Source organism: Heteronotia binoei, chromosome 12 (assembly GCF_032191835.1).
Source record: "Heteronotia binoei isolate CCM8104 ecotype False Entrance Well chromosome 12, APGP_CSIRO_Hbin_v1, whole genome shotgun sequence".
In the NCBI taxonomy this organism is placed as follows: Eukaryota; Metazoa; Chordata; class Lepidosauria; order Squamata; family Gekkonidae; genus Heteronotia; species Heteronotia binoei.
Window position 1 is genome coordinate 21,788,743 of NC_083234.1, and position 113,724 is coordinate 21,902,466.

General features: G+C 47.7%; 1 protein-coding gene and 1 non-coding gene across 2 annotated transcripts; both read right to left on the reverse strand.

Annotated features, from left to right (window-relative positions):
- Positions 1-7,629: 7,629 nt before the first annotated feature.
- Positions 7,630-68,355, reverse strand: ADAMTS15 (ADAM metallopeptidase with thrombospondin type 1 motif 15). Its single transcript, XM_060251159.1, has 8 exons — positions 67,383-68,355; positions 33,957-34,089; positions 19,557-19,724; positions 12,983-13,266; positions 11,802-11,979; positions 11,206-11,387; positions 9,510-9,685; positions 7,630-8,690 (listed from the first exon to the last, which is right to left on the reverse strand). Exons 1-8 carry the CDS (start codon positions 68,331-68,333, stop codon positions 7,910-7,912), a joined length of 2,853 nt encoding a protein of 950 aa, XP_060107142.1. The 5' UTR covers positions 68,334-68,355; the 3' UTR covers positions 7,630-7,909.
- Positions 68,356-95,460: 27,105 nt separating this feature from the next.
- Positions 95,461-95,535, reverse strand: TRNAV-AAC (transfer RNA valine (anticodon AAC)). Its single transcript has one exon. It is a non-coding gene; the product is annotated as a tRNA-Val (tRNA).
- Between the last annotated feature and the right edge of the window lie 18,189 nt (positions 95,536-113,724).

Here is a 113,724-nt window from a genome sequence, read left to right on the forward strand (position 1 = left end):
TGTGTTACAACATTTTGACTTTTTTGCAATATGTACTATTAGTGTTTTATGCATTTTTCATGAGTTTGTGCAATTAAGCACATTGTTTTCATTGCGCAAGGGAGATATCTGGTGTTTTCTGGCTGCTCAGTCTTTCTCCCCGTCCATTTTTTTCATCATTAGTACCTTAAAAGCCAGCAGGAAAAAGATAAGGAGAATAGGGTGCCAGCCTAGAGTTGACACATAACATCACTTCCCGAGGAAAAAAGGAAGTTTAACCATACAGTTTTGGTAAATCGTAGAGCATCCCCCAGTATCATGATATCCCTTCCATTTCTTCCCCTGGAAGTCAAGTCACATGCTGGCTTAATGCTGGTGTTCTTGTCCCCACCCCCAAATCCTCCCAGGTGCTTGTCCCTGTCATTACACCAGTTAGGAGTTCCGATTGGCCATTTTGTTTTCCATCCTTTGCTCAGTGCTGTTCCCTGTATGGCACCTGTGCATGGATCTTTTATAAAAAACCTGCTCAGAGAACCACAACTGCCTGTTAGAGTTGTGAGATGGCTATGCTGTATAATGAAGTGGTTCCATTGTAACAGGACCCGAAGAAGATCACTGTGATTGAAACATGCTTATTTCAACCTGGGATGCATGTAGTCACACATTGGCACCTAGAAACTAGATGAATTCTCTACAATCAAATTGGGTGACCATGTAGCCTTGTAACTATTGAACTGTGGATTTAAAAAAAGATTCCTTGGTGTGACATTATTGGACTTTGGTTTGAATTCTCATGGAAATAAATATGCTGTGAATTTGTACAAATTGTTGTTCAATGCTGTTACACTATTGAATTATAGTTCTTAAAAAAATATTGTTACATAGTGTTCTTTGCTGTTTCCTCAACCTTGTAATTTCTGTTGTTGTTACCATCCTCCAGGTTAGGCCTGGAGATCTCCAGGAATTGCAACTAATCCCCAGACTACTAAAATCTGTTTCACTGTAGAAAATGGCTGCTTTGAATGGTAAACTTTAGGGAATTATGTCCTAGTGAGGTCCCTCCCAAGCCTCGCCCTCCCCAGGCTCCATCCCCAAAATCTCCAGGTATTTCCCAACCCATAGTTCACAAACCTAGCAGAGCCATAAGCTACATTCCCAATAACCATAAGAAGATGCTCCAAGAGACTGTTGGGATTTTAAATACTTAACAAATTTATTTCAGGTTTGCTATTGACACACAAACAGCAGAGACCAACATACAGTATACACGGTATACACAAAGCAGCCAGTACAATAGGCATTTCTATCCTTTTGCCGTACACTTAGCAAAAGAACCATATTCGAAGGTGTTAAAAGCCCCACTCCCTCCCCAAATACACCATAATAGGCAAAGATGTCAGTGCTGTACAGTTTCTGGGAATCAACATTTTTTATCCTATCACGTGAAGGGAACTCTCAGAAAATCATAAGTTGATCAATGCATTACTGGTATTCCAGAGTAAACAAAGACTGAAAACCCACCAATTAATGTGCATTTTTTTTCAGGAGGAGTACATAAGTAAACTTGAGATCTATGCAACCCATGGGAACTACAGGGTGTCTACACAACAGACTTGAACAGGCTTAATAGTTGTTCCCTTTCCACGGGGAACTCTGGGAACTGTAATTTTAAAAGGTATCTAACAAAACATTCCCAACCCCACACTACAAAGTTATTCACCACTCTCAGCTCAAATATCTAAGTTACTCTTTCATGGCCCAAAAGAACCAACTTTGGTCAAGCTTTTCCACACAAAGGGATTCTTATTCACAATTGTGGTCAGGCAAGCCTGGTTAAACTGATACAAATCCAGTTTAGGCTTGTAGTGCAGACAGATGCTGCAGTATCTACTGTGGACTGTGAATGGCTTTAAGGACAGTTCATTGGTTGCCCAGTGAGGCCTCTTGGATACATTTATCTGGATTCAAAGAAAGTCCTTTTTTATTTGCAAGTCTTTGATTTGAAGCCACAGTCCCAAAGATCTGATGCCCTCATTTTCAAACCAGAGTCATTCCTATGTCTTTCAGGTGAGGAATTATACGGAAATGTTGAGTTTTAACGCTGAAGAATGATGTTTCGGGATGGGTGCGAACAGCTTAAGAACTAAAGTTTGTCCTGAATTTTGGCTGGTTTGTGGTTCATAAAGTGATGTTGGTGAACTGAAGAACCACCATGAACTTCCACACATTTTGATGCAGTTTGTGAGTTTCTGCTCTTGACTAAAAACAGCTGAGTGGCAAGAAGCTCCCTGCCACTCAGCTATTTGGTTTAAACCCTGCTTTCTGCTCCCCACCAAAAGGCACTTTCTGAAAACCCCTGCTTTCTGCTCCCCACAGCTTTTCAAGGGGAACAGAAAGTAGGGTTTAAATGGTTCAGAACCATTTGAACCAAACAGCTGAGCATTCAGCTGTTTAGAAATCCATCCTTTCTGCTTCCCCCCAAAAAGCCATGGAGAGCAGAAAGCAGAAGTTTAAACTTTAAATAGTTCACAAATTTATATGTGTTTGGTCAGTTCACAAACCAACCTCCCAGTTTGTATGGGTTCATGATTCGGTTTGTGGTTCAGCCACAAACCATGAACTGAACCACAAAATGCAGTTTGTGTCCAGTCCCAATGTTTGTTATCCTGAGGAAAAGGCAATACAACGGAATGAAATCCTTATCCTAGAAACAGGGAAGTTCATCAACAGCCATTGATTAAGTATATGGAGGGGATGATGTTTTGTATGATTGTGCTGGTTCACAAAGAGAAGAACCTATGAATAACTGGCAAAGTTAAGAAAGCAATTGAAGTGGTATAATGAAGGTTTATTTAACACAAAGTCTTACAGTGTAGTCCAAAGCACCATTATGCCAATGGACTTAGAATGGTGTAACTCTGCTCAGGATCACACTGTTCAAGTGCAGGTCAATTGCAGCTATGGTGGTTAACTGCCAGGTGGGGCCTGGAAATTTTATCCGCTGGATAAAATGTCCACTTTGGAGGATGGACTCTATGGCATTATACCCTGCTGAGGTCCCTCCCCAGACCCTTTCCTTCCTGGGTTCCACCCCACATCTCCAGGAATTTCTGGGGCAGAGTGGACAACCCTAGCTGCACCCAAAACAACTGTCTCCTGGCACCTTAGAGGCTCAGAAATATATAGTGGCATGGCAGACATTTTGAAATCCAAAGTCCACTTTCTGTGCCACACAGTGCCATCCTGTTGCTAGATATATATACAGAATAAGGGTCAAGGAATTATACTCATGTCTATCTCCCTGCCAGCTGAAGGCCTTAAGTAATTCAAGCATCTGAAGAAGAGGAACCTGAGTTGTGAAAGCTTGAACACACAATGCTTCCCTATAATGATTCGGCTCATTGATCCATCTAGCTCAGCATGGCCTCCTCTGATTGGGAGAAATTCTGTGGGATCTCATACAGAAAAGTCTCTCAGTATATGCAACTTGGATCTTTTTAATGCGAGATGCCAGGGATTGATCCTGGAACCTTCTGCACACAAAGCAAAGCATGTTCTCTGTCACTAAGCCAGTTTTCCCCTAAAGACAGTGAAAAATAAATTGGATAGTCTTTAAAGTTCCACAATACACTCTGGTTAAGCCTAAACTGGTTTAAACAATTACACCCTCTCTCTGATGAAATCCCAGAGTCATAATTCCACAAGCAGTGGTAAGGTATTTCTAATAGAGAAATCTCACACTATCTCAAGGAAGATTCCAGAAGGCCAAGTCTGGCCTCCATGTTATTTTAATACTACTGCAAATCAGTTAGTTTCAACAGCAGTATTCTGATGTTATAGCAAAACAGTGGGCCCAGCTTCTTTACGTATCCTAGTTCATAATTTCTTTTATGTATAATAAAGGTTTTCTAAATAAAAAACCCTGTAAACAGTCGTGATGGAGGGAGTGAAATGCTACTCAAAGGCTCCCCTGAATACTGACAGAACAAGCGCCATTTTGAAAACAACGAGAGTCTATATTTGCTACATGTGGCACAGAAATAAAGTTACTGACAATCATTCTTCCTGTAGAAAGAAAGCAAACCCCTCTGTAAAGAGAACGATGGCGGGAAACGGTTTTCAAGCTCTATGGAAATATGTTTTCTGAGGTGAGCTGGAAGGCACAGATGCTAGAGGACCCAAACCTCAGTAATCATAAAAGACAACCCAGATAAACACATGAACACATGAAGCTGCCTTATACTGAATCAGACCCTTGGTCCATCAAAGTCAATATTGTCTACTCAGACTGGCAGTGGTTCTCCAGGGTCTCAAGCAGAGGTTTTTCACACCTATTTGCCTGGACCTTTTTTAGTTGGAGATGCCGGGGATTGAACTTGGGACCTTCTGCTTACCAAGCAGATGCTCTACCACTGAGCCACCATCCCTCCCCTGTTTCTGTTTCTTGCTAAGAAACATAGCTAACTCAGGTTGCCAAAAGGCCTGAATAAAAATGTCCTGTCCCTTTAACAGAGGTTTTATGGGATGTTATCTACCTCTGTTGCAGGTAGAACTGCCAGCCATCTGCTGGCAACCCCAAGAGTTTCTGGGAATGAGACAGGGATGACATATCTGGAAGCAATGTCACAGCAATACTGTCCCCCCCCCCCTGCCACCTCCACTGAGTAGCAACAGGATCCTGGTGGCAGGAGGTACCCTAGAGCCATGAAGTTTCAACATTTTCTCCAGGCCTGTTGGCAACTCTGTTAAGCCGATGACTGTTAAGATATGTGCACAGGAACCAGCAGAACTGTGGGTGGGGGCTGGAGTTCTCCAGGGATTACAACTGATCTCCAGAGGACTGAGGTCAGGTCCCATGGACAAAATGGTCACTTTGGAAGGTGAAGTCTATGGCATTATACACTGCCAAGGCTTCTCCTCTTTCAAAACCCTGCCCTCCCCAGGCTCCACCCCCAAATCCTCCAGGTATTTCCTAAATGGGAGCTGGCAACCCTAATCTACATCCAGCCTAGATTAATCAATTAGGCCTGACATACAGTGCCTCCAAGGAGTCCGGGTGTACCGCCTGACTGTCTCCATCTAGCTCATCTACAGAGGCCTGTCTCCCCAGAGTCTTTCTCCACCAGCACATAAACTGAATCCCCACACATACTGACCCAGGTCACCAGCTCAAGATCCACAGCAGGCTCGTGCTTTGCTTCAGAAGACACAAGAGATTTACCACAGGATGAAACATTGTTTGAGATCTTGAAGCTTCCCTGTTCCTTCAGGTACATGAGTAAACACACAATCACCTCAGCACAGCAAAACATTTCCTTTACTGCTGTCCACTAGGTGCATTCTACATTTTCATACCCGTTCACAAGTAACATTGAACACACAAACAACCCGTGTGCACTGTACACTTGACTGGTCTTTATCAAGTAATCATTAGTTTGCATTCAATGCACGGACAGCTGACGGTGTGACTGAAATCCCATATTCATCCAGGAAATGGTACAGTTTTCATTTGGAAAGTGAATGCACATTGGTTCTTTCTTACCAACAGTTGTACGCACGTTCTTGCAGGTTGTACATTATATGTTCACTGTAACATGTGAACAGGCCTACTGACTCCTCATCATGGAGGAAATATTTTTGTCTGTAAAGTCCAGATTTCCTCTGGCATATCTCTCCAGGTGGAAAAAAAAAACCCTGCCTTTCTAGAAATTAACTGACCAGTACATTTTGGTACTGACGCTTCAAGGGAACGTACTTCAAAATGCACAAGCACATGAAGACCTGATACAACAGAAATCCCATAGTATATTTTACAAAAAGGCGGACTGAGCTCTGGGTTTTATAGCAGCTGTAACTCCCCCCTAGCTACATAACCTTCCCTGCTACTCACACAATTGTTGAAGTCACCTAAAAGGATTGCAGTGGTAACAACTATCTGGTCTTCAAGGTTTCTTTTTTTTTTTTTGTATGCTACGAACTTGGCCATTATGCACATGAACACATGAAGCTGCTTTCTACTGAATCAGACCCTTGGTTCATTGAAGTCAGTATTGTCTACTCAGACTGGCAGTAGCTCTCCAGTGTTTCAGGCAGTGGTCTTCCACATCACGTACTATCGGATCCTTAACTGGAAATGCCAGGGATCAAACCTGGGTCCTTCTGCATGCAAAGCAGGTGCTGTACCAACTAGGGTTGCCAGGTCCCCTTGTCACACTGGTGGGGACATTTTGGGTTTGTTCTGGGATGTCTCCAACACAACGTCACCCAGAAGAGACATCATCACTCTGGGGACATTGCATGGCAATGCTCTGGGTTTTGGGCCAAACTCTATGGTAAAACTGGCTTCAGGCCATAGAGTTTTGCACTCAAGCCAGAGTGTCGCTGCATGACATCCCTGACAACACATCAGGGATGTCCCACAGCAATGTAGCTGTTTAAGGGTGGGGTTTCTCCCACTGGCCAGATAGCCGGTGGTGGGCAGAAGCCCTGAAATCCAGGGAACACCAACCCCCCCATCCTGGGGACTGGCAACCCTATCTACCACTAAGACACAACCTCTCCCCAAATCCAAGACATTTTACATATAAAACTGCCTTACGCTGAGTCAGATTATTGGTCCGTCTGGCTCAGCAAGATCTCTTCTGATAGGCAGTGGCTCTCCAGGAGTGCAGGCAGACTTTCCCGATGGAGATGCCAAACCAGGGAACTTCTGCATACAAAGCTGGTGCCCCATAACCAGGGGTCATTTTGTAGAAAAATAGATGGTGAAGCTCATCCAGGGATTGTTATGCAGCTGCACCTACTATTCAATGGACAAGGTAGGTAGGTGGGGAGGAGGAGGGGGAACCCTCAGAAAGGTTCAGGAGCTGTGCTCTTGTGAGCTCCTGCTGAATTCAAGGCCTGCCTATAACAGAGCTCATGCTTAGGCAAAATTCAGATTCGTGTTTCTACACAGGGTTCCCAGTGATCTCTGGGAATACATGCACAAATACCAAACACGGGAGATGAGGTTTTTGAATAATTGAAAAGCAAATTTTTTGAAATCTGGGTTCTCTAGATCACCTTTGGGATGAGTATTTGGGATAGGTAAAGTGCACCTCTGCCCCTCCCCACTATATGGCACAGTCTTCTGAGAGGAACGGATTGGACGAGCAACCAGGGGAGGGAATGCTTCAGCCACAAGGAGGACTCAAAGAGAAATGGGGTTAAGCACCATAAACATTTACACTGTTCAGTTCATACAGGTTAACAGAAATAGTGCTACCGAGCCACGACCAGCTGCCAGCCCTGCACAGATGCAAAAAAAGAGAGAAGTGTTTCTGGATACCCGCAAATGTATCAGGACTGAAGCATCGCATGCCGGGAGGCCTCAGAGGTACCTTATTGTACCAGTCGTTAAGCCTTATCTTTTCTCGCAGGTGCAAAGGCAATTCTTTATGGTCCTCTCTAACACTTGCATATTTGGGGAGGGGGGACCCCAGGAGATGGCCCTTTTTAATACTTTGCAAGAGATCGGGCCGTAGCTCTAAGGAATTACCGTCACTGCCTTCAGACTACCTTGGATGGCAAGTTGTTTCAATTCCAATCTGGAACTCTCTCCTACACACCTGCAGCCATACACTGCTAAGCTGTGATGGAATTTGGGCAGTCTGGCAGCTTCGAGGTAGTTGTTTATTCCTGCTTCATCTCTGAGCAACCATTATCGACGAAACCTCCACACAGCCCCCTCTTGCCGGCCCTCTTTTTTTTCCCCCAGCCTGCTTTAAATCCTTTTGTTTGTTGAAATGCGCTATGGAACAGGTCCCCTCCCCCTTTCAACTCGGTTGACTCCCTCTCCCTCCCCCCAGAGGCTCTTGAAACCTTCAGCCTCTTGGTTGCTGAGAGCCGGAATGGTGCATCAATGTCTTGCTCAAAAGCGGGCCCAGCCCAGTCAGCATGGTCTCGGGGTACAAAAGTCCAGCTCCTGGGGTTTCTTCCTGAGGTTGCAACGGTCGCGGGGCAGCAGAACACCACCCCGTCCTGTGCATTTCAGTATGCGCCTCTTGAACCCCCTGCCACAGGTCTTGGAGCAGGGCGACCAGGGTCCCGCCTCCCACGCAGGGCAGGGGTCGCCACATATCCTGATGTCGGTGGGCCGCTGAGTGGCGTCACAAGCGGAGGCCAGCTGGCCTAGAGCGTCACGGCACAGCACCATGCGCTTCTGCAGCCCGTTGCCGCAGGTGACGGAGCAGTCCTCCCAGCTGGTGGTGGCCCACTTGTAAGAGGGGCGTTTGTAATCCGGCCGGCCTGGATCCAGGCGGTTTGAGAGGGTGAGGATGCTATTGTTGAGGACCGGGGGGCGCTTCCCGTCTTTGCGGTACAAGGACTTGTCCTCCCTGTTTTCTTTGGGCAGGTAGAAGGAATACCGTACCCGAGGCGGAGTCATCTTCCCGACTGATAGCACCTCCACGGTTAGCGGCTCCTGGATGGGCATAAAGGCTTGGAGACTTTCCACTGCTGTTCCCGTCCCGCTGTAGCGCAGCACACTGCCCTTCACCATCAGGTCCCTCTCTACTGCCGAGACGATGAAATGCCCATTCAGGAGGTATTTGCCATGCCCGTTCTTCACAGCCAGGTAGTTGTCGTCACTGATTAGGCCCTTGTAGCCTCGCTGTCTGATATCAATACTGGATGCACCAGCTGGGATTAGCACCACAAAGTTATACCCATGCCTGGAAAAGAATAGAGAGAGAGAAAGATGTTTGAGACAGGGCAATAAAAGTCAAATTGTACAGATTTTCATAGAACCTGACAATTGCACGTTTCATTTTTTAAAGGGAAAAGTGTCTAGATTTCATTACCATTGTGTCTCTCTAAATGTCTCTCTGCATAGTACCCCCTACCAACTACCAATTTGTCCTAACTGATGTATTACATTATCCGGAAGTATGGAATAATTTTTTCTTTAAAGAGCTATAGTATTTCTGTAACCCAGTATGTCTGTTCTAGGCAAACAGTATAATCCCAAGAGTTACACCTTTCTAAGTCCATTGACTTCACCTTTCTAAGTCCATTGACTTCAGAAGTATAAGAAGAAGATGATATTGGATTTATATCCCTATACTCTGAATCTCAGAGTGGTCACAATCTCCTTTACCTCCCACACACACACAACAGACACCCTTGTGAGGTGAGTGGGGCTGAGAGGGCTCTTGCAGCAGCTGCCCTTTCAAGGACAACTCCTCCGAGAGCTATGGCTGACCCAAGGCCATTCCAGCAGGTGCAAGTGGAGGAGTGGGGAATCAAACCCAGTTCTCCCAGATAAGAGTCCACACACTTAACCACTACACCAAACTGGCTCTCTTTTCTTTCTATAACTTTTCTTAATATGGCAATGTAAATATTGCTATTACATAACGAAGATCAGGTCACTCTAACAAGACGGGAAAGAAACACAGCTCAGAATTATTGTCATCTAAAGTCAGGCACCCATTCACTCATTCTTAAAAGCAGCACAGTTTATTCCCAGTCTGAAAAGGAAGCTCACTCACATGGGTTTGGTGAACAGGCCGGAGACTTTCTTGCAGCTCTTGTTGTCCCCACCGCACACTCCACATTTATCAAACTTCTTTTTCGAGCCAAGTTTCCCATCACACCCAGCCTTGATACATTTGCCCTGGACACATAAGGAAGTGGAGTCTGGAGAGCATGGGGTGCCATCCACCACCTAGAGGTCATCAAGACAGAGGATGCCGTTCAGTGGGCAAAAGGGGAATGGGGAGGGGGGGGGGTGTACAGCAATGGACAGCATTGTGTTTGCAACAAGAGAAGCACATCTTTGTTCACACTATCTACGAGTTGACTATAAAGGAGGACACAAGCCATTCCATGGCTGAATGGTGAAGAACATATGTGAAGTAGGGAACACCTCTATCCAAGATCCCCCACAAAGTAATTAACACACGTGATAAAAGGACAGGCCCTGAATGTTAGTGTCTTAACTGAGAAATCACTCATCTCTATGCAGCATGGATGTACATAAGCAACTACCTTAGCAGAGGTCCCCCTTTTCCTTCACTCTGCCCATTAAGGACAGCTGCCACAGAGTACAGAAGGAGCTTAGTTCAATAGTCACCCGCACAGTCAGTGGTGGAAAGGGCTGTCAAGTCACAGCTAATTTATGGTGACCAGGGCTTTTTTTTTGTAGCAGGAACTTCTTTGCATATTAGGCCATACCCCCTAATGTAGCCAATCCTCCAAGAGCTTACAGTAGGCCCTATACTAAGAGCTCTGTAAACTCATGGAGGATTGGCTAGATCATGGGTGTGTGGCCTAATATGCAAAGGAGTTCCTGCTATAAAAAAGCCCTGATGGTGACCTCATAGGGTTTTCAAGGCAAGAGATGTTCAGAGGTGGTTTGCCATTGCCTGCCTCCATATCACAACCCTGGCACTCCCTGGAGGTCTCCAATCCAAATACTAGTTAGGGTTGACCCTGCTTAGCTTCTGAGATCTGACAAGATCAAACTACCTTGGATTTTCCAGGTCAGGATTCGCCCTTGTTACACCCGGAAAAAAAAAATTCAAAAAGTATCAGGTTTTTCTACATTTTCTAATCATTTTCATTGTTGTCTTGAAGACTACCCAGAAGTGCCATTATAACCCCTGGAAGTTTAAAAACCAGAGATTAAAAATGGCAACCTGCTCCACTGGTCCCGATACCACCAGAAGGATTGTGGGTAGAACTCTCCCAAGCTCTTCTAGACGGTTTTTAGCAGGGCTTTTTGGGTAGCAGGAGCTCCTTTGCATATTAGGCCACACACCCCTGATGTAGCCAGTCCTCCAAGAGCTCTTCGTACAGGGCCTACTGTAAGTCCCAGGAGGATTGGCTACATCAGGGGTGTGTGGCCTAATATGCAAAGAAGTTCCTGCTACAAAAACATCCCTGGTCTTTACTACTCAAAATATGATACAATTTATCTATGGATGCAAGTAATGACAACCTATTTACACAGTTCATATATTCCTAGGGAAATCTAATCTCAGTATATTCAAATATTTGCCCTTTTATGAGAGTAAAAAAATTCCTCTTTTCTTCCCATTTGAAAGGTGATAAAGTTCCATTATTTCCGCTTTGTTTTCCATTGAATGGGTCTCCTTTGCCAGCCCACTCTGCCAACTGGTTGTGCCCTGAAACTTATTTCTTTCTCAAGGTGGTGCCAACAAGCTGACTGGTCCCCCAACTCACCTTTGGAGCCAAGACATAAAAGTACCCAGTTCCATTGGCTCTGCAGATCAGCTTGCATTTGTCCCGAGGAGACACTCCGGAATACTTGGGGACCCAGGAGACGGTGGCGGTGAGCCGATTTGTGCTGTGGTTGTACCCGTTGAAAGCCTCACATTGCTCTTCCCGAAAGCTCTTCCCTGGGACTGTGAAAAAACAGTTCTATTCAGTCTCCAAGACCATTTGGGGCTCATTAGGTTGTGGTTGGTACATAATGCAGCAAGCAAGCTGAAGCTAAGCATGAGCAAACATCGTTGAAATTGTTGAGTCTCCCCATTCCAGCATGGGGTCATCTGAAGGGCTATGGTCTTAAGTTAATCACTTGACATGGTTACTACTGATTAGCAATGACTGCCAAGGGGGTTTATGTCTCAATTATATGTATTTGAGTCCTAGTATCTGAGCACAATGTACACATCTCATGTCTTAACAAGGCAAGAACTGTCTTTATGCCCCATCGAGGGTCCCACCAGCCAGATGCCTTTGGAAGCCCATTAACTGAGCATGAAAGAATGGGATAGGCAGCCTGTTTCCAGGCCCACACCTTTGCAGAGCCTCACCTGAATCTGAGCAGGGATCCAGACCACAGGAACGGTATTTCACTCGAACCCCTTCACAGTACTTCCCTTCGTTGGCAGGCGCCGGGTTGTTGCATTCACGCTTCGCCAGCTGGACTCCTCCGCCACAACTCCGAGAGCACGGGCCATAAGGTGCCCACTTCCCCCAGTTGCCATCCACCTGCAATAAAAGAGGGCATTGAGTGTGTGCAAAACTCAAGGCTTTCAGTACTAGTGCTTGATGGGGCCCTTGTGGGGCTCTCTAGCCTTTGGGCATCAAAACCTGAACTTGTTCAGTCCATATTGTGCACTTGTGAGCTAGCTAACAGCACGAAACGCTGTTCTTTCACCGCAGCCAGTCTGTATACAAAACAGACAGAAGGTTTGGGGTATTACCTGACCCATGGGGATGGGGACAAATGGAGCAGTAACTTGATATACAAGAGCTGATTTGCAATTAGGCCAGGTGAAAATGAAAGGCACATCAATGATTGAGCCACTCGTAACTTGGCTTAGACGGTGACTAGTGTTTGCACAGCATGGGAAATTTGGTGTACAGTGATTTAGGTGAGTACAGAAAAAAACATCAGTATCTCCTGCTTCTATGCAAGAACAGAACTTAGCACAGAGTGAAAATGCAGCATCCTGAGAACTTCAAACAGTACTTTTCTTTGCAAAGCACTTACAGTTTCAAAGACAGGCTTGAAAGTGGGTCAGCAAAACCTTGGTGGGAAATGCCATCATATAGCAGTCAGTTTACAGTGACCCCAGAGGGTTTTGGAGGCAAGAGATGAACAGAACTGGTTTGCCCTTGCCTGCCTCTGCATAGCATCCCTGGGCTTCCTTATACTAACCAGGTCATCCAAGTACTAACCAGGGATGATCCTGCTTATCTCCCAGGCCCTGAGGAGACTGGGCTAGCCTGAGCTATCCAGGCAAGGGTAAAAAAAGTCTTGGAGGTCCAATATTCCTTATAGCCACAAATTTTTGCAAATCAAGTTTATTCCAGAATCAATTTCATTTTTAGAATTTGCAACCTCATAACAGAGAAAGCCCAGCCCTTGCAAATATGTACACCACCTTGCATTCTGTGATGGAAAAGAAGCAGGACTGTAATCATTAAGCGACTACCACCACCCCACCTCTCTCTGGATCCTCGCAGTGCACAGCCAGCAGGTACTCACCCGGTACTTACTGATGTTATGCCTCTCGACACAGACTCCCTTCAAGCAGAACCTCCCTTCGCCACAGCTGGTGCCATCAGCCCAAGGGAAGTGACGGGTCTGGCACATGATGTGGCCACGAGCTTTCCCCGTGCACCACAGCTTGGTGCAGTACTGCATGTACGGGCAAGGCTTGGAGCCGATCCCAAAGGCCAGCTCGCACTGCTGGTTGAGGTTGTAGTGAGTCCCAGGGAGGTTTTCGGGCAATGCAATAGGCTTGGTGGGCTGGTCCAAGAGGCAGTCCCCTGGGAAGACAGAGATGGGAGAAGCAAAATGAGTTCTCATTTTACTAGAATCAGAGAATCATAAGGGGCCCAACCCCCTGCTCAATGCAGGATCAACCTAGAGCATCCCTGACAAGTGTCTGTCCAGCCACTGCTTAAAGACTGCCAGTAAGGGGGAACTCACCACCTCCCAAGGTAGAAAAAGATATTGGATTTATATCCTGCCCTCTGCTTAGAGTTTCAGAGCAGCTCACAATCTCCTTTATCTTCCTCCCCCACAACAGACACCCTGTGAGGTGGGTGGGGTTGAAAGGACTCTCTCAGCAGCTGCCTTTTCAAGGACAACCTCTGCCAGAGCTATGGCTGACCCAGGGACTCAAACTTGCAGGTGCAAGGGGAGGAGTGGAGACTCAAATCTGTTTCTCCCAGATAAGAGTCCACACACTTAACCACTACACCAAACTGGCTAGGTAGATAATTCCATCATTGAACAACTCTTACTGTAAAAAAGTTTATCCTAATATCCAGTCGATACCTTCCCACCCTTAATTTAAACCCATTATTACGAGTTCTCTCCTCTGCAGCCGACAGAAAAAGCTCCCTGCCCTTCTCTAAGCGACAGCCTTTCAAATACTTCAAGAGAGCAATCATGCCCCCCCCCCTCAACCTCCTCTTCTCTAGATGGAACATTCCCAAGTCCCTCAGCCTTTCTTCAGAGGGCTTGGTCTCCATGCCCCTGATCATCCTTGTCACTCTCCTCTGCACCCCCTCCGTTCTGTCCACAGCCTTCTTGAAGGGAACTGCATACAATACTTCAGGTGTGGCCTGACCAATGCAGTGTACAGCGGCACTATGGCATCTTGTATTTTGATGTTATGTCTCTGTTAAGACACCCCAAGATGGCATTTGCCTTTTTTTTATTGCTGTATCACACTCACTGCTCATATTTAACTTACGGTTCACCCGTACCCCAAGATCTTGTTCACACACACTGCTACACCAAAGTGTATCCCCCACCTAGTATGGGCATTTCTCATTTTTGTAGAACTTGGTACTTTTCCTATCACAAATGGCCAGCTTGTCTGGCATCGTGTGTGTGGGAGTATGAGGGCACTGCACCCAAAGGAGAGACCTGCGGAGACATCTGTCTCCATGGAAGGCCATGTTCAGTGAGTGAGGAGACAAAGGGAGAGAGAGGAGGGGTCAGAGGGCAGCTCCCAGGTTAAGACAAAGGTGTTATCCATTCAAGGGGATAACACCTATGTTATCTAATATCTAATAACATCACAATATCTAATAACATCAGTAGTAAAGAGCGCTAATCAAGAACTAATAATAATGCCATCTAGGGATTAAAACTGTATATGCTTGAGATGTTTTAAGGATTTTATTGTAATTCTTTGTTATTTTAATTGCTGTTAGCCACCCTGAGCCCATCAGGGGAGAGCGGGAGATAAGTGTCATAAAATAGAAATAAATGTTAGCAGTCAGACCCCTCCTCTCGTTGAGGGGCAGTTTATAGCTGGAATAAATACCGGCACCCATCTTAAAATATCATCTCAAAAATCATAAGTGCAAGACACTGCCTGGCCTAAAATAACACAAAATGAATGCCAGTCAGAAACAAGCCTGGACATATAGTTTAAAAGTGTGAGTAAGAGTGGCTGACTAGACTGTCCCCTCCATGCCCCATGAGAGATGTATAGTTTAGGACAATGGGTCTCCCAAAAATCTATTGACTCACCTTTGGACTAATCCCATCAACTCCCAGCCTCACTTCCTCATACCCATTTACCTTAATTAATCAATCTATGTTTAATTCTATTCACCTAACACATTACCCTTCTTTCTAGGTCCTCTTGCGTCATCTCAGACCTCTCACATATCATTGCCACCTCAGATACCCATCCAGTTAATGTTTTTCTGGCAAACACATCATACCCGCCAAAGGGCACATTTTGCCCCATATCAGAAGCACTCTGCTTCCCAGCAGTCTGTGTGTGTGTGTCTTGGTTCCTCCGCATACACCCCCACTATGCTGGGCTCTCCTCTCTCATGAAACATTGGCTGTTTTGCTGCTTCCATGGATGGTTCCTCAAGACTGTTAATTCTCACCCTTCCTTAAGATCTCTATCCTCTCTTCTCCCTGTTTCTCTTAGCTAGCTCTCTGTGTGTGTTTATTGTATTCATTTTGTTATATTATTTTTAAAAAATAAAAAACCTTTCCAATTGAACATTTGCTTGGTTCATTTCAAGAGTTCTCTTAAGGGAAAAATCCCCTTATATATAGGTGGAGAATCCCAGTTTCCCCCTGTCACATACTAGAGAGCATATTAAAAGACCACTGCTCTCTCCTCCAGTCAGTCTTCAACTCATCCAGTTGCCTAACTGCTTTTTCTCAACTGCCTAACTGCCACTCTCTGTTAACAGTTAAAAGCAGTCCACCAATTGAAGTGAGTTCCGTCACACTCTGTCTTCTTTAAGTTAATTCCCCCAACTAATTAGGAGACCACCTCTTTGAGTAATTATGTAGAGGTATTGTGGAGAGTGTGTGGAGAGATGTGGCGCTTCCCCAGTGTCCAGGCAGGCTGAGTCACTCACTCCAACATTTAAAGCGCAAGCAAGTAATCAGGACAGAATCTATGAAGAAAGGTTAAAATGCTTGGGGCTCTTTAGCTTGGAGAACTGAGGGGTGACATGACAGAGGTTTACAAGATTATGCATGGGATAGAGAAGACAGAGAAAGAAGTACTTTTCTCCCTTTCTCACAATACGAGGACTTATGGACATTCAATGAAATTGCTGAGCAGTCGTGTTAGAATGGATAAAAGGAAGTACTTCTTCCCCTAAAGGGTGATTAACACATGGAATTCACTGCCACAGGAGGTGGTGGTGGCTGCAAGCACAGACAGCTTCAAGAGGGGATTGGATAAACATATGGAACAGAGGTCCATCAGTGGCTATTAGCCACAGCGTATTGATGGAATTCTGTCTGAGGCAGTGATGCTCTGTATTCTTGGTGCTGGTGGGGGGCACAATGGGAGGACTTCTAATGTCCTGGCCCCAGTGATGAACTTCCTGATGGCACCTGGGTTTTTTTGGCCACTGTGTGACACAGAGGGCGTTTTCGCACTGACCTTAATCGGCAGCGACGCCCCTCTTCACCGCGCAGGATCTGCGCGGATTTCGCACCAATTGCCGCGGAGCACCCGGAAGAGCCACAAAGTCCCGTGGCTTTTGCGGCGCAAACAGAAACTGGTTTTTGGCAGTTTCCATTTGCGCCGCAAAAGCCGCAGGATTTTGCGGCTCTTCTGGGTGCTCCGCGGCAATTGGTGCGAAATCCGCGCAGATCCTGCGCGGTGAAGAGGGACGTCGCTGCCGATTAAGGTCAGTGCGAAAACGCCCAGAGTGTTGGACTGGATGGGCCATTGGCCTGATCCAACATGGCTTCTCTTATGTTCTATGCTCTCAACTCTTGGGAACAAGGGATATGAATCAAAGAGGTTATGCTTACTCAAAGAAATATACAGCTCTGTCCAGGGAAGGCCAGTTCTGAGGCGTTTATTGTCAGAAATTGCCTGCACTTTAAAAATATCACTGCGTTTTCCAGATAGCAGGCTTGGAAACAGCCAATCTCTGAAGTCTTGTCTTTTTCATATGGGAACAATTTGGGACAATCATCTCCATGTGCAACCCTGAGATGGTACAAACCTCACATGAGGACTATATCATCTTTCAGATCTGCATCGGAATTGATCCTGACACCAACAGGAGGAAGGAAGCCAGGCCCGCCCCTCCTGCGGACAGACACCGAGGCAAGAGACAAATTCCAAGTGCAATTAGTCACAAATGCCGAATTCACACACATGCCTTGAAGCTTTTTTTTTTTTAGCCCTTGGTGCATGCGTGCGCAAAATGGAAAAGATAGTTCAAAATGTGCAAGGATCAGGTTCTGGGCCTTAAAAAAACAAGATGGTTTTAAAAGCACTGAAGCTACCGATGGCCTGGTCATCGTGCAGGAAGGCTGATTTACAACTTGCATTCCAGACCTTCCAAGTGCTTTATGATGCGTGTGTGATTTTGGTTAAAGCAAATGAAGACTTAAAAAAAAAAATGAGCCAGAGTTTGCCTTGTACTGCTGTCAGGCATCATTCAGTCCCTCTAAGATGGCTGCTCCAAGAAAGCCTCAGACATTGCGGTTTAGAATGATTTACTGTCCTCCAAGTGTAAATTGTTTAATGAAATGGGAGAACTACACCAAGCCAGCAGGTCAGGAGGTGTCTCTGAAGCACGGGATGACTCCAACGGTGAACAGCTGGTCTTAAGGAACTCAGACACCCTTTGTTCTCTTCTGCTCTGTCGTGGAGTGGCTAATGCTGTTCAGATGGCAGAAGCCGCCTAAGAAATTTTCCCATCAACCTTTTTTATGCCACCCTTCCTCCAAGGATGTCAGCATAGTTCTGTCCCATTTGGTCCTCACAACAACCCTGTAGGGTTACCAACTGCAGTTGAGAAATTCCTGGAGATTTGGGAGGGAAGCTGGGGAGGGAAGGGTTGGTGGGGGAAGATTTTAGTAAGGTACAGTGTCACAGAGTCCACCCTGCCAAGCTGCCATTTTTGGAACCAATTTCTGTAGTCTGGAGATGAGCTGTCGATTCTGAAAGTGCTTCAGGGCACACCTGGAGGTTGCTAATGTGACCTGTGAGCTAGGTTGATACTGAGAGACTGTGACTGGCCCACTGGCCCAAGATCAACCAATGAACCAAGATCAACCAATGAGCAGGGGATTGCCCTGACCTGGATCAGATCATGGAAGCTAAGCAGGGCCAATTCTGCAAGTACCTGGATGGGAGACTTCCTTGGAATACCAGCTGTCAGGAGGGCAGGCGTAGGATATATTCAGCCACCTCCATGAATATCCTCCAGGGCCCCAGTCGGGGTCAGTCACCAGAGGTCACCCTGACTTCCAGGTACACACACACTCATGCACATATAAAAATACAAAAATACCATGCAAAAAAACCCAAGAAGAATGTTTCCCTTGCTTTTGGGGGCTTCGATCTGTTGCCAGCAAGCTGGCCAGTGGGAAAAACCCACCCCCGCAAGAGAAGTCATTGCACTGGGGACACTGGGGGGTGACGTTCTAGTTTTGGGGCAAACTCTATCGTTTTGAAGGGGAAAAATTGAGTTTGCCCCAAAACACGCACCCACCGACGTCCTCAACACAATGCCATCACTTTTGGGTGACATCATCACGGAGCGCACAAAAAGCACACATGCCAGAAGATCGCAACAAGGCACCTGATTCCCCCCACCAGCAGACAGGGAGGACCTGGCAACCCTCGTTTGTTCTCTTGGGTATCCCAGAAACCTAAAAGCAGACTCTAGCTGGCCCAGATTCTAAAGTAAGATACCGAGTTCACCCATCTCTACATGGAATCTTCCTGAAAAATGTCACTGGTGAAAATCTGAAGCTGCCTTATACTGAATCAAACCCTCGGTCCATTAAAGTCAGTATCGTCTACTCAGACTGGCAACGGCTCTCCAGGGTCTCAAGGAGAGTTTTTTCACGCCTACTTGCCTGGACCTTTTTTAGTTGGAGATGCCAGGGATTGAGCCTGGGACCTTCTGCTTACCAAGCACATGCTCTACCACTGAGCCACCGTCCTTCCCAATATTCTTCCCAACGTCCTTCCCAACATTACCAATATTCTTGTGAATCCCAAATTCACTTCAACATTTCCACCTGGTCAGGGTTCAACAGCAGCTCTTTAACCTGGTGAAATCCTACAAGCAGGAGTTGTTTTGTAGAAAAATAGGTGGTGGAGCTCATCCAGGGATTGTTATGCAGCTGCACCTACTATTCAATGGACAAGATGGGAAGGAGGAGGTGGAATTCTCAGAAAGGTTCAGGAGCTGCGCTTCTGTGAGCTCCTGCTGAATCCGAGGCCTGCCTACAAGACAGAATTCACTGAGATTTCTGGCCACCTCAATCAAGTGGTAACCAGGAAGAGAGGGAGGCAACCAAGGAGGCAATCAGGAAGGATATGTTCACATACTGCAGGAATGACCATTCACATATTACTGCTTTTAGCCCTGACAGAACACTTCTTTCTTTTCCCTCCTCTGGGACTGAAGCAACCTACACCCAGGTCTAGAAGCAATGTTGCCCAAAGTGTTTGGTCCATCCTTGTGACCAGCCAGTAATTCAGACCGCTCAGCTTTTCCACCCAAATTGTTCTCTCTGCCATGCTCCTCACTCACCCCTATCATGCACCTTTCCTGTATCAACACCCTCATCCCACACTCACCGTGCCCGCTGTCCAAGAAGTCTGTGATTATAGCTGCACTGCAGGCTGACCAAGGGTTGGTGCGGTCAATCTGTATGAGAGTGGGTGACATCATGTGATTGGTCCTCAGCTTCCCAAAGACCTCTTCGCAGACCTTCACGTTGTCATGGGGCATGTTAAAGACGTGCCCTGGAAGGAGAAAGAATTCAGGTTTTAAAATCAGGAACAAAACTGATGCAACTTTCACAATGTGGAGCTCTCATTCTTTTAAGAACCCCATGCTTTCCTATGGATTAGAAAAAGCCCCACGCTTCTGTGTAGACGCGGAAGCTCGTGGCTTTTTCTTTTAATCTCATCCATGGTTCTCACTTGGTTGCCTGATTCTACAGATTGGGGCAGGCCTACATGAAACAGAAACCCATCCAGCCAAACGCATTACCACCAGTCATGTTGCAACCAGCTGGGGGAATGATACGCCACTTCTCCGTCTGAGTGCAATCAGCAGCTGGGAATCTCCTGCCTCCCTGATAGGATTACCAATCCCTAATTGGGATCAGGGAATCTCACATTTTGGAGGCCCTCCCCCTGCTTCAGGGTTATTGGAAAGTGGGGGCAGAGGGAGGGAAATGTCTGCTCGGCACTCCATTATACCTTATGGAATCCGATTTCCATAGGGTATAATGAGAATGTGGGTATCTGGGGCTCTGGGGGGGGTGCTGCTTTTTGAGACAGAGGCATCAAATTATTGCTCACGACTATCAGAAGAGCCCTACTGGATCAGACCAATGGTTCATCTAGTCCAGTATCCTGTTTCACACAAAATAGTAAAGAGTCCAGTAGCGCCTAATACATTTGATTGTATCGAGAAACACTGCTCTCTTCGTCAGATGCAAGGCGAGCTTTGTTTCTCAAAAGCTTATGCTACGATAAAATTCGTTAATCTTAAAGTTGCTACTGGACTCTTTACTATTTTGCAGCAACAGACTAATATGGCTAACTCCTCTGGATCTGTTTCACAGTGGCCAAACCAGTTCCTCTGGAAAGTCAACAACAGGGCATAGAGGTTGAGACCTTCCCCGGATGTTGCCTCCTGGCACTGGGATTCAGAGGCAGACAACCTGGAAGTCCGCCTCAGTCACCATGGCTAGTAACTACTTACAGACCTCTCCTCTCCTCCACGAATCTGTCTAATCTTTTAAAGCCATCAAAGCCTGTGGCCATCTATCACAATATCATCTGGCAACGAATCTCACATTTTAATCACTCTCTGTGTAAAGAAGCCCTTTAAAGCCGTTCATGATCTGAGGCCTCTCCCTGCTCATCCCTGGTCGACAGCTATGATGATCCCACAAGATGTGTCCACACACACACACACACACACACACGTTATCTAAGGCATGTGCTGCCATGGTCTGAGCTCGGGCCTTTGGAACATATCAGGGGGGTCCTACTATAATACAGTGGGTTCTAAGCATTGAAGAGGAGAGGTGGTAGTGAATAACAGCTCTTTATTAGGTTAAGCATTGTAGGTGGCTGCACTGTAAAAAAACTGTAGAACTGGGCCAAAGGGCCAACTATATACAACTCAGGGTTCCCGCGCAAGCACGTTATTGGGTCTTTCAAACCGGCAGGGGCTTGTGATTGGTTTAGGGCAGCAGAGATTTGGATCCTGCTGCCTCTTGTTCCCAAGTCCCCAAGCTCCGATCATTTGACTCCAGTGAGCCAGGCAGGAACACCCAATTCAGTCTTCGTTTAAGTCCGCATACATAACACCTACCCTCTTGATTTTCCAGCAAGGCTATAAGACAGAGTCGTTCTGGATAGCTTTTAGACCACCGTGAGCCTGGACAACTGGGGAATACCCTGCTGACTGCAGTATAAGTTGTTCTAGTTTTGCTTTTAATGTTTTACTAAATCATTTATATTGTGTTACGTTATTGTTACCAGCTTCAGGTTCCGGGATGCCTATGAGAAGATAGATAGATACGCTAATTGTGGTTTGACCCCTTGGCCGTGCTGTTTAGATAGATACATGATAAGAATATAAGAGAGCCCTGCTAGATCAGACCCATAGCCCGTCTAGTCCAGCATCCCATCTCCTGCAGAGGCCAACCACTTCTTCTGCACAGCTGACAACAGGGCATAGAGGCCAAGGCCTTCCCCAGATGTTGCCTCCTGATGGCGCCACAGCATGTTTTTATAACAATTTAGTAGCAGCTGCTTGGCTCGCTATTACCCAATCATGAAAAAAAGACATTAGCCTCATCTGGGAACTGGGGACTCAGAGAGTTTGGAACTTTCTAATTATGAATCAATTGTCCCAACAGCTTAGCACTCAAGAGGAAGATCATTTTATGGTAGGTTGGTCAGCCTACCAGTGGGTAGGATTGCCAGCCCCTTGATCCCAGTACTGGGTACTCAATCTTTTTTAGTATTTTAAATTAGATTTTTTTAAAGAGTGACTTTGGATTGTGTGTGTGTGTGTCAGGGTTGCCAGGTCTGATTGTCATACTGGCGGCAGGATTGGGGGAATATTCCAGGAGTGGGCAGAAACATCACACAACACGCAAAGGTCACCAGGAAGTGATGTAGGCATGCCAGTTTTGGGGGCTTCTCCCCACTGCAGACCAGCTGCCTGGTGGGGGAAATCCATCCCTGTGCAATGTCCCTGGCACAATGACATCACCCAGAAGTGACGTCATTGCATTGGGGATGTTGTGGGGGAGTACTCTGGTTTGGGGGCAAACTTATGGTTTAAACCCAATTTAACCATAGCATTTGTGCAAAAAGCCAGAGCATCCCCTGCATAATGTCCCTGATGTGATTATGTCACTTCCGGCTCGCCCATCCCTGGAATGCCTCCCAAATCTCCCTGCCAGATTGGTGAGGGGACCCAGCAGCCCTACCAGTGGAGCCTGGAAATCTCCCAGAATTACACCTGATCCCCACACAACACATATGAAGCTGCCTTATACTGAATCAGACTACTGGTTCTTCAGTGTTGTCTGCTCAGACTAATGGTGGCACTCCAGGGCTTCAAGTAGAGGTCTTTCACATCACCTGCTGCCTGCTCCTTTTAGCTGGGGATGCCAGGGACTGCTCCTGCAACCTTCTTTATGCAAAGCTGATGTTCTACCACTGAACTCCGTCCCCTCTCTGATCAAGTCCCCTGTCGAAAAATGGCTGCTGTAGCGGGTGGCACCCACAGCATTGTACCCCAATGAGGCCCCTCCCCAGGCTCTACCCCCACATCCCCAGGAATTTCCCAACGCAGAGCTGGTAACCCTGCTTTAAGGAAAGGTGGTGGCCAGGACTGGCTATTTGGAGAAGGAAAACTATTAAATCGGGAACAAAACCAAAGCAATACTAAAAAAAAAAAAAATGAAATTATTAAAAGCATGTTATTTCAGTAACAATGTAAACGAGTTAACACGAAGGGAAGAAGGGGAAAGCTGTTATTGTTCATATGAGTTTATAATGTAAATTACTAGCTTAAAAGAGAGAAAACCATGTGTGCGTCAAGGCCCTCGGCCACAGTGCAGGGCGGCTGGTCTCCATTTGGCTGCTACATTTCCAGGAGATGTTACTAACCAGCTTCCCTTCAAACACCTTTCCTATCAAAATTGAATGAATGAGGGCCTGTGGCCAGGCACACTTAAGATGGCTCTTCCTTAGAAGAGGAAGAGGAAAAGGAAGAGAAGAGAATGAGAAGAGGAGAAGAAGATATTGGATTTATATCCCGCCCTCCACTCCGAAGAGTCTCAGAGCGGCTCACAATCTCCTTTCCCTTCCTCCCCCACAACAGACACCCTGTGAGGTGGGTGGGGCTGGAGAGGGCTCTCACAGCAGCTGCCCTTTCAAAGACAACCTCTGCCAGGGCTATGGCTGACCCAAGGCCATGCTAGCAGGTGCAAGTGAAGGAGTGTGGAATCAAGCCCGGTTCTCCCAGATAAGAGTCCGCACACTTAACCACTACACCAAACTGGCTCTCCACAGTTGGAATAGCAGCTAACCAGAAAGCTAAACCATAGAGTTTGCCCCAAACCAGAAGAGAAGAGAAGAGAATGAGAAGAGATTAGATATATACCCCACTCTTTACTACCCAAAGGAGTCTCAGAGAGGCTTACAATCTCTTTCCCCTTCCCCTTCCCCTCCCCACAACAGACACCATGTGAGGTAGGTGGAGCTGAGAGAGCTCTCCCAGAACTGCTCTTGAGAGGAACAGCTCAGTGAGAACTTGTGACTAACTCAAAGTCACATCAGCAGGTGCATGTGGAGAAGTGGGGAATCAAACCCGGTTATCCCAGATAAGAGTCCACAAACTTAACCAATACACCAAACTGGCCCTACACCAAAAGGCTTCAGTTGACTGGCTCTTTTTAGACTTCCATTGGCTGACTAAAAGCTGTCCTCTTTTTTAAAGTACATTTTGCCTTGGGATAGGCCTGACCACTGGTACTGAGTGTACATGTGTTATGTGTCACCAAATCACTTCCAACTTGTGAGGGCCCTACAAATGAATGACCTCCAAAATGTCCTGTCATTAACAGCTCAGGTATTGCAAACTGAATGTCATGGTTTCCTTCCTGATCCAATCCATTTCATATTGGGTCGTCCTCTTTTCCTACTGCCTTCAGCTTTTCCAAGCATTATTGACTTTTCCAGTGAATCTTCTCACAATGTGACCGAAGTACAATAACCTCAGTTTAGGTATTGGTACTGGGTACTCAATCTTTTCTAGTATTTTAAATTAGATTTTTTTAGAGTGACTTTAGATTGTGTGTGTGTGTGTGTTAGGGTTGCCAGGTCTGATTGTCACACTGGTGGCAGGATTAGGAGAACATTCTGGAAGTGGGTGGGAACGTCACACAACATGCAGAGGTCACCTGGAAGTGATGTAGGCACACCAGTGATGTCTGGGACAAAGCTCTGGCTTTGGAGCAAAACTCGCACTCAACCAATAGAGCTTCTCTCAAAAACCAGGGTCACAGATGCACCTAGGCTTCTTTCATCGTGTCACACAAGAGGTCAGTGTTTGGAGGGCGGGAGAGTTTCCCCCCATTGGCCAGCTGTGTGCTGGCAGGCAGGAGCCTGTAAAAGTGGGCGATCCCTCACTCCTACCTGGGGAATGGTAACGTGTTTATATCTGTGTGTCCTGATCTTACCCAGCACGAGATTCTGAGATTGGTCCTTTGAAAGTACATAAACTCCCCCTTCCCCCAGACAATGATGCTCCTAGTCTAACAACATATGTTTTAAAGTGTTGGAGTTTGGCATCAGAATACCCTGCATCATGCATTAGCCTATGAGCATGTGCAGAGTTGCCCTGGCTGCATCCCAACTGCATATTTGCTATCTTGCTCTGGAAGCCTCAGTTGGAATAGCAGCTAACCAGAAAGCTAAATGACTGATGGACAGACCAACATGGCCCGTTCACGTGAGAATGTTACAAACAACACATTACCGTTTCCCACAGATTCCCCACTGTGATGTTCAGTTTCATGTCAGCTGCAGGTTTCCACCTAGAAACTCAATTCCCAAACTTTGAGTCCCAGTTCAGATCCAAGGCCATTGGGGGAAAGAGACTTCAGCATTTCCCTGCCTGGTAATTTTCCCCGGACCTGAAATAGCTCCAGGGAAGCACTACTTGACCCACTGATGAAACTTTAGTATACCCCCTCAGTACATGTATAGTCTCCCATGGAGCAAACAGCATTTGTCCCTGGGCCATTTCAGGAGAGGAGGACTGCACAGAGGAAAAGGTAGAGTCTGAATCAGGGAGGGGCTGTGGATCAGTAGCAGAGCATCTTCTTGACATGCAGAAGGTCCTAGGTTCAATCCATGGCATCTTCAGTTTAAGAAGAAGAGGAGGAGGAAGAGGAAGAAGAAGAGGAAGACTGCAGATTTATATATATATCTCTGAATCAAAGACTCAGAGCGGCTTACAATCTCCTATATCTTCTCTCCCCACAACAGACACCCTGTGAGGTGGGTGGGGCTGAGAGGGCTCTCCCACCAGCTGCCCTTTCAAGGACAACCTCTGCCAGAGCTATGGCTGACCCAAGGCCATTCCAGCAGCTGCAAGTGGAGGAGTGGGGGAATCAAACCCGGTTCTCCCAGATAAGAGTCTGCACACTTAAACCGCTACACCAAACTGGCTCTCTGGTGATGTGAAAGACCTCCCCCTGAGACCCTAGAGAGCTGCTGCCAGCCTGAGCAGACAATACTGACTTGGATGGACCGAGGGTCTGGTTCAGTATAAGGCAGCTTCACATGTGAATCGAGCCCCGCATGCTCGAGCACCGAATTCCCAGGAGGGAATTTGCAGCTACGTCTGACCGAAATCCCTTGGGACAGACTGGGGCAAACACACTGGAAACATAACAATAGGCCCTTTGTTCTTTTGATCTTCCTGCAGAATCCATGACACCCCTTTTGCTCATGGGAGTCCCAGCACCGGATATACCTATGCAGTACAGTCATCACTGTTTTGGATCTCCTTCCTGGCTCCACCAATTTCTCTCTGCTCGTGTTCTAATCAGATCGCCCCCAAAGGTAGACAAAGTTACAACAGATGCGTGTCTCCTTGCCAATGGGGAGACTACAAGCCAGCAGTTCCCTGGCCAAGGTTCACACCATCTGCTTTGTGCACGGACACTAGTTCTTGAAAACGCAACGAGAAGGAAACCTGAGCAACCCAGAGCAGGGAAAAGAGGAATTGAAATAAAACAAACCCGCATCTCCTTATTCAGACTTCCTGGCCACTCCAGTTACCCAAATCCCACTGCTGGTTTCTCTGCAATGTTGGACTCCCTCGGAACATCCTTGAACATTTGAGCTGCATAACTGGGGCTGAAATAACATTCCACTAAATCTAAAAGGTGGCAGAAGATGAACATTCCAATGCAGGGGTGTTGAACTCATTTGTTATGAGGGCCGGATCTGACATAAATACCTTGCTGAGTCGGGCCATGTGTGTCATAAAACGTAATGCCTGGTATGGGAGGTATAAACTTTATAAAGGACACAGACAAAAGATGTTTTAAAAAAAACCTTCAAATAAAATATGCTTAAAACATTAGCACTTGTTGGTCTAAAAGGTGCTTGCTTTGTATTTCTCCTGTGCAATCCAGGCTCTCTCAATCACACAGCAGAGCTACTGAGCCCAGCCTCTCTTCCTTCTATTGGCTGAGGCTCCTCCCTCTCCTGGTCCCCTGGGGAAGGAAGGAAAGAGCCAGAGCTTCCTTTGAAGCAAGCTATCTCTCCTCCCCTTCCTCCCAAAGGGAGGAGCCTCAGACAATGGAGAAAACAGAGGCTTTGCTCTGTAGCTCCTGTGCAATTCAGCAAGCCTTGCAAAGCAAGCTGTGATGCAGAAGGAAGCAAAAGAGTGGGAGAAGGAAGCAGTTGATCAGGGGCCTGATAGGAGCCATCTGGGGGCCAAATTAACACCCATGTTCAACACCCCCGTTCTAACGGTTTTGAGTTCAAAGTGTGAATGCTCCTGTAGGTAGAACTGGGCATCTTGGTTTATTCCTGCTTGTTGCATGCCATAGAACTTCCAGATCTCCCTAACTACACGACCAACAGAACCGGCATTAGAACAGGTTATCCATGATGTGGTTCTCCAGTTTTATGGTGCATGGAGTTCTTTACTCATTCATGGTCTTTTCTGGAGTCTAACCAAATTTTATCCTAGGAAGGGAGCAAAATCCACCTATTCCCTCTTTTAGCTGCAGAACCTTTGCCCCCAGGTCCATCCTGCTGTTGTACGTGTCTTCCATCAGTGGAATGTTTAGCCTGGATCCAACCCAGTAGTCCCAGGATGGGGAACCATGACAGTCAAGCTGGTCTGAACCTGATTTGAATTTGCAGTGAATGCATAGCTGTTGGCTCCCAGACATGTTTTCCAGGTGGCAAGCATCCTCAAGTCAATATAAGGAATATATTGATCGGTGTATGATCACCGCCAAGTCCAAATGGCAGACATAATCCATGTGGGTGTCAGTCTTGTGGGCAGGGGTGGAATTCTAGCAGGAGCTCCTTTGCATATTAGGTTGCACACCCCTGATATAGCCAATCCTCCAAGAGCTTACAAGGCTCTTTTTTGTAAGTTCTTAGAGGATTGGCTACATCAGGGCTGTGTGGTCTAACATGCAAAGGAGCTCCTGCTAGAATTCCACCCCTGCTTGTGGAATACTGGCTTCAGTACTAGTCTCAAACTGGGGAGACATGAACTTACATCTTCATTTCAACCATGAAGCTCACAGGGCACCTTGGGCCAATAACTCTCTTGCAGCCTAACCTGCCTCCCAGGATAAATGTGGAGGGGAGACCCATGCATGCCATCCCAAACTCCCTAGAGGAAGGGTGGCTCAAAACAAGAGATGGATGCCCGACAAAATACGCAGGACACGACACCTTTTGCCAACTGGCCCATCTTTCCAGTGGTACATATAGTCCAATAGCACTAACTGTTTAGTCCAAGAGCACTAACTCAACCAGTGGGGATCTGCCATTTGAACAAAATTCCACTCTCTAAGAATCCAGACATTAATGATATGATCTTAAGCAGGGATTCTCCAAGACCATTCAATCTTTATTTTTTTTTTTTGCTGTCAAATTGTAGCCAACCTATGGCATTGCCCTAAGGCTTTCAAAGCAAGAGACATTCAGTAGTGGTTGGCCATTATCTACCTCTGCACAGCAACCCTAGACTTCCTTAGTGGTCTCCCGTCCGAGTACTAACCAGGGCTGACCCTGCTTAGCTTCTGAGATCTGACCAGATCAGGCTAGCCTGGGTCATCCAGATCAGGGCTGGATTAGGTCTTAATGCCAGAATTTGTTTTCCGTGCCAAGGCACCAACCCCAAAATCATTATTAAGGCACGCACAAATACTCGTTACATGATTACTGTAGTTGAATTAGTCTGCCGGCCCCATTGGAAAGTACCGCGGGTGCATGTGACGATAGGCAATGTGGAAATTCACTTAATCCATGGTGGCACATCCCCACAGGCAAGTCACCACTGCCAGACACTTCAGCCAATGATCATGAGCCAGCCCCCTTTACAAAGAAATCCACTTGCCAGTAGGGTTGCCAGGTCCAATTCAAGAAATATCTGGGGGGTTGGGGGTGGAGTCAGGAGACTTTGGGGGTGGAGCCAGGAGCAAGGGTGTGATAAGCATAACTGAATGCCAAAGGGAGTTCTGGTCATCACATTTAAAGGGACCGCACACCTTTTAAATGCCTTCCCTCCACTGGAAATAATGGATAGGGGCATCTTCTTTCGGGGCTCATAGAATTGGACCCCCTGGCCCAATCCTTTTGAAACTGGGAGGGTGTTTTGAGAAGAGTTACTGGATGTTATGCTGCAAATGTGGTGCCTCTATCTCAAAAAGCAGCCCCCCAGAGCTCCAGATACCTGCAGTTCAATTCTCCATTTTGCCCTATGGGAATCCGTCTCCATAGGGAATAATGGAATGCCCACCAGACTTTTCCCTCCCCGCCCCACTTTCTGATGAGCCTCCAAACTGGGGGGTCCCCTGCCTGCCAACTGAGTATTAGCAACCCTACTTGCCGGGCATTCTGTTTCTGCTGCAGCCCGTTCTGAAGCAGAATTGCAACCGGGGAATTTGTTGCAGCCCTAATCAAAACCGGAGTCTCTTCCTGTGCCCTGAAGAAGAGCCAAAGCAAGTTGGCTACAAATCCTCTTGACAATCTGGCACAAAGCTTCTCCGGATCTAGGTGTGTGTCTAATGCATCCCGGCCGTGACATGTTACTGCAGGGTTTCTTAAGCCTGGGAACGGCAGCAAAGCCAGAAAGCCTGTATATCTGTAGCTCGTGTGTCCTTGTCTTCCTAGCAGCTGTTTTCTAACCGTTCCAATCAAACCTCCTGATAGCACTAGGAAAAATGCTGCGGAGTCTCTTTCGCTCTCACTCACACACCCGATGAGGTGGAGTTTCCCCTCCCGAAATCTGTCCTGGAAGCTTCGCTATTGTCTAAACTTCCTGAGCTAAAGCATTGTGGGTTATTTTAAACATCAGCCTTGCCCCTTCTAATTACAAACCAAGAGATGTTCAAAACCAAATTGGATCCAGTCCCCCCCCCTCCCCCGCTTCTAAATCTGCTTCACAGGTGGCAACCGCAGACATGGGCCCCATCTCTCTGCTGTGGCTTCGGTTTTAAGTGGCCGTTTCCTAAGCCACAGGATGATGGATGGAGGCACTGAGGCAAGAATGGTCTGGCACACACCGGACGGGGAATGCGCAAGGCCAGACAGATGTAGAGCAGAGGCGAGGAGCAACTCAACACTGCTCCGCTTAGGGTTGCCATCTCCAAGTCATAAAATTGATGTAGAATCATAGAGTTGGAAGGGAGCTCCAGGGTCATCTAGTCCAACCCCCTGCACAATGCAGGAAACTCACAAATACTTCCTCACCACCTACTCCTACATATCGCGCCAGGCAAGTCATGCAGAGGTGCTCTAGGAATTCACAGGAAGCTCTATGATTTCGCACGGGATGCTCTAGCAATTTGGGGGAAGCCTCTATAGTACCATAGAATTCCCCCCTCCCAAAAAATTGCTAGAGCATCCCAGTGTGAAACCACAGAGTTTCCCACGCATTCCTAGAGCATCCCCGCGATAGGTGACATCATTCCGAGCGCTGTGCGCATGCAAAAAAAAAAAGTCCCCTGCCAAGCAGCCACAAGAGACTTGGCAACCCTACTTCTTTCTCCTCTTTTGACTGCAGCCTGAATGTGAACTGGATCGACTTGAATAAATGTAAGTGTGCCTTTTTTGCGATACACTTCTTGGGAGATTTTATTTACTGCACTCAGGATCACACTTCTATGACTAGGCAAAACTCTGCTATATTAACCAAATTTCCCAATAAAGAGATGAACCACTGTGGACCCGGGAGGGGGGAGGCAGTATGTAGACAGCCAAGCTCCTTGGCTTTGATCTGATGACACTGTTTGCCCTTAACCCTTCTCTCTGGCCACTGCAAAGGCTTCCCTCTGAAGGGGAGTTCACTTCCTCTGCTCCTAGCACTTCTGCATATGGAAGAGCTCCTTGGAAAACATTGATGTTCGGCATGAGGAAATGCTAGAGGAAGGGGAAGCGTGTGTCACACAGCAGAGGAAAGCCAGAGGGACACAGGAGGGGGGGAAATGGCATCGGATCCAAGCCTTTGAAATGGACTGACCCAGCTTAAAATGCATACGCTGCGTTTCCAAAAGCACAAAGAGGTTTACATGAAGCCATAATCCACTCACTAAGCAAACAATTATGGCTCACTGACGTCTTAACTAACAAAAGCCAATTCCCAACAAAAGAATACTTAACTTGCTTTCCACTCAAAGGAAGGTTTTTAAGTTCTTCAAGAAAGACAAAGTGAAGAAGCTGTCCCGGATCTCTTCAGGGAAACTATTCCAGACTGTACAGGTGGATAGCAAGTTTGTTGGGCAAATTTGGCCAGTTGTTCTGCCTTGGCCTAACTTGCCTTGTTGGGCTGTTGTGATGCAATATAGCTTATATAGAAGCAGATAGGACTCTTTTTGAGCAGGAATGCAGAGGGATGCAGTTCTGGCTGGCTTAGTGTTAAGAGTAAGCAAATGAGATCCTGCTGGGTTTTTTCTACCCCAAAAAAAAAAAAGCCCTGGGAGCAGATAGAGCATTCTGAGCCTCATGAGAAATGTGAGGGTAATTAATGTGATAGATATGTACATAGAATCCCTAGAAGGGCTCTTCATTGCCACATGACTTCCCATAGGGAAATATTGATATGTGATCTGGCCATTTGAGACACCACACTGCTTGCTAGCCACAGAGCCCTTTTGCCTCTGAAGGGGGGGGGGGGGTGGGTTCTGGAACCTGAGAACACATCAGCACAAGAGTCAGCATGGTGCAGCAGAAAGAGAGAGAGCCCAGATTCTCATGGCCCTTTCGGTTGCAGTCACTCTTTATCAGTCTAACCCACCTCAGAGTGTTTTTGTGATAATAAAATGGGGCAAGAGCCTCGAGTTATTCTGCCGAGAGCCACTCAGAAGGAGAGAGAACTGGAGGACCTTACTGGGCTATGTCACTGCTTGAACCAGGAGATTTACAGTTTGAAGCCCAGTTCCTGACAGGAAGCCATTGCTCTAGTGATCCGTTAATTTAGATATTTATATGCCGCTTTTCTTCACAGTGGGGAACTGAAGCAGCTTAGAACATTGTTCTCCTTTCCTCCATTACAGTCTCACAACCAGGCCTCAGATTCAGCAGGACCTCAAAGGAGCACAGCTCCTGAACCTTTCTGTGGCTTCCCCTTCTTCCTCCCCACCTACCTTGGCCATTGAATAGTAGGCGCAGCTGCATAACAATCCCTGGATGAGGAGAGCAGGCAGCCAGCTGGCCACCTGGGGCTTTGCCACACCCCCAGCATCCCTCATTAACCCGTGGAGAAGCCCATGCCACCCTTTTGCCACTTCTTATGTGATATTGGGCAGCGGGTGGCTTGCTGGCCTTTGGACTGGGAGGTGGGGCAAAAGAGCCCCAGGCGAGTGAGGCCTGCTTGGGCTGGCTGGATCTCTAGCCAGCCCAATCAGGCCTAGCTCACCCAGGGCTCTCCTTTCTTGCATCGAGTTGCTTTTGGCTGGGGGGGCAGCATATGCTAATGAGTTAAACTAATGAGCTCCACCACCTATTTTTCCACAAAACGAGCCCTGCTCACAACTAACACCCTGTGAGGCGGGTTAGGCTGAGAAACAGTGACTGGCCCAAGATCACTTATCAGTAGGGTTGCCCGTTCCCAGTTGGGGGCAGGGGATCCTCTGGTTTGGAGGTGCCCCTATCCTTTGTTATTCCAAATGGAAGGAAGGCATTTAAAAGGCATGCAGTCCCTTTAAATGCGACAGCCAGAACTCCCTTCCAAGTTCAATCGTGCTTGTCGCACCCTTGCTCCCAGCTCCACCCCCAAAGTCCCCAGATATTACTTGAGTCAGACCTGGCCACCCTACTCAGCAGGCAGCAATACAGACCTGGGTCTTCCAGACCCTAATTTGATACTAACCGCTACACAAACACTACCTCGCCATTCACTCTCCCATGGCTACACAATCTGGACTAAGAATCTGCAGGAAACAGCTTGAACAGCCCAAAAGCAAACAGATTTCTACTACAATCTGCACCATGAGCAATGCAATCCTAAAAGGAGTTACACAGTTCTAGACGCACAGGCTTCAATGGATGTATAAGGGGGTAACTGCTTAGGACTGCACTGTAGATGGTTCTTCTTTTCTAGATGCCAAGAAAGAAAACAATAAGGGGGAAGGCAGCCAGCACCTTGCCCTTCCGTGCATATGGGATTGCAATCCGCCAGCTTTCCCTTCCACCAGGCAGGACAACCATCAGAACTCTTAGAAGAAGTTCTCCCATGGTGGGTGTCACAGACAGCCTGGCTCTCAGGAAGAGGGGTTTGCCCTGGAACCAGCTTTGAATGCCAAGACTCGGTCCAAAAATTGGATATAAACATCTCTCTAGGGATTTCTTGCCTTAGAAAAATAGCTTGGACTTTCCAGTGCTGTAGGTCCAGCCAAAGAACCATCTGAGAGCCAGTTGTGGAAGGAAGTCCAACCATCCGGCGTCTTTCTTCACTCAGAGGAATGATCTATTTTTATATGACAACTTAGAAGAGGAAGGCAACCTCATCAGAGGAAAGCAAGCTTCATTTAGGGGTTTCTAACCCTTTGTAGTGCTGGAGAAGAATCTTGAGTCCCTTGGACTGCAAGAAGGTCAAATCAGTCAGCCCTAAGGGAAATCAATCCTGACAGTTCTCTGGAAGGTCAGATGCTGAAGCTGAAACTCAAATACTTTGGCCACCAAAGAAGAAGGGAGCACTCACTGGAGAAGACCCTGATGCTGGGAAAGACAGAAGGCAAAAGAAGAAGGGGACAGCAAAAGATGAGATGGCTGGACAGTATTGCTGATGTAACTAACACGAATTTGAGCAGACTTCGGAGGATGGTGGAAGACAGGAGGGCCTGGCATGACTTTGTCCATCGCAAAGAGTCGGACTTGACTGTGCGACTGAATAACAATAAACCCTTTGTATGCTCAGAGTCTCTGTGCTTTCAGTCAAGGCTAGCCAACACGTGGTCCCTGAAGCACTATATCCCTAGTGACCGCCATATCCCCAGTGGTTTTTAATCAGCAGATGGACCAGTCTTTGTTGATTAACCCTTAATGGAAACAAATTAATCTCATCCTTCATATCATGTACAACTGTGCCTGTGCACATTGAACCTGTTGCAATGAGCAGGTAGAAATCAACAGGGAAAGATTTTCCCAAGGCTGCCCCAAAATGTACCATTTCCTCTCTCAAAACACTGCACCACCCAAACTTATGACCACACCGAATCACTCTTTGTTCCTTACCCAGCTCATGAGCCGTGGTGAAAGCAGAAGGAAGGCCATCATCTTCAATGACTGAACAGCTGCGTTTGGGGTCGCACATGGTACCCACATCTGCCATTCCCAAGGTGTCACAGGTGGTAGCTCCGCACAAATCCTACAGGAACCACAAAAAGGAGTCTGCTGTTAAGACCAACAGTTCATCTAGTCCAGCATCCTGTTTCCCACTATGAGTGTGCCTTCAGATATGTCTGTGCAAAGTGTTTCAAGTCACAGCTGATTTATGGCAACCCTACAAGGTTTTCAAGGCAAGTGAGGAGTAGAGGTGGTTGGCCATTGCCTGCCTCTGCGTAGTCTTCTTTGGTGGTCCCCCATCCAAGTGCCAACCCTGCTTAGCTTCCAAGATCTGATGAGGTCAAGCTATACCAGGGGTGGCCAACCTGTGGCTTGGGAGTCACATGTGGCTTTTTCACACACATTGAAGCCCCCACTGCCCCATCGGCTGAATTGGAGAAAGCATTTCTCTCTTTAAATCACTTCTCCAAGCCAAGCCAACTTGCAGCTTGGAGAATGCATTTAAAGTTAAAGTTGCTTTCTTTCCATCTCTCCCTCCCTCCTCCTTCCCCATCTGTTTTCCTTCCTTCCTTCTTTCCTGTCTTGAGGCTCTCAAACGTCCGGCATTCATGTCTTGCATCTGTCAAACATCTGACATTTATTCTATGCGGCTCTCACCTTAAGTAAGTTTGGGCTGGGCTATACTATACCATTCCACATCCCAGCATTCAGATACACTATGAACGTTAGACCTGGCCTGTCTAGCACCCCTAGGAAATAATGGGGTCATTGTTGCATCAGCCATTTAATGACCGGCTCAGCAAGATACCTCTTCTTTTTGTTCTGCCAAAAAAGGCAGATCCAAGATAGTCATTCTTCCCATTCTTTCCCTACTGCTGTTTCTTCCTCCCTCTTCGTGCCATGGATTTGCACACATCGATTTGGTTGACAGAACTCTTAAGTCCCAAATTGTATTCTGGGCCAACCCACAGTGTGAAGGTTTTCCAAGTCATGTTGAGTCATGAACTTCATGTGAGCAGAGCCAGTTTAATGCAATCAAAACTACTTTAAAAAAAAAAAAACAGACTTCTTTTGATAGCACGAATGGGTCACGAACACAAGAAAGTACTCAAAACATGGATCGATCAAGACCAGTATCAAGGATGCTTGAACATTCGCTGGTTACAAGCAAGGAGATGAACCCTCAAGGGCTATTCTGTACCCTACAAGGGGTCTAATTCTGTTCAGGCCACTCCTCACCCACCACTGCCATTCAGCAGTCCCCATACCTTCCCTCCCCTGTCACTCAAAGCAAACTGAAGGAGGCAGAGAGATATGAGGCTCAGCCTGCAACACCCCTAGTCAGTATTGCCTGCTTTGGCTGGCAGCAGCTTTCTGGAGTCTCAGGCACGGGCCTTTCATACCACATTTTACCGTATCCTGGAAATGCCAGGGATTGAACCTGGAACCTTCTGCGTGCAAAGCAGATGCTGAGCCACAGCCCCTCCCTCTACACAAGCAAGTTCAAGCAAAGAAGGATGCACTTTCCTGGGTTCATTGCAAACCATCATGGATTAAATGCCAAATCTGCTTTTTATGTGCCTTCAAAATTCAACCAAAGACAGCAATCGTCAAATTTCTTTTAATATTCATTGATGCATTTTCTTAATAGCTTTGCTTATGGGTTCATATTGTACACACATGTATAATTTTTGCACGCAACTAAGGTGGTATTATCATGTGCAACGCATGCCTTTTAGATGCATAATACCATAATGCTAGATCTGGAGATTCTCCTCAGTCACCAATGGCTAGAGTTATCCTCCATGAATCTATCTAAACCTCTTTTAAAGTCGTTTATTCCTGTGGCCATCATGACGACATCCTCTGGCAGCTAATTTCACATTTTAATCACTCTCTGTGTAAGGAAGTCTTTTCTTTTGTGCATCCTGAACCTCCTGACCATCAACTTCATTGGATGCCCTCAAGTTCTAGTATTTGGGGAGAGGGAGAAAAACTTCTCTTTCTCAACCTCTATCGTGGTTCCCAACCTTTTCATTATGGTGACCCACAAGTCCAAATGTAATTGGTATTGTGAACCAGCCAGGCTGGCCTGACGTTTTTTGTCACTTGAGGCCCTTAGTGCCCATCAAATTCAGCATGCCATTTTCTACAGTGACTGGATAACCAGATGTTTTTGGAGAAACCAATAAACAATCACCCAAAGGGTGCAGCTGCCCCCAATAGTAATCCCAGCCTTCAGTTGCCCTCTCCTTCATTAATCCCTCTATTTCCCCCTGAGATTCTAAGAAACAAATAAGTGATAACCAACAGGCAGGGTGGAATTCCTAGAAGGAACTCCTTTGCATATTAGGCCACATCTCCCCGATGTAGCCAATCCTCTAAGAGCTTACACAAAAGAGCCTTGTAAGCTCTTGGAGGATTGGCTACATCAGGGTGTGTGGCCTAATATGCAAAGGAGCTCCTGCTAGAATTCCACCCCTGCCAACAGAACATGTTTTAGTTGATCAACACATATATGCAGTGACCAAAAAAATACCAACTAATGGATGCCACAGAAGATCCTGTTTCCAGGGTCAGATCTTGGTTTCCCAGATACGGAATAAAGCAATGGAAAGGGCAGGGGTGGTCATTAGGGAAGGCTGGCTCATGATCCACTTTCAGAGACTTCATGACCTACTTTGAGGTTCTGACCCACAGTCAAGGGAACACTGGGATAAACCCCTCCATGTGAATGAGATCCATGTTTCTGAGATCTGGCTACCAGACACGGCTGGGAAAAGACTTCTCTCACCACAAATGAGCAAGGGAAGAGGAGAGAAGACGTGGAATGCAGCCTGGAGACAAGATAACTACTTGGAAAAGCATCTAGAGAACAGGGCAGAGGAGAGGAAATTCACAGTGCCAAGAACAGAAGCGAGACAGCTTTGCTTTCAGAACAGAAAACGGTGTTTCCCCCGATGGAGGACGTTCCTCTGGCTACTGACAAGGTCTCCCTGATAGAACTTCCAGGCTTTACTGAAACCGCAGCAAGCCTGGAAACCCTGAAATGATGTCTGCAGAGCAGCAAGAGGGAAAGAGCAGCCCCCAGTTGGGAGTCCTGATTCAAGCCCCTTTGTTGCAGCAGGGACTGCCTTCTAGAGTTGCCAGTCTCCAGGTGGTGTCTGCAGATCTCTCAGAAGCACAACTGATCTCCAGGCAACTCAGATAAGTTCCCCTGGAGATCAGAGCTGCTTGACACGAGGTCCAAAGTAGTGTTGCACTGAGGTTCCTCCCATCCCCAAACTAGGCTTGCCAAGTCCAGTTCAAGAAATATCTGGGGACTTTGGGGTGAAGCCAGGAGACATTGGGGATGGAGCCAGGAGCAAGGTTGTGACAAGCATAATTGAACTCCAAAGGGAATTCCAGCCATCATATTGAAAAATACTAAATTCCTTTTAAATGCCTTCCCTCCACTGGAAATAATAAAGGATAGGGGAAACTTCTTTGGGAGCTCATAGGATTGGACCCCCTGGTTCAATTTTTTCAAAACCTGGAGGGTATTTTGAGGAGAGCTGCTGGATGCTATGCTCAAACGTTGGTGCCTCTACCTCAAAAAACAGCTCCCCCAGAGCCCCAGATACCTATGGATCAATTCTCCATTATACCCTAGGGAATCGGTCTCCATAGGAAATAATGGAGTGCCCAGCAGACATTTCCCTCCCCCCACCAGCTTTCTGATGACCCTGAAGCAGGGGGAGGACCCCCAAACCAGGGGATCTCCTGCCCCCAACTGGGGATTGGCAACCCTACCCCAAACTTTGCTTTTTCCAGGAACTTCCCATCCTAGAGCTGGCAACTCCACTGTCCTCTCCTCTCCCAGGCCTGATGATGTAAGAAAGGCCAAGAGCACACCCTCCTAGAATGAGGGCAGAAGAGGGAGTTCTCATGCAGCTAGAAGCCCTCAGCGGCTGCCAAGAACCAGGGGTGACATTGTGGCTCGCAGATGTTGCTCAGCAAGGCTGGTACAGAGCCATTATTAGTATAATACAAATTGCTTCCATCCCCTCAAACTGCAAAGCAGCAAGACAGACCCTCCGAAACACAAAACAGCTTTCAGCAGGAATGCACGATAATGTCATTGGGAAGGGCGGGGAAGGCAGATGGATGGAGGCTCAGCCCGAACAGTTGGGGCTTAAATGCCAAAGCCCCTTCCATGGCTGCAGCTCTTTCTTATGTTACATGGATGCAAACCTGTGTTTGCTGTCAAAGGTATGCTCCTTGTTATGGCTGATGGAGATGATAGGGAAGAAGATGATATTGGATTTATCCTGCCCTATACTCTGAATCTTAGGGCTTTTTCACACTGACCTTCAAGTGGCGCGACCACCCTCTTCACACCGGAGGATCTGCGCGGATTTCGCACAAGAAGCGCCGGAGCACCCAAAGGAGCCGGCGACTTCCGTCGCAAAACCTGCTCAAACGGAAACCGCCAAGAAGCAGGAAAACGTTTGAGCGGCTTTTGCAACGGAAGTCGCCAGCTCTTTTGGGTGCTCCGGCGCTTCTTGTGCGAAATCCGCGCAGATCCTCCGGTGTGAAGAGGGTGGTCGCGCCACTTGAAGGTCAGTGCGAAAACGCCCTTAGAGTATCAGAGAGGTCACAGTCTCCTTTACCTTCCCCCCCCACACACACACACACAACAGACACCCTGTGAGGTAGGTGGGGCTGAGAGAGCTCTCCCAAAAGCTGCCCTCCTATGAAGGCTATGGCTGTCCCGAGGCCATTCCAGCAGCTGCAAGTGGAGGAGTGGGGAATCAAACCCGGTTCTCCCAGATAAGAGTTCACACACTTAACCACTGCACCAAATTCACACATGAAGCTGCCTTATACTGAATTGGATAATTGGTCCATCAAGGTTAGTATTGTCTCCAGGTGGGAAGCAGCTCTCCAAGGTCTCGGGTAGAGGTCCTCCACATCACCTACTGCCAGATCCTTTTTACTGTCAGATCCTTTTAGCTGAAGATGCCAGGGATTGAACCTGGGACTTTCTGCAAGTCATGCCAATGCTCAGGGCTTTTTTTGTAGCAGGAACTCCTTTGCATATTAGGTCATGCCCCCTGATGTAGCCAATCCTCCTGGAGCTTACAGTAGGCCCTGTACTAAGAAGCCTGTAAGCTCTTGGACAACTGGCTATATCAGGGATGTGTTGCCTAATATGCAAAGGAGTTCCTGTTACAATAAAAGCCCTAACGATGCTCTACCACTGAGCCACAGCCCTTCCGCAAAAAGGATTAAAAGGTTGTAATATTATAATTGAATGGTTCAGGGGAGTTCTTTAATAAAGGTAAAGGTAGTCCACTGTGCAAGCACCAAGTCGTTACCAACCCATGGGGTGACGTCACATCAGGATGTTTTCTTGACAGACTTTTACGGGGTGGTTTGCCGTTGCCTTCCCCAGTCATCTACACTTTCCCCCCAGCAAGCTGGGTACTCATTTTACTGCCCACAGAAAGATGGAAGGCTGAGTCAACCTTGAACCAGCTACCTGAACTCAGCTTCCGCCAGGATCGCAGTCAGGTCGTGAGCAGAGCTTGGACTGCAGTACTGCAGCTTTACCACTCTCTGCCACGGGGCTCCTCTAATAAAGATAATAGGATTGTGGAAAATACTACTGCATATAGCATTAATGGTTGCCTGTATGTATTATTTTGCTTTCACTACACCGTTTTCTACTTATGCAATAGAAAAGAGCAAGAGTCCAGGAGCACCTTAAAGACTAACAAAATCTGTGGCAGGGAATGAGCTTTCGTGATTCACTGCTCACTTCTCCAGAAAGCTCCTCCCCTGCCACAAATTTTGTTAGTCTTCAAGGTGCTACTGGCCACCCATCTTGATCTTTCCTACTTCTGCTTAGTTTCAGATTGCTGGAACCCTAGTCTTATTACGAAGAGTGGTAAAACTGCAGTACTGCAGTCGGAGCCCTCTGCTCACGACCTGAGTTCAATCCCAGCAGAAGCTGGTTCAGGTAGCCGGCTCAAGGTTGACTCAGCCTTCCATCCTTCCGAGGTCGGTAAAATGAGTACCCAGCTTGCTGGGGGGAAAGTGCAGATGACTGAGGAAGGCAATGGCAAACCACCCCGTAAAAAGTCTGCCGTGAAAACGTTGTGAAAGCAACGTCACCCCAGAGTCGGAAACGACTGGTGCTTGCATGGGGGACTACCTTTTAGTCTTATTACATCAATTATTAGAGGTCTCATCGTATTGTCAGCTGCGGATAAGGGAGCAGGATAAAGCCATGAGTTCCTGAATCATTATTGTGGAGTCGCACCGATTCCCCACTAGCCTTACCTCGCTCTCACTCTCCTCATCTCAGCGGGGCTGCTGTCAGATTTCGCATAAGCTGCCCCAAGGCTGCAACTCACTGTGCCTCTTTCGCGCAGCAAACAAGATCCTCTAAAAACCAGTTTCTGTTTGCCGTGCAAAAAAGGCAAAGCTAGTTGCAGCCCCGGGGCAGATAGTGTGAAATCCGACAGAAGCCCTGCAGAGAAGACGAGCGTGAGAGCGGAGTAAGGCTAGTGAGAAATTGATCTGAATGAAGGGGAAAGATCAGGAATAAGCAATTTCATGAGATGTTGCACAATGAAACTTACTGCACAGACTAGAGATAGCTGCAAAACACCGTGGTCATTGTTAGCAACAGCCCTACGCTATGAGCAACAGCAAAGCAATCAGCATATTTGGCAGGGGAGAAGAATAAGCAACAGTACTCGGAATGGGGAATAAGTGCTAAATAGTAGACCCGTTGTCTCCAACAGAATGGAGCTCTTGATAATACACCACCAAGAGACACACAGCTTGCATTATTAATTGGCTGAGTACTCTTAATGCCAAGAGTCCCACCAGATCAAACCAAATATTAATCTAATCCACCGTTCTAGGAGCAATACTGGACAGCAAGACACCTTCAACAGTCCACAAAGCAGAGCACAAAGGCAATGGCCCTTCCTCAGCCATATGTCCCTTACATCTAGTATTCAATGGTATACTGCTTCCAGGCATGGAGGTTCCATTTAGTTACCATGCATGACTTTTTTTTTAACTTATTTATACAGAGGATGTATGCACCATCAGGTTTTCTGGGGCAGCCAACCCTGGTTATGAATAATGAATCAAACGGCGATACAATACGGTAGATCCAGGGGGGCAGCCACGTTGGCCTGGAGCAATAGAACAAAGTAGGAGTTCAGCAGCATCTTTAAGGCCAACAAAGTTTTATTCAGAATGTAAGCTTTCATATGCATGCATACTTCATCAGATAAGCATGCATGGACTCTGACAATAAAATATATGTTGTTTAAAAGCATTAACAGCCCATTAAAAACACCAACAGTGGAACTAAAAGCAAAGCAAAAACTGGATGTTTGTTGTGCTAGGGAGCAATCAAAAGGCGAATGCTAGAGAAACAAGCCAAAAGAATCGGATCTCGTGGCCAGGGTGGCCTCCATCTGGTCAGAAGGCACATGGTAAGATATCCTTGACAAAGCTCTACAAGTAAAAGTCTCACCACAGCCTGAAGGAACAACCCTCTGCATGGTTCCCAGCTTGTGGGACAAGACTCAAAAGTGGGTCACAAAATCTCTGAAAGTGGGTCATGGGCCAGCCCCCCACCAATGGCTGCCATCACCTTTTCCATTGCTCTTAGGGTAGATATGAGGGAGTAATGGAGAAGGAGAAGGTGGTCAAAAGGCTGGGCTGTGATCTCCATATGTAAAGACTGTGTGTGTCAGAATGCCACTTGCTTGGAGTTCATAGTGGGAACAGCTGTGTCCCCTGTGCAATAATTGTTGTTTTCTCCAAATCATCTGGTTAGCCACAGGAGAAAATGGAATGCTGAACGTTGTTGTTGTTCAGTTGCACAGTCAATTCCGACTCTTTGCGACCCCATGGACCAAGTCACGCCAGGCCCTCCTGTCTTCCACCATCCTTCGAAGTCTGCTCGAATTTGTGTTAGTGACATCAGTAACGCTGTCCAGCCATCTCATCTTTTGCCTTCCCCTTCTTCTTTTGCCTTCTGTCTTTCCCAGCATCAGGATCTTCTCCAGGGAGTGTTCCCTTCTCATTTGGTGGCAAAGGTATTTGAGCTTCATGGATGCTAAGGTCATGGTTTGCCAGGGTGCCAAAAAACCTTGTCCCAGCCCTGGAAAAGTCCCTACACCAAATAAATGTGGAGTTCTGGGTACGGCTGCCAGTCCCCAGGGGGAGGCTGGGGATCCCCCAGTTTGGAGGTCATCCCCCCACTTCAGGGTTATCAGAAAACAGCGGGGAGGGACATGTCTGCTGCACACTCCAGTATTCCCTATGGAGACCAATTTCCATAGGGAATAATGGAGAATTGATCCGCAGGTATCTGGGGCTCTGGGTAGGCTGTATTTTGAGACAAAGGCACCAAATTTGCCACACAGCATCTGATGCCTCTCCTCAAAACACCCTCCAAGTCCAAAAGGCTTGGACCAGGGGGTGCAATTCTATGAGCCCCAAAAGAAAGTGCCCCTATCCATTCTTTCCAATGGAAGGAAGACATTTAAAAGGTGTGTGGTCCCTTTAAATATGGTGGCCAGAACTCCCTTTGGAGTTCATTTATGCTATTCAAAACCTTGAATCTGGCTCCACCCCCAATTTCTCCTGGCTCCACCTCAAAGTCCCCAGATATTTCTTGAATTGGACTTCTCTACTTCTGGATCACCATACCAAAAAGATTGTGAACTACTGCTCTAGAGGTTCCTATATAGAGCGCCCTGGGTTTCATGATGGCAGAAAGTGGGATATAAATAAGTTTCCTTTATCAAAGTGTACAATTCTTCATGTAAAAAAAACCCCTAGCTTTCAACACTTCCCCTTATTACAAGTGAAAAATTACTTCCTCTGGTCAGTCCAGACACTCAGCATCACACCTCTGCACCCGCACACCTGCTCAGCTTTAGGCCTGTGTTATAAGAAGTGCATTTTCTCCACGAACATCAGAGAGATGGCTTCCCTCCAGCACTGGGCTCCCATCCTGAACTGTCAGATCCCACTCAGGGCCTTGTGTGCGTTTCTCCCTCCCGGAGGCGGATACGGCCTCCTCCTTCCCCCCTGGGGCTCATCTCCTTTGAAGAGCACCCACACGGAAAAGTCCAAGAGGGGCAGGGAGATAAATGGCTCCCTGGAATTTACACAGACAAACATTCTTCATCTCTGGGGGATGACCCAAGATGCGTTTTTCATCTCTTTATCATCCTCTGAGATCTTGCCGACAGCTGCAAGAATCTAAGATGAAGCTACTTCTGGTATGAGCACTGGGGAGTTGGCCATCCCGGTCATAAATATGATGGAAAGAATCAGAGCCATACTTGGGCTATTATGACACAAGCACACAACTGGGATGAAAGAAGGTTGGGAGGGCTGGAGGTTTATTTTTGCTTCCCCACATGCCATTCTGGGCATTTTTGGTACATCCATTTTCGTTCCTGATGCCGACAACTCATTGCTTTATTTTAACACATTTCAGTCTTGTTGTTTTACAATTTGTGTCATGTTTATGTATCTAGATCATTTTCATAGATACATAATGTATTGTACATAGTTTATGCACCAACCATTCTGCTATACTATCACTGAAAAATTGTCTACCTACCTACCTATTATCCATCCATCTACCTACCTACCTGCATCTATATCCATCTATCTACCTACCTATCATCCATTCATCTATCTACCTACCTACCTACATCTATATCCATCTATCTACCTACCTATCATCCATCTACCTATCTATTTATCTACCTACCTACCATCTATATCCATCTATCTACCTACCTACCTATCATCCATCCATCTATCATCTACCTATCATTTATCATTTATTTCTCTCTCGGCTTGGCTTCGCGAACGAAGATTTAAGAAGGGTGCAATAGTCCATGTTTGCTGCAGGCTCGCTGGTGGCTGACAAGACCAATGTGGGACAGGCAGGTCCGGCCACAGCGGCTGCAGGGAAAAGTCTGATTTAGGGTTGGTCCTGTAGCAGTGCGATTCTTCCTCAATCTCCTTTTGTCCTCAAGACCAGCTATGCGTGTGTTCTCAAAGGAAGAGACAGCCTGGTGGATGGTGTGCCTCCATGCTTTGCGATCTGAGGCTAGGTCAGACCACTGGTGATGGTTGATGTGACAGGTGCTAAGGGATTTCTTCAAGGAGTCCTTGTACCTCTTCTTTGGTGCCCCTCTATTTCGATGGCCGGTGGAGAGTTCGCCATACAGGGCAATCTTGGGAAGGCGGTGGTTTTCCATCCTAGAAATATGCCCTGCCCAGCGCAGCTGCGTCTTCAACAGCAGTGCCTCGATGCTGGTAACCTCTGCCCGCTTGAGGACTTCAGTGTTGGTCACAAAGTCACTCCAGTGGATGTTGAGGATGGTGCGAAGGCAGCGCTGATGAAAGCGCTCAAGGAGTCGCAGGTGATGACGGTATAAAACCCACGATTCGGAGCCATAGATGAGGGTTGTCATCACAACCGCTTTGTAAACATTGATCTTTGTGCCTTTTTTCAGATGCTTGTTGCTCCACACTCTTTTGTGCAGTCGGCCAAATGCACGGTTTGCCTTTGCCAGCCTGTTGTCAATCTCCTTGTCGATCTTGGCATCTGAGGAGATGATGCACCCCAGGTAGCTGAACTGCTGGACTGTCTTCAGAACTGATTCACCCACAGTGATGCAGGGAGGGTGATAATCTTCCTGGGGTGCAGGCTGGTGGAGAACTTCTGTCTTCTTCAGACTAACTTCTAGGCCAAATAGCTTGGCAGCCTCTGCAAAGCAGGACGTCATATGCTGCAGAGCTGATACCGAGTGGGAGACGAGTGCAGCATCGTCAGCAAACAGTAGCTCTCGGATGAGTTTTTCCATTGTCTTGGAGTGTGCCTTTAGTCGCCTCAGGTTGAACAGGCTGCCATCGGTGCGATAGCGGATGTAGACACCATCGTCCTCATCTAGATCTACTGCGGCTCTTTGAAGCATCATGCTAAAGAAGATCGTAAAGAGAGTTGGCGCGAGAACGCAGCCTTGCTTTACACCTGTGCCTATTGGGAAGGGCTCCAAGAGGTCGTTGCAGTGTCTGACTTGGCCTCGCTGGTCTTCGTGTAGCTGGATGATCATGCTGAGGAACCTTGGGGGACATCCTAAACGTTCCAAGATTTGCCACAGGCCTTTCCTGCTAACGGTATCGAAAGCTTTGGTAAGGTCGACAAAAGTCACATACAGACCCTTGTTCTGTTCCCTGCATTTCTCTTGGAGCTGCCTGAGAACAAATACCATGTCGGTGGTGCTCCTGTTAGCTCTGAAGCCGCACTGGCTCTCTGGGAGGAGTTCTTCTGCAATGGTGGGCACCAGTCTGTTCAGGAGTATTCTGGCAAGGATTTTGCCTGCGATGGAGAGCAGGGTTATCCCCCGGTAGTTGGAGCAGTCTGACTTTTCCCCTTTGTTCTTGTATAGGGTGATGATGATTGCATCGCGAAAGTCCTGTGGTAATTTGCCTTGTTCCCAGCAGGTGACAAGTACTTTGTGAAGTGAGCTATGTAGTACTGTGCCCCCATGCTTCCAGATCTCTGGTGGAATTCCATCAACTCCTGCTGCCTTGCCACTTTTCAGTTGCTTGATGGCTTTAACAGTCTCTTCTAGGGTGGGGATCTCATCCAACTCTGTTTTCACCGGTTGAAGTGGGGTGAGGTGGATTGCTGAATCTTGAACTACGCGGTTGGCACTGAAGAGAACCTGAAAATACTCCGACCACCGGTTCAGTATGGATGCCTTGTCTGTGAGGAGCACTTGGCCGTCTGCACTATCCAAGGGACTCTGAGCCTGATATGATGGACCATATACTGCCTTCAGGGCTTCGTAGAACCCTCTTAAATCACCAGTGTCTGCACACAGCTGGGTTCTCTCTGCAAGCTTGGTCCACCACTCGTTCTGAATGTCTCGAAGCTTGCGCTGGAGGTTGCTACATGCAGCGCGAAAGGTTGCTTTTTTCCCAGGACAGGAGGGCTGAGCAAGATGTGCTTGGTAGGCAGATCTCTTGTTTGCCAGTAATTCTTGGATCTCTTGATTGTTCTCATCAAACCAGTCCTTGTTCTTCCTTGTGGAGAACCCGAGGACTTCTTCAGAGATCTGCAGGACGGTAGTTTTTAGGTGTTCCCAGAGTGCTTCTGGAGAAGGGTCTGTGGGGCAACTGAGGTCCTCAATTCTTGACTGGAGTTTTGCCTGGAAGGCAGCTTTAACTTCGGCTGACTGGAGGCTGCCAACCTGAAACTTCCTCCGAGGGATACCTCCTCTCCTGGGTGTGGGTTTAAAGTGAAGACGGAGATTGCAGCGTACAAGACGATGATCCGTATGACATTCTGCGCTGGGCATTACTCGGGTGTGTAAGACATCTCGAAGGTCTCTCTGGCGCACCAGAATGTAGTCGATAAGGTGCCAATGCTTGGACCGTGGGTGCATCCAGGTTGTCTTCAGACTGTTCTTCTGCTGGAAGATAGTGTTGGTGATGGTGAGCTGGTGCTCCATGCAGAATTCTAGCAGGAGGCGCCCGTTGTCATTGCAGTTGCCAATGCCGTGTTTGCCAAGTACTCCTTTCCAGGCTTCCGAGTCTTTACCTACTCTGGCATTGAAGTCGCCAAGGATGATCACCTTGTCCTCTGTAGGGGTCTTCCGTACGAGGTTGCGTAGATCAGCATAGAACTTGTTCTTTTCTGCAGGATCTGCTTGAAGGGTTGGGGCATACACACTGAAGAGCGTTGCATGCTGCTTGTTTTGAAGTGGGAGGCGCATGGACATGATGCAATCTGAGTGACCTGTTGGAAGGTTTTCGAGTTTGGAGGCAATGGAGTTCCTGACCATGAAGCCAACGCCAGAAAGGCGGCTCTCAGCCTTTGACTTACCCGACCAGTAGAGGGTATCGCCAGCACCGTGTTCTTGAAGACTACCTTCCTCAGGGAAACGGACCTCACTGAGAGCTGCTATGTCGATATTCAACCTGAGAAGTTCGTGGGCAACTAGAGCAGAGCGTCGTTCAGGGCGACCACTGCCTACTGTGTCAAGCATGGTTCTGATGTTCCAACACGCAAGCTTTAGTCTTTGCACACTTTGTGAGGCAGGTGCATGCCTTTTCTTTGTTGTTATTTTTCGACCGCAAGTAAGGATGCCCGTTGACCGCGGCTAGCCAACTGGGGTGGGGGAGACGAGCTTTGTTTAGGCCACCTTTTCTAGGCCCCTCTCCGTGTGGAGCAAGCAGTGCTGTCCCTAGATAAGGCTGCTTGGTCGTTCAGGGTGCTGCCGAAAGATGCTTTCGTCTCCGGGTTAGCATCAGGCGACCAATATCCTGAACCGCCTACATGCAGGATCGGGACTGCGGCTTCCAGTGGCACCTTCCACCTGCCGTTTCGCCCCTTGCCTATCGCTGAAGGACTTGATGCGTTGTGGGTTGTGTGTGTGGATATGCCCTTCAGGCCTGCGCAGAGGAATTTTTTAGGTGAAGCGCAGTGTGCGCGGTACTGGCTCCACCCTTTCACCTGGGGGTCATCTGCCATGGCCCAGTAAGCCGGGACGCCGGCAGTGAGTCCTCCAGGTGGTAGGTGTTACATTAACGAGCTCTATCTGCCCGGGTTTGATGTTAGAGTTTTCCTTCTCTTAGGCTGACGAAGTTGGTGGGCCCAGCCTGCCCATCCGGTTATACCGCCGGACAATTCGGTCGCACCATGACGTAGCAAACTCTGTGAAAACGGGGGGGACCAGTGAGAAGGTGTTGCTACGGATGCAGTAATGCAGGAGAGGCCATTGCAGTGACCATCTGCCAGGCATAGCCAGACAGTGACCACGCGGCGTTCACTACACCGGGAGAGGAGAGGCTATGTATTGCGCATGCACTTTCCCTGGGGGGGTAGGATTCCCAGAGGGAGCCCACCCCCCACCACCCCTATCATTTATTATCATTTATTAATCATTTATCATATACCTACCTACCTAACTCTTTATATTTTTATTGAATTTTTAAAAAATATACGTTAATATCAATATTTATATTCATATACAATTAATTAAACTTATGGAATCAGGTTGTAAACAAGCATAAATACTTACATGCATACAATAAAATATCAAGTAAGGATTTTAAGTTATAAAGATGTATCTAGATATGTAGACCATTTTCTATCCAAGGAGAGAGGTCAAGATGAAAACAAAAGATTAAGACAATAATTCCTGTATCAAAACACAGTTAATCTAGCTGGACCCATATTATCATTAAACTATTAATTATGCATTGCTATGAATTCTTAACTGCCTAAATATTCTCTATGCAAACTATTACAGGTTATTCCAAAATTTACTATCTGGTAATTATAATTAGGTGCGATCCACAACTAGCACAGTAAAAGAAAAGGAAGGTAGAAAAAGAGAGAAATAAAAGTGTTAGTAAATAGAAAAGCAACAAAAAAAAACACAACTGACGGAAAATATTAAAAACTTATGAGTAGAGAAGATCAAGATATTCTGGTTTGTGTAGTTGCTGTGATGAACTCAATAAAAGGAAACCATTTCTCTGTGAATTTCGAGTTATCATTGTCTGACTTTGAATGTTGGATATGATCTGTAATTTTTTCCAGTATGAGAATGCCCCAAACCTTAGATAACCAGCTGGAGATTGATGGAATTTGAGGTGATTTCCATTTTGAAGCAATTGGGGGTTTTGCTGCTATTAGCATGTTAGTTATCAGTGCTCGCCTAAATTGAGGTACTGCTGGATCTTGCCAGATGTCAAGGAAGATCAGTTGAGGAAGTAATGGAATTTCATATCCCATTATAATTTTTATTTGTTGCAAAATCTCATGCCAGAATGAAGTAATACGAGGACACTTCCACCAGCAGTGGGCAAAATCGCCAACTTCACCACAGTTTTTCCAACATAATGGAGTGTGGTTAGATAATATTAAGGATAGCCTTTTAGGTGTAAGGTACCACTGTGTTATAATTTTGTAAGACATTAATTTTGAACTGATCAGTTTGGTGCGGAACAAATTAGAGAACCAGATCTTGTTCCATTGGTCATTGCTGAGAGCTATCCCACAGTTATGTTGCCATTTTGACTGGCATGGTAAACGTTGAACACTATCCAGAGAAATCAATATAGCATAAGTTTTAGAAATTATGCCTTTGTGATTATAGTCCGATTGTTTAAGAAGTAGTTCAAAATCAGAGTGAGAAGATGACATTACTTTTTTCAAGTTGAGAGTAGAAGAGGTATGTTGTAGTTGCAAATAAAAGTACCAAGGAATCTGTTGTTGCAGTTTTCTTTCCAATATATTTTTAGGTAATAATCCAGAATTATTAGCTATATCTACTAGTCTTGTTAGTACCGCTTGTCTCCTGATTTCTGCAACCTTTGTTTCATTGCCTGGAGGAAACCAGCTTTGGAATAAAAATGATGAGATTCTGGAAATAGTCCTAACTACCTATCTATCTATCTATCTGTCTATCAATCATCCATCTATCTATCATACATATATCTATTTAATCAATCTATGTATCTATCTGTAAAATATTCAGTGCAGGGAAAAGGTGCTTTTTATTTCATTTATACCCCACATTTCCCAAGGGGAACCATAGTTTGCATCATTCTCCTCTCCTCTGTTCTAACCTCACAACAATCCTGTCAGGTAGGCTAGGCTGAAGTTGATGACTGGCCCATGGTCACCCAGCAAGGTTCCATACCAGAGGGTCTTCCCAATTCACATTCCAGCACTCTAACCTAGAGAAGCTAGGTCCTCCATGGGCCCCTCTTCATGAAAACGTGGCCTTCCTCCTTTGCTTTCTTTTCTCCTTCTCGATGCAGCTTCCCTGAATGTTCCGGTCTCCGGGACTAGAGGAAGAGAGAGCTTTCCATTGTCTTTCTGCAAACTCCATCTCTGCAAGCCAACCCATGCTTCTCTTGAGGCAGCCGCTGGTCAACAGAGCAGATAATTTGGCACAGTCCCATGGAGTTTCTTGTATTGAAACAGAGCAAAACCCAAGTAATAAGACAGGAGAACCTTCAGCTGCTAGGCAGTTGGAGTTACTGGCCCTCCCCAGGAAGCCTATAATATAATCAGTTGAGAGGGGAGAACGGGATGAGAAGCAGAAGTTCGGCCTGAATCCAGATACAGAGAAATCAATTTGATGGGTTTACTTGAGTCCCTAGTCAGGATGTATCTCTCTATATATTTTTAAAAGCAATGCATCATATATAATTCAACATGACAGCTGGGTAACAGGCATCCCGGGATGCACATAACAGGAGGTAAACTGACAGGTCTGCTTTAGCATCCAGGCCGGTAGCAACAGAGAAGCTGTGGGTTATTTCCAAAGGACAACTGCGCCGTGCGAAAACTCACAAGAGTCAGCGGAAGGTGAAGAGGAAGAACAGAGGGATTGGGATGGAGAAGTATGAAAAACGGTCCCTTCCGTATCACCAAGACCAAGATCTGCACACCCAGGTTGCCAGTGCCCACATACATCATCCCTTATTAAGCTTCAATGTGACCTGCATATGAGAGTACAGACGTTGCACCACCTTTCGGTATGGTCACATCATCTTGGGAGCATCACCTTCTTAATAGTAAAGAGCCCAATAACATATTTAAGACTAACAAATTTTATTGTAGCATAAGCTTTCAAGAAACACAGCTCTCTTTGTCAGATGCAAAGTTTGTTAGTCTTAAAAAGAGAGGCACCCAATTTTCAGCACAGCATCTGGTGCCTCTCCTCAAAACACCCTCCAGGTTTCAGAAAGATTGGACCAGGGGGTCCAATTCTATGAGCCCCAAAAGAAGGTCTACCTATCCTTCATTATCTCCAATGAAGGGAAGGCATTTAAAAGGAGTGTGGTCCCTTTAAATGTGATAGCCAGAACTCCCTTTAGAGTTCAATTATGCTTGGCACAACCTTGCTTCTGGCTCCACCCCCAATGTCCTCTGGCTCCACCCCCAAAGTCCCAGATATTTTTTGAATTGGACCTGGCAAATCCAAGTTCAATGTCGTTCTTCAAAGCTGGCAGTCCAAGGAAGCAAAGTTTTACGGTCTTTTGTAAATCAAGGAGTCTTTGGAAGCAAAATAGGCTCCATTAGAAGAGCACCGGTTCATCAGCAAAAGGGAAAGTGTTGCCGGGCCAAAGCCGGCCATTCATTGTGCTTGACTCATTCCTCTCTTTCGGGGCGTGTATGTGCTGAGTGAGTTGCCGTTTCCTTGCTGGCGAAAGGGAACCTCGGCTCCTTGCCCAACACCTGCATTGACACACTGACACACTCACTGTTGTAAACCTTCCCTGCTGAGCGCAGGCAGAGATAAACAAACAGCTTTTCACAGCCCCTCCCTTCACCCCGAGCCTGGGTTCAAATGGAACTTAGGGCCAAACAACACATTACAGCAACCACCAGTTCGACCCACGGTAGGTTTGCCAGGATCTCGCCCCCCCACCCCCGGCCACCAGCAGGGGATGGGGGGCAGGGTTGCCAGAACCAGGTTGGAAAATTCCTGGAGATGTAGGGATGGAACCTGATGAAGACAGGGACCTCGATGGGGTACAGTACCATAGAATTCACCCTCCAAAACATTCATTTTCTCCAGGGGAACTGATCTCTGCAGTCTGCAGATGAGCTGTAGTTGTGGGGAATCCCCAGCTCCTGCCTGGAGGTTGGCATCCCTATCTCACAGCCACTGTAAGATGTAGTTTGGCTGCTACAGACACAGGACATTTCCCCTTCTGAAACCCAAGGCTTTTTGTGGAACAGGAACTCCTTTGCATATTAGGTCACACACCCCTGATGTAGCCAGTCTTACTGGAGCTTACACTAGGCCCTGTGCTAAGAGCTCTGTAAGTTCCAGGAGGGCTGGCTACATCGGGGTGTGTGGCCTAATATGCAAAGGAGTTCCTGCAACAAGAAAAGCCCCGCAAAACCCCAAGGTCCATTTACATCTACTGACAAGGCTGCCTTTGACGTCTAATCTCACTGGTGCTGGGTTCTTACCAGCATCCAAAGCTGATGCTGAAATGATACAGAAAAGCCATTTAAAAGCAGGAAGAATAGATAGGCAGGCAGACAGACCGATATTTCTCTTTGTTTTTGTAGTTTCCCCACACACATTCCCATTTATTTCATGCAATTTTGATGTCTTTCTTGTACAACGGCCACAAAATTAAAGCACGTACACCAAACTAGAATCAAAACTGGTACCAGAAACACTCACAGGTTCCATTTGCACAAGGGAAGAAGCTGGAATGAGGGCCAAAGTAGACAGTACGTGGGACAATCACTACAAAAAAGGCCCAGCAGGGACTCATTTGCATATTAAGCCACACCTCCTGGCATCACCATTGATTCACACAGGGCTTTTGGTGGGGAAAGCCCAGAATGGACTCATTTGAATTCTGGGCTACACCCCCTGGTGCCAAACCAGCCGGAACTGTGTTCCTCTGAGTGCCTGCTAAAAAACAAAAGCCCTGCTACAGCATGTGGTGCTCCACAGAAGGGCAGCCACTTCAGCTTGGGAAAATGGCATGGCAGGGAAGGTTGAAGCCCCTCCTTCCCCCACGCCATGCTCCCAAAAGTGGACCTGTGAGCCCTTGAGAACTAGGGCAGCAAAATCTCCAGGTGGGGTCTACAGATCTCCCAGAATTACAACTGTTCTTCAGATTACAGGGATCGGTTCCGTGGGAGGAAACAGCAGTTTTGGAAGGTGCCTTATACTCTGCCGAAGTCCCTTCCCTCTTCAAACCCCACCCTCCCCAGACTCCACCCCAAAATCTCCACGACCTTCCCAACTGGGAGCTGTTGAGAACTCCCATTCCCTGCTCTTAAATGTAATTGCAAGTCGAGCCAAAAGGATGTTTGGCCTGACTCATGTCACACATATCATGTAGGCTGGCCCTGAAATGAGAATGTCCGGGTTGAAATGCTGGGATTGTAAAATTCATTAGCTTCTCATTTTAATAGGGCGGGGAGCTGTCCATTGGTGTAGCAGGAGAGATGACTGGTGCACCCAGGATAGGAAGAGAGAGAGAACGTCTCTTCATTCTTTTAAATCACATCATTCCCCATCTTCACATTTCCCAAATTCCCAATAATAGAAACAAACATAACTCTTCCATATATTCTCCACAGAGCCCCTTCTGGGCTTCTTTACAAATTCCAGTTCTGATCGTGCTTCATGATACAAAGGAGGTAAAATGAGAACAGTAACTCATACAGGGGTACAGAGAGCAGCCTCCTCTGAACATGCACCTCTGCCGATATGTATTTCGGTGTGAACCAACAATTTACTGCCAATTCAAAGCACTCTGATGTGAAACTGCCCAAAAATTTGTGCCAAGAATGAGACTTCTCATTCACACTTGTACAGGAGATCAAAGTTACCAGGGATGCGGGACAGTGAGCTCACTCAAGGATGTATCCAAAATCCAAGTGGCACTCACTGCCTTAGTAAGCATCTCCAGGTGCCAGAATGAGAACGGACAGCCTTGCACTGTCATCGACTTGTTGACTGCAACTGGAAACTGTCTATTATCGAGCTTGTCTCTCGTTTTTTAATGAAACTGGGACTCTGGTTTACGTAACAGCCTTTTGGCAAGCAGATAAATTCTACGGTATCAAGAGACCACAGATGGATGAGCTCAAAAAAGGCAGATGTCTTTGCTGATCCTATGCCCTCACAATGGGATTTAAGGAATGAGCAGTTCAGTCATGCATTAAAAATGCAAGCAGGCTGTTATCTGAAAGAGGGAACAGGGGCTTAAACCGGGAGGACAAACACAGCACCGCATGGAACTCCATAGATGTCTACAGGTTCGGACCGGGGCTCCAGGGTCATTTCCACACAGGGAGAGGCTTGTACAGTCTCCTCTTTGCTGATCCGGCTGCTGATAGATCAGAGGCATCGGGGCTTCCATATGGTAGTTTTCTCAGCAGTTTCCCTGTCCCCATCCCCCAGCTGCATCCACCACTTTTTCAATTTTTAAAAAGGCAATAGAATATCATTATAGTGCTATAACGCTATAACAATATTTCCCCTTAGGTCATCACAATGGAAAGGCTAAGGTAGAGACTATGACCTGAGTTCGATCCTGGCAGAAGATGGGTTCAGATACCTGGCTCAGGGTTGACTCAGCCTTCCATCCTTCTAAGGTCGGTAAAATGAGTACCCAGTTTGCTGGGGGTAAAAGTGTAGATGACTGGGGAAGGCAATGGCAAACCACCCCATAAAAAGTCTACCATGAAAATGTCATGATGCGATGTTACCCCAGAGTTGGAAATGACTGGTGCTTGCACAGGGGACTACCCTTGCCTTTAAAATGCTGTCAAGTCAGAGCCAACATGGCAACTCCACCAAGGGGCTTTCAAGGCAAGTGAGAAGCAGAGGGGGATTTGCCATTGCCTTCCTCTGCAGAACCTTCCTTGGTGGTCTCCCATCCAAGTACTAACCCTGTTTATCTTCTGACTTCTGAAATGCTAGGGGTATAACATTCTGCCTTCCCTCCTCAGCTACAGGCTTACTGACAATTCAGATAACCGATTAGGCATGTTGTTATGTTATAGCGATATGAAAATAGTCTATTACTGTATATTTAAAAATAAAAAAAGCTCCCTGGTAGCACTGAGGAGGAAATGACGATCCCTGGGAAAGTGTCAGAAAAAATGCTGTCATGGCAGCGACACAACCCAAATTTTTTCACATGGACAACAGCCATCCAGGCGTGACTATGATCTTTCCTGATACTATACGGTAAAGTGGGTTCGAGAAAGATCAGGCAAAAGCCATGGGAAACTTGGGAGGTGCATAAATGAGCCACAACATTGTGGGGAAGCACAGGGGGAAAAAACAGCCGCATTGAACCCAGGGCACATAACCCATGTGGGCGTGGCCCATCCACATAGGAAGACTAACATGCTTTCTTGTTCCTGTGCCAAACCAGCCAGGGACTGATCCAAAGACTGTGCCATCGGTAGGAGATTTCCCCCATACAGAAGCACTAGAACCCTTCATGTTTGTGGGCAATGTTTAGACTTTTGGTGCAATTAAAGGACACAGTGTAAGCCAGGGATACTCACTCAGAGGAGCCACATGCGGCTTTTTAACACACCACCTGCTGCTCTTTCCGGGCGTGTTCTCCAAGGTGGTCCATGTTTCAGCACAGTGGGAATGGCTTGTGGTTAGCAGGTGGTTCCTCAGCCGCTAGCAGAGGAACTGCATGGCTCCCTGCATGCAGGCCTCATGCCAGGGATGGAAGCAAGTAAATATGGCTTTTTTGGCTGACGGTCATTGCAAATGTAGCTCTCTGTGGCTCTGCAAGTGAGTACCTCCAGTGAAAGCCTTGCATTCAAGAAGCCAAAATCAGATCCCAGTACAATTTGCTTCCACAAGCAACGCAACAAATGGTAACAACTGTACTACTGCAGATTTCAGGAAAGGGTAGGGGTTTCCCCCACCCAGGAGGTTCCCAATGTCGGTTGGCAGGGGGAACCTCCCCCTACATCGCTGGTGCGATGACATCACCTGGAACTGCGCACAGCCAGCTGCTCTAGGCATTTCTGGGAAAACTGTATGGTTTCCCCGAATGCTCTTGCCATTTGGGAGGGAAAACTCTATGGTACAATAGGAAACTCTATGGTACACTTCCGGGTGACGTCATTGCGTCGTGCGCTCCGGGACGAACCCTAGGAAAGGGGTTCATGTGCTCGCCTGCTGTTCCATACAAAAACAAAGCCTTGCACATAGAAAGCAAGCTCCTCCAGAGAAGCAGAAAGCTCTAGCTCCAGGGAAGAAAAAGTTCTTGTCTCCCTACTAGGGCCAGCCTAGGCAAGGCTAATTTCTGGCTCCCCCCCCCTCACACTGATAACATCACCCAATCACATGGGATGCCCAATTTGGCACCCCCAGAAGGCCAGCGCCCTAGGCAATCGCCTAGTTTGCCTAGTGGCAGGGTTGGCCCTGGTCCCTACTCTCTGACTTGCTCATTGTTTACATGCAGAGAATAATTTTGTATGTGGAAGCATTCAAGTATATGAAGCCCTCCCCCATACCCGAGTTGGTACATATCACTCACATGCTTATCCCTGTAGAATGGAAGGTCTGTACTCAGGGCTTTTTTTGTAGCAGGAACTCCTTTGCATATTAGGCCACACACCCCTGATGCAGCCAATCCTCCTGGAGCTTACAGTAGGCCGTGTACTAAGAGCCCTGTAAACTCTTGGAGGATCGGCTACATCAGGGGTGTGGGGCCTAATATGCAAAGGAGTTCCTACTACAAAAAGAAAGCCCTTTCTGTAGCAAATTCAGATCTATGGTCCTTGCATTGTCTACGTTGCTTTTTAAAAAAAGACCTCCCCCCCCCCAAAAAAAAAACTTGCTGAAATCAATTTCCTGTGTTTCCGAAAGGGTATAACTTTGGAACTCATTATGGAAAACCCCATCCTCTTTTTTAAAAAAGGAGGAAGGGTTACTCATCTGCTCCAGGATAGAATTCCACACAATCAGGAGGAGAATTTAAGACACCTTTGCTTTATCTATTAAAATATCATATTTTTCTTTTTATTGTTCCCCAAACAGCCATGAGGCTTCAGGGCTCTTTCAGATTGCCAATAACAAAAAATGATCCTTTTCTCCTCCATCTCTGCTGCCCTCACTCTTGATGAAGGGGGCTTTTTTTACAATCCAGTAAGTAATATCACACTGGTCACATTAATATTCGGCACTGCGTTGTGACACAAAACAATTGGAGAAACACTCAGCTCTGTTTCAAAGTCGGTGGAAGGGTTCCAGCTCTTGTTTCACTAAGACAAGGGTCTCATCCACCGAGCCACATCCTGCTCTAATGTATTCCATGTGAAGCCTGAAGTCCTACTCAATAGCTCAGCAGACAAGCAACAGCCAAATCTGGCCTGTTCCGATCGGGTATCCCCGGGAGAAATGCGGTGAGGAGGAGGCAGAAAAAGAAAGAAAACAGGGATTCACATTGTCACCGACCACAAAAACGCCTGTGGTTCTTTCTAGAAGTCGTATCCTTCATTAAACTTATCCCTTATTATTGTAATTAGCTGATCTGGCCAGGTGGATCCATGATATGTTTATTTTGAGGCTAGACTACTGTAATGCACTCTACATGGGTCTGCCCTTCCAGTCAACACAGGAACTCCAGTTGATATACTGCACCACAGTTCCTATTGGAAGCTAAATGGAGTCAGGATGTCACATCAACTCTGCAGTAATCTATCATGCAGTAATCTTTAGGCCATGTATAAACCCTTTCCCTTAAGTCACTCTTTCCCAGTCTTCCTGCAAGGATGGACGGGAATGGTAGTTTCTGGAAAAGGTAAAGGGAGGTTGAAAACACTGCAAATTCCTATGGCTACATAAAGCTGTTTTATACTATATCAGACCAGCAGTCCATTAAGGTAAGTACTGTTATCTGCTCAGACTGGCAGCAACTCCCCAGGGTCTCATGCAGAGGTCTTTCATCTCCTGCTGCCTGATCCTTTTCACTGGAGATGCCAGGCATTGAACCTGGGACTTTCTGCATGCCAAGCAGATGCTCTACCACTAAGCCACAGCCCTCCCCATTAGCAATCCAATAAAGTTCTGACCACGTACCAGCAGTGGCTATTGACTGGCTGCCCACGCAGTACGTTGCCAACCATGCAATAGAGTTGAAATACTGCTCATATTAGTCTGCACTCAGATAAATGGGAACGTAAAGGGTACTCAACTTATGAGAAAATGAACAGGGGATGTTCAGTTTTCAAACTTACATCATTGAAAGAACTGTAGCATTGCCGAGGCCTGCTCCCACTCAGAGACCTCTGTGCCTATGTGCAAACTTTATTTTTTTGAAAAAAAATAGCTGTGACATCGTCACTATGCCCAGACAACCCTGGAAGAATAGCCTCCAGACCATTGGGACAGACATGTGCAGCCCAGCCCACACTTCCAGATCATCACTTCCATGGCTTGTTTCATGGCTGTTCTTTTATTTCTTCAGCCCCACTGTGTTGAACCTGGCCTAGACCCAGGGCTTTTTTTGTAGCAGGAACTTCTTAGGCCACACACCCCGATGCAGCCAATCCTCCCGGAGCTTACAGTAGGCCCTGAACTAAGAGCCCTGTAAGCTCTTGGGGGATTGGCTACATCAGGGGTGTGTGGCCTAATATGCAAAGGAGCTCCTGCTTCAAAAAAAGCCCTGGCTAGACCCATGATAAGTGAGGCAGGCACGAAAGTTTAAATACAGTTTTTGTGTATTGGGAATCCACAACCTCTTCCCATGTGACTTTGTGGATCAAAATATGGTTAACAGGTGCAGAGGAGGAGGAAGAAGAAACACAGCATTTTTTATATCCCATTTTCTCTACTTTAAGGAGTATCAAAGAGACAGTTTGGTGGAGTGGTTAAGAGCGCGGACTCTTATCTGGGAGAACCGGGTTTGATTTCCCACTCATCCACTTGCACCTGCTGAGATGGCCTTGGGTCAGCCATAGCTCTGGCAGAGGTTGTCCTTGAAAGGGCAGCTGCTGTGAGAGCCCTCTCCAGCTCCACCCACCTCACAGGGTGTCTGTTGTGGGGGAGGAAGGTAAAGGAGACTGTGAGCCGCTCTGAGACTCTTCGGAGTGGAGGGCAGGATATAAATCCAATATCTTCTTCTTCTTCCAATCACCTTTCTCTCTCTATAACAGGTCTCATGTGAGGTAAATGGAGAAGGCATGGGGAATCAAACCTGGTTCTGCAGATTAGAATCTGCCATTCTTAACCACTACACCAACTGGCACATAAGCACAACAAAATTAAGCTCAAATGAGTCAAACACCGAAGACTACTGTTTCCAACATCTCCACTAAGTTCAACTGTATTTTTCTTCTATGAATAAGCAATCCAGGCTTATTCAGCTACAAGATTATCCAACCCGCATCTTGTGATTGGCTCTGCCCCCCATAGAAGCCATTTTGAGGCAGCCATTTTGTGGCTGTGCCCACAGTGCCGAGTCAGAATTCCTAAGGTGCCCACAGGCTCAAAAAGGTTGGGGATCCCTGTTTAACAGCAGTGAGATAGCATGGTTATTGTACTGCGGAATAACCACGTTGACATCATTTAGACCCCAGAATTCCTTGCATGCACAGCATTCCATCTTCCCCACGCATTTTAATGAAATCCTCAAATTTCAAAAAAATAAAATAACCACACTTATGCACATAAGGCTGTGTGTGCTGGAACTTAAGTGAGAAACAAAAGGAGAAAGCTGTATGTTTTAATTAGCACCACTCTAGTGTCCATTATGATTCCAAAAGCATGCAATAAAAAGGGAGAGCAGCACACAGATGCCAGAAAACATGGGCTTTGGTATGTTACGCATGTGTGGAAATGCCCTTGACATCTATCAATTACAGCAGCCAACTGCATAGGCAGGGAGAAGACAGTCTCATAGTATTCGCTGCAGAACCCTGGAAAAAATAAAATTAGCAATGGCAGACGGCGAAGCATCAAGTACAGAACATACAGTTTGGCTGAAACTCCTGCCATGTCAAATGAGAAATCCCGAATGGGAGAGTGAAAATGTTTCCCACGAGTATAACTGGGATCGCTGCTATGAATCAGAACAGCATCTATCCAGAGTCCTGTCTGCACACGGCTAGCGGTTCTACGAGGAAACTTTAAGTCAATCACCTGTCTGCATCTGGTCCAGGTGGAGAGGTTACTGAAAGGCGCTCACTGTCATGTCATGAGGGCTGGTGAGAGAGAAAGGAAGCAAGAAGCATTTGCATTTCTATTGGGCAAGATGCCACCCCTTACAACCAATCACAGAGGATGCTCCGATGGTCAGCATAATCAGCCTAAAGCAGAGATGGCCAAACTTGCTTAAGTTCCACATAGAATAAATGTCAGATGTCTGAGAGCCACAAGACATGAACATCAGTTGTTTGAGGGAGGGAGAAAGGAAGGCTAATAGATGAGAGGAGGGAGAGGTGGAAAGAAAGAAACGTTAACTTTAAATGCATTCTCCAAGCTGCCAAAGTGCTTGGCTTGGAGATTTAAAAGAAAGAAATGACTTCTTCAAATCTGCTGACAGGGCAGCGGGGGCTTCAAGAGCCACACAATATATGTGAAAGAGCCACATGTGGCTCCTGAGTCACAGTTTGGCCACTCATGACCTAAAGGTTAAGGAGCAAAAAGACCACAAAAGGGAGGAGCCAGTCATGGGCCAAAAGAAGGCTAATTTCAGGACACAATGATGGTTTTTAGCTTTACCAGAACTGCAGCAACGGGATAAATAAGTGAGAGCATTCCATCTGCTCTCTGAAGACCACAATGGATTTCACTAGCTTCAGACAGAATGAGCAGAGAACACATGAAGCTTCCTTCGACTGAATCAGACCCTTGGCCCATCAACGTCTACTCAGACGGGCAGCAGCTTTCGAGGGTCTCAGACACAGGAGTGGAATTCTAGCAGGAGCTCCTTTGCATATTAGGTCACACACCCCTGATATAGCCAATCCTCCAAGAGCTTAGAAAAAAGAGCCTTGTAAGTTTTTGGAGGATTGGCTACATCAGGGGTGTGTGGCCTAATATGCAAAGGAGCTCCTGCTCAGACACATCACCTACTGGAGATGCCAGGGACTGAACCTAGGACCTTCTGCATGCCAGGCAGATGCTCTGCCACTGAGCCACAGCCCCTCCCCAAGCAAAAGGCAGGGGGAAAGGAACAGCATGTCTCGTTGTGGTTTGGAAATGAAGAATCAGTCATGGCGAGGACTCTTTAAGAGCCCAGCTGTGCAGCCAGATTAACTTAATTTATTTACTTCCAATGTAAATACATGCGCACATGAAAAATGACTCTGGGAGAACAAATCCCACTTCATGCACAAGGCAAGAGAGATTAAACCATTTCCCAAGCAAGAGGTCGAAGGGCATCGGTAGGACTCAGTTGTTCGGGGCAGTTCAGAAGACAAGGCAAATTCGCAGCATTTCAAAAAAAAATAGTAAGTTTGCTGCTAGATCAGACCAAAGAATTCTTGAGAGTTTGGACAATCGGTCACTGGTAGGAACCACCAGCCACTGCTGGAGGGAGATCAAAGAGGGGACCCCGTCTTCCTGGAAACCATCATGTGATAAAGGCAGCGAACCGTCTCAGCACCCTATAAGGTCCAAACCAGCTAGCAGACTTCAGTGGCAGCAGGTAACCAATCAGTGACCACAGCCTGGCCCAGTCCTAGGACCTCCCACCCACCTGCCACTTTGATCATTGCCAATCCTTTGCAGCAAGGGTTGGTTTTCCCCAAACACATCCCTACAGCAAACAGCTTCCACCCACAAGCCACCTAACTGGCTGCTGCTCACCACCTCTCCATGCCCCAGCCAATCAGATGCTTTCAGAAAGCAAGGTCTCCCCTCCCCAGTTTGCCTCCACTGGGATTCAGAGCGCCACCACTTCTCAGCTCAGAACTTCTCCTTTGCTGTCACAACAGCTCTGTAAACTGACCTCATGCCCTTTCAAAGCCTTCCCCCTCTTCTGCCGCAGGGAATTCCTTTAGTCAACCAGGGCTCTTTCTGTAGCAGGAACTCCTCTCCATATTAGGCCACACCCTCTGATGTAGCCAGTCCTCCTGGAGCTTACAGTAGGTTCTGTACTAAGAGCCCTGTAGGCTCTTGGAGGATTGGCTATGTCAGGAGGGTGTGGCCTAATATTCAGATGAGCTCCTGCTACAAAAAGAGCCCTGCAGTCAACTATGTGTCAAGCATTGTATATTCATTCTTTATTGTAGTTGTCAGATCATAGAATTGTTACTAACTATGAATTAAACTCAGTAGCAAACCCCCTCCTTTGCTTCTTTCGCTTTTACTAACAAATGCAGGAATGTCCTCTTTGAAGATAAGACCTCCTGGGACTTGTTCCCAGGTCCAGCCAGGCCTGAACCCAGGATGTGCTAGCCATAATATAGATAAGGAGTTTAGCGTGCGAATTTCACACGTGAATGTAGAATTGTTTATAGAACCTTTGATGTGCCATCTTAAAGCATGTACTCTGATGTTACAAAGTATCAGTTCCAATACGTAGCTCAGCTGAGCCATATGGATTATCAATAAACCAAACTTTGTTTCAAAATCCAAGGACTGGTTATTTTGAAATCTCATGCTTGACGCTATGCATCAAAAACAGGCAATCCCCTCTTTGGCTTGACTGGACTCTACAGTCACTCATTCGGGTCACACATTCGGATCGCCTGTTCCATACAAGATTCCAGACTATCCCTCTCTGTCCACTTTCTTTGCCTTTGAAATCTGATTAACCTCTGCCAGTCCTGCCCTGCTCTGAATAGCCCAGGCTGGCATAATCCCCTCAGATCTTGGAAGCTACGCTAGGTTGGCCCGGGTTCATACTTGGACGGGAGACCACCAGGGAAGCCAGAGTCCCTATGCAGAGACAGGCAATGGCGAACCACTTTGGAATGTCTCTTGCCTTGGAAAGCCTACAGCAAGGGTGTCAAACTCATGAGGGTCAGATGTGACATAAACGAGACCTTGCCAGGCCGGGCCATGTGTGTCATAAAATGTAACACCAGGTAACAGATATATAAACTTTATAAAGGGCACAAACACAAAGATTTTTAAAAAAAAAAAAACTTTCAATAAAACATGCTTAAAACATTAGCACTTGTTGGTCTTAAAGGTGCTTTCTTTGTATCTCTCCCGTGCAATCCAGACTCTCTCAATTGCACAGCACAGCTACTGAGCGAAGCCTCTCTTCCTTCTATCGGCTGAGGCTCCTCCTCCTCCTCCTGGTCCCCTGGTGCAGGAAGGAAAGAGGCAGAGCTTCCTTTGAAGCAAGTTCTCCCACCTCACCTTTCCTCCCCACGGGAAGAGCCTCAACTAATGGAGAAAACAGAGGCTTTGCTCTGCAGCTACTGGGCAATAGAGCAAGCCTGACAAAGCAAGCTGTGATGTAGAAGGAAGCAGATGACAGCCAGTTGCTCAGGGGCCTGATAGGAGCCCTCCGGCGGCCTGATTCAGTCCCCAGGCTGCAAGTTTGACACTCCTGGCCTAAAGGGTTGCCATAAGCCTGCTTCAGCAGGGAGGGCGGGATATAAATCCAATAAAATAAATAAATAAATAAAGTGAGTCAGCTGCAACTTGACAGCACTTCCCAGCTCCCTGCCAATCCCTCCCCCTTCAGTGTCAACTTTCTGCTGCCCCCAACTGAAAATCCAAAATGCTGCAGATGTGGAAGCTGCTGGCAAATCCCCAGAACCACACGGTGGCAGGCCATTGCCACTCTGCGCCATAAATACAGAGTGACTGGGATATCTCACCCAGCGCGCGGAGGCAGGGGAGGGAACCAGTGCGGCTCCTCCTTCTCTGAGGAGCTGCCCACTGGCAAAACAGCTGAAAATGCCTCCCGTTGAAGAATGTCTTTCCTCTGACCCATTTACTGGCCTCGCTAAAAAAAAAAAAACGCATTGCCAATGTTTTCTTCTCTTTTTTTCCCTTCCCTCCCGGGCTGCTGTTCAAAAGGAATTCCATGTATGCCAAGAGCACACACATCCCACAGAGTCACCGCCCACCGCAAGAAGGGCCACAACTCAATGGCAGCCACACATTTTGCATATGCAGAGTTCAATTCCTGCAGGTTCAATTCCTGCAATACCCATTTAAATAATCTCCAGGAGCAGAGCTAGGGGAATCATAGAGTTGGAAGGGACCTCTAGGGTCATCTAGTCCAACCCCTTACACAATGCAGGAAATCTCCCTCCTGAGATTTGGGAAGGGGAGGGGGGGACACTACTCTCTTAAGCAGGTGATACTACCACAGATGAACGAATCTCTCGCTTCTGTGCAAGGCAGTTGTATATGCTCTCTGCATTTTTGCGGCCAAAAAAAATAGCGTTGTAGACTTAAACTCAACATTTGCCAGGCAAGGACTTTGAGTGAATGCATTTGGAGCACCCCCTGTATTACGCATGTTAATTTGGGAAGAAGTCCCCACTGAATTCAGTGGGATTGATCCCCACGAAACATATCAAGGATCGCATCCGAAAGAAGGCATGCCAAAAGGCCATGTGGTTTCCCACAGGAACACAAATATGTAGCTCCCTTCTACTGAATCAAGAGCCCCGTGGCACAGAGTGTTAAAGCTGCAGTACTGCAGTCCTAAGCTCTGCTCACGACTTGAGTTCGATCCCCGGTGGAAGCTGGGTTTTCAGGTAGCCGGCTAAAGGTTGACTCAGCCTTCCATCCTTCCGAGGTTGGTAAAATGAGTACCCAGCTTGTTGGGGGGAAAGTGTAGGTGACTGGGGAAGGCAATGGCAAACCGCCCCATAAAAAAGTCTGCCGTGAAAACGTTGTGAGAGGAACGTCACCCTAGAGTCGGAAATGACTGGTGCTTGCACAGGGGACCTTTCCCTTCTACTGAATCAGGCCTGTGGTCCATCAAAGTCCACCAGACCAGCAGTGGCCCTCCAGCATCTCAGGTGGAAGTCTTTCGCACCACCTACTGCCTGGTCCTTTTAACTAGAGATGCCAGAGCTTGAACACCTTCCGCGTACCAAGCAGCTGCTCTACTACCACTGAGCCACTGGCCCCTCCCAACGGTCATTGCTCCTTTCAGCACACATCCATTCATCTGCTCCTGGGTGGTCTATAGCAAAGGGAGTGACCTCTGACCAGGAAAGCTTACACCGGGTCTCTAAACTGCCACTAGACTCCTATTGCATTGAGAGCCAGTTCAGTGTAGCAGTTAATGTGCTTCTGCACTAGACCTTTCATCCTGGTTCAGCTAGGGGCCGCAGTGGGAGGGGGCCATTGGGGGCCATGGGAGAGGGGGCCCTTTAAATTGTTCAGAAGGCTGGTGACAGGAGACCTCCTGCATAATTTAGACCCCACCAATCAGTTGGTTTCTAGGCCCTATAAATGGCATGGGAGGGGCAGCAGCTGCTCCTGGATGCCCCTCCCATGTGATTGAAATCACGCAGGAGGGAGGCAGCAGCCTGAAGGTGAGGGCCACCCAAAACTATCAGGGAGCCAACCCCCCGGGGGGGCCCTGGTTAGCTACGGGCCTGGTTCAGCCCGGTCCCCAAACTGATTTTCTAGCCTAGAATCACAGATTTGTGGACTCCTAGAGTTGGTTTCTCTGATTCTAGTGTAGAAAGTCAGTTTGGGGCAGGGCTGGACCAGGATTCAAGGTTCAGAGCAGAATTCACCCTAGACCAGAATGCAGAAGCACCGGTTCAGATCTCCACCTGGCCTGAAACTTACTGAGTGGGGTGACCATATTGTGAAAAGGGGGGAAGGGAGAGAGAGGACTACTGACTTCCTCCAAGCAAGAGATCATTCTGGCAAATCTCATTTCAAACACCCCTTGCTCTTTAAGCCGAGCAGGGGTCGCTTTGTAGAACAATAGGTGGCGGAGCTCATCCAGGGGTTGTTATGCAGCTGCACCTACTATTCAACGGGCAAGGTGGGGAGGAGGGGGAGGGGGAACCCTCAGAAAGGTTCAGGAGCCAGGGCTGTCTTAATGCCTGGGCCTGGTGAGCACTTGCCTGTGGGCCTCACGAGCAATGGGGCCCCATACTGATCTGTGTGTGATGCAGTGCTAATAACCAGGTATGGATAATTTGTGAATATATGAATGGATAAGCATTTTGTTTGTCTTTCCAAGCCTTGTGTATTGTTCAAATGTTTATCATGTTGATGAGTTGGTGCTGCACAGCACGTTTTTAATGCTTCAACGCCTATTTTGTTGGACGGGCCAATGAAATAAATAATAATGTTTGTCGACCATTTACATTTTTATTCCTGTGAGTGGTTGTGGTAGGGGCCCAGTAAACACTGCTTTGCCCAAGGCCCATAATACTGTTCAGACGGCCCTGTCAGGAGCCGTGAACATATGAACATATGAAGCTGCCTTCTACTGAATCAGACCCTCAGTCCATCAAAGTCAGTATTGTCTACTCAGACTGGCAGCGGCTCTCCAGGGTCTCCAGCTGAGGTTTTTCACACCTATTTGCCTGGACCCTTTTAGTTGGAGATGCCGGGGATTGAACCTGGGACCTTCTGCTTACCAAGCAGATGCTCTACCACTGAGCCACCGTCCCTCCTGTGAGCACCTACTGAATCCCCGGCGTGAAGCTGAGATCACTGATATTGACTCAGAATGTTCCTAACCTCCCAACCCCTCCCCACAAGGGCATTTTCATCAGGTTTTCTTTAATTAAAAAAAAAAGAGCCCAAAAGGGGTTGGACACACCAAACAGCTGAGATCTGAGTGACCTGGGGCCATTCATTGTCCCCTTAGCCTGTCCTGAGAAGGAGAGGAGGAGAAGCCAGGCAGGACCAGCCGTAGGCTAAACAGCACAGGAGGGAAACGAAAGGTCCCCTGTGCAAGCACCAGTCGTTTCCAACTCTGGGGTGACGTTGCTTTTGCAATCTTTTCACCGGGGGTAGTTTGCCATTGCCTTCCCCTGTCTTTTTTTACACTTTCCCCCCAAGCAAGCTGGGTACTCATTTTACCGACCTCGGAAGGATGGAAGGTTGAGTCAAACTTGGGCTGGCTACTTGAATCCAACTTCTGCCGGAATCGAACTCAGGTCGTGAGCAGAGAGTTCAGACCGCAGTACTGCTGCTTTACCACTCTGCGCCGCAGGGCCCGCACACAGCACAGAGACCGGATAAATGGGAAAATCCGGCTCTCCGTGTTTAGAGCGCCTCCCCCTTGCCAAACGGACGAATCCGCTCCGAGCAAGCCGGGTTGGCCCTTCAGCCGCCTTTGGCAAGCGGGCTCGACCAACTCCCCCTTCCCCACCCCCTCCTCCTGGCACACGGGCCAAGGTGCCAAGCGCACATGCCCGGCGCTCGAGCGCCCTCGTGTCCTTTGGAGAGCCGGGGCCACCGGGGCTGCTTAGGACGGGCGCGGAGAGGCAGGCATGCATCGCAAGCGTTGCAACAGCAGCCCTCCCAAGGGATGATGAAGAAGACGACTGCAGATTTATACCCCGCCTTTCTCTCTGAATCAGACTCCGAGCACCTCACAATCTCCTATATCATCTTCTCCCCCCACAACAGACACCCTGTGAGGTGGTTGGGGCTGAGAGGGCTCTCCCAGCAGCTGCCCTTTCAAGGACAACTCCTGCGAGAGCTCTGGCTGACCCCAGGCGCAAGTGGAGGAGCGGGGAATCAAACCCGGTTCTCCCAGAGAAGAGTCCGCACACTTCACCACTACACCAAACTGGCTCTTGAAAAGAGCCAAGTTCGGCGAGGGGAAAGCCATGCCCCCCCCATCTCGAGCCCTCCTTCCCCCCCCCCCCCCAGTCCCCACCTGCTTGGTGAAGAGGATGGCGGTGTCCCAGTACTCGGGGTGCTTGTCGCTGCCCTTGTTCCACTTCTTCTGCCAGACGCAGAAGTTGCGCAGCGAGAGGGCGGCGTTGCTGGTGACCTTGGGCCCTTTGTCGTCCTGCCCGATGACCAGGAACTTGACCACCACGATGTTGATGGGGTTGAGGATGCTGGCGTGCCGGTAGAGGCGGGCGGCCGTGGCCATGAGGGTGAGCAGGTAGTGCTGCAGGTCGTCGCCGTGGAACTTGACCATGGTCTCGTCGGCCACCACCAGGGTCTCCACGTAGCGCGGGATGGAGACGAAGCGCTTGGCGCGGCCCGCTTTCCTGGCCGTCTCGTTGCCGCCGGGCCTCCAGGCGCCCTTGTACTTCTCCAGGGCTTGCAGGATGGCCGGGTTGAGGCTGGAGCCCACGCCGCAGCGGGAGGTGGGGCTGCTGCCGCCGCCGGGCGGGCCGGGCGCGCTGCGGCGCTGCAACAGGTGCTCGCCTTGGCTGCTCCACAGCGCCCGGTTGCCGCTGTCGTTCTGGAAGGGGCTGATGAGATACTCCGCCCCGCGGTAGCCGAAGGCCCCCGTCAGCCCCCCGCAGAGGCTCAAGGCGGCGAAGGAGTCCCGGTCCGAATTGACGTCCCCGGAATAGAAGCAGTGGCGCGGCGCGCCCTCCTCCTGGCCGGCGCGGGGCCCCAGGTACTGCGTGGCGAAGTGGGGGGCGAGGAACTGAGCGTCCGGGCTCAGGTTCAAGTAGAAATCCTCGTGGAAGGCGGTGATCTGGTAGATCGCCCTGGGCTGGGGAGGATCCGCCGGCCCCCTCTTGAAATGCTGCCGCCCGTTCAGGTCCGGGTCTAAACGGATGGGGGTGACGATCTCCGTCTCCAGCGGGGCGCAGAGGGCGGGCAGGGCGGCCAGACAGAGCAAGAGGGAGCCCCGCAGCAGCATGGTTGGGCCAGGTCGGGGGCGAAGAGAGAGGCTTGGAGCTGGGAGTCCTCGGCTATGTCAATTTCACCGGGAAGTTCTCCGCGCAGCGTCAGTTTCCCGTCCCTGCTGGGTGCTTGTCAATTTCACGGGGACTGCCTCCTGTATGTCAGTTTCACTAGGATGTTCTCCGTTGTGTCAATTTCACCGGGAAGTTCTCCGCGCAGCTTCAGTTTCCCCAGATCCTCCTCGGAGGTTGTCAATTTCACAGGGATGTTCTCCGCCGTGTCAATTGCACAGCCCAGGCGCGGGAAAAGGCAGCCTCGGGGCGCCCCGGGGGAAGCAAAAAAAGAAATCTGCTCTCCAACCCGGCGCGCCCTCAGCCAGCCGCCTCGCCCGCTCCGGCTCTGCAGCTCCAGCTTCGGCTTCGGCTTAAAGGGGCATCCCGATCCCGGCCGTCTCCTTCCTCCTCCTTTTCCTCCCCTCCCGTACAGTACCTGGCTTTTCAAAAATGCATCTGACTTCTCAAGGCTTTATATACATGGCTGTCATGTGCCAGCGCGAGAGAGCGGGTTTGCAACCAGTTTCCTTTTTTTTTCTTCGTGCAAGGGGAGGTCCTGAAGGCTCTTATTGGCCCTGCCCTCAGCCACTTGCCGCTCTCCCAGCTCCGAGTCGCCCCGCGCAGCGCCTTCTCGCTCGGCTTTTAAAGAGCCCGGACAGTTCGGAGACGCTGGCTTGCAAAGAAAAGGAAAGGGGGGGGGGGGGGAAACCGCCCCAGTTTTAGCTGACTTTTGCAATTGTCAAAGGGTCCGGGGACAGGAGGGATTTTGCAACCCCCGCTGAGTGCGCGCTGTTCCTTTTCCTGTCTCCTTCTCCCTGCTTTCCACTTTGGGGCTCTCGCTCCCTCTCTAATTAAAGGCTCCGGTTCTCTGACCCGGCTGTTTTCCATAGGGCTGATGTTTTGTTTGCGAGCGTTTCGCTTTTCCTGAGCCCGGGGAAAGCGTTGACAAGCCAAAGGCAGCTGCCAAAAGGATGTTAGTTTTCTTTCTTTCCGTTTTTTGTCTTTCTCAGATGCCTCTGCAGGAGCCAAAGAGTGCATAAGGCGGCCTGTCTCTCTCCTCCTAATTAGAGCAGCGCTTATCGTTTCCGACTTGGAAAGCTCTTCTCCCCCCTCCCCCCCCCACCCTCCCCATGCTGCTGGCTGTTCTGGGGTCGCTTGGAATTAAACAAATAACTCCCTCTCGTCCTTCTTCCTTAGTTCAGCCACGTTTTGCAGGAAAGTCCCTCTTCCCCAAAAAGAACACCCGCGCCCATTAGTTCAATGCCAGTTGACGGGGTTGCCAACCTCCAGGTGTGGCCTGGAGTTCTCCTGGAATTTGCAACTGACCTCCGAGACTGTCTGGCACCCTAGGCAAGCCCCCCCTCCAGCACTGATAATGTCACCAAGTCACATGGAGTTGCCCAATTTGGCACTTCCAGAAGGCTGCCACCCTAGGCAATTGCCTAGTGGCAGGGACAGCCCTGCCTGGAAGTCGGGTTGCCAGCTTTGGGTTCAGAAACACCTAGCTAGAGAATTGAGGGTGGAGCCTGAGTGAGTGGGGTTGGGGGAGGGGAGAAGCCTCAGTAGCGTAGAATCCCTTGCAGCCCGCCTTCCAAAGTTGTCATTTTCTGCAGAAGTGCAATACATATTTTATTTTTATTTTATTTTATGATTTATATCCCGCCCTTCCCAACAAGTGGCTCAGGGCAGCCTAGTTTAAATGAATAAGTATGCATGCAATTTATGGAGTCTGCAGATCAGTTGCCATCTCCACCTGCCGAAGCTGCCATTTTCTCCAGAGGAACTGATCTATGTACTCAGGAGAAATCCCAAGGGGTCGCCGGCCCTAAAGGTAAAGGTAATCCCCTGTGCAAGCACCAGTTGTTTCCGACTCTGGGGTGACAACGTTTTCATGGCACGTTTTAATGGCGTGGTTTACCATTGCCTTCCCCAGTCATCTACACTTTACCCCCAGCAAGCTGAGTCCTCATTTTACCAACCTCGGAAGGATGGAAGGCTGAGTCAACCTCGAGCCGGCTACCTGAACCCAGCTTCCATCAGGATCAAACTCAGATCATGAGCAGAGCTTGGATTGCAGGACTGCAGCTTTAACACTCTGTGCCACGAGGCCCTACCTGGGGGTTAATAGTAAAAAAAAAAAAACACCGTGCAATGGTTCAATATGAATTCAAAACTGATTTTGTTCAAATACAATATTATTTTACAGTATAAAATTTAGTAAAGCATCCAGTAGCGCCTTTAAGACTAACAAATTTTATTGTAGCATAGGCTTTCGAGAAACACACCTCTTTTTTTCAGATTAACACAGCTAACTCCTCTGGATCTAGGAGTATAAAACTTAATACGCAAGATTCTGCACGGACAACACTGCAACAGGAGTTGTAGTATTATCTCAATATAATACCAGTTACTTCCACAAGGTGCGGTGAAGTCCCCAGTAGGTATTAGCACAGTCTCAAAATCTCCTGTAGCACATATTCGAGAAGAATCGAAGCAATCGACGCCCTCTTCCAGAGTGGCAGGGGTTTCCTTGGCCTTCATCAGGACTGCATGAGTCCAACAACAGAACCAAAACTTTAAATCATCCAGCCTGACAGTTCTAAGTCATTTCTTTCTGTAGGTGACCACCGTCTTGTCGATTTCAGCCATAAGATTCTAGGCAGAAGGCAACCATAATTAGGGCCCTTGGCAGTAGGAGGCCGGATGCAGTTTAGCCAATAATGGACAATGTCAGTCCTCAGGGCTTTTTTTGTAGCAGGAACTCCTTTGCATATTAGGCCACACAAGCCTGATGTAGCCAATCCTCCTGGAGCTTACAGTAAGCCCTGGACTAAGAGCCCTGTAAGTTCTTGGAGGATTGGCTACATCAGAGGTGTGTGGCCTAATATGCAAAGGAGTTCCTATTACAAAAAAAAGCCCTATCAGTCCTTATGAATAACATCTCAATGCAACTAAAATTCTAGGGCATTGTTTAGGCCTCAGTTGTTGCCGTTCTAGGGCACGCTTATCTGTTAGCAGATCTCTAGCTCCAAAAGTTCCTGGAACAGAGATAACCCTGACCATGAAATCAGTTTAAGTCTAGTGTACTTTTGAAAATGTATAACCCAAACAACCCTCTTCCAGAGGGCTTGCTGTGTTTGGCCTGATTGAAATATGTTGCTGGCAAAGGGAAGAGCTTTGCAGTACAGCTTCGCACGGGCTCTGCTCCTTGTTTCGTCTGCGCTGCTGAAACGTGTGCAAAGCAGTCCTGCAAGCGGAGCGCCCCAGCACAACACCGGACCTCTGGCAGGCAAACAGAGCCCACTTTGCTGGCTTGTACCCTTTTAAGCACAGTTTAAATGCAAAGCCAAGCCCTGTGCCAATTCCCAAGCAGAGAGGCCTTGTGCTTTACTGGGGCTAATTCTAAATCGAGGCCTGGTCTGTTGCGACAGAAGCGAAAAATGTGCCACTTTACAGACTCATTTATGTGGCAAGCCTTGCTGAGTGGTGCCCAAAAGGAGAGGGGCTGTGGTTCAATGGAAGAGCCTCTGCTTTGCACGCAGAAGGTTCCAGATTCAATCCCCAGCATCTCCAGTTAAAAAACTCCAGGCAGTGAGGGAGGTGAAAGAGGCCTTGGAGAGCCGCTGCCAGTGTAAGTAGACACCAGGGTTGCCAGGTCTGTGTTGGAAAATACCTGGAGACTTTGGGGGTAGATCCAGGCGATGGCGAGGTTTGGGGAGGGGCCTCAGCAGCGTACAATGCCATAAAGCCCATCCTTCAGAGAAGAAGAAGAAGAGGATGACGGCATTGGATTTATATCCCATCCTATACTCTGAATCTCAGAGTCTCAGAGCAGTCACAATCTCCTTTACCTTCCTCCCCCACAACATACACCCTGTGAGGTAGGTGGGGTTGAGAGAGCTCTTACAGCAGCTGCCTTTTCAAGGACAATCTCTGTGAAAGCTATGGCTGACCCAAGGCCATTCCAGCAGCTGCAAGCAGAGGAGTGAGGAATCAAACTCATTTCTCCCAGATAAGAATCCGTGCACTTAACCATTACACCAAACTGGCTCTCAGAGCAGTCATTTTCTCCAGGTGTGTTGATCTCTGCCAGATGGAGATCAGGTGGAGACTGGCAACCCTAGTAGACATACTGACCTTTAATGGTTTGCAGTCTTCCAGGTGGCAGCTGGAGCTCTCCAACTATTACAGTTGATCTCCAGCTGATCAAGAGCAATTCCCATGGAGAAAATGGGCACTGAGGGGTGGACCTAGTCAACTTCTGAGTGCTGACCCACAGGTCAGTGACTATTTCTTCATTGTGTGAAGCAGAGAAGGAGGGAGAAATAGGCAGGCTTGCAAGCTCTTCTCCACCACAGAGGTCACCCAGAGACCTAGAGCGGGAAAGAGAGTGCAACAGCCGAGGGAGCCACTGGAAGGAGGGATGGAATTAAAGAGGGCGGTGCAGGGTTCCCCCTGACTTTCATAGCTCTTGCAAGTTGTAGCTGTATTTTCTAGCCTTGGTGTCAAGGCAAAGAGAGATACATAATGATGCAAACTGTAGTCAGTGATTTATGCAGTACACGTGTGTTTCCTTCTCCCACTGGTGCCAAAAATAATTATCTAACTTTTCCCTATGCTGGTCTTATGGGGACTTTTATTCCCAGCTTTTGTTTTGTTTTTTAAAAAGTCTTCTAGCATGGTCATGTGCAAAGAAAGTATTAAGAGTTTTAATAAAGATGTCATGCAGCTCTCAAACAACTGGCATTTATTCTATGTGTTTCTTATGTTAAGCAAGTTTGGCCACCCCTGCTGCAGCCTAAGGAGCCTGAAGAAGACATCTTGCAAAATGGCTGGATCCTTTCAGAGTTCATTTTATCAGGAGCCCTAAGATGCCAACCCTCATGAGCAATTTATTTTTGCAACAGAAAGTATGGGAGGGGGCAACATTACAAAGAAAGACTGGTTCAAAACAAAACCCAATCCAAAGGGTAATCAGGTCACTCGGAGTGAGTGTGAGATGCTCCCAACTGTTTTTAAATAGGCAAAACGAAAAACCTAGTGCAGAATGGTGGCCCAGGCTAGCCCAATCTCATTGCATCTTGAAAGCTATGGAAGGCTGGCCCCCCTCAGTATTTGACCACCAAGGAGTTCCAGGGTTGCTATGAAGGCAATGACAAACCACCTCTGCTCATCTCTTGCCTAGAAAACCCTACAGGGTCGCCTCACCATAAGTTAGCTGCAACTGGATGACACTTTACGCACAGAGAGTGAAGAATAAGATGCATTAAGCAGATAAAGTTAGTTACTGTTATGTATTGCGTTGTACTGGGGTCTTGTTGCCTTAGCTTGAGACAGGCACTCCTTGCAAACCAGGATCCTGAAGCCTGGAAGAAATGGCCAATCAGGATGCTAGGCATGTAACAACTTGTAACCAGGGGTCATTTTGTAGGAAAAATAGGTGGTGGAGCTCATCCAGGGATTGTTATGCAGCTGCACCTTCTATTCAATGGACAAGGTAGGTAGGTGGGGAGGAGGAGGGGGAACCCTCAGAAAGGTTCAGGAGCTGCGTTCCTGTGAGCTCCTGCTGAATTCAAGGCTTGCTTGTAACAAAGAGATGCAAATAAAGGATTCTGGAGTGAGTCAATAGAAGTAACTGTTGCCTACTAGAGGGGGCATGGTTAACCATGGCCAGAGTGCATATAATGAGTGAAATGTCTGTGCTGTTTGTGACTCTGACCGATTTTGCACTCACCTTTATGCCACTCTCATGTCCGTCTTCTCAGCGTGGTGTCCTCCCAATTTCCCACTATTTGTGCCGGGGCTGCAGCAAACACTGCAGTTTTCATGCAGCAAACAGAAACCACTAAAAACCAGTTTTAGTTTGCTGTGCAAAAACCACGATGTTTGCTGCAGCCCCAACGTAAATAGTGGGAAATCGGGAGGATGCCGCACTGAGAAGATGGACGTAAGAGCAGCATAAGGTGAGTGTGAAATCAGCCTCTTTCTTCTCACAATAAAGTGTACTTGGTTTATTCAGAGCTGGCTGAACTCATTTTACAATAGTTAAAAAAAAGGGTCAAGATAGTCCCCTGTACAAGCACCAGCCAATTCCAACCCTGGGGTGACGTCATATTGTGACGTTTTCACGGCAGACTTTTTATGGGGTGGCTTGTTATTGCCTTCCCCAGTCATCTACACTCCCCCCCCCCCCCCCCGCAGCAAGCTGGGTACCCATTTTACCGACCTCGGAAGGATGGAAAGCTGAATCAACCTGGAGCCGACTACCTATAGTTACAGCTGAATAATTAACATGTTGGGGGCGGTGGAGAAAATGCTAGAATAAATTTTCTTCGGAAGGTGGTGGGCTCTCCTTCCTTGGAGGTTCTTAAACAGAGGCTAGATGGCCATCTGACAGCAATGAAGATCCTGTGAATTTAGGGAGAGGTGTTTGTGAGTTTCCTGCATTGTGCAGGGGTTGGACTAGATGACCCTAGCGGTCCCTTCCAACTCTATGATTCTATGAAATTCTGTTCATCTTTAAGGTGCCACCGGACTCCCTTTGTGTCCAAGCAAGTCTTTCTAAGACTCTTGCAGCTCACATTTGACCCCTACAAAATATCTTCTGAATTCATGCCCAGCCTGCTGACCTGTTCATTGCATGGCAACTATCTGCGGTCACCAGTTACGGAACTGTAGATGTAGATATGAAAAAAGACCAATTGGATTCTCAACCCTTCTGTAACCTCTGCTCTATCTCTTACACCATCACATGAGCCTACCATGCTGACATCAGCAGAGGAATCAGGCAATGCTATTCAGCGCTTTCTCTCTCTCTCTCTCTCTCTCTCTCTCTCTCTCTCTCTCTCTCTCTCTCTCTCTCTTTTGCCAAACAGAGTGATGAAATTCGGCCAAAGCATAAACTTGAATCAGATTTTTGGAAAGCAGTTCTAAGTTTTAAGTTATTACCTACCATCTGCACTTGAAACAGATTCAAAAGCTGTTTTAATGAAAATAGCCAAGCAGACATTTATTGACTTGCCCACTAATTAAGAATATTACTTTTTGTAGGATGGCTTTATTGGCACTTTTGCATGATTAATCAAAAGGACAAAGAACAAGGACGCAGAAACAGAGGGGAAATACCTGACTTGCAAAGAGTGTGATGGTTAATAGAATGAAATAAATTGTGATGTGTGTGCATATGTTAAACTTGCTTCACTTTCTGAATAATCAGGGTTGGATAGGAAGGGGCAGAGGTGGCATTTGCCTTGGGCGCCATTGGAGGGTGGGCGCCGAATTGGGTATGGAGTCCATTCTATTCTATGGGTCCATAAGACAGAATGCAGGGGGGGCATCATTTTTTTAAATCCCCCCCCCCTCAAAAAACATGTAGATCCGGTCCTTTGAATCATTACAGATCAAACTACAGTTGGCAGGTATATTCTGATTCCAAAATGTCTACCTTCCAATACGAAAACCTTAAGGCATCCTTTGGAAGGTCCTAACACATAGGCTTAGAAGAACAAAGCTGGCCAAACCATATCTAACTTGAACATTTTTGTTCATGATCCTCCACAATCCCTTTTGTAATTCTGCAGCCATGTTTTGTTTAATATTTATCTCTCCACACGGATGAGTAAGTTTTAAAAACAAAAGCTGGGATTCTGAGAATTCTAACTCATCTTCCTTGGAGATTATATGCAGATGTATCGGATGTTATCCATCCCGGCCATGGACTTCATTAACTTTCTCAGAGTAGAAGAGGAGGCACATTAATCAAGAAGACACAGTTCAGGGTTTGGTTTGGTTTTTCAAGAGCTGATGCGCAAGATTAAACATGACGATGTCAGAGGATTCTTCCAGTCTCTTTGTGACAATTCTGAAACTAGTCTGAAATTCAGGGAGGAATTGTGCATGTTTTTAATCCTACATGTGAGTTGAGATTTGGATCAGATCCTCTCTCATCCTTATGGTTTGCTATGTAACTTCAGCACCAAGCCAGGTACCTTTGCAGCTGTGTAGTAACTTTGATAGAGAAGTTTAGCTTCTGTTTGTGTCTTGTGGCTATTTCTGCGCAAACGTGGCAAATGGGGTGCTTTTTGTTCATGCACTTTAGGCGAGGCACCCTTTTATTATTTTTGCAGTTAAATGTTTAACAAGCCATATTTTTAAACTGCTGCAGAGAGGGAAAGTAAACTACAATTCCCATGGGGCTGTTTAAGAACACACTTGAGAGCCAGTTTGGTGTAATGGTTAAGTGTGCGGACTCTTATCTGGGAGATAACTGATTCCCCTCTCCTCCACTTGCAGCTGCTGGAATGGCCTTGGGTCAGCCATAGCTCTCACAGGAGTTGTCCTTGAAAGGGCAGCTGCTGTAAGAGCTCTCTCAGTCCCACCTACCTCACAGGCAGTGTTCCCTCTAAGCTGAGTTAGCGTGAGCTAGCTCACAGATTTTTAGCCTCCAGCTCACACATTTTTGTCTTAGCTCAGGAAGGATGACCCAGAACACAATAATTGATGCAGTAGCTCACAACTTTAATGCCAGTAGCTCACAGCTTTAATACCAGTGGCTCACAAAGTAGAATTTTTGCTCACAAGACTCTGAAGCTTAGAGGGAACATTGCTCACAGAACGTCTGTTGTGGCGGGAGGGAAGGTAAAGGAGATTGCGACCACTCTGAGACTCGGAAATTCAGAGTATAGGGTGGAATATAAATCCAGTATCTTTATCTTCTTCTTCTTCTACTTGTCCAAAGTGGCCATTATTAGCCAACCTGTCAGGACTCAGTCAAACATGCAGAGGCTACTGTGCCAAATGAATACAACAGAGAGGCTGTTCTCATGGTTCTTTCTTTTCAACAACGTGATGGTGATGGTGATGGGAGGGGCAACAAAATGCATTTCCATCCATGCATGACATAGTACTTCTATGGTGGATATGGTTGAGTGGATCCAGGCCAAAGAACACGAATATTCGGCTTTTGTGATAGCAACATGATCACGAAGGGAGGCCAACTGGTGGGTGTCAGAACTCAAGAACTTCAAACGGATCCCATACTTAGTTACAAAGCTAGGATTTTATTGAAGAGAACTAGGTGCTGGAAAAGGCAAGATAACAGTAATGGCGAGAGCCAGCATCAGCTTGATTTTATACACGTAAAGCAAACATCTCACAAAGCCACAATTCACATTGTAGGGCGCAGCTGTCTTCTCACCATCACTATCAGTAGAGAGGATGCCTCCCTACTCCGAAGGCCATGCTGTTCGGCTTCAAAGGGTCCCAGTGTGAGAATGTGCAGAGACAAGACATAATTCATTCTACAGCCCCAAATATTTTGGATACCAGTGGGGCAAGGTTAATTACTATTCAGGCACTCTGGGTTAAGCAAAGGTTACAACATGGAGTCAGTTTGGTTCAGTAACAATACAGCTCCAAGCCACAATAAAACTACCATACAGCATTGGTCACATTATAGAGGACCAGCAGCAAAGATACAAGTTCTGACATACTGCCCCCCCTAAGCGCCCCCTCCCGCGGGGCCGGCCTTGGGCTTGTGCGGGTACAGTAGGTGAAACTTTTTCAGCAGTTGCGGTGCCACTACATTCTGAGACTCGACCCACTCGTCACAGCTCGGGGGGAAGTGTTTCCACCTGATCAAATAATACAGTTTCCCCCGTTTGACTCTGGAGTCCAGGATCTCCTGGACTTCATGGTGACTCTGACCCCTCACTGTCGTCGGAGGGGGCGGTGGGGCCCTGGGATGGAAGGACGTAGCACCAGGGTCTTTCCGAAGCAAGCTGCAATGAAAAACAGGATGGATCTTACTTAGTGATTTGGGTAGTTCGAGTTCTACCGTTACTTTATTTATCACCCTTTTGATTTTGAAAGGTCCTAGGAACTTCAGTGCAAGTTTGCGGCAGGACTGGGGAAGGGGAAGGTTCTTTGTCGACAGGAAAACTGTATCCCCCACCTTCAGATCCCACTCCGGAGAGTGTTTTTTGTCAAACTGTTTTTTGTAGGCTTTTTTCGCTTCCTCCAGGTTTTCCTGAATTCCCTTCCAGCCTTCACGAAGTCCCTCCCACCATTGTTGGCATGATGTTGGCTGGGATGGGCTGGCTGGGAGGGCGAGCGTAGGGAACGGCTTGCCCTCGTAGCCATTGATGATTTGAAAAGGGGAGGTTTTGGTTGAGCTATGGAGGCTATTGTTGTAGCCGTATTCTGCAAAGGGGAGGAGATCTACCCAGTTGGACTGTTGGAAATTAATGAAACAGCGGAGGTATTGTTCTAGAAGGCCATTAACCCTCTCCGTCTGTCCGTCCGACTGGGGGTGGTAGGCAGAACTCAGTCCTTGCTCAATGCCAGCTAGTTTGCAGAACTCCCGCCAGAAGTTGGCAACGAACTGCGTTCCGCGGTCACTAATGACCTTGTCTGGGAATGAGTGTAGGCGTACAATGTGAGTGAAAAAGAGCTGGGCAAGTTTTTTGGCTGTAGGTAACTGTTTGCAAGGAATGAAGTGAGCCTGCTTTGAAAAGGTGTCGACTACGACCAAGATGACTGTCTTGCCCTGTGAGGGCGGGAGCTCTACAATGAAGTCCATGGAGACTACCGACCAAGGTCGGGTGGCTGTAGGGAGGGGAACCAGGTGGCCCGGAGGTTTGCCCCCCCTTCGTTTTGCCATGAGGCAAGTGGGACATGAGAGTACAAATTCTGAAACATCTTTTTTCATTTTCGGCCACCAGAATTGGCGGGTGAGCAAGTTGAGTGTTTTGACATAGCCAAAGTGGCCGGCCAAGCGACTTGAGTGGCAGCGGTCCAAAACCTCCTTCCTGAGGGGATCGGGCACATAGATTTTTTCATTATGTAACCAGAGCCCGTTCTCGGCCTTGACCAAGTTGGGGGGGCGGTCAGTTTCTTGTTTGTACTCTGAGAGGAACCGAGAAAGTAATTCTAAGTCCGGTGGGTTGGTCTGTTTACCGGAGCGGGTGGTGACCCCCCCCGCGATGGCTGAGGGGGAAATTAGTGAGTCCACCACCTCCTCCCTGAGACTGTCGTGTTGGGGCAGGCGGGAAAGGGCGTCCGCTAAAAAGTTCTTTGAGCCCGGGATGTGTTTCAACACAAAATCAAACTTAGCAAAGAAGCCTGCCCACCGGATCTGTTTTGCAGTCATTTTGCGACGCCCAGTGAGGGCTTCCAGGTTTTTGTGATCGGTCCAGATTTCGAAAGGGACTCTCGCTCCTTCAAGCCAGGAGCGCCAGGTTTTTAAGGCAAACATGACTGCAAATGCCTCTTTGTCCCAGACCGACCAGTTTCTTTGTTCATTGGAAAATTTCCTGGAAATATAGGCACAGGGTCGGAGCACCCCATTTTCTCCCCTCTGCATTAATATGGCTCCTACAGCGGCGTCGGAGGCGTCGCATTGGACCACAAAGGGCTTAAGTTCGTCAGGATGAGCCAGCACGGGTTCGGAGGTGAAGAGGCGTTTTAGCTCAGTGAAAGCTTTTTGACAGTCAGGCGTCCACGTTAGGCGTGCGCCGGGTTTTTTAGCCTCGTCACCCTTCCCTTTAGTTTTGAGGAGTTCTGTAAGAGGGAGCATGACCGTGGCGAACCCCTTTATGAAGTCGCGGTAAAAATTAGCGAACCCGATAAAACTTTGTAACTGCTTGCGGGTTCGAGGGGGTTCCCAGTCTAACACCGCTTGGACCTTTGCGGGGTCCATGGACAATCCCTCCCCCGACACCCGGAAGCCCAAGTAATCCAGTTCGGTCTTGTGGAATTCACATTTTGACAATTTGGCATACAGTTTGTGTTTACAAAGGGTGCTTAACACTTTTCTGACCAAAGGCACATGAGACTTTAGATCTTGTGAATAGATAATGATGTCATCAAGGTACACCACCACCCCCTTGAACAGGAAGTCCCGCAGCACTTCATTAATAAAGTTCATAAAAACACCCGGGGCTCCCTGTAGCCCAAACGGCATGACAAGGTACTCAAATTGTCCCAGTGGGGTGTTGAAGGCTGTCTTCCACTCGTCCCCCTCTTTGATGCGGACGCGGAAGTATGCGTCTCGGAGGTCGAGTTTGGTAAATACTTTCCCCTTTGCTACGGTGTTTAATAAGTCCTTTATCAACGGGATCGGGTAGGCGTTGGACATGGAAATCCCGTTTATCGCACGAAAATCTGTGCAAAGCCTAAGAGACCCGTCCTTCTTCTTTCGGAACAGGACAGGGGCGGCATGGGGAGCTGTGGCGGGTCGAATAAAGCCACGCTTTAGATTTTTGTCCAAAAACTTTCGGAGTTCAGCTTTCTCCGCCCAACCCATGGAGTACAGTTTCGCTTTGGGAAGCTGCTGCCCTGGGATTAGCTCAATGGCACAGTCTGTAGGGCGGTGGGGCGGTAGCTCATCCGCTTCCTTCTCGCTAAACGCCAGCTTTAAGTCTCGGTACTCCTTGGGGATGGAGGCGACTTCCTCGAGTGTGAGGCACGCCCGCATGTTTTGGGGGGGAGCGTGCGGCCCCCACTCGGGGCGCCAGTGGTGATGCTCGCACCTCCAATCCGGGAACCGGACGAGCTGTTCCTCCCACCTTATGTCGGGTTGGTGGCGAGCGAGCCAAGCTGAGCCTACTACCACGTCGAAAGAGCAGGAGGGGGCGATTACGAAAGTCTCAATTCCCCAATGCTCCTCAGTCCCTACCGGGACCGCCTGAGTTTCTAAAGTACATGGTTCCCCTCTCATGGGCCCCCCGTCCATTTGCTGGAACTGCATCGGTTGTGGCAGGGGCGAAGTGGCTAATCCCAGTGCCTCAACTAGGCGGGGGGTGATCAAGTCCCTGTTACACCCTGAGTCGATTAGCGCTCGGGCGTGCATGAATCTCTTTAGGTTCGGGTTAAGGAGGGTGACGGCCATAAAAAGTAAACCCCCAGTTGCTCTCACCGTGAGGAGTGCCGGCTGTTGTTGGACCTGCTTTGCGGCACCCATTAAAGCAGGTCGCTGTCGTTTCCCGCCGACTCGGTATCGTCCGACTCCTCGGTCGATTCTTCGACTGCCGCCAGGCTGGTGGTAAAATCCTCGTCAGTCGCCAAGGAAGTGGCGACGGAGCCCCGACTGGGCTCCTTCGATCGGCTGCTCTTCTTCTTCTTCGGGCCCGGGGTGGTTGGCCGCGCCGTGGGTGGTGTGGATCCCGCTTTCCCAGGGCAGTTAGCAGCAAGATGATTTGGGTCCCCGCATTGGAAGCACTTGCGGGCGGGAGACGGGGTGGAGGTCGTCGGAGCCTTCTTCCCTTCAGATTTAGTTGGGGTGTGTTTGGCTCCCTTCCTCGCTAGTTGCTGTCTCCTCATCCCCACGTGTTGGAGGTTGGTCTCCACTTCCCCGGCCAGTTGGATCCAGCCGACCAGCGTGTCGGGCCTTCCCTGACTGTAACAGCGGTCGAGGATGCTCGGATTCAACCCGTTGATGAACGCGGTGTATTTCATGACCTCGTTCCATCCCCTCGCTGCCGCACAGTACCCCAGGAATTCGGTGGCGTACTCGCGGGTGGAGCGGTTGCCCTGTTCGATGCGTTGGAGGGCCGCGACCGCCTTCTCCTCCCGCAAGGGATCTCCATACTGGCGGAGCATCGCGTGCAGGAACCCTGCCACGGTAGCTAATTCGGGCTTTCTTCCCATGAACAGCCCCACATACCATTTGCGGGCCGCCCCTCTCAGTCGAGACGCGATGTGGTACACTCGGCTGGCCTCGGTAGGGTAGTCGGCGCCCCAGTGGGTGAAAAACGTGTCGCACTGAATAGTAAAGTATTCCACGTCCTCCGGATTCCCATCGAACGTAATCTTCAGCTCTCTTCCCCGTCCCTCGGCCCCTCCTGGCGCTCGCGGCGCCCCAGGCGGCGGTGCTGGGCCCGGTAGGGCCGGCGGGATCGGACCGGGTAGTGCAGGCGGCGCCGGGGCGGCCGGGGCCCCTGGTGCGGGCGGCGCCGGCGGTGCCGGGGCGGCCGGAGCCGGCGGAGCCGGAGGTGCCGGGGCCGCTGGGGCCGCTGGGGCCGGCGGCGCCGGGGCAGCTGGAGCCTGCGGGGCGGGGGCCGGCGGGGCGACAGGCGGTTGCCCCAGTGGCAACACTCCATACGGTATCCCCAGGACCGCGGTTTGCAAAGTGCGGAGCTGGTCGTGGATAGCGCCCAGGTTCTGCTGCATCTCCTCGGCCATCGTCACGCGGGAACGGTGCACATCGCCGTGGATTTCCCGCACCCAATCGAATAATTCGTTGCGGAGGGTCCGGATCGGGTCTTCCCCCCCTCGGGGCTCCGTGCCCTCCGCCTGGCCCTCGTCGTCGTCTCCTGCCCCTCCTTCGCCCAACATGCTTCGATACCGCTGCTCCGCGGCGTCGATTGCTGCCGTGGACTTCCGCGGGCTCCAGGTTCGCGGGGCCGGGAAGGCGGCGTCGACCGAGAAGGGCGCTGGAACCTTAATTTTGCGTCGGACCCCCGTCACGTTTGGGTCGAGCGGCGGGTCCTCCGATGGGGTGGTGGGCTCTCCGTCGTCTGGTACTTTTGCCGCCATCGAGCCAAGCCTCCAGTACAGATAAGCCACGAACAATGGGATTACTGTTATAATGTCAGAACTCAAGAACTTCAAACGGATCCCATACTTAGTTACAAAGCTAGGATTTTATTGAAGAGAACTAGGTGCTGGAAAAGGCAAGATAACAGTAATGGCGAGAGCCAGCATCAGCTTGATTTTATACACGTAAAGCAAACATCTCACAAAGCCACAATTCACATTGTAGGGCGCAGCTGTCTTCTCACCATCACTATCAGTAGAGAGGATGCCTCCCTACTCCGAAGGCCATGCTGTTCGGCTTCAAAGGGTCCCAGTGTGAGAATGTGCAGAGACAAGACATAATTCATTCTACAGCCCCAAATATTTTGGATACCAGTGGGGCAAGGTTAATTACTATTCAGGCACTCTGGGTTAAGCAAAGGTTACAACATGGAGTCAGTTTGGTTCAGTAACAATACAGCTCCAAGCCACAATAAAACTACCATACAGCATTGGTCACATTATAGAGGACCAGCAGCAAAGATACAAGTTCTGACAGTGGGTGCTTAAGCACATTTATTTTCCACTAGTGTGTCTTTTTATAGAACTGGCAAAAAACCAATTAATAAGCATCAGATGCTCAGGAAGGACATAGTATGTGTGTGACATGTGCATGCAGTTACATCCAACCACATAATTAGGGTTTCTGTATATAAAACATGAACTGATTATTCTGAACCCCTTGAAACCGCCTTGAAATGCTGGGTTCCGAGGACACAAAATGTGCAATCTATTATTATTAGCAACATGAATGCCTTCTCTTTCCCACTCCATGTGGATTCTGGGATCAACCGTGACAATTCCTAGCTGCTTCCTCGCAGATATTTGGTGCTGCCTTAGCATCACTGTTTTCAGGAGAACCCACATAGGATCATCCCCTTTTCTTTCTACTTCTGTGTTTCCTCCCAGTTTCTTGCAATCTTTCTCAATCCTGGTTTGCTGTGATTTGGGGGGGGGGGGGCAGCATCATTCAAAGAATAGCCATTGCACGCTGTATGGAAGGGAAGGTACACTTTTTTGCACCTCTGATTCACATCAGTATCTTTTTAGAATCACGGACCAATTTCACCCTAGGCTTGTTCTGAGTGGAGATTCCTTTTGCTCCCAGCGCTTCTCTCCATTTTCACACAAGCTGCTGCGGAGCTGTGAGTTGGCGTGCCACTTTCCCATGGCAAGCAAGATCCTCTTACAAGCGGTTTCTGCTTGCCACAGAATAATGGTGCACCAACTCGCAGCTCCACGGCAGCCTGTGTGAAAATGGAAAGAAACACCAGGGGCAAAAGGGCTCTCCACCCAGAACAAGCCGTAGTGCAAAAGCGGTCACGGAGTTGGAAGTGACCCCCGTGGTCATCTAGTCCAACCCCCTGCACCAAGGAAATTCACAAGTACCTCCCACCCACACACCCAGCAACCAATGCTCCCTCCAAGCTGTGGAGTCTTCTGAGCAAAAATTCTACTTTGTGAGCTACTGGCATGAAAGGTGTGAGCTACTGCATCAATTAATTTGCTCTGGGGTCATTTTTCCTGAGCTAAAAGAAAAATGTGTAAGCTGTAGGCTAAAAAAACCCTATAAGCTAGCTCACACTAACTTAACTTAGAGGGGACATTGCCAGTGACCGCTGCTGCATGCCCAGAAGATGGGGGAAAACCTCAAGGATTTCTGGCAAAACTGACCTGGAGGAAAATTGCTACCTGACTCAAAAGTGGTGAACAGCATTTCCCTGGGCATGTAAGAAGGGGACACAAGAACTAAGCACTGATGCAGCCCTTCCTGCCCTCCTTTCCTTGACTCTGTCCCCTGCAGCTGACATCCCTCCCCAGTTCCACTGGAACACTTTTAAAAGTAGTGATTGACACATCACCTTACTGTTCAAATCCTATAGTGAACACGTCAATATTTTTAAAGCCGCACACCAAAGCCATCGGGTGGAAACAGACAGCTGTCAGCGCATGGAAGCAGCCCTGGAAAAGTATCCCTGTTGCTCATCATCTAACAGACTATGCAGAATAATGGGCACATCAGCAAGCAAGCACTGCCAGCTCAAAGAGTTTTCCATGCAGACAACTGAAGAAAGGAAAAGAGACATGTTGCAGGGCTTTTTTTTGTAGCGGGAGCTCCTTTGCATATTAGGCCACACACCCCTGATGTAGCCAGTACTCCTGGAGCTTACAGTAGGCCCTGTACTAAGAGCCCTATAAGCTCTTGGAAGATTGGCTACATCAGGAGTGTGCAGCCTAATATGCAAAGGAGTTCCCGCTACAAAAAAAAGCCCTGGACATGAGCAGTGCAGTGAAAGTGTCCATCAATAGTCTGACATCAACATGATCAGGGTTTTTTCTCATTTGCATATTAGGCCACACTCCCTGACATCACTGTTGTTTCACACAGAGCTTTTTTGGTAGAAAAAGCCCAGCAGGAACTCATTTGCATACTAGGCCACACCCCCTGACACCAAGGCAGCTGGAACTGCATTCCTGCTAAAAAAAAAAAGCCATGAATATGATCACTAGTTACTGTATCCTGCCCTGGTCAACCATGACACACTGTCCCATCCTTCTGTACTGACCGGAATCAGATCACTCTTCCCTCAACTTCATGGGCCTCATCCATCTTCCATTTCATTTCAGCTCCAAAGCTGGACGGCTTTCTGCTAGAAGGCGACACGTGCCCTTTCAAATGTCTGTCCGTCCCCTCCCCATCGAATGTGTCTGTACACAGGGCACGCAGTCACATCAAATGCCTTCAGTTCACTGTCCAGAGTAAGTTTAAGGTTAAATTAAGCCATCCTTGCAGACAACCTGTTCTCTGCTTTGATTTAAAGATTTGGCAGGGAAGAAGCTGTAAGTTGAAGAATTTTATGCATTTCTGAAATCTAAACCTTTCTAACAGGAGGTTGGAAGCTCCCCCAAGTCTGGCCTGGCCATGCAAAGAGGTTTGCTTTTGAACAGATAGACCATCATTCAGTCTCTCTTTGGACTGAACCTGTGACCTCCCGATACTCTCCCCGCCCCCCGCCCCGCACTTGAGTCAGACTCACTGAATGGCTGAGTTTTTGCTAATGAGCTCTGTTACCTTAATGAACTGAACTCTGCATGCATGGCAGGCGGAATGAAAGGGGGGGGGCTTTGGCTGTTCTTGTTGGGGAGTCCAGTGATTCAGCCCTGGGTTTCAAAGTGAATGGAATTTCACCGAATGGAGCCCTTCCTTCACTCCAAAAAAATCAGATTTCTCTTTTTGGCAAAGATTACTGCTAATTCCGGGATGTGGTGACTTATGCCAAAAAAAAAAGAAAAACAAATCGGATTTGATGAATTGATGGGTTCAGTAATTGCTGGACTGAAATGCTGATTTTTTTTTTTAATGGAACTGTCCTTGAAAGAGTTTCAGCCATAATTGTGCACAGCTCTTATTTTAGTCAATGCATGCTATACTTCTTCTTCTTTGAGGGGGGACTGCCATCAAGTCACCATCAAGTTATGGTGACCCTGTGGAGTTTTTAAGCCAAGAGACGTTCAGAGGTAATTTGCCATTGCCTGCCTCTGCGTAGCAGTTCTAGACTTCCCTGGTGGTCTGCCATCCAAGTTAACCAGAGCCAACTCTGCTTAGCTTCTGAGATCTGATGAGGCTGGACTAACCCTGTCTAGGGCGCATGCCATATAGAACCAGTTTGGTGTAGTGGTTAAGAGCATGGACCCTTAACTGGGAGAACCGGGTTTGATTCCCCACTCCTCCACTTGCAGCTGCTGGAATGGCCTTGGGTCAGCCATAGCTCTCGCAAGAGTTGTCCTTGAAAGGGCAGTCACCGTAAGAGCTCTCTCAGCCCCACCAACCTCACAGGGTGTCTGTTGTGGGGGAAGGAGATAAAGGAGATTGTAAGCCGCTCTGACACTATGATTCAGAGAGAAGGGTGGGGTATAAATCTATGGCCTTCTTCTTCCTTTCAACAAGAAATTCCCATCCAGTTTACACATGATAATGCAATTAAATGCCTTCAAAATATCTCTGGTAGGGCATGACTAAGGCATACAGTGAAGCGGTTCAAACATTCAATTTAAAGAGGAAATCCTGAGTTCAAAATCTGTACTCCCAGGGTCTCTTTAGACAAACCGTTCTCTCTTAGGGTCAAAGGAGACCTGAGAAATTATGCATGTGGACAGTTCTGCATTTGATTGTAGGACAACTCTGTTTATTGGCTAAAAATCGCTCTCCTCCACCCCACAGTCTGCTTTTCTGGCATCATCGCCTTCCAGCCTTCTTGTGTTTGAAGAAAGAGAAAACATAAAGCAGAAGGGAAATGGCTAAGTCAACAACAGATGCTGGCCCTTAATGGGTACTTGAATACTTTTGGCACAAAGGTTGAGCGAGGACTGTGGTGTGGCAGGGCACTCCAGCACAACACCTGGGCCAGCTCCATCCGGCAGGATGGCAGAATCTCAAAAGGCCGCTGATAACAGGAATACCTCATGAAAGTAAAGTTAGTTGAAAGGGCATAAGGGTATAATTAAGGGCAGAAACAAACTCTTCAATCAAAAGTACACACTATATGAAGGAAACCAGTAGGGTTTTGAAAGTGGAAGGCCAAAAAGTTTTAGATAGCCAGCAGACTGCATGTGGGCTGTGTTACCTGTTAGCGCTGAGTATTTTCTATAGCGTTACCTCAGTAATCCCGTGAATGAATGCACATGAAGCTGCCTTATAGAGAGTTTATGAAGTCCTATGAGATGGCAGTCAAAGCCACAAAGAAAACATACTTTGCAGCTAAGATTGCGTCTGCAATTTCGCGCCCAGCACAATTGTTCAATACAATTCGGACCCTTACAACGCTGCCACAAGGCAGACCAAATTCTAAAGAATTGTCGATCGGCTGTGAGGCTTTTGCGAATTTTTTTGCAGATAAGATCGCGTCGCTCCGCCGCGATTTCCCTGCCATATTAGAGACAGTTTGCGAACCCGAGGCTCCGTGCCTGTCTTCGAATCGTGTTCTGGATGGCTTCGGTGCTCTCAGCCTGGAGGAGATTGACAGGATCCTCTTATCTGCACGCCCAACAACTTGCAATCTGGACCCGTGCCCCTCCTGGCTTATTAAAACCTGCCAGAGGGAGCTTAGATATCCTGTACAGGATATCATAAATAGATCCTTAACGGAAGGGCATTTTCCAACACCACTTAAAGAGGCGGTGGTCCACCCCCTCTTGAAAAAAACAACGTTAGACCTGGCCGAATTGGCCCATTATCAGCCGGTCTCGAATTTGCCCTTTTTGGGCAAACTTATCGAGAGGGCAGTGGCGTTGCAGCTACAGAGATTCCTGGAGGATGCTTCTGTTCTTGATCCCCATCAGTATGGCTTTCGCCCGGGCCATGGGACGGAGACAGTGTTGGTTGCCCTGGTGGATGACCTTCAACGACATCTGGATCGAGGTGGCTCGGCGGTACTGATGCTGTTAGACCTATCAGCAGCATTCGATACGGTCGACCATCGGTTGCTGACTTGCCGCCTCACCGACATGGGGATTCAGGGGCTGGCCTTACAATGGCTTTCCTCTTTCCTCGAGGGTCAGGGACAAAGGGTGGCAATTGGGGGTGAACTGTCCTGGAGACACACGCTTGATTGTGGAGTGCCTCAGGGGGCAGTGCTTTCCCCGATGCTGTTCAACATCTACATGTACCCCCTTGCCCAGATCGCCCGAAGGTATGGGTTGGGTTGTCATCAGTACACTGATGACACCAAGCTCTATCTACTTATGGACGGCCGGCCTGCCTGCACCCCAGAAAATCTGGACTGGGCGCTACAGGCCATGGCTAGGTGGCTCAGGCTCAGTGGATTGAAGCTGAATCCAGCGAAGACAGAGGTCCTTTGCTTGGGTCATCGTGGCCCGGGAGGGGAAATCCCCCTACCAGTTTTGGATGGTACACCACTGACAGCAGTGCACAAAGTCAAGAGTTTGGGGGTACTATTGGAGCCTTCCCTAACAATGGAGGCTCAAATAGCAGCTACTGCCAAGTCTGCATTTTTTCATCTTAGGCGGGCGAGGCAGCTGGCCCCATTCCTGGAGCACGACGATCTAGCAACAGTGATTCATGCCACGGTCACCTCAAGGTTGGACTACTGTAATGCCCTCTACATGGGGCTGCCCCTGTGCCAAACCCGGAAGTTGCAGCTAGTGCAGAATGCCGCTGCCCGGCTGTTATTAGGGGTCCCAAAATGGGAGCACATTCGGCCGGGGCTCCAGGATTTGCACTGGCTGCCAATAATATACCAAGTCCGGTACAAGGTGCTGGTTATTACCTTTAAAGAGCTATATGGCCTAGGACCTGCCTACCTTAGGGACCGTCTCTCCCCACATGTTCCCCAGAGAGTACTGAGATCGAGCTCTCAAAACCTGCTTGTAATCCCCAGGCCAAAGGAGGCCCATTGGAAATTCACCAGGGAAAAGGCCTGAAGCAGCCTGTCGGTCACTTCCGGGTTCCTGTCCTGCATCTCGACCTGTGTTATTAGTGACAGGCTGCTTCGGCGTGCCGCTGCGCCGGCCCCCTGGGTCCCACAACGATGGGACCGATGCCACAGGGACGGGCTCGAAACACTCTATAACCCCTCAAAAGAACAGCAGTCTTGCTCGCTTCCCCCGAGCCCTGCCGCCATAAGCCTCAAGGGGGCTCATTTTGCGGCATCTCCCGGCGGGAGGGTGGCACCCGCACAGGACACATATCAAATGAAAGAGGGGGCGCAGGGCTATCAGAAACAGCCAGCGGAGGGAGTCGGGAGACCACCGCACTGGGGGATCCACATCCCGAAAGTGATGAAGGTGGCGCAGATAGAGCCAACAGATCAAACAGGACAAAATAAATAGGCTGCATTATGCAACACAGTCTCACTGGAATCTCACTGGAATCTGACTGGCTTCTCAGCATGGAACCCGTTCTCTCTAGTCTTGTCACTTTGAAAAAAGTAAAAAAAGAGTTTCATTTAACTTTACTTTCCCTCTCTATAAATAATCTTGGTGTTTCCGGCGGTGATATTTGGGGGATTTTTGGGGACGTCACAGGAAGTGCTGTGAAGTCACTTCCTGTTTCCGGCAGTGGCATTTGGGGGAAATGATGTCATTTGGGGGAAATGATGTCACCGGAAGTGATGTCACTTCCTGTTTCCGGCAGGTGGTGCGGGGAAAATGATGTCACAGGAAGTGATGTCACTTCCTGTTTCCGGCAGGTGGCGTGGGGGAAATGATGTCACAGGAAGTGATGTCACTTCCTGTTTCCGGCGGCGGCACGCCGTCAACGGAACCGCCGTCACCGGAAGTGACGTCACTTCCTGTTTCCGGCAGGTGGTGTGGGGGAAATGATGTCGCAGGAAGTGATGTCACTTCCTGTTTACGGCAGGTGGCGTGGGGGAAATGATGTCACAGGAAGTGACGTCACTTCCTGTTTCTGGCGGCGCCCCGTCACCGGAAGTGACGTCACTTCCTGTTTCCGGCAGGTGGTGTGGGGGAAATGATGTCACAGGAAGTGATGTCACTTCCTGTTTCCGGCGCCGTCACGCCGTCACCGGAAGTGACGTCACTTTCTGTTTTCAGCAGGTGGTGTGGGGGAAATGATGTCGCAGGAAGTGATTCACTTCCTGTTTCCGGCAGGCGGCGTGGAGAAAATGATGTCACAGGAAGTGACGTCACTTTCTGTTTCCGGCAGGTGGTGTGGGGAAAATGATGTCACAGGAAGTGATGTCACTTCCTGTTTCCGGCAGGTGGTGTGGGGGGAAATGATGTCACAGGAAGTGATGTCACTTCCTGTTTCTGGCGGCGGCACGCCGTCACCGGAAGCACCGTCACCGGAAAGTGACGTCACTTCCTGTTTCCGGCAGGTGGTGTGGGGGAAATGATGTCACAGGAAGTGATGTCACTTCCTTTTTCCGGCAGGTGGCGTGGGGGAAATGATGTCACAGGAAGTGATGTCACTTCCTGTTTTCGGCAGGTGGTGTGGGGGAAATGATGTCGCAGGAAGTGATTCACTTCCTGTTTCCGGCAGGCGGCGTGGAGAAAATGATGTCACAGGAAGTGACGTCACTTTCTGTTTCCGGCAGGTGGTGTGGGGGAAATGATGTCACAGGAAGTGATGTCACTTCCTGTTTCCAGCAGGTGGCGTGGGGAAATGATGTCACAGGAAGTGATGTCACTTCCTGTTTCCGGCGGCGGCACGCCGTCACCGGAAGTGACGTCACTTCCTGTTTCCAGCAGGTGGTGTGGGGAAAATGATGTCACAGAAAGTGATGTCACTTCCTGTTTCCGGCAGGTGGTGTGGGGAAAATGATGTCACAGGAAGTGATGTCACTTCCTGTTTCCGGCGGCGGCACACCGTCACCGGAAGTGACGTCACTTCCTGTTTCCGGCAGGTGGTGTGGGGGAAATGATGTCACAGGAAGTGATGTCACTTCCTGTTTCCAGCAGGTGGCGTGTGGGAAATGATGTCACAGGAAGTGATGTCACTTCCTGTTTCCGGCGGCGGCACGCTTTGCGCGCGCGCACCCCTGCCTTCCCCCCAAAAAAGGTGTCCCTGGCTGACCTTCAGACATTATGGCCACCCTAGCCAGGGAGGAGGAATGAAAGCAAATAGATGGGGGAGGGAGGAAGAAGAAAGCAGTGGAAAGAAAGCAACTTTAAATGCATTCTCCAAGCTGTTGGCTGGCTTGGCTTGGAGAAGTGACTTGAAGAGACAAACGCCTTCTCCAAGCTGGACAATGCAGCAGTGAGGGCTTCAAGGGCTACACAATATGTATGAAAGAGCCACATGTGGCTCCCAAGCCACAGTTTGGCCATCCCTGATCTAGACCCATCTTCTGTATTCTGGCTAAAACAATGAAAAACTGATTTCAGAGAATCCTTTTGAGAGTGCCAAGCCAAAGATAACAGTGAGAAGGGCGGAAGAGTGGAGGAAACGCTGGCTTGGTCGTTCCTCTACTTGTCTTCATTCAAAAGGGCTGGCAAAGATAGGAAGCTGGATCCCTGCCCGAGACAGGCCGATCTGCATTCTTCCCACTGCCTCAGCCAACAGCTCGAAATCCGACCAGGAAAGATGGCTTCCTGTGTGGACTAAAATCAACTCCTGTCTAAATTCAAGGCCATGCTCCCATGAACCCAATCTCGTGTAAACTCATCTCACACATTTGTCACAGGTCTGGCTACCAAAAATACAAGAAACAGGGCAGGGAAACCAATCATGGTTTCGTGACACGTATGCAGGCTAATCTGTCAGTTTAGTTTTCTGTCACATTTTCATCCTGCCCTTCATCCAAGGAGCCTGGGATGGTTTACATGCTTCTTCCCATCCCCATTTTATCCTGACAGTCACCCAGTGAAGTAGGTTAGGCTAAGTTCACTTTTTGAATATTTTGTTTTAAATATGTGTTTGTCATGCCTTCTTAAACTATCAAATTTATACCTTCTTGAATACCTCTGCGCTGCCACAGATTTAGTCATTGTCAGGGTTTTCTTTGTAGCCGGAACTCCTTTGCCGATTAGACCACACCCCCTGATGTAACCAATCCTCCAGGAGCTTACAGGGCTTTTCTTACAGGATCTACTGTAAGCCATTGGAGGACTGGCTACATTAGGGGCCTAATCGGCAAAGGAGTTCCTGCAAAGAAACCCATGGTCATTGCTAGTTCTTGGAAATCTTCTCACTCTCTCAAATTGGCTTTTAAAATTTCTAGAAGCTTGCATTTTAGATAAGCTATCCGTTTCTTTATTACCTCATGATTCTGAATCTTTTAATTCCCATTTTGTGGCCATTTGGTTTCCTTTTCTTGAATTTCTGGCATCGAAAGCAGAAAATTCTTCTTTCTTAGATGCTATAGAACTTATTTACTAAACTGTGACTTTTAGATTACTTAAATTTTTATTCTTTTGTTAAGTATCTTAGCAATTTATTATTTACATATGGTGAACTTTCATTTATTATTTACTATATTATACTATACTATACTGTATTGTCATTTTACGATGTTCAATAAAATTCTAAAATATTTTTTTTAAGTAGGTTAGGCTAAGAAAGAGCAACTGGCCAAGGTCATCTGGTGAGCTTCAGCTGGTGAGTAGAGTTTGGAAACCAGGGGTTACAGTATGCTTCGTTGATCAGACAGAAGCATGATGCATTCAGGTTTGAGATTTTCAACATTACACCTTTTTAAAATTTGTTGCAACATCTTAATCCTTCTGCATTGCTACTGCCAAGAGAGCAGGGCACCTTTTTGAGCAGGAATACACAGGAACGCGGTTCCAGCTGACTTGGTGTCAGGGGGTGTGGCCTAATATGCAAATAAGTTCCTGCTGGGCTTTTTCTAAAAAAAAACCCTGTGTGAAATAATGGTGACATCAGGGGGCATAGCCTAATATGCAAATGAGTTCCTGCTGGGCTTTTTCTACAAAAAAGCCCTGCAAGACAGGATCTACAGTCCTAGTTTTCATCTTCCCTACTCCCCACTCTGCAATATGCTCCTTTCCAACCCGCCCTGTTCAGTCTTGGACTCAAAAGATTATATGCAATTGCTAGAACAATATATGGGGGATTACAAGAGGGAGAGGGCAGTTTAAGCCCTCATATTGTTCACCTGAAAACTGTCCTCTTCCTCCCCGCACACACACAAACAGCTAGAAGATAAAGACAGTTGTGTATATATTTTCCCCTGACGAAAACAGCTTGGCAATTAGGGATAGGCATGAACTGAATTTTTGCAGTTCCATTTGGTTTGTGGTTCATGGCTGAACCACGAACTGAACCATGAACTGATAGGTCAGTTTGTGAACTCAACCGGTTTGTGTTGGTTCATGAGACATTTAAAGTTTGATTTCTGCTCCCTGTGCAAAGGGAGGGGGAGCAGAAAGCAGGGGTTTAAATGGCTCTAAGACATTTAAACCAAACAGCTGATTGACAGGGAAAAGCAGAAACTACTGCCACAAACCACCATGAACTGCATCAAAATTTATGGAAGTTCATGGCAGCTCTTCAGTTCGCAAACCAAACTGCCCAAACTTCACGGCTAATTTTAGTTCTTGAACAAGTTTGTGCCTATCTCTATGACAATTAAACTGTTTGACGGGAAACCCATGGAAGGGAAAGGGTTAAATATCCCCCCTCCAATGTCAATCTTTCCTCTGCACTGCAGCTCTGAAGAAAATCATGGAACTACATCCACCCAAAGATGTTGGGTCGTTTCACACATTATTATACTACAACTTTCTAGATTCTAAATTAAAATCACAGGCTACAACAGACTCCAAAACAACTGGACCACCTTGAACATGAACCTAAGATCAGTCTTTCTATAGAACACCCAGCTGGGACAACAGAATAGAAAAATTCAAAGATCATTATAGCACTTGAAAATGTTTGGTTTTTATGTTTTTATATCTTAATGTGGTTTTAGAACATAAGAACATAAGAGAAGCCATGTTGGATCAGGCCAATGGCCCATCCAGTCCAACACGCTGTGTCACACAGTGGCAAAAAAATTTATATATACACACACACTGTGGCTAATAGCCACTGATGGACCTCTGCTCCATATTTTTATCTAAACCCCTCTTGAAGGTGGCTATGCTTGTGGCCACCACCACCTCCTGTGGCAGTGAATTCCACATGTTAATCACCCTTTGGGTGAAGAAGTACTTCCTTTTATCCGTTTTAACCTGGCTGCTCAGCAATTTCATCGAATGCCCACGAGTTCTTGTATTGTGAGAAAGGGAGAAAAGTACTTCTTTCTCTACTTTCTCCATCCCATGCATTATCTTGTAAACCTCTATCATGTCACCCCGCAGTCGACGTTTCTCCAAGCTAAAGAGCCCCAAGCGTTTCAACCTTTCTTTTATGTTTCATGTATTGACACAAACATGTAAGCTGCCCTGAGCCTGCTTTTGTAGGGAGGGCGGAATATAAATTGAATAAAATAAAATAAATAGATTTGCAAGCATAGCAGCAACTGATTCCAGCTCCTTGAGGAGTGTACCTGTGCAATAACTTCTATACACTTGGTTGTTATATTCAGGCTTTATTTATTTAAGTGCACCTCTAAAACCATGTGACCCCTAGTCTTTGCTTTTCTGCATTGGCTACACACCTACTGCTGCCTCTGCTGTTTCCCCCCTTGTCTTTAGTTCAGCCTGCCATTCTGCCACAGCCAATTAATCCAGAAGGCAGGTAACAACAGGAGATGCTCCCCAGGGGCAAGTGTGTGGTCCAGAAACATAGCCTGGAATTGCATAGCAACCACACATACCCCAGTTCTCCATTTTCTGAGCTTGCTAAAATGGGCACTAAATGAGGCAGCAATGAGAGCATCGGTTTTGTTAAAAGAGAAAGAACATTGGTGGTGGCCATTATCACCATTCAAAAAAAGGTTGAACACATGGAGCTTCCTTATACTGAATCAGACCATCAGGCCACCAAAGTCAGTATTGTCTACTCAGACTGGCAGCAACTCTCTGGGGTCTCAGGATGTGGTCTTTCCCATCACCTACTGGTTCTTCAACTGGAGATGCCAGGGATTGAACCTGGGACCTTCTGCATGTTGAACGGATGCTCTACCACTGAGCCACAGCTTCTCCTGAATATATTGATGATATAGTGGGTTGCTCAGACAGATCCCTGGCTATCACCTTGGGCAACTGTTCCATCCCTCCAGTGTAGAGGTTGGTCCGAGCCGCTGAGCCTTAATAGTTCATCTCAGCTGCTGAAAGGTAAATGCCCCCTGGAAATTTAGCTACCTCCCTTTTGAGAAAAGGCAGCTTTTCTCTTGCAACCAAATTGCATTGCTGTTAGGTTTGGATGTTATCTGAAAGCCACAGAATTACACTGGATAGGGAGTTCAGGTTTGCCAGCAGATAATCAATGGTAATGTTTAGCAAGGAAGAGCCTGAGTACATTTTTCTTAACATCAGCATCTAGTCAACTAAGTATCAACCTTCTCGAGGTCTTCAGAATTTCCACACCAAAACGGGGGCACTGCATTGATCATTTTGCATCGCTTCTTCCAACAGTCATGGCGAATACTTTTCTGCAACGCATTCATAAATGGCAAAAAATGGGACCAAGTCCTATGAGGAACAGCTGGATATGTTTAGCCTGGAGAGATAACTAAGAAGTGATATGACAGTCAGGATGCCAGATTCCCCTGGCCACTGGCAGGAGAGGAGGGGTAGGGTTGTCACATCTAGACTAGGAAACTCCTGGATATTTGGGGATGGAGCCTGGAGAGGAGTGGACCCTCAGAAGGGTACAATGCCATGGAGTCCACCTCCAAAGCATCTATGTTCTCCAGGGGAACTGATCTCTGTAGTCTGGTGATAAGCTGCAATTCTGGGGGATTCTCAGATCCCACCTGTGGTCTTTCCCATCTCCTGCTGGTTCTTCAACTGAAGACGCCGGGGATTGAACCTGGGATCTCCTGTATGTCAAACAGATGTTCTACCACAGGGGTGTCAAACATCTGCCTCAGGGGCCAAATCAGGCCCCTAGAGAGCTGCTATCAGGCCCCCAAGCAACTGGCTGTCATCTGCTTCCTTCTCCCTCTCTTGTTTTCTTCTATGAAACAGCTTGCTTTGCAAGACTTGCTCCATCACACAGGAGCTACAGAGCAAAACCTCTGTTTTCTTCATTGGCTGAGGCTCCTCCATTGGGGAGGAAGGGTGGGGAGAAGAGCGTGCTTTGCCAGGCTATCACAATCGCACAGCAGAGCTACTGAGCCAAGCCTCTCTTTCTTCTATTGGCTGAGGCTCCTCCCCCTCCTGGCCCCTTGGGGAAGGAAGGAAAGAGCCGGAGCTTCCTTTGCCCAGTTCCCTGGATCCCATGGGAGAAATACAAAGAAAGCACCTTTAAGACCAATGAGTGCTAATGTTTTAAGCGTATTTTAAGGTTTTTTTAAAAAAAATGTGTTTGTGTCTTTTATAAAGTTTATATCTCTGCTATCTAATCTTAAATAGATTAGATACACATATGGCTCAGCCCGACAAGGTCTCATTATGTCAGATCCGGCCTTCATAACAAATGAGTTTGACACCCCTGCTCTACCACTAAGCCAAAGCCCCTCCTGAATAGAGCGGATGATATACTGGGTTGCATGCATCCCTCTTTGACAGCCAGATCTTTGAGGGGCTGTCATATAGAGGATGGAGCAGAAGGTCAGACCAGAACCAATGGATTGAAAATTAAATCAGAAGAGTTTTCAGTTAAACATTAGGAAGAACTTCATGTTGCCCCAGAAGGTCAGACCAGAACCAATGGATTGAAATTAAATCAGAAGAGTTTTCTGTTAAACATTAGGAAGAACTTCCTGACAGAGTTTTTGGCTAAACATTAGGAAGAACTTCCTGATAGAACTTCCTCTCCTTATTTGGAGGTTTTTAAGCAGAGTCTGGATGGCCATCTGAAAACAATACTAAGTCTGTGGATTTAGGCAGATCATGAGAGGGAGGGCATTAAGGGATAAGCCAGTGCTCAGCTCTCGTGGTTCTTTCTTATATGCTCAGGGAAGGCCAATTGCCCCTTCAGGGTCAGTAAGGAATTTTCCTCCAGGCCAGGTTAGCCCAAGGATCCTGGCGGTTTCTTGCCTTCCTCTGGGCATAGAGCATGGGTCACTGAGGGGAGTTAGTTATGAATTTCCTGAATTGTGCAGGGGTTAGACTAGATGAGCCTTGAAGTTCCTTCTAGCTCTATATGTCTAAAAAGCAATTCATATTGATTCTATTTATAGCCCAGATATCAAATAGCCCATATATGAGGCAGACATTTTACTCTGTTTGAGAAATCAGAGATCCAAAAATAGTGGTGCAATTTCCATCCAAAACTAGTCTTCGGTTTTCACTAGCCCTGTTTGCATTACAGTGAGCACACATACATTCTGCCTGTACATGTCCATCTGGAGTATTGGTTAAGCGTGCGGACTGCAATCTGGGAGAACCGGAATCTTTTCTCACTCCTCCACATGCAGCCAGCTGGCTGACCTTGGCCCACTTACAGTTCTCTCAGAGCTGTTCTCTCAATAGCAGTTGTGGGAGAGCTCTCTCAGCCCCACCTTCCCCAGAGGGTGTTCATTGTGGGGAGGGGGAGGGAAGGGAGATTGTAAACTGCTCTGAGATTCCTTCAGGTAGTGACGGGTGGGGTATAAAACCAACTCTTCTTCTGTACATGCATAATCTGTTTATGAGAAAGAGCCAAATGCATGTTCGTGATATGAGCAGGATCTGGATAAATGTTTCTGGTTTCAAAGAGTAGCCATGCGGGTCTGCAGTGATTTCCAGAATGCAATTGTTGAGTAAAGAAGTATTTCCCTTTGTAGAGCCAGCATGGCTTAGTGGTTAAAGCCTTGGACTAGGATCTAGGAAACCAGGACCAATTTCACACTAGACCTTTAATCCTGGTTTAGCCCTGTCCCCAAACTGACATTTCACGCTAGAATAAGAGAAACCAACTTTTTGACTTTATGATTCTATGATTTTAGTGTAGAATGTCAGTTTGGGGACAGGGCTAAACTAGGATAAAGGTCCAGTGTGAAACTCAGGGGTCCTCAAACTACGGCCTGTGGGCCAGATGTGGCCCGCTGAGGACGTTTATGCGGCCCGCCGGGTTATGGCAAAATCAGACCGGAAGTGACGTTCGGCCTAAACTCGCGTTAGCAACGCACACTTCCGGCACTGGGCTGAGGCGGCAGAGACAGAGTGTGAGGTGATACCCAGGTGAGGTGAGTTCCCAGGCCGGGGTGTGTGGTGTGGGGAAGGGAGAGAGATGCAGAAGACGGAGAACAGACGGCCCGTGGCCTTGTACAGTAACGGCAGTCTGGCCCTCCAACAGTCTGAGGGACAGTGAACTGGCCCCCTATTTAAAAAGTTTGAGGACCCCTGGTGAAACTGGTTTAGGTTTAATTCCCAACTTATGGCATGGATGCTCTCTGGGTGACCTTGGGCCAGTCACACACTCTCAGCCTAACCTACCTCACAGGGTTGTTGCAAGGATAAATGGGAGGAGAGGAGGAGGCTGATGCAAGCTGCTTCAGGTTCCCCTTGAGGGAAAAGGTGGGATATTAGAAAGTTAAATAAATTTCTCTGCTCTGCATCTATTGCCACCTAATCAGTAAATGGGAAAAACAAGATGAGAAGAAAGGATTAAATTCGGCTTCCTGTCCCAGTCTGATTTAGTAACCCCTTATCTATGCCTGCTAATAATTTCATGAAAACCAACAGGAGATCCCAACAATGCAACATCTCCTGCTCTTTCTCAATTTCAGTTTACACACATTTATGAAGTAAATGATGTTTTGAGGGGTACACTTGGGATATTCACAATATACACAAATGGAAAATATTATATCAAAATAATATATCTGCAGACAAAGGGAATGTCAACTTTGGAGCCAGTTTGGTATAGTGGTTAAGTGTGCAGACTCTGATCTGGAAGAACCAGGTTTGATTCCCCACTCCTCCACTTGCACCTGCTAGCATGGCCTTGGGTCAGCCATAGCTCTGGCAGAGGTTGTCCTTGAAAGGGCAGCTGCTGTGAGAGCCCTCTCAGCCCCACCCACCTCACAGGGTGCCTGTTGTGGGGGAGGAAGGTAAAGAAGATTGTGAGCTGCTCTGAGACTCTTTGGAGTGGAGGGCGGGATATAAATCCAATATCTTCTTCTTCTTTTCAAAGGTCTCTGACTGGCTATACCACTCGGTTGAAGGAACAGTCTAAGGCTAGTGACATATGGGAGGGGAGCTTGTGGGCAGACTGTTTGTCCTTACCTGAAAGAAAACAGAGCACAGAAAAATCTACTGCACCTAAATATTTCTCTCCCCACCCCATGTCCTTTTAATTTGTTAATCAATCACATCCATTAATTTGCCATACCTAAGTGGTTTTTTTACTTATTAATTTGCAATATGATAGCTTCCATCAAAAGAACAAGAATTTATTTTTACATTGAGAATATTTCTGGGGTTTTAAAAAATGATCCATGGAAGTGCTCAAATTCCACCCATTTGCTCTCTTGCTCTGCCCACCCACCATCCCCCCCCCTTGTTGGATGCTTCAAGGTCAAAAGTACCCTAAGACAGTTATTATTCATTTAGACAAGAGATGTAAGGAAAAGCTGTAAGGAAAAAAAAAACCCAACTTCAAATACAGGCTAATGGGGTCTGAACTTGCTGAGGGTGAGAGGGAGAAAGGTCATAGTGAATAACTCAACAAAAATGTGTTGCAGCAGTGAAAAAAGCAAACTCTATGTTAGCCTTGTTAGGGATTATTTGGAAAGGGATTGAGAACAAAACAGCCCCAGTAATACCTGTATAGATCTATGCTGCAGCCTCATTTGAAATACTGTCTGGTCACTGTATCTCAAAAAAGGACATTGCAGAGTTGGAAAGAGTACAGAAGACAACCAAGATCATTAGAAGGTTGGAGCACCTTCTATTTGAGGAAAGGCTTTAGAGTCTGGGAATTTTCAGTTTGGAAAAGAAACAAGTAAGCAGGGGACATGACATAGGTTTTCAAAATTATATATGGAGTGGAGAGAGTTGACCAAGATAATTTTTTCTCCCTCTCCTAAAATACTAGAACTTGACAGTATTATAAGAACATAAGAGAAGCCATATTGGATCAGGTCAATGGCCCATCCAGTCCAGCATTCTGTGCCACACAGTGGCCAAAAAACCCAGGAGCCATCAGGAGATCCATTTGTGGGACCAGGTTACTCGAAGCCGTCCAACTGTTGCCCCTCAAGTATCGAGAATACAGAGCATCACTGCCCCAGACAGAGTTTCATCAATACGCTGTGGCTAATAGCCACTGATGGACCTCTGCTCCAGATGTTTATCCAATCCCCTCTTGAAGTTGTCTGTGCTTGTAGCTGCTGCCACCTCCTGTGGCAGTGAAATTCCATGTGTTAATCACCCTTTGGGCGAAGAAGTACTTCCTTTTATCCATTCTAACTCAACTGCTAAGCAATTTAACTGATTGTTCACGAGTTCTTGCATTGTAAGAAAGGGAGAAAAGTACTTCTTTCTCTACCTTCTCTAATAATTCAATGAAACGAATGGGCAGTAGGTTCAGGACAGACAGAAGGAAATACTACTTTACACAGAGAGTGATTAAAATGTGGAATTTTCTGCTAAAGGATGTAGTGATGGCCACAGGAATACACAGCTTTGAAATAAAATTAGATAGATTCATGGAAGATAAACAGCTACTAGTCTTGGTGACTATGGGGAACCTTCACATTCAGAGATAGTCAGCCCCTGAATCCCAGAGCCACGAAGCAACCTCAGGGGAAGGCCTCATCCATTATGCCCAGTTGTTGGCATCCAGAGGAACTGGTTGGCCGCTGTGTGAGATAAGATGCTGGACTAGATGGACCACTGGTCTGATCCAGCAGGGCCCTTCTTAAGTTCTTAAAGCTTTTAGACATAAAACTACCCCATGTTCTTATTTGGTGCATTTGTTTCTAATGCTAACAGCACATAGACATTAAGATACAATTGGACTTGGCAACAGAGTGAGAGACGTTCCTGTGGGTTATAAATAAATCACTGTTTGTTTGTTTTGTTCCACTCAACTCTCTGAAGCCTCAGCTGGAAATGCAGCTGCCCAACCTATTAGGGGAGGCAAACCTATGCACAATATATACACGAGCTCAGGATTTGGCCTGGGGGAAAAAAATATGCTGGGTATGTGAGCTAATATGTGGGAAGGGATAAATAGTTTGCTGTTGGGTGCGACTCTCTGAAAGGGTAGTATGGCCAAAAAGTATTTGGATAGTTGGTTAATATAGCAGAGTTCCGCTCAGTCACAGCATGATACTGTAAATAAATGTCCCAAGAAGTATATTGCCAAAAAGGTAAATTCACATTTACTCAAGTAGATCCAGTTCACATTCAGGTTGCAGTCAAAGGAGAAGAAGAAGACTGCAGATTTATACCCCACCCTTCTCTCTGAATCAGAGTCTCAGAGTGTCTTACAATGTCCTTTATCTTCTTCCCACGCAACAGACACCCTGTGAGGTGGGTGGGACTGAGAGAGCTCTCCCAGAAGCTGCTCTTTCAAGGAAAACTCTTGCGGGAGCTATGGCTAACCCAAGGCCTTTCCAGCAGGTGCAAGTGGAGGAGTGGAGAATCCAACCCAGTTCTCCCAGATAAGAGTCTGCACACTTAACCACTACACCAAACTGGCTGAAGACTATAGATTTAAGAGTACTATGGATTTAAAGAGTACATTCCCTATCACAAATGGGCAGCTTGTCCAGCATCATGTGTGTGGGAGGGCATTGTCTTCACAGAAGAGGCCTCCAGAAACATGTGTCTCCATGGAAGGCGATTTGCAGAGAGTGAGCAGACAAAGGGAAAGAAAAGAGAGGTCAGAGGTAGCTCCTAGGCAGGGGTGGAATTCTTGCAGGAACTCCTTTGCATATTAGGCCACACCCCCTGATGCAGCCAATCCTCCAAGAGCTTACAAAAAAGAGCCTTGAATTCCACCCCTGCTCCTAGGTTAATACAAAGGGAAGCATCCCACTCAAGGAGATAACATCTATTCACACTTAGAGTGATGTAGCGCCCCCTAATGCTGAGTCAATCACTTCAACAAAAAACTCAGTTTGGGAATCCTTGCTTGGGGGAATCCATTCAAAGCTGAAACAAAACCACCACCCACACATTGGCATCCAGAACCAAAGTTTAATGGACAACCCTGGAGTTTCCAGCCAAGGTTGATATAGAGTTATATCGCAGACACCTGTTCTGCCTGGGGTTCGTTCCAGATTAATAAGGCTCCTGCTGAGCGTTACAGTTGGAAATGTGTAGGTAGTGCTGAAGGAGAACTGCTTTTACAACAGCACAAAAGCAACAGACCACAAGAGGTTGCTCAGAGTTTAGACATCTGGAACAAACCTGGCACTCGGCATGTTCACAAACCCAACATACCAAAGATGCATACTCAGGCCAGGCAAATGGTTTTACGGCTCATTCCTTGTTTCTGAACAGCCCATAAACACAGCAACTGCACAACCTGGATAAAGGCCCTCTAACATTTGGGAGTGGACTGTGATTATCAAGGTTATGCAGGTTGATTTTGTCCATGTAACATCTGGATGTCTTACATGAGATCAGACCGGCCAGCTGACAGACTTACTCTGAGTGATGCTTCAATGAATCAGCCAGAACATGTTTTGCCTGATTCTGAGGCCTTCTGAAGAACCTGCAGCAGAACTGTAAACCTGGACAGGTCTCACAGGACTTTTTTTGTAGCAGGAACTCCTTTGCATATTGTCTTCCACAAAACTGGTCCCTGGCACCGAAAAGGTTGGGGACCGCTGTTCTAAGAGGTCCCCATGCCCCCTAGAGGCTGGCATCTCTAATTGCAGCTTCAAGAGCTAAAAATCAGTAGTGAACAACCCAACATGATTGGTTAAAAGCTGGCTTGGTAAGAAATTGATAGGTCAGCCTACAAATATTGGATTGGTCCCACAGGATCCTTCCCAGCTGGGAAGGAAAGTGTTAAATGTTCAGCTCACTCAGGGGAAGCGCGCCAAGACCAGTTGGATGGAAAGGAGCCAGGGCTGGCCCTGCCACTAGGCAAACTAGGTGACTGTCTAGGGCGCCGACCTTCTGGGGACACCAAATTGGGGGGGTGCCCCCAAGTGACTCAGTGATGTTATCAGAGCGGGGTACGGTTGCCAAATCCAATTTAAGAAATATCTGGGGACTTTGGAGGTGGAGCCAGGAGACTTTGGGGGTGGAGCCAGGAGACATTAGGGGTGGAGCCAAGATCAAGGCTGTGACAAGCATAATTGAACTCCAAAGGGAGTTCTGGTCATCACATTTAAAGGGACAGCTCACCTTTTCAATGCCTTCCTTCCATAGGAAATAATGAAAGATAGGGGCACCTTCTTTTGGAACTCATAGAATTGGACCCCCTGGTCCAATCGTTTTGAAACTTGGGGGATATTTTGGGGAGAGGCACTAGATGCTGTACGGAAAATTTGGTGCCTCTACCTCAAAACACAGAGCCCCCCAGAGCCCCAGATACCCGCGGATCAATTCTCCATGATTTTCTATGGGAATAAATCTCCATAGGGAATAAGAGTGCCCAGCAGACATTTCCCTCCCCTCCCCCCGCTTTTTGACGACCCTGAAGCGGGGGAGGGCCTCCAAACCGGGGGATCCCATGCCCCCACCTGGGGATTGGCAACCCTAGAGCAGGGGGGGGGGGTGCCAGAAGTTACCCTTGCCTAGGATGCCAGGCACTCTAGGGCCAGCCCCGGAAGAAATAAAAATGAAGTTGACCCAGTTGCCAAGACCATGCTTCTTTAATACCAAGGTAGCTCAGTAAGCAGTGTGACTTAGCCAGCATTCCTTTTGTATTTCATTTCCTAAGCCTTTGCTGTAACCCACGTACTGCGTTCGGATAGATATTCCCCTGCTTTTGTGCTCTTCGTCTGTAGATTCTTTTTTTTTTTAGTTAATAGCAATATAATTTTTTTTCTCTTGTAAATATCTCAGATTGCGGTTAAACTTTTTATCCCTGCACCTGGCTATTCTTCCACGCAGAGATACAAAACACCTGGCAGAGTTAGAAATATTTATTTGGGGCTGAGAGGAAAGGGAGTAATTATCCCACTCATGCACACACAGAGAAATGCCACATTCACTGAGTCAGGCCACTGGAGGAGTTTATGGCATGCACAGTTGTTAGACTGATGGCAGATGACCAAAAAGGGAGAAAGGAGAGTGGCTAGGGTTCTCCAAAAGGGGATTCAAGCTTGGGTTGCCAACTCTGGGTTGGGAAATATCTAGAGATTTGGGGGGTGGAGCCTGAGGAGTGCAGGATTTGGGTTGGGGGAAGAAGAAGAAGAAGATATTGGATTTATATCCCGCCCTCCACTCCGAAGAATCTCAGAGTGACTCACAATCTCCTTTACCTTCCTCCCCCACAACAAACACCCTGTGATGTGGGTGGGGCTGAGAGGGCTCTCACAGCAGCTGCCCTTTCAAGGACAACTTCTGCCAGAGCTATGGCTGACCCAAGGCCATTCCAGCAGGTGCAAGTGGAGGAGTGGGGAATCAAACCCGGTTCTCCCAGATAAGAGTCCGCACACTTAACCACTACACCAAACTGGCTCTCCTTCAGGACTTCAATGGGATATAATGCCACAGAGTCCACCTTCCAAAGCAGCCATTTTCTCCAGGGGAACTTGTCACCTGGAGATCAGTTATAATCAGGGGTCGTTTCGTACAGGGAAAAGTGCAGGAGCTCAGTAGGATATCTCATTTGCATATGCCCCAGGATCTGTGTGCAGCCAGGAGAGTACTCCCCAAGGTATCCAGTCCCTGGCTGCAGGGTCAGGAGCTGTGCTCCTGTGAGCTCCTGCTGAATTCAAGCCCTGGTTGTAATTCCAGGAGATCTCCAGTCATCATCTGAAGGTTGGCAACCAGGGCCATATCTAGGCAGGGGCCATGAGGACAGTGCCACATTCCAGATCTGCCAGACCCAACCTCTCCTTGTCCCCAAGCCCCCCTTGTTGTTTAAGCTTTGTTAACTAAATTAGCATCCCCTGGCACCACCTCCAGAAAAAAAATCCTAGATATGGGCATTGACTCCCAGGCCTAGAAACTGAGAAGGGGGCCAAGGAGTGGTGGAATCTTGACAGAGATAATTAAAGAGACTGTGGTGTTTTTCCTGGGGTGGGGGTGGGGGGTCTAGAGGAGCCCTTTGCCTGTGTTGTTAGTCCTGCTGAGGAGGAGGCAATTAAAAAACAACAACAACAACAACCTTTTGCCTGTTGTGGTGTTCCTACTGGGCAGGAAAAGAGCCCTTTGCCTAGTTTGCCATTCCCACTTGGGAGAAGAAAGCTGGAGAGCCCTTTGCTTATGCTGCTGCTCAGTGCCAGATTAAACCCTGTGGAGGCCCCTAGGCAGTTGAAATCTTGGGGGGCCCTTCACAAATTATCTCAGAGTCGGAGCGCCCACCCCACCACCTGTGGCCCCTGCTGCAGCCTGCAGGTACCTTCTCAAAAGCCCCTTTGACAAAGCTGTGGGGGAGAGGCAGAGAGAAACAAACTTGGTGATAACGCCAGCAGCGGCTACAGCAGCCAAGTAGGGCAAAGCGTGGCTCAGTTGCTGGCTGTGTGTGCAGGGCTGAAAGCAGGGTGGGGGGATGTGGGGGGGAGCCAGCCTGGGGCCCCTAAAGGTGTGGGGGCCCATAGGCCAGTGCCTAATTGGCCTAATTGTTAATCTGGCCCTGGCTGCTGTTCCGACTTGGGAAAGGGAAGTAAGAGAGCCCTTTGTCTGTGTTGCTGTTTTCACTGGTGAGGAAGGAGTAAAGCAGCCCTGCGCTTGAGTTGCTGTTCCCACTGAGGAGGAAGGAGCTGAAAAGCCTGTTCCTGCTGTTCCTACGGGAAAGGAGGGAGCCATAGAGCCTTTTGTCTATGCTGCTATTCCTACTGGGAACAGAGGAGTGAAGAAGCCCTTTGTATAGTTTTGCCCCTGGGAAGGAAGGTGGTAAAGAGCCCTTTGCCTCAATCTTGGGACTGGGTCAATGAATGGATGCCATGTGACTGGCCTTCAGCACTCTGCTATACTAGAAATATGATTTGGGCTAAAAACAAGGCTTTTTTTGAGCAGGAGTGCAGTTCCGGCTGGCTTGGTGTCAGGGGATGTGGCCTAATACACAAATGAGTTCCTGCTGAGCTTTTTCTACAAAAAAGCCCTATGTAAAACAATGGTGATGTCAGGGGGTGTGGCCTAATATGCAAATGATTCCTGCCTGGGCTTTTTCTACCAAAAAAGCCCTGGTACAAAATATTTTGCCATTAGAAGCCAAACAGTTCAACTAGGAAAATGGTGTTTGCTCTTCAAACCTATGAAAGTGTATTCTAATCTAAGCCATTAAAAAAACCAAAGACTGCCCTCTGGAGGTTACTTAAAACATATTAAGTTGCAAAACACCCAACAGAAGTATTGACTGAGCTTCTCTTTGAGGAGCAAAGTATTCTTGTTTTTTATATACTATGCCAGGATTGGCCTTTTTTTGTAGCAGGGACTCCTTTGCATATTAGGCCACACACCCCTGATGTAGCCAATCCTCCTGGAGCTTACAGTAGGCCCTGTAAAAAGAGCCCTGTAAGGAATTCTAGCAGGACCTCCTTTGCATATTAGACCACACCCCTCTGATGTAGCCAATCCTCCTGGAGCTTATAGTAGGCCCTGTACCGAGAGCCCTGTAAGCTCTCAAAGGATTGGCTACATCAGGAGGATAGAGCCTAATATGCATAGGAGTTCCTGCTACAAAAAAAAGTCCTGGGCATCCTCATTTTTTAGACTTAATCCTCATTTCATTGTACTACTAGCAAAATGCCTGTCATGACTGGTGGGGTCTACAGAATAATAGAATCATAGGTTTGGAAGGGACCTCCAAGGTCATCTTGTCCACCCCTCTGCACAATGCAAGAAATTCACAAATACTTCCCCCCCACACACATACACTTACCCCTGCTCCATACCCAGAAGATGGCAAAAAAAAAAAAATCCCTTCAAGCTCCCTGGCCAAACTGGCCTGGAGACAATTGCTTTCTGGCCCCAAATTGATGATCAGCAATTTCCTGGATATGTAAGAAATGCTCACAGAAACTAAGCAGTGATGCAACCCTTCCTGCCCTCCCTCTCGTGAACTGCCTAAGTTCACAGGATCGGCATTGCTGTCAGGTGGCCATCTAGCCTTTGCTGAAAAACCTCCAAGGAAGGAGAGCCCAGCACCTCCCGAGAAAGCCTATTCCTCTGAGGAACCACTCTAACTGTCAGGAAGTTCTTCCTAATGTTAATGCAGTAGGAGAACATAGGGAGTTGCCTTATACAGACCCTTGATCCATCAAGTTCAGTACTGTCTCTTACGACTGGCTGCAGCTCCCATGAACACAGGCTGAAATCTTTCACTTGACGTACCGTGTGTGTTTAAGTGCCATTAAGTCATTTCCAATTTATGGCAATCCTATATGAATTAATGACCACCAAGGCCTTAACAAGCTTTGCTCAGGTCTTGCAAACTCTGGGCCGTGACTTCCTTTATTGGATCGATCTGTTTCATGTTTGGTCTTCTTCTTTTCCTGCTGTGTTACTACAGTCCTTTTAATTGGGGATAACAGGGGTTGAACCTGGGACCTTCTGCCTGCAAGGCAGATGCTCTACCACTGAGCCACGGTTCCACCTGCAAGACTCCTTGAGATGTGACTTGTAGAATCCCCTGTACCTCCCACAAATGATATCTCACATGAGCAAACGTTTAACAAGATATCTCCAAAAGGCAAACAAAACAGAGGATAAAACAGGGACAGCAATTTACCAGGTACAGGCAACAGGCAGGGGGCTCATTCCCAAAGAGATGCATGGAGCACATATGGCTGCCAACCTCCAGGTGGGGCCTGGAGATCTCCTGCTTTTGCAAGTGATCTCCAGCTGGCAGAGATCGGCTCCCCTGAGGTGGACTTTATGGCACTGTACCATGCTGAGGCCTCTCCCCTCCGCAAACCCCACCCTCTCCCAGATCCATCCCGCAAAATCTCCAGGTATTTTCCAACACAGACCTGACAACCCTAGGTGGGATAGTTTGCAGTCCTTTCCCGTGGATTGTTATTTCCACTTCATCGAGCATTCTCTCTGTTCCTGCATGTCACTATTATCTGAGCTAATTAAAGTTCACAGATTGTATTATCCTGGGCATGGAATATCTCTTGCATGTTACAACCTATAATTGATTTATAGACTGGGCGGGCATGCTTTTTTCCTCTATTTTTCCAACAGAAGGCAAGAGACCATGAGGCAAGACTGACATCTAGTGGTGTTTTCTAGAGTGATGAGTTTTGTGACAGATAAAGTTGATAGAAACGAAAGCCCAGACAGACAATAGCACCTTCCTTCATGGGATTTTGCTCTGTATAGCTGGTTGGATGCCCCTGATTTTGGGTGTAGCTTCCACACAACAAGGCTGGCTTGTCAAGCTTCCATGCCATCTTTGCTGTGACTCAAAGGAGATCTGGAAAGTAGCTGAGGATACAGCATTTGAGGGGATGCGCTCCCTGCAGCCAATCCATGGTGAAGCACAGACCCAGGGCTTTTTTTGTAGCAGGAACTCCTTTGCATATTAGGCCACACACCCCTGATGTAGCCAATCCTCCTGGAACTTACAGTAGGCCCTGTACTAAGAGCCCTATAAGCCAGGGGTGGCCAATGGCTGGGGCTGATGGGAGCTGTAGGCAAAAAACATCTGGAGTGCTACCGTTGGCCACCCCTGCTGTAAGCTCTTGAAGGATTGGCTACATCAGGGGGTGGGGCCTAATATACAAAGGAGTTTCTGCTACAAAAAAAAGCCCTGCACAGACCTAAGCTCCACCTTCAAAATGGCAGCTAAGCTGCGCTTCACACACAACATGCAAGCCCTTAAATTAAGCTGCAGTGCTTTGAGCTCAGCTCTGAAGGGCAGAAGGGGGGAACACCAAGCCACAGGTCGGGGGGAAACAGCTGTGGGCAGGACTTTTTTTGTACAAAAAAACCCAGCAGGATCTCAGTTGCATATTATAACCCACACCCCCTGACATCACCATTGTTTCACACAGGACATTTGTGTAGAAAAAGCCCAGCATGAACTCATTTGCATATTAGACCACATCCCCAGACACCAAGCCAGCCGGAACTGCATTCCTGTGTGTTCTTGTTTAAAAAAAGAAAGAAGAAGCCCTGGCTGTAGGAGCTTCTGCAATTACACAACAGAGTGCCAGCAAGGGGCCAGGGATAAAAGCGGGTGGCACAAGGATGGGGCATGAGGACACCTTTCCTGCGGTCTTCTACCCTGCCTGCTGCTGCTTCCAAGACAACAGATAACTCTTCCTGCTTCCCGTGCAGAAAAGGACGGTGGAAAGATTCCACGGAGATCCAGACATGGGCATGGGTTAGTAACTCTTCTTTCAGATCATGGGAGAAATAGCAGGTGGTGGATAAGCAGTGGCTCTTCTGACTCCATTTCCTTTGGCCCAGACAGTAGAAATAGTAACAACTGACTGCATGTGTGAATTTCAATCCAGGTAGTCATTCTAAGATACAACTGTCTGAAACCAGTTCAACGTTCATCCAGCCCTGGATGAATTCATGCTCCTGCTGAAGTTGGGTTCTAATAAGTCAAAGAACAGCCCTCATTATTAACAGTTGGGTTACCAAATGGGCCACTTTGAAGAATGGAGGGGGAGGAAGAGGAGGAGGAAGAGGAGGAGGGGGAGGGAGAGGAGATTGGATTTATACCTGCCCTTCACTACCTTCACTACCTAAACCAAACTGTTTAGACAGGCTTTTCTGGTTGACTGAAAATGGGCTGCCACCGGACATCCTACAGAAGCTGGTGGTCATAGTCAGAACCCAATACCGCCAGACTGGATTGAGATAGCGTAATAGTTTTAAACTGATAAATGTATTATGGTTTTATATGTTTTATGGAATTGATTGTTTTTATGATACTGTAAGCCGCCCTGAGTCCGCTTGTGGAGACGGCAGGATATAAATGTAAAGTAATAAATAAATAAATAAATAAATAAATAAATAAATAAATAAATAAATAAATAAATAAATAAATAAATAAATAAATAAATAAATACCTGAAGGAGTCTCAGAGCAGTTTACAATCTCCTTCTCTTCCCCTCCCCACAACAGACACCCTGTGGGGTAGGTGGGGTTGAGAGAGCTTTCCCAGAACTGCACTTGAGCAGAACAGCCTTGAGAGAACTTGTGACTGACCCAAGACCACATCAGCAGGTGCAAGATTATGCATGGGATGGAGAAAGTAGAGACAGAAGTACTTTTCTCCCTTTCTCACAATACAAGAATTCATGGGCATTCAATGAAATTGCTGAGCAGTCAAGTTAAAATGGATAAAAGGAAGTACTTCTTCACCCAAAGGGTGATTAACATGTGAAATTCACTGCCACAGGAAGTGGTGGAGGGTGCAAGCATAGCCAGCTTCAAGAGGGGATTGGATAAAAATATGGAGCAGAGGTCCATCAGTGGCTATTAGCCACATTGTGTGTGTGTGTATTTGGCCACTGTGTGACAGAGAGTGCTGGACTGGATGGGCCATTGGCCTGATCCAACATGGCTTCTCTTATGTTCTTATGTGAAGGAGTGGGGAATCAAATCCGGTTCTCGCAGATAAGAGTCCACACACTTAACCACTACACTGAACTGGCTCTCACGGCCCCTTGAGAGGAAGGGCCTGGTGTCCTGATCATTTCTTATGAGGAACTGATTTGGGCCAGAAGTCTTCAGTTTCTGATTACTGCTCTGACTGACAGTACTCCTTGAATTTTTGCTTCTACTCCCAACGGCATTTTTCATAAGTGATGCTTAACTTTTAAAAAAATATATATATTGCATTTTACAGCTCAGTAAAGCCGCCTAAACAATTATAGTGGGCAGAAGGCACCCTCAATTTTTAAAATGTCTTCTTCCACTTATTGCACTGACATTGCTTTGCACCCTTAACAGATATCTGGGATTAGATTGCTAAAATGTGTCAGAACTTGTCTGAGAAACAAACATGAGCTCAGAATAGTCTCACATCAGAACTGTCCACTTCGGGCAAAATAACAGTGCAATCCTATGCGGAGTTACTCCAGTCTAAGCCTATTAAAATCAAAGGGTTTAGGATGGATTGACTGTGCATAGGGTAGCACAGTCACAGATGGCCAGCCTTGATGGTTCTAGAGTTCTCATTTTTTGGACACACTTGCAAAAATGTGTACATCAAATTCAATATAATTAACCTACTGTTTGAGCTGGGACAAGTCATTCTGCAACTGGCTTGTAACTTATGGTTGCCAACCTCTAGGTGTTGGCTGGACATCTTGCATGTGAAGCTCCCTTATACTGAATCAGACCCATCAAGATCAGTATCGTCTACTGGACATAGTTCTCCAGGGTCACAACTGGCTGTAGCTCTTAAGAACATAAGAACATAAGAGAAGCCATGTTAGATCAGGCCAATGGCCCATCCAGTCCAACATTCTGTGTCACACAGCGGCCAAATATATATATATATATATATATATATATATATATATATATATATATATATATATATATATATATATACACACACACACACACACACACACTGTGGCTAATAGCCACTGATGGACCTCTGCTCCATATTTTTATCTAACCCCTTCTTGAAGGTGGCTATGCTTGTGGATGCCACCACCTCCTGTGGCAGTGAATTCCACATGTTAATCACCCTTTGGGTGAAGAAGTACTTCCTTTTATCCGTTTTAACCTGTCTGCTCAGCAATTTCATCGAATGCCCACGAGTTCTTGTATTGTGAGAAAGGGAGAAAAGTACTTCTTTCTCTACTTTCTCCATCCCATGCATTATCTTGTAAACTTCTATCATGTCACCCCTCAGTTGACGTTTCTCCAAGCTAAAGTCTCTTCAGGGTCTCAGGGTCTCTTCAGGGTCTCTTCAGGGTCTCAGGCAGAGGTCTTTCATCAAATCCCTTGTTGTCTGGTCCTTTTAACTGGAGATGCTGGGGACAGAACCTGGGCTTTCTGCATACATGACATGGAGGCAGGCAAACACCTATGAATGTCTCTCGCCTTGAAAACCCAATGCAGTCACCCAGGGGTGGAATTCTAGCAGGAGCTCCTTTGCATATTAGGCCGCACACCCCTGATGTAGCCAATCCTCCAAGAGCTTACAAGGCCCTTTTTTGGTAAACTCTTGGAAGATTGGCTACATCAGGGGGGCGTAGCCTAATATAAAAAGGAGCTCCTGCTAGAATTCCACCCCTTCAGTCACCATAAGTCAGCTGCGACTTGAAGGCACTTCCCAGCACCAGTTTGCAAGTTATGCTGGGACATGATTTTGCAGGGACGGTTGCTGTGGCTGCATCCACATCCGCGGGAATGAGGAGCATATAAACCAGCAGCTAGCAGCTGTCAGACGCACATTTCTGGCATCGTGGATATCTATATTTTTAAGAGTCGGAAGATCACACAAGTTGTCATAGCTGACATCTACAAGCTACTGGCTCATATATTAGCTTGCTCCCGCAAATGCAGATGTAGGGGAGGATTGCTGTGTGTGCAACATTCCATGCCAATACCCTGCGAAAACTAGCCCTAAAAGGAACTCTTTCTGTAGAATAGATCAGCCTGATAAATAGCTGGCTATATTGCTCTCTGGCTAAGAGCGAGGACTGCATTCATTCAAAGCGACACATTGCTGCACAAGGAGCACTCGAGACAAATGGGTCTCTTGCATTTGCAGGGTTCAAGCGCATCTCAGAGCATATCTGGGAAAGAAAATGGGAAGGGATGGGTGCAAAAGAAAGGACTCCTGGGGGTTAGCCATTCCTGAGGAGACACTTCGCACCAATGCAGCTTGTTTCATTGAGAATGACCAGGTGCGGGGGAGGGGGAAGACTGGAAGACAATTCCTTTCTGCAACAGAAGGAGAAGGACTTCACAGAAGAGATTTTCAGAGCTCAAAAATGTATCTTCAAGGCTTTGATCAGGGAAACTTGCAACTGTTCCCATGAACTTGAACCCCAAATTCAGTCAGATATGCAAGGCTTTCTTTATAGCAGGAACTCCTTTGCATATTAGGCCACACACCCATGATGTAGCCAATCCTCCAAGAGCTTACAGGGCTCTTCTTACAGGGCCTACTGTAAGCTCCAGGAGGATAGTCTACATCAGGGATGTGTGGCCTAATATGCAAAGGAGTTCCTGCTACAA

Coding starts and splice junctions, on each gene's coding strand:
- ADAMTS15 (XM_060251159.1), bottom strand. CDS start 68,333: ATGCTGCTGCGGGGCTCCCTCTTGCTCTGTCTGGCCGCCCTGCCCGCC. Junction 19,725..33,956: donor CACCACGGCTCATGAGCTGG/GTAAGGAACAAA, acceptor TTCTCCTTCCAG/GGCACGTCTTTAACATGCCC. Junction 13,267..19,556: donor CTTCTTGGACAGCGGGCACG/GTGAGTGTGGGA, acceptor CTGTCTTCCCAG/GGGACTGCCTCTTGGACCAG.